This window comes from Chelon labrosus, assembly GCF_963514085.1.
Source record: "Chelon labrosus genome assembly, chromosome: 7".
In the NCBI taxonomy this organism is placed as follows: Eukaryota; Metazoa; Chordata; class Actinopteri; order Mugiliformes; family Mugilidae; genus Chelon; species Chelon labrosus.
In genome coordinates this window covers 14,882,800-15,026,978 of record NC_140343.1, presented here as the reverse complement: position 1 = coordinate 15,026,978, position 144,179 = coordinate 14,882,800, and the positions used below count along the sequence as shown (strand labels likewise).

The 144,179-nt window shown below is 41.5% G+C and overlaps 8 protein-coding genes across 10 annotated transcripts; 3 read left to right on the top strand and 5 right to left on the bottom strand.

The window, feature by feature from the left end:
* The first annotated feature begins 20,982 nt into the window (after positions 1 to 20,982).
* Positions 20,983 to 22,900, top strand: LOC311490150 (diencephalon/mesencephalon homeobox protein 1-B-like). The gene is made up of 4 exons (XM_084547508.1): positions 20,983 to 21,210; positions 21,409 to 21,587; positions 21,760 to 22,204; positions 22,313 to 22,900. Exons 1-4 carry the CDS (start codon positions 21,057 to 21,059, stop codon positions 22,729 to 22,731), a joined length of 1,197 nt encoding a protein of 398 aa, XP_084403634.1. The 5' UTR covers positions 20,983 to 21,056; the 3' UTR covers positions 22,732 to 22,900.
* An 8,237-nt stretch (positions 22,901 to 31,137) lies between these two features.
* faah (fatty acid amide hydrolase) lies at positions 31,138 to 39,022 on the bottom strand. Its single transcript, XM_084548778.1, has 15 exons — positions 38,580 to 39,022; positions 37,083 to 37,196; positions 36,681 to 36,821; positions 36,435 to 36,568; positions 36,141 to 36,347; positions 36,024 to 36,064; positions 35,790 to 35,914; positions 34,478 to 34,603; positions 34,293 to 34,390; positions 34,098 to 34,197; positions 33,910 to 33,953; positions 33,786 to 33,825; positions 33,596 to 33,704; positions 33,053 to 33,198; positions 31,138 to 32,161 (listed from the first exon to the last, which is right to left on the bottom strand). Exons 1-15 carry the CDS (start codon positions 38,793 to 38,795, stop codon positions 32,039 to 32,041), a joined length of 1,764 nt encoding a protein of 587 aa, XP_084404904.1. The 5' UTR covers positions 38,796 to 39,022; the 3' UTR covers positions 31,138 to 32,038.
* A 1,612-nt stretch (positions 39,023 to 40,634) lies between these two features.
* On the bottom strand, positions 40,635 to 43,281 carry uqcrh (ubiquinol-cytochrome c reductase hinge protein). The gene is made up of 4 exons (XM_084547713.1): positions 43,136 to 43,281; positions 42,800 to 42,832; positions 42,158 to 42,319; positions 40,635 to 40,863 (listed from the first exon to the last, which is right to left on the bottom strand). Exons 1-4 carry the CDS (start codon positions 43,178 to 43,180, stop codon positions 40,831 to 40,833), a joined length of 273 nt encoding a protein of 90 aa, XP_084403839.1. The 5' UTR covers positions 43,181 to 43,281; the 3' UTR covers positions 40,635 to 40,830.
* Positions 43,282 to 44,754: 1,473 nt separating this feature from the next.
* On the top strand, positions 44,755 to 55,826 carry LOC311491146 (uncharacterized protein; the record flags this gene model as incomplete). Its single annotated transcript, XM_084549006.1, has 18 exons — positions 44,755 to 44,958; positions 45,060 to 45,222; positions 45,512 to 45,661; positions 46,279 to 46,439; positions 47,817 to 47,993; positions 48,150 to 48,291; positions 49,672 to 49,859; positions 49,940 to 50,081; positions 50,270 to 50,440; positions 51,536 to 51,783; positions 52,744 to 52,906; positions 53,036 to 53,185; positions 53,287 to 53,447; positions 53,560 to 53,742; positions 54,153 to 54,300; positions 54,394 to 54,581; positions 54,669 to 54,810; positions 55,346 to 55,826. The coding sequence occupies 18 exons, from the start codon at positions 44,755 to 44,757 to the stop codon at positions 55,525 to 55,527; spliced, it is 3,063 nt and encodes a 1,020-aa protein (XP_084405132.1). The 3' UTR covers positions 55,528 to 55,826.
* Positions 55,827 to 57,003: 1,177 nt separating this feature from the next.
* On the bottom strand, positions 57,004 to 69,699 carry LOC311490391 (uncharacterized protein). 2 transcript variants are annotated; one of them, XM_084547841.1, is made up of 23 exons: positions 69,120 to 69,699; positions 68,610 to 68,738; positions 68,444 to 68,510; positions 68,176 to 68,352; positions 67,319 to 67,444; positions 67,067 to 67,207; positions 66,766 to 66,891; positions 66,504 to 66,536; positions 65,936 to 66,058; positions 65,633 to 65,755; positions 65,380 to 65,502; positions 64,820 to 64,942; positions 64,346 to 64,468; positions 62,147 to 62,272; positions 61,522 to 61,650; positions 61,293 to 61,385; positions 60,923 to 61,018; positions 60,724 to 60,819; positions 60,399 to 60,494; positions 59,087 to 59,188; positions 58,894 to 58,999; positions 57,629 to 57,745; positions 57,004 to 57,433 (listed from the first exon to the last, which is right to left on the bottom strand). In XM_084547841.1, exons 1-23 carry the CDS (start codon positions 69,315 to 69,317, stop codon positions 57,355 to 57,357), a joined length of 2,652 nt encoding a protein of 883 aa, XP_084403967.1. In that variant the 5' UTR covers positions 69,318 to 69,699; the 3' UTR covers positions 57,004 to 57,354. The 2 variants fall into 2 exon arrangements, with proteins under 2 accessions (XP_084403967.1, XP_084403968.1); XM_084547842.1 differs by lacking the exon at positions 66,504 to 66,536.
* Positions 69,700 to 70,216: 517 nt separating this feature from the next.
* On the bottom strand, positions 70,217 to 88,398 carry ghrhrl (growth hormone releasing hormone receptor, like). Its single transcript, XM_084549118.1, has 13 exons — positions 88,210 to 88,398; positions 81,268 to 81,373; positions 80,639 to 80,746; positions 79,854 to 79,945; positions 79,181 to 79,284; positions 78,425 to 78,557; positions 78,108 to 78,255; positions 76,820 to 76,880; positions 76,192 to 76,261; positions 75,790 to 75,881; positions 74,815 to 74,944; positions 73,567 to 73,608; positions 70,217 to 72,590 (listed from the first exon to the last, which is right to left on the bottom strand). Exons 1-13 carry the CDS (start codon positions 88,261 to 88,263, stop codon positions 72,489 to 72,491), a joined length of 1,242 nt encoding a protein of 413 aa, XP_084405244.1. The 5' UTR covers positions 88,264 to 88,398; the 3' UTR covers positions 70,217 to 72,488.
* Positions 88,399 to 89,165: 767 nt separating this feature from the next.
* On the bottom strand, positions 89,166 to 104,036 carry fyco1a (FYVE and coiled-coil domain autophagy adaptor 1a). Of its 2 annotated transcripts, none has more exons than XM_084548257.1 (18): positions 103,983 to 104,036; positions 102,681 to 102,795; positions 101,884 to 101,990; positions 101,579 to 101,704; positions 100,885 to 100,991; positions 100,298 to 100,441; positions 100,090 to 100,183; positions 97,459 to 99,963; positions 96,932 to 97,024; positions 95,897 to 96,015; positions 95,648 to 95,815; positions 94,753 to 94,905; positions 94,423 to 94,652; positions 93,912 to 94,065; positions 93,014 to 93,100; positions 92,721 to 92,931; positions 91,187 to 91,296; positions 89,166 to 90,752 (listed from the first exon to the last, which is right to left on the bottom strand). In XM_084548257.1, exons 2-18 carry the CDS (start codon positions 102,739 to 102,741, stop codon positions 90,677 to 90,679), a joined length of 4,545 nt encoding a protein of 1,514 aa, XP_084404383.1. In that variant the 5' UTR covers positions 102,742 to 102,795; positions 103,983 to 104,036; the 3' UTR covers positions 89,166 to 90,676. The 2 variants fall into 2 exon arrangements, with proteins under 2 accessions (XP_084404383.1, XP_084404384.1); XM_084548258.1 differs by having other exon boundaries at positions 102,681 to 102,792; positions 103,983 to 104,035.
* A 1,497-nt stretch (positions 104,037 to 105,533) lies between these two features.
* Positions 105,534 to 108,455, top strand: xcr1a.1 (chemokine (C motif) receptor 1a, duplicate 1). Its single transcript, XM_084548054.1, has 2 exons — positions 105,534 to 106,482; positions 106,567 to 108,455. The coding sequence occupies exon 2, from the start codon at positions 106,583 to 106,585 to the stop codon at positions 107,603 to 107,605; it is 1,023 nt and encodes a 340-aa protein (XP_084404180.1). The 5' UTR covers positions 105,534 to 106,482; positions 106,567 to 106,582; the 3' UTR covers positions 107,606 to 108,455.
* The last annotated feature ends 35,724 nt before the right edge of the window (positions 108,456 to 144,179 follow it).

The window sequence follows — 144,179 nt, the reverse complement described above, 5'->3', positions numbered from 1 at the left end:
ACTCTACATACAGGAAAAGCAGCAGTTTAAACTTGACAGTGAGTAGAAATCCATTTCAATGGACAAGAATTATTAATGGAAAAGAGTAAAATGGGGTTTTAGATATGTACAGTAGGAGGACTGGTTGTATTTAAGCTCCCTGCAAAGTCTCCCACTGGCAGCATTATCCGGCCTATGCACCTGTCAGACAACAGAACATGACGAGAAACGTACCTTGGTGAAAAGGAGCCGAGCAAATATTAGACGATCTTCAAAACATTAGAGACGGGACAGCTCTATCCCTTCAGCATTTTTTTCAAGGAATCAAGAAAAATTACTCGTTCATTTTGGCTCAGTTACAGATTTTTTTTAAAAAAAAAAAACATACTAAAGACTTTTTAAATGTGAACTCAAAAAGCCAAGCGTGACAGGTTCCTCTGCAGGCTTTCTCACGAGGCCCTTGGGGCTTTGCGCGGGGTAACCAGGTGTCCAGTGAGGCGCCCACTCACTAGAACAGCCTTCATCAAGGCAACGCCCTCAGCAGATCAATCTTCCTGTGACACTTCATTTAGACTGCATTAATGTGGAATTAGGGCCCATTACGGCTATTGGCAGGACCTGACAGTCCCACAGCACAGTGATCCTCGCTTCCCAGGAGAGACCACTGCTGAATAGAGCAGATAAGGCTTTTTCAGCTCGACTACAAAGCTGAAAAAGTCATTAGATTTTTTTTCCCCCTCTCCCATTCAACCCTGTCATCAGTATTGCTAATCAACTGAAGGAATGTGTAAGGGCTTTTTATTTCGGCCTTTTTAGATTCAAAGGAATGAATCAAAGCTTTTTGAAGGATAGATTTCAGCTTCCTTCACGTCCAAATTTTAAATACTTATAAATGTGACTTTTTGAATGGCTATTTAAGGATATGAGAAATGTAGTAGAGGTTTGTGTGTCCCAGATTTATGATTGACACATTTCAGGCGACTTTTACAGTTTGAGTCCACCACTAAAAACAGTCTGATCCACACTACATGTGCGATCCACATGTGAAGACGATTTTTGAGGCCTAAAAATGAGTGTATATGGATATACTGTGTCTCACACACATGCTCTAAAGCACATGTGATGCTCAAATACCCCTGAGATATTATATGGTAGTATAACTCAGACAAACAACAGCAAAATCCTTCAAGCTCATTTATCGGGGGATCCTTTCTACCAGAACCCAAAGCCGTGAGTCTGATTTGATATCAGCATTTGAGCCGGTATTCAGGGTCAGGGTGGAGTCAATCGTGGGGTGGGAGTCAGGTCAGCCTCCCACAGTTCCTTGCCTCCACCTCTTGTGTGTCACCCCACACCCCCCGCCCTCCACTGTCTCAGCGGAGTTCATGGCGAGGCCCCCCTCACGCCTCCTTCACTGACCAGGCGGCTGAGAGGCACACAGATACCCCCTTAAGGAGCTTTGCTCTCTGGAGGAAACTTAATCTCCTTTTTTAACGCCATCCCAAGGCTCCTCGCGGGCCCTGAATAGAGCGGGGGAGGAGCCGGCTGCGGAGTATCTCCAAGCCCACATGGCAGCCCAGCCCAAATCTGAATATCTGAGCCACGGCGGAGCTGAGGAGCTCCAACGCCAGCACAGGAATTAGCCCTCCGACAGGCCACGCTAAATCCCCCTGCCTCCCCCCCCCTCCGCCCCACTTGCTCCTTCTTCCTGTACTCTCCTGCAACGCCTCCCCCAATTCATCCGCCACCACACGTGTTTGACAGGCTGTGACAGACAGATACAGAAAAAAAAAAAACACACTGAAACTCAGAGAAAGGAGTTTTATGCTCATCTTTATGAAGAAACAATGCCTCCAACCACTGGAAATGAACAGTTTGACAATGTGTTTGTAAAGGGAATACTTTTGGGAAACATTTTGGGCAACGCATTTAATTATTTTGTTCAGAGAATGATGGAAGAACAATACCACTCCAATAGTTATCTATTATTTATGAAGCTGGAGAAAGGAGACGTTCACTTAGTTCAGCCTGGTCTGGTCTAGGTGGGTGGTACATGTCTAAGTAACATCCACACTGATGCCAGGTCCAAAAGTTTCCCAGCAGAACATTCAGAAGATGGTCAATGTTATTTACGTCTCCTGTCAGTGGTTCTAATGTTGTGCCTGATTGGTGTAACACTTTGCTCTTTCCAAAAATAACAGCATCTGCCTTCAAGAAACTCTAAACTCAAAAATGGAGGTATTATGTGAAAAGAACAATTTGATTTGCAATATTGACCCCTGTAAAACAGAATTGTTGTTTTCACATGTTTTATTTTGTTCTAATTAAACAAATGAGATGTTACACGAGAGTTGATGCATTTTAAATATGAAAAAAGCCAAAGATAAAACACAAGTGGAGCCCTGAAAACTTGCAAGCAGCCGATGGCTGATGATCAGCTGCTACACTGCTACTAAATCAGTATGTCCTAAATGATTTGTGTCATCTTACAACGAAGAACTGCACTCAACAAAAAATGTTAAATCTGCTCAAAGGTGGATTTTATCACCTTTAAATAAAACCAGGTTAGTTCTCTTTTCTTTCAGGCTTTATTTAACAACCTAGAAATGTAATGTACTTCATGTAATAAACGGATTCCTGTTTTCCTTTCAAGAATGGAAATTAAGAGTATTAAAAGTATTTCTCAAGATTTTAAGGACAACTTCTCTAAATGTTTCTGTAAATGAAATCGACATCAAAAAACTCATATTTTTTGAGTGGTCATGTAAACTGAGGAATCATGGCTGATAAAATGTGTCGTTGTCACGTGTGTTAAGACGAGCAGATGACTCTCTGCTTTAAAACCCCGAACCTCTCTGTCACTTTCTCTTTCCCTCTGCCTCTCTCTCCCGCTTGACCAAAGGGCAGGGGTAAATATTAACCCTGACAGACTTGTGTGAAAATCTCTGAGCCATTTTATTTGGAAGGAGGTGTGACAGATTACCGAAGAAGGGCGGATTCCTCAGTGGCAAGAGGTAGCGGCTCTCTTTACCCAAATACTTTGGGACCCGTGCTCTGACATGCTCCTTTAGCACCCTGTCAGGAGACTATTCCCAAAGCAAACACGGCTAGACCTTTCACTCCACAAGGCGGGCCCTCATAAACTCCCTGAAAAGGACTTAGAGTGCCGAGGAGCCACAAGAAAACAAGATGTGGGGAAACCAAACAGACCTTACAAAGCCCTGGACATGGTGTCTTTAGTCAACTTAACAGGAGTATGGTGTTCACTTAGGGGAGTAAATAGAAAGGCACATTTTATCTCAGCAGGTCCGAACACACACCAGTACTGCATTTCATGCTGAAAAGTGTCCAGATGATACCAACGGGGGACGGAGGAAAAATCTGAAGCCTCTTAAATCAGTTTTCTGTCTGATTTTCTGTTCAATATTAATTTGAACATGTTTATTCTCTCTGCACGAGATTTGAGGGTTTTAAAAGAATTTACGGCGATCAAGAAACAAGCAAATACATCAATTAATTAGCTTCTTGGTGACATGATGGGAATGGGCAGTCCAGCTAAACACGGACTAGAGAACAACGGCGTGATCCCAGGCTTGGACCCGGCAGTGTCATTTATGGTGACGGTGTGAGATTCTGTCACGGCCGCGATAATACAGTCCACACACTGGCTTAGCAGAGACAAGAGGTGTATGAGGAATTTAAAAGCTGGACATCTGTTGGACCAGAACGAAGACGGCGCTGGTTTCTTCTAACACGCGACACAGTTTTCCGCAGATATTAGTTTGTGTAGTTAGTTTATCTATCTATCTATCTATCTATCTATCTATCTATCTATCTATCTATCTATCTATCTATCTATCTATCTATCTATCTATCTATCTATCTATCTATCTATCTATCTCTAGCATAAGCCTCCGTCTGTGAATACACCGAGGGACAAAACTCCATTACCCCTGGAGCCAAAACTGGGTCAAGTGCCTGAACCAAGAATTAATTTACAGTTGGTGCTGTAGAGTATTACAAAGGTTCACCAGGTTGGGTGGCGACGAAGGGGCATGGGGGGCGAATGGAGGTAAATGGAAACTGAGTTCTTAATTCAGAATTGGACCCTAATGAGTGGATTCCTCTGGGGGTAAGTAGGATCAGTATTTCACACTTTCCTCAATTGAAAAAGTGAGCCAACTGGATCATCCATTTATTCATCATCTGCGCAATCGTCTTAATTGGAATTCAATTTAGCTGTCGGTGTGTGTGTGTGTGTGTGTGTGTGTGTGTGTGTGTGTGTGTGTGTGTGTGTGTGTGTGTGTGTAGGCGCGCGAGAGCACAATCACGGGGCACGTCGGACCCTCGTTTAAATTTGTTGTGCTTGACGGGCTCTGAAATACATTTTTCTTGAGCCCCGAGCAGACTTAGATACACTTGTCAAATGATCAAATGTGAAATACAGAATACTGTCTGGTAAAAGGGCCAGGACTTTATTCCAGGGGAAATAATTTACTTTTTTTCCCCCTCGCCCCTCTCCAGCCGGTTGCTTTCATGTCATTTAGATGAGTGGTTAATAAGGCAGAGCGTTAAGAGGATTATGATCTGGTCGGGCCACGGTGGTGGTGGTGGAGGTGGTGGTGGTGGTGGTGAAAGTAGGGGAAGGGGAGTCAGAGCATCTAAGGCAGCTTGATGTGGGGTGGGGGGGCACATGGAGCCTGGTACAATACTGGGCAGGAGGAGAGCATCCTCCTCACTGTCAAGATTCATTTAGTCAGAACTAAGCACTCCAACAGAGCGGAGCCCCTCCAATAGGCCATATCTTCTCCCTGTTCTTTCGGGCTGGGGGGGATTTCCTTTAAAGACTCTCTATCTCTCTCTCAGTGTTAATGAAGACCCTCAGAGTGGTCCAATGGGAGGAGCTGCAGGTATCTGGTAAGCCAATGAGGAGGTGAGAGCCTCGATCAGTTTGGAAATAAGGCAGATGGGGGGAAAATGGGGGCTTCAAATTTCAGCCCTGGCCTGTGAAGATTTCAGGGTCACGTGTGCTGAGGAATCCGAAGATAGAGCTTTAAAAAAGAAATGGCTTCTGAAGAACGTCCAGAGGAAGATATTTGGGTAGAGCTGACTCCACCTGGGAATCATCCTCTCGCCAAAGCACCTTTTGCTGAAGAGCGCCACCAACACAGACTCACACCGACGCTTTTTCGGCCGCCACCGGCTACTGTCCTCTCAGGCCTTTCTCCGAGAGCGGCGCTTTGCTGGAGCGCATTTAAATCTCCACGGATCAGCCCCCGCCGAGAAGACACAAGCCTCCCCCTCGCCGCCTCCATCGTTCCCAAACCCCCCCCCCCCATCCGCCATCCTCTTTCCCAACACAACCTCCCACCCCACCCCGCGACTCACAACGCCCGGCACCAGGCGTCTTAAATGCATCTTTAATTCAGCAACTTTGAAGTGGCACTCCGGCAAATGCACTCAATCAATTATAAATGAAATAATCTCCTTATAATATTAGAGATTTTCAAAGTCTAAGAAATACCGGGAGATTAGGGAGCCCAAATCAGTTTTAGCGGTATCTAAAGTGACAGCAGGAGAATCATTGGAAGGAGCGGGTAGAAACTTAAAATGATTATGTAGATCTGTGTCACTGCCGAATGTTTCTGCAAATCCCTGCTGGATCTACCGCGACGAAGGAAACAGATTATTCCTGGCCTTATTTAAAGGGTTGGAGTTCTTAAGTGGCTTTTTAAAAGGAAACATTTATATATATTTACACATATATTTACCGCTACTCTCTCTCCCTCGCCGCAGCTGCTCCTGAAGCTCCTTCACTGCCGTCTTTTACCCTCTGGGTCAGCCAGCAGCTTCCTCGTTGTACAATGGATAAAGGTGTTTTTGAAGTTTGAGCTAATGGCAACACTCGTAGCTAATTCATCAAAGCTTTTGAGGATGTAGAGATTATCTACATTTTTACCTAATGGTGTTATACTGGCTTGGGATACTTTTTTATTTTTGCACCAATCGCGTTAAAAACAAAAAAATGTGCATTTAAAGCCTTCCACACAAGCACACGTAGCTGTGCCGTACTAACCTTGTGTTTATTTCTACCTATTTTCCACAGCGCCTGTTGTGTTTATCCCGTCCCACCATTACTCACAGTGGTAGAAATTATGACCCAGCGCACATTTCTATCACGCCGGGGTTCATTCATCTTTGATTACACCTTTCAGATGATATAAATTAGGCCTATCCTACACTGTTAGCTTGATGGATTACAGGGGCCGATATGAAACACACTGATCAATACCATGGATTAGTTTCTGTGTTTCAAGGCTATTTGACTCCGCGAGAGCACGTTTCTCGAGCGTGAGCCTGCTCAGTGAAACAAAAGCTCTCCGCCTCTTTTTAACTTTGAAGCTGCACTTAGTCGTAACGCCGCAGTTCTCTTCCGCGTGTTTCAAATATACAGAAAACTGAACTTTTGGGATTTCTGTATGTTCATTGTGGATCTTCAGATATTCTCTTTCCTTACATGGATCTTTCCTCTTCCCTGTGGGTCACTTATACAATTGAACCAGGAACATTTTCTTTACTGTGGCTAGCACTTAACAGGGTGCTGAAGGCAGGAGAAAGCAGGAATCAATGGAGGGCTAACTGCTCCAGAGGTCAGAGGTCACAGAGGTCCTGGATTCGGGGCCAGCGGGCCTTACATCTAACTAGCTCTTACAGAGGCTAACATGGTGCTGGTAATCTCCTTTTAGTGAAGTGTGGTGAGAGAATAGAGTACAGACCATTATAGTTTGCTTTTTCTTACCTGCTATTAATTTAAATTCATATCATATACAATTTTGAAAGTAAAGCTCTTTTCAGACATTTTATATGAAACATGTTTATCAATACTCAAACTTGGGGCTTGGAAGTCCGTACTTTGCTTTACTTTCCGTAACTTTGACTCTGATGGGAGGATGCAGTACAGTCATGCTGTTATACAAAATGCATTCTGGGATACCTGGCTGTCCCAGGTCCACACAAGTAAAATGAAGTAAATGCGAGGTAGAGGTGACCCTGAACCATGCCTCAGTTATGCTGCACGAGGTCCTGGCTGCTGAGAGACCTCCCATGATGCACTGAAGCATTAGCTTCTGCAATAATGTTCTCTACCTTCTTCTCTCTTGCACTGAGCACCTGTCCTCTCATTTCTTCTCTTTTGCTTCCATGCATTTATGTTCTACAACTATGGCATGTTATTAGCTGTGCGCCCCATTCTCCATCCCCTCTCATCTCCACTTCCTTTTGCTTCAGAAAAAAAATAAAAAAATAAAAAAAATAACAAAATTTAAAAGCTAAAAGTTAAATATCTTAAATATTAAATTACTGTTTGCTCACATGCTGCCTGTAAAGCACTGAGCCCGCAGTCACCGTGCTTCAGATGTGGACACATTAGTAAACATTCAAGTGTAGGCAGATCTGACGGTGTAAGGTGTTTGACATTTTAACCAGACGTTTGACAGGAGGTGTTTTCCTGATGCTTTTAGCAGAAATGGATGACTGCACATAAAACTGAACTAATCTGGGAGAATTCGATTCAAAGGAGAAAAGAGACATTTCGAGAGCTGAAAGAGCTACAGGAAACATATTGAGGTATTTATCAAGCTTAATGAAAATGCTCCATATGGACAAGGGGCAGGTTCAAATGAATAAGCTTTTAAAAATCAATCTCACCAATTACTGTCTGTCTCAGTTGTGAGTGAGTCACGCCTGACTCGGCACACAATCAAAAGGGGCAGATGCAGCGAGAGGCTGGAGAGGGAGAAGGATGACAACTTCATGTTTAGGTAATTATCACCACTTCTGGCACGGACTGAGGGGCCTCTCAACTGCCTCTTTGTTGTTGTTAAACAGTTTGCTCCGTTGATTGATGATGAAAAGGGAACATGCATCCACACCTCTCCCGGGACTGTGACATAATGTGTGTGCATCCCCTGTGACCCTGCCAGCTGGGCAGGCTAAACACAACACACACAGGAGAGATTGTATGGACTACCACGGGGGGGCCGGCTATCAATACATTATTCATATCCATCTGATGGGACACACTCAGACTCGAAGGCACACGCGCACACCCACCCACCCATCCACCCACACACACATTTATTCAAATTCAGCCACTTTATCATATCGGTGGCAGGGCTGAGAAGTCATACATCCCTGTAGATGCTCGGGCCTTTTCCTGCACTGTCATCAGATTCTCCCGGCTCTCCCTTGTGTGTTACCTCCTCATTCATATTCATGCAGGGGCAGATCGCCGCCAAAGGGCTCCTCTGCAGGATGTGTGTGATTTTTTTTATGCAAGTGTTTTCCTTGCCTTGGGGTCAGGCCGCGCACACACACACATGCATAAAAAACTCTCAGTCAATATCGACATAAAGTATTAGCTACTGATTTTGAGTATAAGCACCATCAAGACTTCTTCTTTTTTTTTTTTTAATGCAGTTGGATGAACACACAATTTGTATGAGGAGAAATAACAATAGTATACAAGAATCATGTCTCTATTTTGCTTTCTCATGCTCACGTTCCAGTGAGGTCAGCAGCTTATCGGCCCTCATTAGAAACAGATAAACGCATACAGATATCCATCATCGCTGGCTCTTTTGAACAGGCTCTCATTGCCCCCCTACCCCCCACCCCCACTGCCAACGTGTGCTGGAGGGATTATCTAACAAGGAGACCGCAGCTCTCACTCCCGGGGTCTTCGCCATCTGACAGGCTCGTAGGCTGACTCTTTACATGGCCACTTGAGCCCAGCAAGACTCCTTTTTTATTCTCAAGGCCCCTCTCTCCACGTTTCCACCTACTGTCCCATTTGATCAGCGCTTGATGATTTAATAGTCCACGCTTGATGAGTGTTTCATTAGGCGTTCTTTACTGGTCCCCTGATTGGTTGGGATGGGTCCGTTCAGGTATCCCGGTTAAGTGGCCCGCCGCAGCTTCCCTGCAGAGCCTGATGCCTTCAGGACATTCTCTTATAGTCATTTCTTAAGCACTTATTTCCACACTGGCTAGTCATCTCTGCAGAGGCCTCCACCAGACTGTAATTAGAGCCAAATAGCTGGGAGCAGACCCGCTGATCTGCGGGTAACCCAATAAAATATGATGTCAACTCTACTGCCCATTGTTATCGCACAATAATTAAGGGTGGTGCAATTTAAGACAAATTGTCTGAGTTGCGCAGAATGTTACACATAATCTGCTCATCTTTAAAGGGGATGTTGCATGTCACTGCTTCCTCGTTCCTGCTACGGATACTGAAAAACTGAAATGGAAAAATATGTAAAGGACCTGGCAAAGACTTAATTTCTTCTTAGTAACAATGACTAAAATATAGGGGCATTTTTCATTTAAAGTTGACTTAATAAAGCAGATAAGGTTCAAACTCAGCTGATTTTTATCACATTAAAGTGTCAATCACTGGCTCTTGTTCCCTAAATAGTTTCTAGCTCCTGTTTAAGTGGTCATGTTGGGTTGGTGTCCCTGTGGTCAGTCAGTAGGTTAATGCTGGATGTGACTGCCAGCCAAAGCCTTTCTAAGAAGGCTCTTTGCAGGACAAGGCATAAAACCAGATTATGAAACAACAATAAAAACAATCCCTTATGCTCATTTCATAAAACACTGTATAATAAAGCTTAAAGAGGGACTTAACAAGTCCACTGTGCTCTTCCTGAGTTGGAGGCTTATGAGAGAAGAGGTTATATTGGGTAGACTGAATTTTAGCTCTCAGAAAGCCAAAATAATACTGATGCGAACACAGTTATGGTCGACCTTATTACTACCCTTTTACTGGACGCTCCACAGAGGTGTCTGAAACAGAGCCATTATTCTGATGAGAGGCTCAGTGAAGCTCTCACCACCAAAGAGGGAGATGGAAGCAACTCGAGAATGACTTAAGCTCAACAGATGAGCCTCAATTCGCTAAATGTTTGAATCCAGATGACCCACGGATGCTCTAAAGCAGATTTAACAACAATAGACAGATGTTAGATGTTGAGAGGTAGCTAGTGAACGAGACATGGTTATCACACCGGCTGAGGGTTTTTTTTTTCCCCCTCCTGCCATTCTTTTAATCGAGAAAATACTTAGAGCTGTTTCTAAGTGCTTCCAAATCAGATAAAACAGACGGAGAAAATCAACTTCTCCATGTAAGAGTGCGCTGCTTTGTGAGGCTGATATGGACCAGAGAGGATTACGCTAGGATGGTAGGCAGGCTTTGGAAGGACTATGGAGATGGAAATATAGACTTTCCTACTTTATAGGATCATGGCAGTCAAATAGTGGATGGAAGTCATTTGTGCGCGAGGGGTACAGCACTGTATTGCATAGCTTAGTTGGAATTTAAAAAATTCACATTAGAATTGTATAAGTTTGTGATGTAACCCCAAGTTCATTTTCACTGGAGCTGAAACATTCAGTCCTAGACTATTCTGACGTACTATTTGATACGGCACATCCATAAAGTCGTATCTTATCTTAAAGGGGAACTATTGTTTTTTACAACCTGGACCTTATTTCTGGCATAAAATATGGTCGTTTACTCACCCATATAACTTTTGTGTAAGTTGTATTCCTTCGGGAGATAATTAGATCAGCGTATATCCATATAGTGGGAGTGACTGGGGCACCGAAACGCAGCCTCTAAATCACGCATTATCTGCCGCAAAACTTGTTCATTTCACCAATATTTTATTATCGTATGCTAGTGCTATTCCCCGTTGAGTCCGGAGTTAGCTGTTATCATCATCCGGGGTCTGTAGATTGACCTGGCCTGGATGATGTCGTCTCTGAGCGCCACGCACCTCCGCGATAGTCGGCTTGTTTACCTGTAAATTGGTACTGCTATGGTTCGTCCACAACCTCAGAAATGGAAAAATATTCAGTCATGCTGCAAAAAAACTAGCAGTAGGAAATTATTGGAAATGAACCAGTTTTGCAGTGGATAATGCGTTATTTAGAGGCTGTGTTTCGGTGCCCCAGTCACTCCCATTATATGGATATACGCATACCTAAAGGACTACAAATTACACAGAGGTTATATGGGTGAGTAAACAATCGTATTTTATGCCAGAAATAAGGTCCAGGTTGTAAAAAACAGTAGTTCCCCTTTAAGTTTATTCTGTTATCAGTGAATGTTGAGTCTAACATGAACATTTTACAAATACAATCTGAAGAAGTGTTGCAACTGGAGGACATCAACACAACGGTAATATAACCTTTAATCAAATACTGGGACGCATCAACTACCACGTGTTTATCAAGAGAACAGTTTTAGTGTTGACCCCACTTTCATGTTTTCATTCATTCATCTTCTGTAACCGCTTGTTCCTGTTAAGGGTCGCGGGGTCTGCTGGAGCGTAGCTCAGCTGTCATCAGGCGAGAGGCGAATGTCCAACGCGCTCTAATGACTAAAAAAAATTATGATTTTAGGTTCTAATGTCTAGAGCTTCAGCCACATTTCACCGACATGGTCAAATAAAGAAACACAGAGTGAGGACAGACATTCTTCGCTGACAGAAACCTCAACAGGCCAGAACTGCCATCTGATAAAAGACATCTGTGAAAGATGTTTCTACATTTTTGTTGTATTTGCGTGAACTTTTCTCAAGTAGAAAACACTTAACCAGTAAATTCAGTGCAGATGATTACAGAACATCTCCTATACAAGGGCCACGGTTGAGACTTAAAAGAGAGGGAAATGAATATGACATACGAGGCATTCATTTCTGAGTTGCTGGCTTCAGGGTGAATTTTCATAAAGAAAACCAGTCAGCACAACTGTGGGACTCTGCCGGAGGTTACTCATATCCCCAGTCCCAGCCCTTTCCCTGGGTGATAGTTAATTACCCTGGATCAATCCATTGGCAATTTGTCAGGCTGTTCCCGTACTCCCACCCACCAACAACCATTTTCCTCTCTCTTTTTCCTTATTCTAAGCTGATGTAATGAATCACTAATCACTCAGTCCCTGATGAACATCCCCAGCCCATTATCTCTTAATTACCCCATTCAGGAGGCATCCACACGGGCCAGCAGGGGGCGTGCAGTCAGAAGAGTAAAAGGAATATGATGCGAGTGAGTCAAATTAGTTTGTGCTCCATGATTCAATTTCAAAAGCCTGAACATTGTCGCGTGTGTGGATGAGGGCAGTGTATTTACTGCCGGGTGGTGAATTATGTATGTCACCATGTTTCTGTTCGAATACCTGAGAGAGCGAGCGAGACGCTGAAAGCCCCCTGGCTGTGGTGGTTTATGTACATAGAGCCAGAACTGGCTTGCTCTCAATCTCTGCTCGGCTCTCTGACCGCCGGGCTCCAAATGGTCCTCTTGTGGAGCATCTGGGCTGTGGCGGAAAATGGAGCCTCTAACTCACAGAGTCATTTGCAGATGCGACACCCGGGATTCGAAGCGAGTTGCCACAGAGCAAAGATAGAAATTGGAACTGGCAGCAGACATGAAATGGGGTCAGGGGATTTGCCCCTGACAACACACACACACACACAGGTATATGAATGCACACACTGAACATGAGAGTTTGAGGGTCTCCTGATTTTCAAGGGTGGTCTGTTCAAACAAAGGTGTTGTAGATGAGCTGTCTGAGAAACAGACTTAGAATAAAAAGCCTAATTTGTTGATCTCGCGTAGAGCCGTTTGAAGAATCCCCACAAAAGAGTAGATTCTCGCTGACTTGGGTATACTTGATAGAAAACGCTTCACGGTTCGGACACAGGTCGGGGTCGCCCTGTCGGCGTGATGGAGCAGATTTTCTAAGCAGTCTGTGAGGCGGGAAAGAGAAATTCCCATACTCCCTTTTACCCAGCCTCAGAAAAGAGCAAAGAATAGGTTCAAGATCACACAGTTGTCGCTTGTTTACATCAACCGACTAAACCAAGAACAATCTTTTTTACAGCGTCCCAAACTGACAGGTGCCCCCTGCCAAGCACTCTTAATAGTTAAGGTTTTTGAATTTAATCTCGCTAATTTCGACATATCCCTGTAAGGATCTTAAAGCTTAACTTTAGAAAAGAAAAAAAAAAGACCCTGTACAGCCCTTTTTTGGGATCCTGGTGTCCGTTTTTTGTCAGCCCTTTAGTGAAAGCCTGTCAAAAATGGTTAGCTTCTCCAGTGAAACTACTTCTTTGCATCTTAGCTCCCGGTCTTGCCCTGTGTCTGCACAATTTCTTTCTATCCTCTTGTTTCTCTCCTTTTGTTTAGATAAAGCGAGGGATTAGGAAAGATTTGCCCCCATAAAGCAGTGGTTTGATGGGCTTTTATCCCACCATGTTGCTAAAGCTGTGTAGCCCCTGGATTAGGCCCTGACAATAGGAACCCTTGTGCTGGGCTGTAGCCTGAGGGGCACAACCAAAGACCAGCTCTGAGAAAGAGGGAGGAAACAAACCTGCCAACCTCGATATGTCAAGTCTGCCAGAGAAACCGTTCGGAGGAGCGGCCCTGGCTGCTGCATGGTGTTCTGCATCTACAGGATCATACAAGGATAAACAATAGAGAGAACAACTTGTGGTCAGCCTCACATGTGGAGAAAAAAAAGGGTGTCTCTATTCCAGTGATTGCATTCGTTACACTCTAGTTTCTACCCATGTGAAACGTTTTTGTTTTTACATTTAAATGGGAACTCTGCTGATTTTTACACATCAAAGTCACACCTGAATGTCTGACTGAGCTGTCAGCATTTGAGGAACACGTTTGACCGGAGAAATATGCAGCAAGATATGAAAGATATTTAAGTTACATATAAAATATAATATGAATATAATATATATATATACAGTAATAGCAGAAATGACCACGGTCCAGTTGTTTCCTCACAGGGAGGTCACTGCCTGACTATGGTGTCGTGTAGAGGGTGGTGGACACTGTTTATGATGGACCAGAATTTTGGCCATTGTTTTGCGTAAATTTGACAAACCCAATGCACGCTACCTGCTCAGCAACAAACAGCAGGCAGACAATGTCAGCGACTATGTGGTAAACACAGGTTAGCAGCGAAATAGCATTCACTATACATCAATCCGCCACAACATTATGACTGACAGGAGACTGACAGGAGACGTAAATAACATTGACCATCTTGTTACATGTTCAATGTTCTGCTGGGAAACTTTTGGACCTGGCATTTGTGTGGATGTTACTTAGACATGTACCACCCACCTAGACCAGACCAGGCACCCCTACCCCATAGCAATGACACTCCTTGATGGCAGCAGCCATCCCCAGCAGGATGCAACCTGACACAGACACACACACAAAAGGAACAACTTAAAAAAAAAAAAAAAAAACATGAAAAACAGCACAAGGTGTAGACCTGGCCTCCAAATTCACTAGATCCCAAATTGATCAAGTATCTGTAGGATGATCCACAGAGGCCCCTCCCCTCAACCCATAGTTACCCAAAGGCCCCCACTAACAACATTCTGTTGCCAGACATCACAGGACACCCTCAAAAGGCCCATGTCCATTCTCTGATGAGTCACAACTGTTTTGGAGGAACAACTACACAATATTAGGAAGGTGGTCATAATGTTATGCCTGCTCGGTGTATATTTAAAGATGGACAAACTGTCTGTAAGGTCACAGCCATCTTGCAATCGCCTGACTCCGCCTAACTTCCAACTAATTCAAAAATGGGGCGGAGTCTGAGTGACCACACCCATACTTCTGGATAACTTCCCACAGTGGCCTAAACAAACAAAAAACTAATATGGCTTTAACATTATTATTATTTTAAATGTGATGTTTGTTTCCTGTATTCTATCTGAATATTTCCTGTCTTTAGAATTAAAATGGGACCACAACTGCGCACTGGTTTCTCGAGTTAGAGGAATATATGTGAGAGGAGTTAGCATACAGCACGACAGACAGATGTCCTGCCATCTTACTCAAAGTTAAGAGATGGAACAGGAAGGCTGTGGAGCTGGTCCCTTTAAATCAGGTATTCAACACATATAAGGACAGTCTTAAAGGTGAATGCCCTGCTAATACACAGCCGGAGGATTGCTAATGGCAAGTTGCTTTGTTACTCCAGTCACACAAGTCCCATGGAAGCAGTCAATTCTAAACCATACATCAAAATGATTAATTTCACCCAAATGAGCACAAGCTAACCTTGACTAAGAGCATGTGCCGTCCGGAGCAGCTGGTTTGAAGCCTAATATATTCATGAAGTTAAAGAAAACCTAATGATAAAAGTTAATGGGCTCTGAAGGCTGAAGGCATCAACTTTCTCCTGGAGCTGATGCAGAATGCCACTCGGAAATACAAGCAGCCATTTGAGGGGTAAAATTACAAACATTCATGCGTTATAAACCTGATTAAAAAGCGAAGATGATTTATAAATCGCTGCAGCTTCCTCGGCTGAGCGTTGATTCAGGCTGCCAAAGTCCTGATGCAGGGATAAAGTTTTGAGGCGGGAGGATGACTGAGAGCAAAGACGATAACTCAGATCTGAGGAGAGGCTTTAACATGATAAAGCCTGAATGCAGCCAGAGTGCAGAGAACAATGGGCGCGCCAATGAAATCCACAGAAATCTGAGATGAATTTGGGGTTTAGAAAGTTAGCCTGGAGCGAGCGCTGCTGAGAACCGAAAGGTGTTCGGGATGAGAGGCGGTGGGTGGAAACAATAAATAAAGATGGGTAAAATAAGGCCTGCATTCAGGATGGTCATTATGGATTAGGCTTCAGAAACACCAATACAGTTGTGCAGAATAAATCATTGGGAAATTTGTTTTTGTTTGTTTTTTTTAAGTTCAAATGATGTCAATGATTAGTTAATTGTATTCATCTTCTATCTTCTATAACCACTTGTCCTGTAAAGGGTCACAGGGGGAGCTGGAGCGTATCCCGGCTGTCATCAGGCGAGAGGCGGGGTACACCCTGGACAGGTCACTAGTATATCACAGGGCTAACACAGAGAGACAGACAACCATTCACACTCACATGCACACCTACGGCCAATTTAGAATCACCAATTAACCTAACAAGCATGTCTTTGGACGGCGGGAGGAAGCCGGAGTACCCGGAGAGAACCCATAGAGACACAGGGAGAACATGCAAACTCCACACAGAAAGGCCCAGTCGGCCCTTGGATTCTAGTTAATTGTATGATTAACAAAAATAACTGAGTTGGGTTGAGTCTCAGTTTTGTATCTGGGACAATGTTCACTAATTTAAGACATTTTACAGACTACAGATTAATCACATTGCCCGAAAATGACAAATAATAATTAGTGGCTGCTCAGTGAGTAGTCACATTCAAAATTGGGATTAAAGTCTTGCAACATAATTAGATTTCAGCTAAACAGTATTTCAACACAAAGGTTAAACATTACATTACCTCCTCACGTTTCCACATTACAACTTTGAAAGGAAGAACACAAAAAAAACTTCTTGTATAAAATATCTCATAAAATAAAAGCACTGAATGTACTGAAAACCCAAGTTGTGCCATTTCTTCATGGTTTATACACAAACCATTCTGATATTGAAATGTAGGCTCTATCCACAGTATTGTGCAAAAAGCTTTATGTCATTTTCAGTTTTGGCCTCATTCTGCAGTGAGATAAAGAGTCCAAACGTGTAGCCTCAGTCATTAAGAACTATGTCCAGAAGGGGAACAAGTCCTGCAGCAGGTGGTCAGACCTGATCTGAACATCACAGATCACATGCAGAGACGCTGAGACCAAATCCACAGAGAAAGAACTCTGGGGAGTTATCAGGGACGTAACATGCCGGCAAGGTGGACAAGTGCAACTATTAGGACTGTTGCACAATATCTATTTAGTTAGAATTTTTATTTACTGCATATTTTAATGAAATTGATCATTAAAAACTAAAACAAAATTATTTTTGAAACCTTAAAGTTTCAATGGATTTGTTCATAATTCTCTCTAACTTCTAATCTACAGATTAAAAAAAAAAAAAAAAAAAGGTGAGGGCGGTCAGTGTGCGTTTACTGTCCACTCCATCTCCATCCCTGCATGGCCAGGATGCTCTGCTGCTGCTGCTGCTGCTGCTGCACTGGCCTAATATCACTCTAATAGCAGGCCCTCCTGACACTTGCATTAAAGCCCTCGGCCATGCTGGACATCAGCCCGCATTACGTTCCGTAAAAAAGCTGATTTGAAGAAGAGCAGCTGAGAGGAATTCCTTCTCGCTTTAATTGCTTTAGAAGCGGTTCCCACAAAGAGACACTGGCCAGATTTACCTCCAGTTTAAGTTCTTATTTCCATCGGTTCACAAGTTAATCCGATTTTTTTTCTCTCTCTCTCTCTCTCTCTTCTAGGCCCAAATGCTCTGCAGCTATACAGACAAAAAGAGAAGACAACACAAGGTCGCAAAAAATAAAACCACGGTTATTATTATTAATATATATTAATTATTTCAATTTAAACATAATTTAAGCATTGGCAACCACTTGTTGCTAAAAATAAATAAAAATAAAATAACAATCGACGTTTAATTTTCCTGCATTCACATTTAGGAACGACTTCTCCAACTATTTAGGCTAAGAAACGCACCTCTGTCCATCAACATGGACAACATAAAATGAACTTAAACGCGTTGCATTACGCACTCATTTTATTTCCACACAAGCTGTCTCCAGGAGTCTAAAGTTCTGGGCATGAATGTGACCAAAGATCAAATTTAGGATTTTAACCCCCACCTCTCCCCTTCTCTCACCCTCTTTCTCTCTAAGAGAAAATTCAACAAAATATGCAAGCTTTACATTAAAAGGCTACTTTCGCTGCCCTTAATTCCAGCCTAAACGGTTTTTCCTCGGAAGAAGAAATCTTTTCTAAAAACCTCCGAGAAGAAGAGAGGGGCATTATTGTTTTAATCCTCTTACCAGCAGTCATTTTAAGACATTTTTTGGAGGGTGAAATGGCGTCTTGTCTACCCAATCCTAACCTAAATCCCTCGGGGCCGGGGAGCTGCTGGAGGCAGAGCAGCCCAGCCCGCAGCTCTCCATCTCAGCTGCATTCCCACCAAACCTGCAGTCACACGGAGACACGGAGAAAATAAAATTAATTAACCCGAAAGTCGCCGAGCTACAGTCACTGCAAGAAAGTAGTAAAGGCCAACAGCCTGCCTGCATTTGCATATCATTTAATTACGACCTGTGTGATGGCTGAATACAAGTACTTAATGAGCCCCATTTACATAGGCTGAATGAAAACACGAAAACCTCAGAGTCACATCTTTTTTTTTTTTTTTTTGGTGAAATTTGCAAATGTTGTTATACCTCAAATCAGTCTCAAATATAGTGTAATATACAGCCCACAAATGTTATGTGATAATATTACAAACTGCGTAAAGCAACTTTAAACGACTGAGAGTAAAATGAAACTGGTATTTTGAGTTTTCCGTTTGAGCTTGGCTTCATCTCTTCACACACTGAATATTAAAAATATCAATAAAATATTTGAAATTAAAGGACAAGATATGACTTTCAATAGCTTATTTTCTTTTGACATGTGCGTGAAAATGGTTTAAATTGTTGAGAGAAGTTGTAATTTAGATGGGCCCTCTCTAAAACTCCCTAAATAAAAGCAATAAACACTATCTTTCAGCCTAATAACATAGTTAGAATACAAGTTTGAAAAACGCACAAATGAAAAAAAAAATGAATATATACATAAAATGTGTCTTTTTGTCCCTTAAAAACAAGTGCAGCTGCACCTCGGACGCAGCACTCACCCACAGAGTGAGGAGAGGGGAGGCGGGTGCTGTGGCGGCGAAGGAGGAACGCGACGTGATTGGCACAGAGACGCAGCGTCTGCGCGTCCGGGTGACCCCACCCGGTGCGCTTTAAAGGCCGATAGATGGTAGCTCGACATCCTCCCACATCCACGCAGAGAAAGAGTGTGTGTGAGTGAGAGAGAAGGAGAGAGAGAGAGAGTGTGTGAGAGGGAGAGAGAACCGGAGCACGGAGCGGACAGACCGGAATATTCTCAGGATACGAGACTGACTGACTGAAAAACACAGATGAAGTGAAAAAGAGGAAAAACAAAACGGCCGCTCTCGGATTTTAGTGAAGAAGATTTGAAAGGCGAATATTACAGGCTGCTGGAGGAGATATTTCTACACAGAGGAGAGAGGTAAGAAGTTTGCTGAAGTTGGACCGCTGCAATGGTTTCAGATTTTATGACTTAGACAAATTAACACTAACACTTTTTATGTTTTACGAGTTTGTTTTCATTTTCTTTGTCATTTTACCAACTTTGTGATAAGCAGGAAAAAGATTCCCAAAGTGAGCATCCGAGGTCTCCATCAAACACCTTAACAGTTGTTTGGTTTAGTTTCTTTCTCAGGTTAACTAATTAAAAATGAAAGAGTTCCGTATAACACCATTCACAGCCATGGGAGCCTCTAAATCACAGGATTTAGGATGGTTTTATATGAGTATTGTTAAGATTTCATCTTGTTAGTCGACCCGAGCTTATTTTTCTGAGTCATTTTCTAAGTGATGCTGAGTTGACGCCGTGCACACAGAGCTCCGGCCCCAAGGCTGTCTTTAGTAAACGCTGTTTAACTCATAAATCCACGGCAATTAGCATAATTAGGCTTAAATCAGAGCCCGAGGCATTGTGACATTGTCCCGAAAGAAGTGCATTATGTTGAAATTTTAAGCTGCAGATTATAAAAAAATATATATATCTAACAGATTACACGATTCAAGCCAGAGGCTGATTTAAAATAAAGCAGTGAAACCAAATATAAATCAGGCTCTGTTACCGCATTAGTGACACGTTTTACTCGCGCACGCTGGCCCACCTTTCACCTGTCAGGCCTGGTGATAAATTAATAGTTGAAACCCATTTTGCGCCCACATTAAACAGGGGCCCAACTGGGGACCGTGCATATTCCACCGAGGACCCCCTCGTCACACGTCTCCGTCCGCCTCCAGGCGCCTCAGACTGACCTGGGACCCGCCACAGATTGAAATAAACGGCAGCCCGGTCAAACTCTCAGGGAGCGAAGGAAATATTTCCTCGCACCTCCTGTCAGAGCAGCCCGCGGAGGTTTGACTGCATTTAACCTCGACTGCGGCCAAGCTAAATATTTTAAATTAAATATTTCAGATAGCAAATTTTAAATTGATGGTAAAAAGAAAAGAATGGAAATTTATTTCATTGGCATATTTTGTTCTACGCCAAAAAAAATAAAAATATATGTATATATATATTTTTTCAGCTACCTGATAAAATTATTATTATTATTATTATTATTATTATTATTATTATTATTATTAGAGGCTAAGGCCACAATTATGCACAAAATTACAGTCAGGGACTTAAAATAAAGAGAACAAGAAAGAGCTATAAAAAATAAAATAAAATAAAAAAAAGTTGAAAGCATATGAAATTCCTTTTTAATTATTTTTTATTCTAATCCTAAATCTAAGATTTACCTTAGCTTTAACAATCTAACTTAAAGAAATAAATGTTAGATTGTAGAAACACGTGTTTTTTTTTTTTTGTTTTTTTTTTACTTTTGACTTTTGATCAGAACTAAAACAGGAAAAAAGAAAAACTGCAGAACTGTAACTGTAAAATTAACAAAGAACGTGACATATGTATATACTATTTATTATTAAAGTTAGATTAAGATATATTTTGGACGATTTAAATGTCGATAATGAGGGCAAACCTTCCTGGGGAATAAAAACACTTTCCAGAAATTCACCGTTTCCTTTTGCAACTCAGAGTTTTCATCTGAATCATTGATCTCTTTGAAATAATCGGAAGTCACTCGTGGTTATCTTCTCAGTCATTCTGTCATAACATGAGGACCTTCTTTTTCTTCTGGAGCACAGTCATTGCAGTTTCTATCTCACCTGTTGCCATTTCATTGTGTCCGGTTACAACAAACCCTGACGTGAAAAGAAAAAGAACAGAAGCTTTTTTTTTTTATTAAATAAATAAATAAAAATAGCTGTACAGGTAGAAAACAGACGGTGGTGTTTAGTTAAAAGGCCTGACACTGACAACAGCTCGTCCTCTGTGCAGACAGCTCCAAGACCATGCAACACTACGGGGTGAACGGCTACTCTCTCCACGCCATGAACTCACTGAGCGCCATGTACAACCTCCACCAGCAGGCGGCGCAGCAGGCTCAGCACGCACCTGACTACAGGCCCTCGGTGCACGCGCTCACCCTTGCAGAAAGGCTGGCTGGTAGGAAACAGTTGCTTATTTCCCTTTGCAGTCCCTCACGTCCTTCTAACGTCAACTAACCTGCCTCTGTTAGGAGCAGCTTCTTTAAACTGTGTTGACCTGCTATGCACAAACTATCGTGTTCCCGCTTGCCCTGTGACCTGTCCCTTAAATTAAACTGGTCATGTTTCTTGTTTCTCAACGGCTGCACATTTCAAGACATTATCCTTGAGGCCCGCTATGGCTCCCAGCACCGAAAGCAGCGGCGCAGTCGGACAGCCTTCACGGCCCAGCAGCTGGAGGCTCTGGAGAAAACCTTCCAGAAGACCCACTACCCAGATGTGGTGATGCGCGAACGCCTGGCCATGTGCACCAACCTGCCCGAGGCCCGTGTGCAGGTAAAAAACCCTGCAGCCTGCATTAATCTCATGTGGCCTACTGCCATCCTGTTGCTCGTCTTGAAAGTAAAATATTGTTTAATTAAAAGTGATTAATATACATGTGGTGGAGGCGTGAAATGTTGCGGTTAAGTTGCTTTTATCTAAGCCCTGATGTTTGTCCACCTGCCAGGTGTGGTTCAAGAACCGTCGGGCCAAGTTTCGTAAGAAGCAGCGCAGCCTGCAGAAGGAGCAGCTCCAGAAACAGAAAGAAGCATCCGGAGCTGCAGAGGGTTCTACCGAGGACTCCAAGACTGACCTCACCACCACCACCGCCACCACCACCCTGGTTCCCGAGGCCCGCACTCCTCCACCTCCCTCCTCCTCTTCGTCCTGTCACTCCGAGACTGAGAGGCTGGCAGCAGCGCGGCCCCAGCCTGGCGAGATGAGCGTGGAAGTAAACGTCACCTCCCCTGAGCCGTCGGACAGCGAGTCAGCAGCGGAAGATAATGCTGACAGAGAGGAGGACGAAATGAGAGCCGAGACGAGGGGGAAATTCAGGGAGGAGACGCAGGGGGAGGGGGGAGCCCAGGCAGGGAGCAGCTCCCCATCCTGCAAACGGCTGAGCCCTACATCAGGTAAAAATACCACAGTTTGATAAATGCATCCTTTTATAGTGTCTAATGTAAGACAGGTCAGTGTGTGTCAAAACATACTAACGTCTCTCGTCTCTTGCCGTCTGTCAGACTCTCCCTTGAGCTCCCCCGCACTGCCGTCCTCCAGCAGCGTAACCAGTGGTTTGGCACAGAGCAACTCCTACGCCTCATCACCCCTCAGCCTCTTCCGGCTGCAGGAGCAGTTTCGGCAGCACATGGCTGCCACCAACAACCTGGTGCACTACCCGTCCTTTGAAATGAGCACGCCGTCCTCTCTGCCCTACCTGGGCATGAATGTCAACATGCCTTCCCCACTGGGCTCGCTGCCCTGCCAGTCCTACTACCAGACGCTGTCGCAGGCCCAGCAGGTGTGGAACAGCCCGCTGCTGCAGGCGGCACCTGGCAGCCTCCCAGGAAGCCTCAACAGCAAAACCACGAGCATCGAAAACCTCCGCATGAGGGCCAAGCAGCACGCAGCCTCGCTGGGGTTGGACACGCTCCCCAACTGAAGCTCAGGCTGCTCGGGCTATGCGTTTCCCTCTAAGCCAGGGCCCAAAAGCTAAAAGTTATGGACTCTGCGTACGGGAGGTGACTCTGGCTCCCTCACCGCTTCCCCTTTGACCTCGCACAACCTCCACAACAGCTGTATGAATCCATCCAGAACTCAGACACACATCTAGAAACTGATGAGAAATATCTCTAATTCAAGATCAAGATTTTTGCCTGTTCTCAAAAAAAAATGTAATATATCCTCTGTTCAAAATCTGTCCACATTTCAAATATAATTTAATTGCACTGCTGAGAATGATGTCTTATAGATTACAAATAAACCCTATCTCAAAGCCAGAGCACTACGTCAAAGAGTAGAGAGCAAAAACTTGAGAAGCACATGAGGACCACTGAGCGTGCTTTAGATCAGTCACTTTAGGGGCCCTCTCACAGCTTGGGGCTTTTGGTTGTCAACTCGCATATTCCCCTTCACCTCATCACCATCATATGGGCATGCAGCTCACTGCTGGGAGCGCAACAAAACACGAAGAACACCTCTGCTGGATAGACTAAATGGAAAATAAGATTATGACAAGAACTCAGTGGGGTAAAAAAAAAAAATCCCACCTGGGCTGTGACTGAACAGTGCCGTTCGCCTGTGGGTCTTAGTTTCTGACTCCTCCTGATCAACTGCGTCATCACGTTTTTCCAAATGCTCACTGCGATTTGAGCCTCCTCTGTAGAGTCAATTGCTCAAACACCAGAGCTCTCAGTCTCTTTCCAGGGCAGATGTGACATAATGAATCATCCTATAACCTCTGAACATGAACTATGCATGCATGAACTTATCTGAAGCATGGCTTACAGCCCCACGACACAATCATCAAGGCATCAGCAGGTAAATAAAAATCTGACATCAGAGATAAAGCTCAGATCTGTCAATGTAAACCTCACAATCGACATTTTTTTGTAGATGGCAGTTGACTCTCCTGGTTTAAGGTCACAGCCCTGAACTGCAAGAATCCATCGAGCTTTGTAAATATTCCCTCAGTGTTCGCCTGCATCTTCCCGGTCAAACTCCACACGTCTCCTCCTGTGGGAAAGATTCGAGCGGAAACATTCAATTCATTTTTCAATCGCAGCTTTAAGCAAAGGACCTGACATCTGGAATGAAACGAGGGGGGAGAATCTGCAGATGAGGCGCGGCGATGAATAAATACGAGCCCAGGCAACATATATTTTCGTTAACTCGGGCACGGGTTGGATTGAACTTTTCCTGAGCCTGTGGCTTCTGGCGAAGAAAAAAAAAACACACAGGTCACTTCTCTATGTATTATATCACTGTAGATTCAAAACATGTATTTCTGAATTGTTTTAAATGTGAGTAATTTATCTGTTCAATGCAAGGGAATAAATCACATAAGAAGGACTCGCGTTCGCAGTGTCGTTGGTTGGAACAAAGCATGTGCACTGGCCCACGGTCCTACATTAAGATATATGGGGATGAATTGGTGTAAGTTTTTGTGGATTTCTGTGTCTTTTTGTTTGCTAAAGGGCGAGTGAGAAAGTCTGGACAGGCTATTCACATTGTAAACCATTCAAACATCAGACAGACATGCACAGATCTTATAGAGCATCCAATTTTTCTCCAGAAAGTAGAAGCTTGCGACATTAGATTGTTTACCTTCAACCTTTTTTTATGGTGAAAATTAAATTTTGCTTTAAATGTTTCACAGAAGACAACTTGATGATCCGTAAATAATTGTAGACACAGGGGGTCTACCATCCTAAATGGCGAGGTTTACACATCGCATAGGGGAGAACCTGCCACTTGTTCACCCTGTGCAGAAGAACTAATCCTAAATGAAATGAGTGAAGCACGGTGTCAGGCTCTAAAGAGTCTCCAATCCACCATCCACCCACCCTCCCTCTCTCTCTCTCTCTCTCTCTCTCTTGCTGCTCCCCTTTCCCCCCCCGCCCTGTCAGCCGAGGTTTGGCTGCACCGAAACAGAATGCTTCGCCATAAGAAGATTACCTTTGGTTGGGATATCGATGGATTAAGTAAGAATAGAACGAGATAAAATGGGACTGAAAGGGTTTCTGGAGTCAGCAAAGTTCAGACACCTGTTTTTTCCTGCTCTGCTCCCACTTCCTCTCTCCATGACCGTAAAGATTATATCGCTTTCTAACAGGAGAAAGGGGTGGGTGGCTTAAAAATGGGGGAGGTTACAGGACATAAAAAATAATATTGGGGGGTGCAAAGATCATTCTTACAAACATCATCGGGATATTTTCAGGCACGGTCTCGAAATATGTGGTCAATTTGTCCTGAACATCTGGGTTTTGTGTGTTGGTAAAGACGGTGTGGGCGTAAATTAAGGGGAATGTGTGTGTGTGTGTGTGTGTGTGTGTGTGTGTGTGTGTGTGTGCGTGTCTATGGCAGCTAAGCCGCTGAAGGTTTCCAGGAGCTCTTTGATGTGTATCTGGGCAATGCGCTATTAGAGGGATTTTCCTAGTTGACAGCTCAGAGAATGTGTGGAGGAATTGCGATGCCAGCAGGCTAAAAGAATGCTGGAAACAGGATTAGGATCATATTCTGGCAGCTCCTGTCACTTCATCAATGGGCTAAGGTTTCCTCAGTGACAGCCCTCCTTCTCTGCCCGGCTAAAACCTTTAGTGGGACCATAAAAGGGGTGAGAGAGGGTAAAAAACAATGATTGAATGGTGTGCTATGATTTCTGTGCAGGGTTTGCTCTGAGGGCTTTGTGTTGGGAGGTCTGAGGGGAACTGCGTCGATTTGGAGGGAGGGGTAGGTCGCGGGGATGAGAAAAAAAAAGGGGGCTTTTGGGAGGTGACGAAGAAGGGGAGGGGGTGAATGTGGTCTTTTTTTTTTTCTTTTTTTTGGGGGGGTGGGGGGGTTTTACATCCAAATCCAAAAAGAAGAGAATGTGGAAGGGTTTTTTACGCTGATGCTAGCAGACAGGAACAGCGGTTTGGTGTCCCCCCCACCCCAGGGGACGATGACAGCAGCAGGTGGGTAGGAAGACAGCTGTTTCTTCAGGATCCACTTTGTATGAGCCCTGCCTGTCTTCTTTCTTCTTTCACCTTGCGAGGGAGCAGCTACTTAGATATGTGGGAGTGTCTCGTGTACACTTGTAGGCTGTTCCGGCAGTGTGGCAACCACGTTATCTTTATTATTAACATAACATTAACATGTCCATACACCTCCTTCATTTTCTAAAAATATAAAAGAATGACTGAGCCTCCTTTAAAATTATGAATACAAACTATAAAATATGATCTGATTCTTCCTTTGGAAAAGTGGTTAAGACTATTGGTTATTGCCAGTCTTTTTAAATCGTCATTTAAATTTATTATTCACGGACTATGTATAAGAAAACTCAAGCAATTAAATGGGAAGTTGTATACCACATTTAAAGACAATCTTTCCAGCCCAAAGTCCAGTACAGGTAAACGCAAACACCGCCTCACAGAGAAAGCACACAATCTCGACCAATTTGTTATTAAAAAACTGACAAAAGTGAGTAGAAGGAGCTGTGGAGTAGGTTACAGAAGCAGCTTGGGACCAAAGGGTCACAGATTCGCATCCCTCAAGTGTCAATGGCTAAGTCGCCTTGAGCAAGCACCTAACCCTCAAACTGGTCCCCGATGGCAGCCCACTGCACCCATGAAGGATGAATAAAAGAAATCACTCTAATGAATTCATATAATGTGCACAGTTTGTGTGAATTATATCAGATCCTAAATGCAATTAGTTGCAATAAAGACCTTTAACCAGCTCACAGCTTAAGCTTGCAACTGCTCTTATTTGAGTGATGCCAACCAGAAACAAGTTCAGGTACGTACTAACTACAGATGTTCCTAATAAAAACTCCTCATGAGTCATTTAGAACTGAGGAAGGTACTTGGATGTATGGTGAAAAGTCTTTAAGAAAAACTTAAGCATTTGTTTCAGCTTTGTTTTTTAGATTTCACCGAAGTATAGCGCGTGGTGTGTGGTCCACAGCACGCACTACTTCAAAGTCTGAGGGCGATAACAACTCATGCAGCATTGCTCGTGCACATGAGCTAAACATGCAGTATTTTGAATTCCTTTCGGATTGATCTCTGGAAAGACTTTTTTTTATCTTTCAGTGGCTTTCGATCTTCTGAACAGTCCTTTCAAAATATTACTCCCCATGTTCAAGTGAGTCATTTATTCCCTAAGCTGAATCTTTTGAGAGGATTTTGAAGCGCATGTTCTCTATTTGGGCCTGACGCTGTGTTGAAGAGTAGGTGCTCTCGACCGGGCTTATGGGGTGGTCTCTGCCATGGATCTTGGGCAGACTGCCTCCGTGCTGCCAGCAGACAACATTCCCGAAACACCTTCCCCCAAAGTGTAACTCCACACTTTGCTCACACATGTGAAACAATACTTTGACAATACCACGGGAGTTTGATTGTTGGCGACAAGTTATATAATGCCAGGAATTACAGACTAGCATGCAAATGCTAAATCCTCCTCTCTTTCTCCTGAGAAGTGGATGAGACGGACTGTATCTGCAGGCTTCACTCTGGCTCCCCAGCTTTGTGCTACAGAGACGCTCTCCTTTCTCCCCCTGACTTGGGTGATAATCCTGACACGCACTGTCTGCATTTTTTACTGTACGTGTTTAAGCGCATTTGCCGAGCATTTATCTCTCCAATGTAAACCAATTTGGCTATAAGGGCCTTGGGCCAAGCAAGGCGCTGGAGGGAAGAAAGGAAAACTCGAGCCTAGCAGATGTGCAGAGAAGGGAGGATGGGAGAGTTGGCGAGGACGCGGGGTTTGATGAACAACTGAATGCAGCAAAAAGGGGAAAGCGGAACCATGTGGGAGAAAAAGAGCGTCCCTTGTCCGAAGGGTAAGCTTTTGAAACTTGGGATAGGGGTCTTTAAAGCCGATAGAACGTGGATCACTGAATTGTTGAGTCACAGAATCTGAGAAAATCATATGGAGCTCCTAGTTAATCCCGTCATAGTGAAATTGGCGGGCATACTTTGTGGATTGCCATCTGAAGAAATTTGGAGCCTGCTGTATTGACAGAGCTGCTGTTTGATACCGCCTATACACCTGTATCAGCTGTCTGTTAATCTGCCTTCCCCTCCTCCCACTAGTCCTCCACAGCATGTCGCCTCTGCTGGTAGTAATGGCTGATGAAATGGACCAAAGACCTAAAAGCTGCCAATCTTGCTACTTCCTGATGTCGTCTGTAAGTGGCTCTGGTTGCAGGGCGAACTTGTCACTTTGATCATCTGAAAGGCAGGAGCCCTGCTGTGTCAGACATTACTACCTGCAATTCCGCGGAGCTATAAAGACTATGGGCTCCTTGGTCCCTGAAATGGGACATTAAGACAGAATCATCCGAGTTTAGTTGTGGCGATATCAAGGTGTTTTATTTGCCGGCACACAGGCAGAGTCTGAATGTGTTTGGATGGCTTTTAAAGTACCTGATCTTATAGCCTTATAAGGTTCCTGTAAATGAGGTGTTTGCTGCTCTTATCAATGAGACGTTACATGAGAAGAACACCTCGGTCTTCTAGGGTTGCTGGATGCTTCCACTTTATAATTACAACAGGCTCAGCTCCGGCCAACTTCTCAAACTCTTTCACTCTCTTTTGCACGTTTTAGTGTTAAATCCTGGTTCTGTATTGGAGAGAGAAAAAAACATAGTAGCCCTAACAATGTCTTTCTATTGTTATATCACATAATATAAGGCAATGGCGGAATATAAGCAGGATGATGGTCTTCATCAAGGGTGTTGATTGCAAGTGGGATCAACAGTATTAGTGACACTTTCTCAGTAACCAACCGAGTTAAACCTGATATTATAAAATGAAATTCTAGACTTTTGTTAATGTTATTACTCCCATAAAGATTTCTGTTTTCATGTCTTTTAACTACTATATAACAAATAAGGATGATTTTGGTCTGTAGTTTAAATGTTTTTAACAACCAACTGCGTTTACGTTTTTTTTTTTTTTTAACAGTTTCATAAGCACACATGCACCCTTTACATTCCCAGATTTGGTTTACACCGGGGGTGTCAAACTCATTGTAGTTCGGAGGCCACATACAGCCCAATTTGATATCAAGTGGGCCGGACTGGTAAGATAACAGCATAATCACCTATAAGTAATGACAACAGCTTTTTTTCCAATTGTTATAGCGCAGAAAAGAACAAGTAAATTAGGAGAATGTTTACGTTTAACAAACTATCCTTGAAAAAAAATGAAATTCCTCAACAAAAGTAAGTGAAATGTGGGTACATTGCTGGCTGCTGTTTAGTCCTGGGTCTCGGTGTTAGTGTTCTGTCCACATCTCTTACTAAAACAGTGGACAAATTAGGGATATCAGATATTTTCATTGAAAAATTACAGTCTTTTTTTTGCACATGCTGCGGGCCAGATTAGACCCTCTGGTGGGCCGGTTTTGGCCCGCGGGCCGTATGTTTGACACCTGTGGTTTACACTTTCTTTTTATCTTTTGGTACCCAATGAATATATATACCAACATGCCTTCTTGTGTTTATTTAATTGGACTTTTTCACGGTAGGAAAAGTAATCATAGAAGAAAAAGTACTAACAACAGCTCGATTAGGTTTAATCGTCCACCTGTGTCAACAATGGATGTTTACATGGTATCCCACTAATAATCATCATGGGTGCAGAACCCGGGGGAGGGACATGGGACATTTCTGAAAAACACAAATTGTCCCCTTCAATAAAAATAACCTAAATTATTCGAAATTGCACAAATGCATTTTCAGACTTCACATTCTTCACATTTTAGATTCACATCTAAAAAGAAATGATTGAAATGGTGGAACAAATAATGTTTGACAAATGTATTTCTGACTCCACATTCCATCTCTGGTCTCCTCCGCTACAATGTACACTAACAGTTAAGTAAGCAGTGGTATGCGCTGTTGGCTGTTTAGGACAAATAAACAAGAAAGGTAAGCACAATAACTGATTCCCTGTGCATTACTTTTTGAATGATATGGCGAGCCTCTACGTAGTTGTGATTTATGGTGGCATGGTATGAGTTGCATACAGGCAAAAAAAAAAATAAATCACTTTTGTGCCCCCCCAAATCCTGACATCAGATCAGCAATAGGAATGTCCAATAGGAAAATATTAGTGGAGTTGAAAAGGTGCATCCATCCCGGTCATGTTCTTCTATGAATTCAATGTTGTCGATAAAGTTGAGGAAATGACTTCTTCTGTTAAATTTAAGCAAGATTTAAAAGGCTGGGTCAAAAGGTTATATCATAGTAAGTTATAGTATATATTACCAAATCATTTTAACTAGCATCTACAGTGAAGATGCAAACTCAGAAATATTGTCCATGTTAACATAGTGAGGGAGAGAGCACGAAATAATGCCCTCGATAATTTCATTATTGTAATGTGCCTTCCGTAAAACATTGGCCGAAATATGTATATGCCATTAATAATTTTATTTTCCATTTATCAAGGAAAGTTTATGTTCATTTAACAGTTTTTAAAATGTAAATTAGTGTTGACCGTGCCATTTTCTCAGAAAGGTGCCACAAACAGAGTGACAACATTACATTTCACCAATGTGATTTGTTTTACAAAAGAGTTAATGGACAAATTAGTGGCGTTTGGACAGAGGCCATTTTTAGAGTTGCTATGTATGGCAAAATTATAAAGATTTGGACTATATTTAATTTATAGTGCTTTGCTCAAGTGTTGGCTTTAATGCTGCACTATAATAATGTTTAATTCAAATTAAATAAGTATAATATAAGACACATAGCCGTCACACTGTAAGTGTATTTAATGGGCCAATTTGAAGTCTGAGTTGGTGCATGTGTGGCTGTGTGTTGCCATTACTTCTGTCTCCGATCCTGAGGGATTTATGAACAATGTCAAGTTCCCTCTGAAGACCTGAGTCTCTTCACTGCCTCTTAAAGCTTAATGCTCCCTGACTGAGTGGCACAGCGAGAGCCACACACTCTCTCTCTATGTGCCGCAGATAATGCTAAGCACAACCTCTCAATTCCAGCTCTCCTCCTCGCCTAATGTGCCCTCCTTCCTCTGCTGCATGCACACGGCCATTTCCACTGAGTGAGACAGTGGCAGGGACGTGGGTGACTGTAATGGAAAACACCAGCATTGTCCCTAATGGCTTCCCATCCCAGGAGAGTTTCAAAGCATATGTAAATTTATGTACACCCAAAAGAAACACATATTTACAATAGCACGGGGTAATCACAATATGACGGCATGGTGCGCTGGCCTTGTAGATGGAGGCGCCATGTGTCATTAGTCTTCTTTATCTCTTTTCTGTTTCCTGTTATGGCATCGGTGCAACAATCGTTCACAGAAAGAATGAAAATGATCTGCGTTCATCTGTGGTGCAGTGATGGAGAGGCAGAGGTGGAGGGTAAAGAAGAACGTAAAGACAGAGGCTTTGTGTCCTCACGGCAGCGATGACAATGCACGCCATATGACGTTAGTTCATTAAACATTTGAAGCGTTTATTGAAAAGCTTTAAACATTACAACAAACATGAAACGTTAAAGGAATTGAGTGTCATGTAAAACCAGCAAGATACTGGTGATGTGCAACATGTTTAAGAAACTAATGGCAGTATTTCAAGTAAGGTAGTAAAATTATTCTCTGAGATAAATCAGTTGATTAGTTTTACTCTCATTTATCACATCATACCAAAGTGAGTTCCTGTAAAAGACAAACATGACCTGGAAGGCAATGCATTGTTTTCTCATTATAAAGCTTCATTTCCAACATTATTCACATGTGGCTGTCGTACCTCTTTGCCTAATGGTGACATGAACTCAATTTGCTCCATAGCATCCTGTTCATGCTATACTGCATGCGATATTAAACATGGCCGATGATGGGGCAAGAAAACAAAGACTTGTCTTATTTCATACATACATACATAGATATGTAGAAAATTGCAGCAGTCGCAATGATTAATATTGCCTGTTAAATTTATTTAGCTTTACTTCTGCCATAATAAAAAAAAGAACTAAAACATCTCTTGCCTTCAAGAGCAGAATAGTAAAAGAAGTAGTAAAAGTGTTTTTTTTAATCTTTATCATATTCAAGATAAGATATTTATTTCACAGCTTTTGTGCTTTGTGCAGTTATTAGTTTATTATATGTGTGTAACCTTCTTCATGGAATGTTGATTTTTTTTTTTTACCTGCAGCACTGAAGCTAATTTAACCTCTAAGGCCCCTGACGTTTGCGGCCATCACAACCTGTGGGATCCAGAAAGTAAACGGTTCTTCACTGTCTGCTCTGCTTGACCAGCTGTTCCACCTCCTTCATGAAGCGCAAGCAGAGCTCATCCTGCCACGGCAGGGCGACACACTGCACCGCCACGGGCAGGCCCTCGCCTCCAGACACAGCCTGGACACAGAAGCAGACTCCTGTCACTCAACTGTCGGCAGCCAGACCCAACACGGTCTTCTGCCTCCACCTACTGACCAACTATAGAACTTCTGTTTTAAGCGACAGATTGAAAATGGCTTCACGTGATAGTTTGGGGATATGTGTGCATATCTTTTATGCCAGGAGGCTGGGTGCAAGGAGGTGTATGGGTATTAAAAAAAAAAAAATAGATATTAAAATGACATGATTATTAAATAACTAAAATAACAAAACCAACACAAAGAAATGATGTAGGCACGTGAGTCACTTCAAGTTTGGGGATCTTGCTCACATGGGGGTGAGGTGTTATTACCTACATGTGTGTTTTCAGAGATGTTTCATGATCATCATGTCCACCACTGTTCTAGGTGTATTGAGTTACAGCTGTATCCACTGAATAAAACTTTCAACATCTCGTTTGTTAAACGTTGCAGTTTTTACTTCAGCAAAAAACTAATATTCCACATATTTGATGTGACTGGGAGAAAATCCATCCAAGCAGCTTCACCTAAATGACTGCAAGTAAAGAAAAACGTTGGATTTTTTTTTTTTGTTGTTGTTTTATTCATATTATTATTATTTAAGAAGAAAACAACTGGTAGTCTGTCTCTGAAACATTAGGGCCATCTGGTAGCCCCAGTAGACTGAATTGTGTTGAGTTTGCTTGAGGTTTGTTGCCCCCTTGTGGTGGTTTTATGTAACTCTGATACGATGGTAAAAAAACAAAAGTAAGCCTAAACAAAAGTAAACTTCCAGAAAACAATAAATATCTTTGTAATGCTACTGCTTACTAGGACTGCAGAGCAGAGCTGACGTATTATATGTATTCTGTATTCAACTACTACTCCCTCACGAGCACACGACACATACCTGTTTGAAGAGCTTGTCCCAAGTGTCCTGATAGGTGCCCTTATAGTGTTTGAGTTCCTCTTCATCCTCCGCCGTCACCGTGGAAACGGGAACAACGCCGGCCGGGAAGTTGAGCATATTGTACATAATCATGTAACTGAGAATGGCTGAAAATATAAACAGATTATCTGTCACAAATACTGCTGTTCATATCAATAGCTTCATAGATTTGGTTGGTTTTTCAGTGTGATTTATGTTTAACCTTCATTTGTGACGAGCCAATTGCTTCTTTTACTTCACTATTAGAGTTCAGTGACTGTCTTTAGTGTAGAGTGAGTCCAGAGGGATCTCAGAAGACAAGAGCCTACATATTTTAGTTGTTTTCAGTGTATCACGATACACTCTTTGGACTGATTCAAACATGAACTACCCTTTTGTTTATCTTCATTTCACTGACACATGTAAAGAACATTTTTAAAGATTAAACAAACACATACGACACAGTTGTAAACTGAAAAAATGAACGGTGATTGTGTCAGATGTAACACAGACAATATACCGTACTAGTAATTTTGCCACAGTATGAGAAGTTGCAGGCTGGTCCGATCACAGGGCACAGCAGCACATCTATGTTGCATCTTCTCCAATCTGCAATGGTCTCATGAATGTAGTCCTAATGAAAACACAAGAGAACTCAATTTCCCCTTTATGCATTCATACATGTGCAATAATCATTAGCTGGCAGCTAACGTACCTCAACAGCAGCATGTTGCTTCCAGAGATTTTGAACAGACCTACAATTAATGCAGAGAAAGAATATCATCACATGTCATGAATGACAATGTAGTAAATCAACCTTGTCAAGAGTACTTTCTTACCCAACTCCACAGAGGGAACTGAAGACGGCAGAAGCACGAGGAGACTGCAAAAGAAAAGTATTAACATTAAACACAATATTAATCAGGAGATCACACAGTAACCGTTTTATAAAAAAAAACTACCAAGGTCATTTTCAGACAAAAGTCATCCATTTTTGCATTTTCTTCACTTCTGGAGAGAATCTCACCAGGGGCTTGAGCAGGAATGAGAGGGTTCTCTTCAGCCATTTTGGGAAAGAGTAAGGAAGAACTTGCGGCTTGAGACATGGATCCAAAGGCTCCCCCTTCCTAAAAACGTAAACCAGTGAGATCATTAGTACACTATAGGGTGACAACAATTAATGCATTAATTCATGACTGCAGTATAAAAAGGGACAACTCACAATTTTTGCAGCAAGGTGGTTGCTCCGTCTGCCAATATACCCTTGACCATGAGTTCAGTGACAGCGTGTTTTATCTTCAGGGGACAGTAAGGCACCAACTAATGGCACAAATGGCGACATCAAAAACATGTCCCATATTTTATGTGGCTGTCATCAAATAGTGTATGTGTCTGGTGTGCTCTTACAGTGTGTCCTGCTTGCTCTAGGAGAGCTTTGACCTCTCTGACGCCCCGGGCCATGCTTGGAGAGGGCTGCGTGTAGCCGTCATATTCTATGTAACCAATCCTCAGAGGTTTGGAGCTCTGGTATATCTGAAGACAAGACATTTTCACTCACTTTGACTGGAAGCACACATAAACAGAATTTATTTGTTTGTAACTAACAGATATTTGGGAATAGACAGTTGAGGTGGTTTTGTTAAGCTCTTTAGTAAAGTTAAATAAATGTTTACAGAGAGGAAGCAGTTGGCTTGCTTTGTGAGTTTAAACATTTATTAACTTAATCACAGTCCAACAAAACCCTCCTAGATAGGATCACTGAGTTCACTAATGTAGTTTACTGACACAGGGCCAAGTTTTTTTAAATCACCCTCATAAATCAGTACAAACATGATGACAATAATTATACATCTGCTGGACTTTATAGACAGTGGAGTCATTAACACCACGGCTGATTAACTTTCCCCCAGAGAAAACACCTTTGGTGAAAACAAGATGCAAACCTCAGGAGTGTTCACGGCAGTGAGAGGTTTGCACAAAGCTAACCGTTTTTTTAGCCCTGCAAGCTAATAGCATGGTTGAGTTCCCCCCTCTCTGAGACAATATTTTCAAAATCAAAAAAATATATATATTCCTGGTACGTGCGCATTACAAAGTTTGGGATGGACTGAAACATGGAGAGAGCAAAACGATGAGTTTAAAAAAAACAAAAAAAGTGACTGAAAAGAGAAATGATGCGGAATCAAAGAGGGCAATGTCGTTGATGTATTGGCCATCTTCTTCTATTGAATAAAATCATGTTGTCAGTAAAATTGGGGGAAAACCCTTCTTTGTCTATTAGGTTTCTGGAATCAGCCATATCAACATAGCCACAGAGCCACATCATCCAAAGTGTCTGCTGGGGTTGGAGTCAGGGCTCTGACTTTACTGACTGATGGATATGGGTTTTCCCAAATCTGATGCCATATAGTTGGGAGCACACTACTGCATAAAATGTAAATAAATACTATAACATTAATCTTAAAGTAATGATTTGAGTGGAAAGTTAGACGAGAAGCTTAGTCTGTTGGCTTTCCTATGGGCATGGGGGAAACTGCTAGCCTGGTTCAGTCCATAGGTACAAGCATATCTAAAGTGAAAAATGGAAACCACAATTTTACAGTGATTCCTGTACCTGACTAATTCCTGGCACATAAACTCCTGTACAACAGCAAACTGTTACATTTACATTTCTGTTGTCGTTGGGAAAAAAAGGAAGAAAGTGAATTACGAGACACACCTTCTCATTAAAAGGTATTGGTGGAACAGTGGGGTCCAAGGAAAACATGTGATCGCAGAGAAGAGCCTGCATGCACAGAGCCAGACTGTCCACATCTCTTGCCATTGGTCCAGCACTTGACAGCACTAATTTCAAACATAAAACAATTGTTACGGACGATTCAAGTAGTAGCGCAAGGCAACAATGGTGTACGTCTAGGCTTATTTTATGTGTCAGCGGGACACATTTTGTTACCTGACTTTTGCCCGCGATAAATGGGTTTTACACCTTGTGAACTGTAGAAACAAATAAAGATAAAAGTAAGCACATAAATGTGTAGTGACCCAGAAAACTGCACTGAAGCAGACACACCTTAGCCGCCCGGCAGTAGGTTTAAAGCCACAGATCCCACAAAACGAGGAGGGAATGCGTATACTTCCCCCGATATCAGAGCCTATACCGAGCAGGGAGCCTCCTCCCCCAATGAGAGCCCCCTCACCACCGGATGAACCTCCGGGGGTCTTCTTGGGGTTATGTGGGTTCACAGTCTGCCCATAGATGTAGTTACTGCAGTCAAAACTGGAGATGAGGCAATATGAGACAAACTCAGACAAGTAATTATCATCACAGCATGTCACAGTGATTTCAGATTGATAAATGACTTACTTTAACAGGGCTTGGGGTAGGTTGGTTTTCACAAAGGGAATGGCTCCTTGTTTCTTCAAGACTTCAACAAGCACACTGTCCTCCTGGGCCGGCTGGTCCAGATTACAGGCCACACCACAAGAACAGTCATGATTCTTGTCAAATGAAGACATACAACAAAGAGAGTATTTTCAGATATGGGCACTTCAGTGACATTAACCTGGGAGAATTTTACAAGACCATACACACTGAGGTGACACCAAATACCTTATAAGAAACATTGTCTTTGATGCTAACTGGAACTCCATACAAGAGACCTTCTCGATTTGAGCTAAGCGTTTTCAGGTGGTCAAAACTCTCCAGCAAAACTCCAGTGCAACAGTTCAGGTTTTTGTGTACGGCCAGAGTCTGTTGGAAAAGAAACAGAGCAGAAAGACTCATATTTACCTTTCTTCTTAAAAACTGGCTCTGTAAAAGTTGGAACGTTTGTCTAGAAAAAGATGAATATTTACTTTGTCCGTGAATCTACTTTGCCTAAAGGATGTAAATGTTTTTCTTGTGATGATACATATTTCTAGAAATGTGTCGGTACAAAGGCGCAATTTAAAAACAGCAAATGTTGAAGCCCAGACAGTCGTTATAAGGTCTACTTAAGTGTAAATAATGTACCTTTTCCATGTAAGAGTAAAACACATCCTCAGGGCTCAGCAAATCTTCCTTAAGTTGCTTTGTCAGCTCAGATAGAGACAGCGTCAATATGAGGTCAGAGTTCATCGTTGGATGCTAGAAGACAGGAGACACACATTATGCTGTTGTTATTTTAACTGTCACTTACTTGCCCACAAATAATCGCCCAACCCGTGTTGACACATGTTACTACACAAAATGTACATTACAGTAAAAGACAAGTGAGTAGGATTTAAGAGGATCTATTAGCAGAAAAAAGAAAATATAGGTAACTTTGAACTGAGCCCTTTAGATCTATTCAGGGAGCAGGTCTGTTCCCTAAGAGCTATGATTTTAAAGTAGTCCAGAACAAACCAAACACTGACAGCCACGGTAGTTTCTATTTCAGGGATTCTCAAAGTGTGGTGGTGCGCGAGCTGACCTCTGGGGTGTGCGCCAGATGAAAAACGTGATGAGCACCTAGTTAAATGGCCTCCACGGTCATTTAAAGTTGGTGCAATTTCTGTTTAACGCGGCTGAAAATACTATTATATTTCACCCAACTTATCTGCTTTCTGCCTCTGAGCCTGTCATCCGTCCTCTTTGCTCTTAAAAGTGGAAGCTTGTGCATAACTTTGTTGCATTACATTGAAAATGTTAGTGTTACATTCATTCATCTTCTGTAACTGCTTGTTCCTGTGAAGGGTGGCGGGGGGAGCTGGAGCCTGTCCCAGCAGTCATCAGGCAAGAGGCGGGGTACACGCTGGGAGCAGTGTTTCAGTTGAATTCAAATGCGAGAGCGCATTGTTGTGATCGTGTTTATTTTGTTATATGTGTGTTCTGGTCATTTGAGCATTTTTTTATTTATTTATTTTTTTTAAGTGTGGGGGATGGGGGTGCATCCAACTGGTTGGGACAAGGGGGCAACCAAACAAATGATTGCATTGATTTAGAAGATCTTTGCCAGACACAATCTCCCAACGAAGCATCAATGGCATTAAGACAATGTAACTAAGTCAGAATACTGTGATATAATTATAGAAAGTTAACAGCTCTGCAGTCTACCAGGCCTTTCTCTCCAAACATGTGCTGCAACATATTTTGTCTTAAAATGTAGTCTGTTTGATCAGGACATTTTAAAATAGATGAACAGTCATTGTGGGTCATGTAATTACTACCACTACTACCCAACATGTTCTCAGCACTGAGACATCAGCTGTGCATGGGTTTACAGGGTCCAGTTCTTAATTTCCCTTTCTGTCTAGACATTTAAACAGCTGTATCGTCCAAGCTAAATAATGTAATATAAACCAGAAGTATCGCTGTTAATGCTCCTCCTGCTATCTCGGGTCAAAGTGTAAGCAGCCACACACCCACACACACACACACACACACACACACAAATAATAATACAATCACGGGACGAAAGTGATGATTGCTTTTCGTTTCTAAACCCAGGTTTGTGTAAGCCATCTTCACAGTTCAAGGCTGAACTCTTACCGACTGCTTGTAGAGGAGCACCGCCTCCTCTGCCCGCTGGAGGCTCTCGGTCCTGCGGTTTCTGGCTCTCCGGATCTTTTCCATCGTCTCCCGGCGGTCATTGACTCTCCGCAGCAGCACCACCGCAGCTCCCACGCCGCAGGCAGCACCCGTGAACAGAGCCGCTGTCCGCTTGTCCAGCTCCACTCCCTGGAGAAACTGTTTTATATTTTGCATGGTTCCCTCGTTTGACCTCTCTGGCTCCTTGCAGGGTGGACGTCTGCTAACTCAAGCTAGATGTTGTTTGAACGTGTGTGGCCACTTCTTTGTCCGCTCCGTGCTTTAAAGTACACAAGGGGGCGCGGCTAGTGTGAAAGGATACACGGCGTTTGCATGTTAACATGGGTTTGCTCCGTAGTTTCTGTTTCTAACGCGTCAACTGAGTTATCGCGTGATCTCAAGTAATCTCGCGAGTATCCATCCTATAGCTGCAATCTGTCTGTGAAGGTTCTCAGTCGTCCAGGTCATGGTATATCCAAAAAAAAGTTTAAAAAGGCTACTGGACTTGTAGAGTTTTTGAGAAGACGTTTCACCACTCACCCGTAGCTTCTTCAGTTCTAGGGGACTGATGGGAACTTTGAGGTTTAAATAGGAAACTCCTACTGAAACTTGCTTGTTGTGTAAACAACCAGAAACCGGTGCAGCTAATTGCCAAGGTTGTATACTTACCTGTCCTGGGGGGGGGGGGCTGTTTTGTCCCTGACCTCACTTAGGGACAAAAGTTAAAACTGTCCCCAAGAAGTTTTAACCCCATTCACACCTTGACACTTCAGCCTCTGACGGATAAGGGTCATTAGAGCACCGTTCAAGAGGTCAGGCCACGCAGACACTACAAGTCCTTTTTGTAAACCTTTTCTGGATATCTGCAATATATATATCAAACATCATGTAGAAAACTGTGGTTTTACAGGAAGATATTGCTGCCTTCCCTTTTATTTGATTTCTTTCTTTTTCTTTAATGTCGTAAAATTTTTTATTTGTAAATAATGACTGTTTAATAAACCTGGGTAGCATTTTTTATAAAGCTGTAACTACTGCCTCAGCTCACGCATGGCATCAGAACGGCACATAAATGCTCATGGACGCACAGTGCATTCACAGAATAAATGTTATTCATGAGTATAAGTTAGTGTACAATAGCCAGCAACAAAATATAGACTAGAAAGAGGTTACATTTGCAGCCATGGTCCCTGCTTCACATGCACTGGTGCAGAACCTGCTTGAGAAAATTTAGGTTTTAAAATTTCTTCAGGATCAAAGTAATCCAGTGAGAGTTATTAATACATTTGAATTTGCATAGTTAAAAATTGACTATTAACAGGCAATTTGGCACACTTCAATTCCCCCCAAAAGATATATGCTAAAAAGCAGGTTCCCTGTTGAAGTCTACACTGCATCTCACTGTTCCTGTGGTAACGTGGCATTTCCAGACTACTGATGAAAAAAAAAAAAAACACATTGATTTTCAAGCTCATATTTGTTACATTAAATCAGCTAGCGTCTTAGGATAAACACCTTAACCTTTTTTAATAAGGTTAAAATCAAGATGTAGTGAAGCATGAGATGTTGACGTCTTGATTAAAGACAACAAATTAGAATTGTGATATGTCTACAGCGTTTTTTTTTTTGTTTGTGTTTAATTTGTGTGAATGCCACATGTTGAACATCCACTCCTTTTTATACAAGATGCCTGGATAAGCAGTTTTACATGCCACACTCGATAGTTATGCCACAGAGACTTCACTGAAGTTTCAAACGCTGTCGGACTTCAGGGTTTTATGCATAATTTCAATACTTAGATAAAGACAGCATTCTTTGTTGTAGTGTTTCTATTCATCTAGATTTTAAACAACATGTTACAACGGTAATACAAGCTAATCAGGTAGTGTCTAGAGAAAGTTTTCTGGTTTTATTCCTTGATCTAAATAACCCTTTGTTGATTTCAAATGTCAGCCATGGTCAGGTCCACAGACTTCCCCTTAATATAAAGCAATAAAACAAACTTGTGGCACATGGTGAGGTTTTCAAGCCATCCACTTTAATGAAATGTTGACTACATTGTTAAATCTTCTTCATATGAGAGGACAAAGTACACATTTTAAGTTACAACATACAGCAGATCCACATATGGATGTATTTAAAACCATGTTCTCCACATAATGTAATACTTGAAGAATGTCATCAGCCAGTGGGCCAACAATCAGGAGGGCCTTTATTTGACAGAATGGAACAGTTTGTGCGCCACCTATAGAGAGGACATGACAGGAGATTGGTCAGTGCAAAAATACTTCACATTGTACCAGACAAGGTAAAGAGCTTTAAACAGTGCTGCAAAGCTGAAAGATTTCCATAAAGCCACTGCTTATAACACGAGGGTCGTAAGTAGGACTCGAAAGACATACTGAGCTCTTCAAGTGATCGTGTAAATACGTCGATCTGTGAGTCCACAATTATGATGGCACACGATGCAAGCATCTCATAATGAAAATAAGAATTTACTCCAAAAAACCTGAATCCAAATGAAACCAAAGGAAATCTTTAAACAGAAACCTAATAAAATAGTTAGTTTGCACACTTTGTGAAACAACTGCAGTGATATTATGGGGTGTTCTGAACTCAAAGGCTACAAAAGAAAGCAGTGTGACTATTTGGACTGCTACACAGAGTTTTGTCTGATTGTTGGTTGGTAGCCAGTACCTGGGCGTTATTGTTGCATAGAGTATCTATTGTGTTTCACAGAAGAACTTAATGAAGACTTAATAGGGCAGACACTCTATGTCACCACTGACCTCTAGCAAATATGGAAAGTTATGAACAGTTTGCTTACGTGCAGGTATACCTATGAACCTAAATATAGCTGTCCATTTCCAGCATTACACACGTAAGTCTGCTGTAAGCTGTCAAATAATAAAAGTGGATTTCTGAATACAGTCATGTCGTGGTTAGAGAAGCGACTTAGGGACCACAAGGTCACAGGTTTGACCCCTTCTATTAATAAAAACGAAACAAACTTCCTTCTTATTATGTCTACCCTGAATAAATCTTAACTTTTGTGACTGATAGTATCGTTAGGTAATTTAATGTTTTTTTATGTTGGAATATTTTTATTCGTGAAATAATTATTTTTATGAGAAAAAGCTTGAAAATGTTTAAAGATTAATGGTAGAATCTGTGGTTATTATTTATCCCTTTGGTAACTGAGGGATTAATTGACTCATCATAAAAAAAAAAACTGGATTAGATAGAACTAATAGACTCTAGGTACTAATAATCAGCACTAGTTACAAGCAAATGGATAATTGTTTAACATTTTAAGCTGATTTTACTAGTCACCCGTGGATCATTTATAGGAGACATCTACCAGTTATGCTGTATACGAAAATGTCACTTTATTTCAACAGCATGGTTTGTTTCCAATGATCCGGGCTTAGCACCGGCATCCAACATTGTCAAAATGTTGAAACTCTAACGCACTAGCTACTGATGAGTCATGGCTGTCACCATTTGCTTTTTGCTTGGTTCCAAGTGGTCACACTTACACAGTGGTCCCGAGCATGCAGGAAGTCAAACAGCTCCTCTGTACAGTCCTCTGCCGTTGAAGACCGAGAGCCAACTCTGGTCTCGCACTGCTCCAGGCGCTCCCGAGTGTGAACGCAGTGCTCAGCCTCTTCACACTTCTGCCTCACGGCATCAAGAGGATCCTGAAAATGCACATCTAGCATTCAGAACATCTACAGTGTCCTTCAGTGAGAGGCACACATTACGTACAAGATAAGTTGGTCTCCAAATTGGTATTAACCAGGATAAACAGAACGATAAAAACATCTCAGTGCATCTGAACACTACCAGGCACAAAAATTATTAGAAATTTGTGCCAGATAAACTGAGCATATAGGCTGAATTAAAGGGGAGTACTATCTGTAACCTCAAAAAGAAAATGACACCTACAGAGAGGAAGAGACTTTTATATGGAAAATTATACTATTCCTCATATGTATTTATATGTGTAGTTCAAAGATAAAGGGATGTCAATACAGAGGACATTAGCAAATTGGTTATGTTGACGAAACAAGGACACCAAATGAAAGGGCAGTCAGACTTATATTTCAATGTGTAATCTGACAATAACACAGTAATATTTATCATATTTTGGTTCTGATGCCGGTCGTTTGATTACATACCACCATTTCTTCCTCCTCTTCTTCTTCCTCCTCCTGAAACAGACACGACCAAAATCAATGACATCATTCAACCTCTTCAATCAGTTGTTAGCTACAGTCATGTATTTATACACCTTTTAAAAATGTAGACCTCAAAACAACCAAGGATTCAATCTATATAGTAACCCGGCTTCAATATCTCTCTGACAGGCAGTAGTAATATTTAACGTTGGCTAATGCTAAAGATAGCTAGCTTATGATGTAGCTTGGTTAGCAGTGGAGTGTTAGCTTGCTCGCTAAAATTGCCCAAAATGAAATGCATATTAGAGTAGCCGTAAACTCATGACAACTACTAACATCCTCGGGTTCTCCGTTCATGATCATCTTCTCCTCGAAAACCATGATTTCGATGCTCTTGTCCTTAGCTGACCGGCTTTCAAATCCCGTCCGTTGGAGGACACCACAGGTCACACGGACACAGCAGTTAGCTAGCAAGTTAGCAACAACGAACGGTACAGCTTCCGGCGTGAGACTTTCACAACAAACCTCCAGTTCACTGGGTCACACTTGAATGTAAAGATATGACTATCGAAACTTTATATCTAAACTATCATACGATAGAAACAAATAACTTAACTTTTGTTTTCCAGTTACACATACATCTCACACTATGTTCACATTATTCAAGCGAGGCATTTGTTTTATTTTGAAGTCAACCATCCACTTCCCCTGGGCCAAAATAATGTCAGTCGTTATATCGCGCTATGCTACCGCCATGTGTTGAAGAGTGGTACTACACTAAAAGGAACGCTTTACTACACGGTGAATATGTCTAAACATACTGTATATTCGCTATTGTTCTTAATAGCCTGCGTTTGTGTCAGGTCTGTGTTAATTTCCATGATCTGGGCGAGTCCCCGAGTCTAAAACACGTTTGAGATGAAATTGAACAGGGAGTGTGTGACAGGCCTTTTTCGCCCAGCATCAGTATCCGGCCATATCAATGTTCTCTAATCCAGTGGTTTTCAAAGTGGGGGCAGCGGCCACCTGGGTGCCGCCAGGTGGCGCTAGGGGGGCCTCAGACAATTGGAGGGAAGAAAAGAAAAAAAATTGCATAAATAAAACAAATATAATCTAATTATTTTTAATCAATATTATAAAATATAATCTAAATATTTTTAAATCATTGTCATAAAATATAATTATTAATAATATATCATATCTAAATGTTATTTGCCATGCTCATCTTTCTGATTCCCTGCCAGTCAAAACATCGTTCATGACCTCGTAATCTGTGTCGACCTGGTGGTTTGCGCCATTTATCAAGCTGCTTTGCTCCTCAAGATAGCATGTAGCTGGCGCAAAATGGACAGGTTTTTGACAAGAAAGAGACCGACCGAAAAACAGGCACTTATGCTAAACAAATGTAATAGTTATTGAATAGTGAATACAAGTAAGAAAAAACATTGTAAAAGTTGATGTTTCTTTATATATTTTGTAGCATTGTCTGTGGGTTTGCAAAGGGGGTCCTCGGCCAGAAGCTAATGCTGTTTGGGGGGCCTTGGCATGGAAAAGTTTGTGAACCCCTGCTCTAATCCTTGCTGCACGATTCCAGACTCTTATACCACCCCAGAGGAGCTAAGTTTATTATTGCAGCATCTATCTGTCTGTCTGTCCAACCATACAAACCATTTAAGCCAGAATAACGGCTTTATGGTCATTGATTAACAGTGTTTTACATTCCTCTCCCTTTCAGAAAGAGGTCAGAGTCCGGTGCAAACAGCAGCTATGATGCCAAAAGATAATAATATTGGGTTGATCCCTCACTTGAGAGAGAGGGAGAGAGGGAGGGAGAGAGAGAGAGAGAGAGAGAGAGAGAGAGAGAGAGAGGAGTGGTATTATTGCTTCCAGGCAACACAGCATTAGCCCTCAGACTCACAGGAGAAGCTGCAAAAAGGCACAAGTAGATAGGCAGTATGGATTCAGTCTTGTCTGTTATTGGGTCCTATGTCTTCTGGGATTTTAAAGCTCTGCTGCTCTTCACAGCAGTTTTCATCATCACTGCAGACTACCTAAAGAACCGTCGGCCTGTTGGCTTTCCTCCAGGACCTACCGCTTTTCCCATTGTGGGTAACATGTTCTCTGTGGATAACTCCAGGGGCCATGAGAGTATGACACAGGTATACACCGATCTTAAAAATTGGTCACTTGGAAAAACTCATCTTGCTGTTATCTGTGGTCACGTATCATGTTCTCTCTTCTTAATTAAATGGTCACCCAGTTAGCAGGGAAGTTTGGAGATGTGTACAGCCTACGATTCTGCCAGAAGTGGGTCGTGGTGTTAAACGGGTTTGAGGTTCTGAAAGAAGGTCTGGTAACACAAGCAGACAGCATGGTAGACCGCCCAGAACTCCCTTTACAGGAAAGCATATCTCACGGACTAGGTAAGAGGACTAAAAAGACACACAGACAAAGTTGTCATCTCACTCACACATTCACTCCTGTGAATACTCATGTAGGAAAGAACGGCTGACTGATAAATGCTATAGAGAGTTTGTTTATGCAATTTTAAAGTTCTCTGTAATTTATTTGTTTGATTTAAAATTGGAAAATAGCTTTCAAGTCGAAGCTCCTTTCCATCAACTGCATTTAATTCTGAAGTCCTAAAAATAAAGAGATTTTTTTTATAAATATATATTTGAGAAGTTTTCTCCACCCTGTATGTCCTCTCAGGTGTGATTTTCAGTAGCGGGAACATCTGGAAGCAGCAGAGGCGTTTTGCACTTTCAACCCTCAGATATTTTGGATTTGGTAATAAGTCACTTGAGCCTGTCGTCCTGGATGAATTTAGACACTGTGCAAAAGAGTTCAGAGGTCATAAAGGTACAAAGTTAACACTCAGTAACACTCATTCATACTGTACATACACCAATCAGCCACATCTTTAAAACCACTGACAGGAGAAGTAAATAACATTAACAACATCTTGTTACATGTTCAGTGTTCTGCTGGGAAATGTTTGGACCTAGCATTCATGCTGATGTTACTTAGACATGTACCACCCACCTAGACCAGACCAGTCACCCCCACCCCATAGCAATGCACTTCTTGATGGCAGCAGCCATCCCCAGCAGGACGCAGCCTGAGACAGGCATAAATAACATGAAAAACAGCACAAGGTGTTGACCTGGCCTCCCAAATTCACTAGATCCCAAGCTGATCAAGTATCTGTGGGATGATCCACAGAGGCCCCTCCCCTCAACCCATAGGACCCAAAGGCCCCCACTAACAACATTCTGTTGATAGACACCACAGGACACCCTCAGAAGGCCCATGTCCATTCTCTGATGAGTCACAACTGTTTTGGAGGCACAAGGGAGACCTACACAATATTAGGAAGGTGGTCATAATGTTATGCCTGATTGGTGTATGCTCTGTATAGTATACTGTATAATGAAGACATGTACAATTTACACAGAATTGTCTGTTCAATTATTGAGGTAAACCTTTCAATCCACACCTCATCATGAATAACGCGGTCTCCAACATCATCTGCTCCCTGGTTTTCGGTCATCGCTTTGACTACGGTGACGAGAGGTTCCTGAAACTGATGCAGCAGTTTGACAAAGCGCTCCAGATTGAAGTCTCCATTTGGGCGCAGGTAGGTTTTTCAATATTGCTGTAAAATCTCATGTTGACTAACATAAGGTAATTCGTGCACGTCAGAGAGTGTTGAACAATGCTTAGAGAAAGGTTTAATAAGGTGGATGAAGCTGAACCTTGAGGTGTAGAGGAAGACTGGGGATTATCCTCAGCACCTCACTACAAAAGCTTCCCCACTAGACTGCTCTCTGTGCTTGGATTATTTGATGAGAAAAATATTGCATCTGTGGAATTATATAGTAAATAAATAAATAAACAACCGTCCTTGGACAGAAAGATTAAAAAGCCCCTGGCCTTCATGGTTGGATTGCTGGGGAACACTAATGAGCTAAACAGAAGAGGAGACCTGTTTGCTCCAGGAAACACAAGTAACCTACATTAGATCAGTGGAAATCTAAAAGTCTTTGTGAAACACAGAAAAGGTGAATAGATGGTTTTGTTAATCTGTGTTTCCCATTGTGAAGTATGGAGGTGTGAGGGTGTGGTAGGCTTTACTGGTTGATTTAGAAGCCAGCAGGACACTGTGGCGAGACACCATCTCCATGCTATCTGGTTTGTCCTGATTAGAACTATCATTTGTTTTTTACCAGGACAATGAGCCGAAACACATCTCCAAGCTCTGTAAAAGCTATTTGACATGTAGTCTAACAGCTCATTGCTGATGACCTGGTCTCCACAATCACCAAACCTAAACCGAAAGGTTTGGGATGAACTGGACTGCAAAGTCAAGAGAAAGCAGTCACCACTGTGTGTGCAACTTCCACACAGTTGGAAAAGCTCCAGGTGACAACCTCAAACAGCTGAGAATGAAGAATGTGCAACGCTGTTAAGGATATAAATATATATAAAATAAACAATCATTTATTCATTCATCTTCTGTAACCGCTTGTCCTGTGAAGGGTCGCCTGGGGGCTGGAGCCTATCCCAGCTGTCAACAGCCGAGAGGCGGGGTACACCCTGGACAGGACGCCAGTCTATCGCCACATCTACGGCCAATTTAGAATCACCAATGAACCTAATGAGCATGTCTTTGGACAGTGGGAGGAAGCCGGAGTACCCGGAGAGAACCCACGCAGACACAGGGAGAACATGCAAACTCCACACAGAAAGGCCCAGTTGGCCTGGATTCAAATCCGGGACCTTCTTGCTGTGAGGCATTAGTGCTAACCACCACCCCACTGTGCCGCCCTAAAATAAACATATTTTGTTTAGATCTTTTAACTCTGTACATAATTCCGCATGCTGTTTAATAGTTTTAACGTCTTCGGTTTGTTCTACACTGTAGACAAATATAGCAGTCAACTTAGAGTGAGGCATGGTCTTTGTTCTGTGGCCAGAGTACTGATTTACTGTTCCAATCTCCTCTTCTGTGCAGCTCTACAACTCATTCCCTCAACTGATGAGATGGTTGCCAGGTCCACATCATACCGTCAAGCAGATCTGGAACGATGTGAAGGACTTTGTGCGTGTAGAGATGAATGAGCACAAGAAGGACTGGGATCCCTCAGAGCCTAGAGACTACATCGACTGCTACCTGAAGGAGATTCAGATGGTGACTGGCACTAGATATATCATCACAATCTAGCTGCTATGTCGTTCAGATAATTTCATCGTGGCACCACTATCCATACACCACTTTTTGCAAGGTTATTGCTGATATAAACTTTTTCGTCCTTCTTTCGACATGTTTATTTGTTTGTATTTTCAGAGTAAGGAGCAGGACGATAGCACTTTTGATGAGGAAAACCTCATTATGTGTGTTCTGGATCTGTTCGTGGCCGGCTCAGAGACCACATCCACCACCCTGCGCTGGGCTTTCCTCTACATGGCAAAATATCCTGAGATCCAGGGTGAGAACATTGACTGGTCCAGAGAGGCTCCTGGTCCTCGCTGAATAATGTACGCACTGGATATGCAAGCATCAGGTTAACTGAAGAAGAGAACAAGTGAGATGGGTTGAAAAGCAGAGAAGTATTTACTGGAAGCTCAGTATCAAGGAGAAAAAACATATTGGCTGAACTGTGACTGCCACATAAAAGGGGAATTACCGTTTCTTACAACCTGGTCCTTATTTCTGGCATAAAATACGATCGTTTACTCACCCATATAACTCTGGTGTCATTTGGAGTCGTTCGGACGATATTTAGATCCAGTGGAGCGCCGTGTATATCAATATAGTGGGAGTGACTGGGGCACCAAAACGCAGGCTCTAAATAACGCACTATCTGACGCAAAACTCGACGCAAACTTGATGCATTTCACCAATATTTTGTTATGATATGCTAATGCTTTTCCCCGTTGAGTCCGGAGTTATCTGTTGTCTATTCGCGGACGTGCAGTGGTTTGTTGTTCTTTGGCCAGCTGTTCCTCTCTCTGCTTCCGCATCCTCCTTTCAACAAGCTCCTCATCCGTATACTCTGGCTCAAAACGGTAAGGACGTCCATCATAAACAGAATCGTTGTCCACAACCTCAGAATTGGTAAAATATTCAGCCATGTTGCAAAAAACTAGCAGAAGCAAATTACAGGTAAACAAGAGGACCGTCGCGGGTGCAAGCGGCACTCAGAGATGACATCATCCAGGTCAGAGGTTAGTAGGTCAATCTACAGACCCCAGATGATGATAACAGGTAACTCCAGACTCAACGGGGGGTAGCACTAGAGTATCATAACAACATATTGGTGAAATGTACGAGTTTCGCGGCAGATAATGCGTTATTTAGAGACTGCGCTTCGGTGCCCCAGTCACTCCCACTACATGGATATATGCAGATCTAAATATCTTGCGAATAACTCCAAATGACAACAAACTTATACAGGTGAGTAAACGATCGTATTTTATGCCAGAAATAAGGTCCAGGTTGTAAAAAACTGTAATTCCCCTTTAATTCTGAACTGCAGGGTAGGTATATAATCCCACATGGAATCTCACGTCCAGTCCAAATGGGATATTTTTAAGCTCTCTGTATTGTATGCAAAAATTAGATTCTCATCCTCTTACAGCTCTGCCCTTTGACACAAGTCTTATTTTATGAGGCCCTGTAAATCGTATCTTTTCCCTAGCCTATCTAGGTGATAGTGATGATGGATGATTATTTACTTTTAATCACTGAAATACTGAATAACACAAAGTTTATGTCAGATGCTGTGCAATGATTGCCGTACATCTGAGAAACTAAAAATTGTATAAACCCTTTTCAATCAACCCTTTTCAATCTGTGTTTTGCACAGAAAAAGTCCAAGCCGAGATAGACAGTGTGATCGGACAGTCCAGGCAGCCGTCCATGCAAGACCGCGCAAACCTCCCCTACACTGATGCCGTTATTCATGAGATCCAGAGGATGGGAAATATAGTGCCTCTAAGTCTTCCACATGCCACCAACAGAGAAGTCCAGCTGGGAGGCTACACAATTCCAAAGGTCATTTCTCAAACTAGCTCAACAAAAGCCAAATAAGGTTTATGTGAAATGGCATTAATAATTATGATTTCAATCACCAGGGAGTTATGATAATTCCCAATTTGACATCGGTGCTCTTCGACAAGAACGAGTGGGAGACGCCGTTCACTTTCAACCCAGGGCACTTTCTGAATGAGGAGGGCAAGTTTGTGAAACCAACTGCTTTCATTCCTTTCTCTGCTGGTAAGGAAAATCCAAATCAGATATTCTGTTTATCTTTACAAGGTTATACAGGAACAGAAGTGTTGCTCAAAGGATAACTACAGACAAATGGAACAGAGGACAAAGGCACTGGATCATTTGTCCTGTTGTTAGTTGCTACTGATCAAACACACCCAGTAGAAGTGAAACAGTTTCTTTTCCTGTTTCAGGTAAGCGGCTGTGTCTTGGGGAGAACCTGGCCAGGATGGAGCTGTTCGTCTTCTTCACCTCATTCATGCAGCACTTCACCTTCTCTATGCCTAGTGGGGTCAAGCCTGTAACGGACTACCGCTATGGCCTCACTCTGGCACCAAAGCCATATGAAATCTGTGTAACCTCTCGTCAGTAGAAACTCTTCACTTGTTTTTTTTGATAATCACATATAAGGATCTGTGTGGACTTGTGTGTATTATGTATTAAAGCTGACTCAATACTGCACTCAGATATGGAACTCGCTTACTGGAAGGAAAATTACTTATTTTTTACTTGTTGTAACAACTACACAGAAGTTACACAGAATAAATTAAATGAATGAATTCCATCCATGAACACATAGACTTTGAAGTGTTCCATCAACAAGCCTGTATATTGATAGTTTTCATGATGATTCACATCCACCTTTGCATTTAGCTGTAGGCCAGTGTTTAGGTTAAACGATAAGCTGATGGAGACCCCTAATGCTGTTAGAGGAGGCTTATTTCTGCGTTTACTTTCGGTAAGACTCAACAACAAAGATTCATATAAATACTGTATTATTACTCCTTCTTTCCCCGAATCCCTGCGATGGAAGTGCAAAGTACAAAGTTAGCATGACCCACAGAACCAAAATAGCTACACTGATGAGGCATATGTCAAGCTGAAATAAAGCACAAATATCCTTTAATCATGGGTTTTCGAAATACAGCCAACAGAACACTTTCTTCAAATATAAATGATGCTACCTGTTTCACTGCGGTTACTGAACTTGACATCAAGCTAGCAAGTAACTAAAAATAAATGTGCTTTCTAGATAGATTTAGTAGCTTTTGTTTACCTTCCTATTAACATAGAAAAAAATACATTTTGACATTTTGATTTGTCAGCCTGTACAGTACATGTAACTATGACTGCAGCTAAACTGAAGGAAGCAGCTAAACTCCTGGCAGGTAACTTAGTAGATCTCAGTATTTCGTTCTTAAACGGCTAACCACCAGTGCATCATAAGTCACGCTGTGTTTCATAATTTCATAAAGTCTGTTTCATAATTTCATAGGTTTTAGTTCTGGGATAGAGTGTTTCACAGACAGCTCATAAATAGGTTGTGAGCTAATAAAAACCCAGTGCAAACCAGTAAACAAGGTACACTGCTGTGAGTTTAGATAAGATAACAGATTTTGCGTAATTCTATTCACTCTGTCAAAATCCGAGAGGTAAATAAAAACCGGGTCATTATATCTGCAGAGGTAAGTGGACCCAGAGGCAGCAGACTGTGAACATGGACCAACTCTCTCCTGGGACTGTCTCCTCCGTGTGGCTCTGGCTTGACGGCAGCAGCCTGCTCGTTTTCATTCTGGTCTTCTTGGTGATAGCAGATTATTTAAGAAACCGTCGGCATAGCAGCCTTCCTCCAGGACCCCGGACTTTCCCTTTTGTTGGGAACCTTTTCTCCGTTGACTTCAATAATGCCCATGAGGATATGACTAAAGTAAGACTTATGCATACTGTACTGTAAAAGTATCCCAGTCTGTGGAAATGTGTAATAGTGTATGTAATTTGTGGAACTAGAGCTAGTTTGGTGCTAACAACTAAAAGACATCATGACATGGGCTGCACGCCAAAGGTGTTAGGAGGCAATCGGCTAACCTTTAAAAATGCATTTCATATTGCATGACGAAATTCATTCTACTTGAACGTCGAAAGTTCTTGTTACTTTGTAGCACTGTGACAAAAAAAAAAAAAAAAATGACTCTCACCTCCCACCCACTGCCCTGTGTATCTAGTACAGCAGGTTGTTTTGCAAGCTGCCTGATTTACCCGGCTGGCTTACTGATAAAGTTTGAACAGATGCATTTAAATGCACTGTATAATGTTCCAGCAACATGACCTCACTGATCTGAGGAAAATTGACTTCAGTATATTTTTAACCCAGCATTTCACCTTCTCCATGCTCCATGTTTAGATTATACAACACTGCTATTAAATATGGCTCCACTGTGACCAGCTACAGCACTAAAATTGTGCTTACAGTTTAATGCACTAGTAATAATAAGGAAATAATAGTGTACATTATGCATTATTATGTATTAGAAACTTGCAGGGATAATTTTCTGTGTTAAGAGAATTCACTTTTGTCTTGATGTATATTTTGCTTGTAATGCTCAAGGACCTTCACCTAAATAACATTTTCATATTTTCATTGTAGGACTTCAACATGAATATAATGGTAACTGTATTATGTAATACATTTGACGGTAAAATGCTGAGTAAAGGAGGTAATAATCCGTGTGCTGAGCAGCCTTCAGGCAGTTGTCAAATTCATTTTGCCTCATGGTTAACAGAAAAACAAATTCCTTAACAGCACCATGAATTATGCATTGATGTTGCTGAGAATCACTCAAGGCTGTGTATAGAAATGTTCATATAATTTGTATTGTTTCTGGGGTAGCTTGCAGAGAGATATGGGAATGTGTACAGCCTTAAAATGGGCCCCAAATGGATGGTGGTGTTGAATGGCCGTGATGCCCTCCAAGAAGGTCTACTCACTAAAGGGGACATCCTGGCTGACCGTCCTGAACTTCCAATCCATACTGATGTGCTTCCCAAATTGGGTGAAGGCTTTTTTTCTGACATTTTCATTGACAGATCTTATAAATGAAAAGCATTCATTGTGCATGTAAAACTACAATGAGCACTGACTTTACATTCATTCTTGATCTAACTTCAGTTCTTCTCATCAGGTATCATTTTCAGTAACGGGTACATGTGGAAACAGCAGAGGCGGTTTGCTCTCTTCACTCTCAAATACTTCGGACTTGGCAAGAAATCGCTGGAATCGTCCATATTAGAGGAATTTATTTTTTTGTCCAAAGAGATTGCCGATCACAAAGGTAAATAACCTAATCTGTAAAAGTCCGATCTGAACTCTAATACATGAAGTGCACCGATTAGACTACACTCCGATGTATCTGACATGTTATCAACTATTCAGGAAAACCTTTCAATCCACACTTAACCATCAACAACGCTGTCTCCAACATCATCTGCGCTCTGGTTTTTGGTCATCGCTTTGAGTACACCGATAAGAAGTTCAGGAAACTGATGCAGCTGTTGGACAAAGCAGTCCAGATCGAAAGCTCCATTTGGGCACAGGTGAAGTACAGTATTAATGAAAGCTGTTGAATTGTTGAGCTTTTGTCAGAAGTTGCAAATTTGAAATGCTACTTTAAGTGCTCTGGATGATTTAGCCTTCTCAATAATACAGTTGTACAACGCATTTCCTGTGCTGATGAGACGTTTGCCAGGGCCGCACCGGACCCTTCAAGAGATTTACTGTGAAGTGATTGAGTTGATGAAAACAGAAGTCAGTAAACACAAAGAAGACTGGGACCCCTCTGAGCCCAGAGACTTCATCGACTGTTACCTGAATGAAATTGAGAAGGTGGGTGTCCCCAGCTGAATGTGGGTGAAAGCAAAAACACACACACCGTACGCAACGGTGAACACCGACGTTAGCAGAGGTCCTTCCTTCATGACGCTGTGAGGCTGTACAACCAAGCCTGTGGGATACTTTAAAGGATTCTTATTAACATTATGTGATATTAAATTGTCTATATGTGGGTTTTTGATTATCAGTTTGATAAAATAAACATTTCAAAGACATTTTAAATGTTTTTTTAAACCATTTTCTGACACTAAAAGATGAGTTACTAACGGTGTTTACACTTGTAAGGTTTTACTCATGTTACAATAAGAAGGTGTGTGGAAAGGATACAAAAGTACATTAATATCATGAGTAACATTATATTAATATACAAGGAATGCGACTATGTGTATTCTGGTCATTTTTACCTTTAGACCAAGAACAGTGATGGAGCTGACGCTGGCTTTGATGTGGACAACTTGCTGATGTGTTCATTTGATCTGTTTGGAGCTGGAACTGAGACAACGTCCACCACCCTGCGCTGGGGTTTGCTGTACATGGCAAAGTACCCTGAGATTCAAGGTGGGAGCAGTTTCACTCAGTCATTTTTTTTTTTTTACTCTAAGGGGCATTCTTTTTTTATACAGTGCATTCAAGATATGTCCTCTTGCACAGAAAAGGTCCAAGCTGAGATTGACAAAGTGATCGGACAGTCCAGACAGCCGTCCACGGAGGACCGCGCAAACCTGCCTTACACTGATGCCGTCATCCATGAGATCCAGAGGATAGGAAACATAGTGCCTCTAAGTCTCCCACATGTCGCCAACAGAGACGTCCAGCTGACAGGCTACACAATCCCAAAGGTCATTTCTCATTCATTCATTCATTCACATATTCCATCACTTATAAACTTGTTACTAATATCCTGTAATTACAATCCAATTTTCCAGGGCACTATAATAGTTCCCAATTTGACCTCTGTGCTGTTTGACAAGAACGAGTGGGAGACACCATTCACTTTTAATCCAGGACACTTTCTGAATGAAGAGGGCAAGTTTGAGAAACGAGCTGCTTTCATCCCTTTCTCTGCTGGTAAGTATTTCACAGACGAGCTTGTAAAGACTGGAGGTCGAACACCACAAGTTATTTTGATAATTGCTTGACTCCAAAAATACATACTAACTTTCAAAGATATGTCCAGTTGAAAATATATATTTGAGAAAATTGTTTTATTCATTGTAAATAGTTCTTTTCAAGCCATTCGTGTTAATTTCACAAACTTCCCCTACCATAGCGTCTGCTCTAAAATGAGGACCTCTATCACAGTGTATTGTCTTTTTCGAAGATGAGACATTTAAAAATACACCTGACCGTGATGTGTAAGAAGAAAAAATCCACAGTTAATGGAGGAAAAAGTTGCTCAGGGATATAGTATGTAAAATTTAAGAAAGTCAAATAAAGCTGTCCTCTCGCCCGATGACAGCTGGGATAGGCTCCAGCAGACCCCCGCGACCCTTAACAGGAATAAGCGAGTACAGAAGATGAATGAATGAATGAAATAAAGCTGTTAATATTTAACACGTGCACTCACATTCACCTGGTAAAATGTTTTGTGGTTTCGCTGCAGGAAAGCGCGTGTGTCTTGGGGAGAATCTGGCCAGGATGGAGCTCTTCCTCTTCTTCACTTCCTTCATGCAGCGTTTCAGCTTCTCCATGCCTGCAGGCGTGGAGCCTGTGCTGAAGCCACGTTTTGGCATCACTCTTTCGCCCAGCGAGTACGACATCTGCGCTACCTTACGTGATGTGTGATCCACGTCCTCAGTCAAGTGTATTTCAGATTTTAGTCATTTTGACACGTGGCCATCAATTGTATTCATGATTTCCAGAACAACTTAAAGAAGCAATAATAAATCTTTTGGCCCTCTTGGGTGGTATTTAATCTTTATAAACAAAAATGTGGATATAATTATGCTGAATTTGTTGGCAAGAGACAAGATTTTGTTGGTGAAACCTTTGGTTTCTGTTCGTAGTGCGATTTGAGCAGTCTTTGGTTGCATGCGGGTGTGGAAAGCAATTAACTGACCAGTCATACCATCAATCACAGGTATATCCAAAAAGCATTTTAAGAAAGGCAGCTGGACTTTTTTTAAAAACACTTTTTGGATATACCATGACCTGGATGACTGAGAACGTTCACAGACACATCAATCACAGGATACCTGCAGAGCAGTTTTGAAGCTCATTGCTGGTGACACTAATCTTGAAAGTGCCTGGCTGGCAATTAAAAAAGGTAATACAAGGTCTGAGGTGACGGGTTATGCCTTAGCAGACGGCTAGCAACATGTAATGGCACCAACCAGTCACTTAAAGGGGAATTGGCGTGACCTTATATCTGGCATAAAATACGATCGTTTACTCACCCATATAACTTTGGTGTCATTTGGAGTGTTTGGACGATATTTTCATCCGCGTATATAGCTATCCATAAAGTGGGAGTGACTGGGGCACCGCAACGCAGCCGCTAAAAATAAAACATTATCAGCCGCGAAACTCGTTCATTTCACCAATATTTTGTTATGATAGCTAGTGCTATTCCCAGTTGTCCCGTTCCCTGTCTATTCGCAGACGTGCAGCGGTTTGTTGCTCTTTGGCCAGCTGTTCCGCTCTCTTCCTCCGCATTCTCCTTTCGAGCTCCTCATCGTATACTCTGGATCAAAACGGTAAGGACGTCCATTATAAACAAAGTTGTCGTCCACAACCACAGAATCGGAAAAAAATATTCAGCCATGCTGCAAAAAACTAGCAGTAGAAAATTACAGGTAAACACGCCAACCGCCGCAGGTGCGCGCCGCGCGGCGCTCCGAGATGACATCATCCAGGTCAACGGGGAATAGCACTAGCGTATCATAACAAAATATTGGTGAAATGAACGAGTTTTGCTGCAGATAATGCGTTATTTAGAGGTGTCGGCTTCATTTTTGAACCCCCAGAGATTGCTTCCTGTCAGCAAGAACGCTAACTTGTGAAACAATTTAAACCCTAATTCTTGAGTCTCAAGTTGCTAGTCGTAGGCTACTGTAAGCGATGACTAGTAGGCAGAATACTGTTCTGCCTACTGGTTAAGCTGGAAGCTCTGAAACATCGGCCTCACAAACATCCTTTTTTAACCCTAACATTGTTAAAAGAGAACAACTGGCCCTAGAACCTAAGTTATCAGACAATAGCTACTGAATTCTAGGATTCTGTGATTCTTAATTGTAGATTTGTGACAGTTGCAGTAAGTCATTGGGTTTGTAACAGTTTATCTTTATTAGGAATGTTTCTTGGTGTGAACTCTGAGTAACTTTGCACTTTTCATTATCATTCATTCACAGACTGTTGCAGTTTTTAAAAAAAAAAAAAAAAAAACAGTGCAGTTTTTAGAACTCTCAGCTGCCATGTACAAACATCAAAAATAATGAATTAGTCGTATTATACCAAAGAATGCTTCTCAGGCAGACACTGGGATGAAAACCACACTCAGAGTTACTTTTAACTATGTAGTTTACAGATTGTCTTGTCAGGTTTGAGAAAAGAATCTCTTTATCCAAAATATTGTCCTCGGGCGAAGAAGCTTTTCATTGTGTCCAGTGCTGCTTATCCCCCCTTCCTCTCCGGACACTGGATTTTGTAGCCAACCCTGTAGGCCTGCAGGTACACGCGTGCCTGGTTCATCCTTGAAACACAACAACAAGGCAGACACAAAATGAAGCTCTATGCGTGTGACATTTACCCCTGCCGTGGTTTTTAATTAATTTATCAATATTTCTATTCCTGACAAGATGGTCGATGGTCCTGCGGTAAAACCTCAGCCACATGACAACCACGTTAACTACTTAGTGCTGGAGAATGTAGCAGGGAAACAAATAACCTGTATTTAGTGCAAAGCTGAACTCCCAAGGGTCCACAGCGGTCAACATAACTCTCCCTGAAGGCCTTCCTCACCGCTCGAGCCATACTGACCACCGTAGTGACCACGGGACACGTCCTAGAACAGACATAAACAAAACAAAAACATTGCAGTAAGGTTCAGAAGCTTAATAGCACCTGCAGATTGAAGGGCTCCAAAACACATGATTAGATGTTCTTTGTGCAAACATGTACAAAAGATCTTTGGTGAATTGTTCGAAGAAGCTCGGGAGTTTGGTAGAATTTTGGGATGCATCATCAGTAGTGCCCCTCTGGTTCACGGGGTGTTTCGGCCTTCCACACACCCTCATCAGGCTACAGGTTGATCAGTCCTGAGCCTGCATTGCATGCCCAATTGTTCATAAGAGCTGCCTTGTCTATGCATGGCAGTTGCATCCTGTTCCCTGAGTCAAGCCTGACCGCATTGAAAAGGTTATTAAATGACTACACCGACTCTGTCTTAAAAGAATTATTTTTGTGCCACACAAAATTTCCTTTTAGAACAGAGATTATTTCCTCAACCCTCACGTTCACAGCTGATCTGAAAGGTTTTCAAAGACAGTCATTACAAGAGAACCGACAAAGCCTTCTCATCGAGATAGATTCTCCCCAATCTTGCCACTACTGTCGGTGTGATTAAGAGGTTGTACACCAACTATGTATTCCCTTGCATTTTTGCAAGTTCCATCACAGCTTGCGACTGATGCAAAACAGCACAGTTAATGCAAAGCAATCCACCTGAATTGATCACACTATTTGGACAGTTTGCTCACATGTTATGCTCACTACAGGAGGGGCTGCATTGTTGCAAAACAGCTAAGTGTGGTCCGCTATGTGGTTGGCTAGTTGCTGTTGCTCAAGCGCTTGTTGATGACATAATGGCATCAACAGCTCTTAATCATCTTTAAGCCAGCTTGATTTTCATTTATAGCATATCCCGTAGTGGAAAGTGTTAATTCATAGCGTCATAATGTAGCTTTATAAACAACTAGTTTTTGCCAGCAGTGTGAACGCAGCATAGTGCCATTCTTGTTGTTCCAATAGTCTGGTCACACATATGGCATGATAAAGGTTTTAAACTACATGATGATGGTTACTCTAATGATATAATTTCCTTGACAAAAACACAAATTAACCAAGAAAGAAGACCAGGCATGAACAAGAGACTGACCCCAGCTCACAGATGGCGACATTAGTGCCTGTGCTGTTGGTGCTGATCATACTCACAGTCTCTCACAGCGCAGGCCTGCAGTGCCTTCTGGACAAGTGCAGGTGTTGTGAGGGCTGCATGTGGCTCCGTGCTGGCAGGGAGGTACACAGGGGGTGATCACCGCTGCAGACACAAGACACACAGAGGGTCTTAATGCAAAGTGAAGACCTTCACAAACACGCACACGTCATTCCACGCTCATGGACCAACCCGTTTCACAGAGACTTCCAGTGAATCCTTTGGCACAGCGGCACCTGTTGAGACCCACACACACGCCACCGTTCTCACAAGGCTTTTGGCACTTAACAGGCTCTGATGGAGACCAAAGAGGAAACAGGGATTTAGTCAACAGCAATCCAACACAGCTCTTCTCTACTACTGTCTTCTCATTCAACTTAGAAAGTAGAAAAGCAAAGAGCATCTATTACTCACATATCGAAAGCGAAATTTGGTTATTGGATCTTGTTTGAATTGGGACATCAAGTATATCTAGCAGTTTGGTGAGCAGAAGAAATATTTTATATACAGCAGTGCATGAATCCACACACTGGACTGTGTTTGCTCTGTTGAGAACATGGCTTGGGCATAAAGCACTGTATTATGTTGTTTGTAACCAGAGCAACTAATTCTCTTTGGTTCTAGACAGCTCTGTTGCTTCCCACTCAAAAAACTAAGTTTATATTAATGAATTATTAATGAATTATTTTTGCATAAGTCTAGCTGGAAGGCTAAAACACAGCAGTCTTGGCTTTTGCAGAAACTAGTTAATGTAAAAAGTAGCCTTCTTATGAGGGGCAGTATGTAATGCATCATACTTCTCAGCATAATTATAGTTTTAAAAGCAGAGTAAGTAAATTGCACGCTGTGTATGGTTGTTGGGGCGGGGTAAACAGCTCTCCATGCAGCTGTGGAGAGGCAGACGCTGCAGGATGTTCTGATTGCGGGGTTTAGGACTACGGTGCTCACAGAAAAGAAACATATAGAGATTTTGAATAATGACTGGCTAAAGTGCCAGGTGATCAACGATGCCATTCAGGATGGCTGAGCTATTACATCTCTTATTTCATTTTCATCTCAGTTTTAAATGTTTGGAGCGCCACACCAACAAGCAATTGGTGTTAAACTTTTACCTCCGTCTCATTTGGCTCACAAACGGCCAACGATAAAAATAACGGGAGGATGGTAAAGCAATGAAAAAAATATATAAATGCAAATAATAACATATTTACTCAATGCCACTCAAGGGCACAATTAACATCACTGTGGTCACCTGTTACCAAACCTGTCGACACCAAGCAACAAAAAGAAGATGACACAAGATAAACCTTGCTGCATCCATAGCTGGTTCACAAATGCCTTATGGCTTCATATGGAGATGCTCGGTCTCCTTCAGAGTAGGGAACAACTAACTGTGACTTCTACTTCCACTATGAACTGTCAAGTAAAATGTGATTGTATTTCAGATAGATAGATAGATAAATACTTTATTCATCCCGAGGCAACAGAGAACATGTAAGCTCACCTATCTGGCATCGGGCTCCTTGCCATCCACTGACGCAAGCGCATTTGTTAACATCCACACATCTTCCCCCGTTTAAACAAGCAGGAGTGCACAAGGCTAAAAAAAAAACGCAACAACATCATACAAAGACAGAGCTAGGTCAGTGTAGAAAAATAATGCCTGATGGTAACAAAATGCGTCCAGGCCACATATTTTAGATCAATTAGACGCTCTCTCACACACCTGGGGGCAGGCAGGTATAAAACTCAGTCAAACAGCTACCCCCAAGAAGTGACTGCATGCCTGACGTGATTGATTCCGGATGTGTTGGTATTTTGTTACTCACGCAAGAGGCACTGGGGGCCTGTGTAGTCAGACGGACACTGGCAGGTATCAGGCCCCACACAGCGACCACCGTTGGCACAAGGCAGCTCACACACAGCTGAGAGAGAAAGTCAAAAGTAAACAGTCAGAGATAAAAAAGACATAGTCAGTGTCTAGTGTTAAGGGCATTTATAGTGGGGCAACCTCCAGAGGTGGTGTACCTGTGTGGCAGCCGGCTCCCGACCAACCAGGAGTACACAAACACTTGTTCCAGCGCATGCAGGTACCTCCATGGGCACAGGGCGGGGAGCACATGGCTGAAACACACACCCAACATGGACTTAATACACTTTTTCAACCGAATATTCAATGTGCACAATGTACATAAGTACAACATTTATAGACGAGTATTACATGCAAGATGTGCAAAGTTAAAATCTCAGATACAGGCTCATGATTGCCATAATGAGCTACATGTATTTTTATCTTCTTTTATTTATCTGTGGTTCAGGGTGATACCTGTGTTTTGAGAAAAGTGTAAATAATGATCATTGAAGTGTCTACTCCATGTACGACAGTGGAGGTTTGTACCTGAGCATCCCACACCAGGATAACCCGGAGGACAGTCACAGCTGTTTGGGGCCACACACACTCCGTAGTTCTGACAAGGAGCTTCACACACAGCTGGAAAGGCAGAGAAGCTTCTAAACATAGGTTTATATTTTCAAGCCTTTATGAAACCAGCCATAAAGCAGCTAGTTTTACTAAAAATATCGTGTGTCATATTTATTCTGTTCACTGTTCGAGGTGTTTCGCTCACGCTGGCATTTGGTGGGGTCATCTGTTCGGACCTCATACCCCTCCCTGCAGGTGCAGCTAAAGCCACCGGGGTGGTTCACGCAGAGCTGCTCACATCCTCCATTTGTGAAGTCTCCGCACTCATTCACATCTCATGACCAAAGACAGAGGGGCAGTTAAACCGGCGGACATTTCACAAAACAGCAAAACAATCCAAATTTCATTTGCGGGCTGAGTAGAAAGAAACTCTTGGCTGTGTTCAGTAAAATGTGGCCACAGCTGAACCGTTCTGAGTCATCAGTCACTAACAGGCAATCTAAATTTCACACTTTCTCTCTTCCTCAGCTGATTTGATTTCTTTTCATGTACACTTTCGGCATGATGAGGTTCTTATCTGAGTGACTACAGCAGCCAGCGTTGCTTGGGGATTTTTGTATAGTGGTTTCAACATATGGTGAAATCTGAAGAAATGTAATTATGACTTTGTTGCATAGATATGACCTCATTAAACAACATTAGCAGATCCATATCAACATGATATACACCGTGTAAAATTGGTACTGAAGTTTTACTGCTGCATAAGAGTAAATAAAGAGCATCTCATCAACAAAGTGCTGGCAGAGTGAGGAGTGGAAATTAAGCCTCACCCACACAACTCCTTGAGTCTTCGCCCAGCTCCCAGCCTGCTCGACAGCTACACTGGACGTGTCCCTCAGCCCTCGTAGTACATACATGTTCACATCCGCCATTTCTAAGCTCACAGGACGTAACATCTGTTTGGGTGAAAAAAGGATTTTTTGTTTGAAACCAGTGAAAATGCTGTTTTGTCAAATCATGGTAAAACAAATGAATCTATGAGAATCAATGAGAGCATGCTATGAACTTTTGACCCTGGATGACCCTGAAAGGCTGGAACACTAGAAAAGAAAATACAAGGAGAGGACAAAAAAAGCACCTGTGAAAAGGACAGCAGATACAGCAAGGAAAACCAAATAGTTTTTTCTTTAAATAGTCAGAAAAATGTTGCAGTCAGTTGTGACAATGCCTTATTAAACTTTGTGAAACATGAAAACATGTCTCTGAACATTATCTTCTTGCAGTCCTATAAAAAGTCTAAAAATATATATTTAAAAAAATAAAGAAACTGTTTATGCTACTTGAAAATAATAGCTTCCATTCATGTTTTTGCAAGAAAGAACATTAGCATTCAAAGTAATTATTATTATTTTTATAAATTTGGGAGGATTTTGTTGATGCATACTTAGAATATGTTTAAGATGTCCGTCATTTTCATGGATGAAAGAAAACTATTGGACAAGTTAATATCTCAGATGGAAGCCTGCGGTCTGACCTTGATTCCCAAGTGTCAATTTGCATCAGAAGATATTGCTTAGCAACAGAACAACTTGGGCTCTGCCCTCACGCTGTCAATCAAACGTTGCCAGCTACGAAGAAAAAAATGACACTAGCTACATCTAGCTAGCTCCTACATCCAACAGCGACAAAGGTGCATGAGTAAGGGTGTATTCACACCAGGAAGGTCCGTTAGTTCGCTTGCTTTGGTCCGGACCAATTTCTTTTCTTTTTTTTTTTTTTAGTGCGGTTCGCTTTCACACTGTGATTAATTGCAACCGGACCAGAATTTATAAACAAAAACACATGTGAGCTAAGGTCGTTCAGCCATTGGCTGGTAAACGTATAGGCGGGGTAAAGAAGGAAGCCAAATGTCCCACGTAAATAGGCTACAATGGAGACTTTGCGTACTGTAGGTCTACTTGTTATTATACTAGCAATATGGTTTATAAACTTACAGCTTGTGCTCGAGCGTCAAGACCGTTTGATGCAACATGAGTTTAACCATATCATGCTCGTTATTTTGCAACGGCTCATCTCTACCTAACCTACCTGCGTTTGTTTGCTTCACGTGTCTCTCTCTGTTGTGTGTCACTGGGCTATCCTACATTTCCCATAATGCGCGAAAACTACGGGAAACTACGGGAGCTCGTCAAATCCAAAAAGGTAGATTTTTGCAACTTGGGTCGGATCGAGGTCGGGCTGCTTTCACACCATAAAGGAACCGCACCAGGGTTCGGTAGGAACCGCTCCGAGACCACCTCCTCAGCTGGGTCTCGGTCCGCTTGTTTGGTCCGCACCAGAGTTCAAGTGATTGTATTCACACCAGTCAAAAAGGTCCGAACCAAGCAGGGAAACGAACTTGAGTTCGTTTTAATCGAACTAAACAAGGCAGGTGTGAATACACCCTTAAACTCTATCCAGAGCAGGAAACTCTGTTCAGCTTGTTCACCTCTGAAGCTGTAGCGTAGCTAAAATGAATTCCATCCAAAGGAGCCTGGTCGTCTGTTTATAAACTACCATATCTCAACTGCACTATTTGGTCCCAAGCAATATTTGTTCCCCACAAATACACAATGATACTATCCGATGTTTTTATCAAATTCACATATTCTTATTCTGTGGCACCTTATTGGCATTATGTGAGGTGTTTCTAAAGGTTCTATCTCCACAATTGAACTCTTACTTACGTTCTATAAGGTTCAAATTAGTGAGCCAATCAGCACTTTGAGTGTACACAAGAAGACCAATGAGGTTCTGCCTCTTGTCGCGGCACTGCTGTGTGCATGACCTCATCATGACATGACTGCTGTGAAAGGCAGTATTTCAAATGCCAGTTGAGTTGTTGATAGTTTTTGCTAAGGATGTTAAAAAACATGATTTGAAGTAAGAGCACATCTTCGTACAAATCTGATCTAAATATATATATTTTTTGTTTTGTTTTGTTTGTGTACACAGAGAAGTGTAATGCCAGTCTGTAATGATCAACGCACTGCTGCAGGTGAGGTTGTCTGTATCCAACAACAGAGGAGGTGGGCAGTGGCAAGTGTGTCCTCCTGGAGAGTTGGTGCAGGCGTGGGAGCAGCCGCCGTTCTGAAGTTTACATTCATCAATGTCTACACACACACACACACACACACACACACACACACACAGACACACAGAAAAACACAGAGGTGAGTCGTAAACATCTTTTTTTGGCTCTGTTGTCTCTCTTGTGCATGCGACAGATGCCTAACTGAGTCTGGCTTTCTCGTCTCACTAACCCTCCAAACTAAGCCCTAAGGACATCCTCTTATGTCTCACCAGAAAAGATGCACACGAACTAACACACACACAAAATAAAACGAGACAGAGAGACAACATATTCATGGCACGCCGGTAAATTGCTGAAAATTAGCCGGTTCAAATGACAGAAAATGAGTGGGTAAACAGCAGCGAGAAGTGAGTTTGTTTAAGTGACTGACCCACGCAGGTGAAGCCATCAATGTGCAGCTGGTACCCGGGTCTGCAGGAGCACTGGAAAGAGCCTTGAGTGTTGATGCAAATGTGCTGGCAGGACCCATTTAGCACCAAACACTCGTCCACATCTGTGGGGATCAGAGGCATTTAGATAACATAACTTCAGCCATGGCATAACACAGCGCAATTTGCAAGTCAATTTAGCACGGCGCCAGGCGACTGCAGCTTGTTTGAATCAAGGGAGCAAAACTGACTTTGGTTTTTTGAGAATGCTGCACAGCTCCAAGGAAGAATGATCTATTTGCTGCCCCCTAAGGGTCACACAATGAGCTGGAACTATTACTGCAAACTGGGGACCACAGGTCATTTTGTAAACAGAAACACAGTTTCTTCTTTCTGCCTCTGCTGGTGAATTACTATGTTCATTGGCACGTTGCTTCCACCAGCTTTCAGTCAACGCACAAACAAAATAAAAACTACACACCAAGAAAGTAAAACATGTTGGACACCTGTTTTTATAAGGAACACAAGATAAAGTTTGCCGGTGGTGCAAGCTGTGTTTTACCTGTGCATTTGTGTCCATCCTGGTGCAGCTGGTAGCCTGAAGTACACTGGCAGCTGTATCCTCCTTGCTCATTGGTGCAGTTGTGTTCGCAGTGGCCATTGTTCACAACGCACTCGTCAATGTCTGCAAACAAGGACAAGGACAAGCCTGAAGGATTGGTGTCTGTTGAGTGTACTCACAAGTACTGATGGTGTCCAGTGTCATGAATGTCTTCATGACTCAGGAGACAAACACGCACGCGCCCATTACTCACCAAAACAAGAGTGTCCATCTCCATTGAAGCCCTGGTAACACTGGCAAAAATACGACCCAATGATGTTACCACACCGAGCGTTGGTGTCGCACCCGTGACCGCCCGATGCGCACTCATTCTCATCTGGAAAGGGACCACGTTTAGACTCAAAGCTCAGTTCATTTCGATTCACCGGGCATTATTCTGCCATAAACGTAATGGAAGACATAACGGTGAGCATTAAAACACGAGCACACAAGCAAACTGACCCCTTCTACAGGAAACAGAGTTTTCCATGGAGGGACGTCAGCACTAATTACTTACCTTCGCAGTGTGTGCCGTTTCCCCGGTAACCCGGTCGACAAACACACTTGTAGCTCCCGAGCGTGTTCTCACACACGCCCTGACCATCGCACACTGCAGGACTCTCCATACATTCATCCACATCTGGGACAAAATTAAAATAAGATACGTGCATGTGACATCTTTCATTTGCAAAATTTTGTTGCCTCAAAAAGCAGAGCAAAGCACCCGTCTAATTTGAATGCAAGCAATAGAGATACAAAGGCATTTTCATATCACCAAACCCCAATCAAGTCTTTATTAAACACAAGTGGTTTGGAAAGCGGTGTTAATATGAGACAATATATTCTTTTCCCAGATTTTCAGCTCCTATTTCTCCAACTCATCACCCATTCCTTACTGCAAGCAGCTTAAGAAGAATTCATAATATTATGTAATATATATATATTTATATTATTTTACTCCTTTACTCCTGTAAATTAAGTGTTTTCAAACAATCACAGTTTTACTCATCATACAGCTGTTACACCGGCAAATTAAACCAATAAAAAGCAAGCAGCATGTGTTAAGCAAGGAAAGCACATCGTACCTTGACACACGTTGTAGTCTGGACAAACAGGACCTAAAGAAAACCAAAAGGCCAAAAGTGCACAAAAAAAAGTAGAGGTGTTTAACAGAAAGCAAATAGAAGATGTGAGCAAAGACTGAATAAGATGGGAGAGGAAATTAGTCGTTAAAAGGAAGGTGAAAGACTAACACAGCAGGCGAAGAGCAGATGCTGAGGAGCTAGATCCCTGAATCTGGACACCGGCGTCATCCAGTTGTGGTGATTTTTAATTTGACAGACTTACCGACGCAGGCAGGGGGCTCCGCTTTGAAGCCCGGCTGGCACTGGCACAAGAAGCTGCCGGGAGTGTTTACACACACGTTTCCCAGCTCGCGGCGACACTGCTCCTCAAAGCTGCACTCATCCACATCTAGAGGTGAGAGACCAAAACCTATAAATCTGAAGAGCATGCTTAAGAGGTTTAACTACTGCTAACTGGCCGAGTCATTTTACGTCTTTTTAGATTATTTGTTCATGTGTTGACCGTAGACACGTTTACTGTAGTGTGCTTCTAAACATACTGCAGAGTTCATCATCAGCCTCACCTACACAGCTTCGTCCATTTAGGGCCATTACATATCCCACAGCGCACGAACAGGTAAAGGAGCCAGGGGTGTTTCTGCATTCAGCGTCACCCTGACAGGCCTGCAGGCCCGTCACTGCAGCCAGAGCACACTCATCTACATCTATGAAAACCCATAAACAACACATACATTATAGCCATACTTGGTAAGATCCATATAATTATTCCTGGCTGGATTTTCCTCTCGCTAACACACACACAGACACACACTAACCCTGGCATCCTCCAGAACCCATCAGGTAACCACGGAGACAGCTACACGAGTAAGAGCCGGGATTATTAGTGCAGCTGGCATGGAGACCACATGCCCCGGGTCCCTCTCCCTCACACTCATCAACATCTGTCGAATGGGGAGAAGATAATATGGTATATAACACAGTTCCATGCAAATACACACACTGCATAAAACAGGTTCTACTTTCAAAGTACTAGTATGAGGATAGAATAAGTTTTTAATGCATATTAAATATTTAAACTTAATGCCAGCTTTCCGCAGTTCAAACACGCTGACACAAATTAAATAGAGTGCCAAAATTAAGGTGGAAAAAAAAGAAAAAATAATCCATTTTGCCTTTTTCCAACTCATCAGCCATCTGAAGTACTTCTGATTACTGTGTTTTATGTTGTCATGCAGAATTCCAGCCAAAACACTGTAAATAGTTCCTCAGTTTTTTTTATTTCAAAGCAATTTCTGTTCCTCTTTTTTACCCTGATAAAGGCCACGAGTCGAAACCTGTCGGTCCAATAAAGTTGTTCTATTTACTACAAGTGCTGCTGGAGAGTACTGACCTTTCTACATTTTGTTTCCTTCTCCATGCACGTTGGTAGCAGGTAAAGTCGTGCCAGAAATACATTTTTTTTTCTTTTCCACATTGTTTCAAAATAAACACAGTAATGATTGCCTTCTCCTTTCTCCCCCACTCTGAGTGTCCCTCCCTGGGTGTCAGACGACTCGACCCCTCATCCCTTTCGTCTACTTCCTCCAAGTCCTGTCTTTCCTTGCCTCAATTAATCTGTGTTTTTTAGTGAATAAGCATTTGGCCCCTTCTTCTATTTCAGTCGCCTTCACACCTTTACACTCTGCTGCTCCCTCCAGAGTGAAGCCCACAGGGCAGGTACAGTTGTCACCATCCATCACCATACCAGATGGACAGCCACAGTCAGTGCTGTTCTCCTGCATCACCTGGTTTCCTGGACACTGAGGAGTAAGGCTGGAACTTGGGGTGGCCGTGACAGCCAAAGGAGCTGCTATGTAAATAAAAGAGGGGTTCATTTTAGAAGAAACTTGGAGACAAGGCAAAGGAAAGCACAATTAAAAAAGAAACATATATAAACTCACATGTGGTAGGTGCGCGGCTTGGTGTGAGTTCACTGACATTTCTGATTGCATTCTCAATCACCTGATTCTAAAGGAGGAGGAGGCAACAAATTGAGCTTTTTTCATGCCATCACACCCAAGTTAAAAAAGAATCTCATGAAGTGAAACTTTAGTTTAAGTCACTGGCCTGGCTCTTTGTGAACTCTGTCTCGGATTGTTTCAGAACTTCGTTTTCATTTTCCTCAGGGCTACTCATGAGTTCAGCCGACAAAACCAGCAGCAGGGCTGACAGGAGGGTCCAGAGGTGAGTCATCACCTGTGGAGAGAAATGGCACAGAACATTTGACATTTGCTGTAATTGTGCTCACGTTATATTGAAGCTACACAGAGACATGCAGCCATGCAGGACACGTCCAGACAGGCAAAACAACACCGCGTTAAAAGCACCCTGTTATTAAGTTCACATCAGCCCCCCTGGGCTGTCAGCAGAGAACAAAAGGAACTTAAAATATGCTGCAAATGTGGCTACAGCGAGTTGAATTTCATCGAATATACTGTACGTGTAGCGATTTAATCCTGGGACACATTTGCAGGAACAGCTCATAAGAAACGATGAAGACAAATGTTGGACTAACAGTGTTTTTGGGAGTATCGATGAGACGCAAAAGTTGGGTAAAAGTCGCGCTATCTGACTTACCGGGTTAGATTCACTCGCGCGTAAAGAGGGTTTTTGGTCACACAGATTTTCCGATGTCAAAGTGCGATCCCGTCCTCTGTTCTCCAGATGTGGACTCGTGCAGCCGTACGCCAGCTCCCTGTGTGTATGCCAGCGAGGGGGGGCTGTACGATCCAAGCAGTGACTCCACATCCTGTCCCGGAACTCTGCACTTCCCATTCCACAAATCCCAAACTAGCGGAGCAGCAGACAGACAGGACCTGCGGGCTGCTTCTGGGTGCCCCTGCTCTGAACCCTTACACGGAGGTCATAAACCCAACCAGGAGACACGGTCATGCACGGAACATGGAGGCCTAACAAGACTTTATTAGAATTCATATGGTTGAGAATGAGTGCTTCCCAGATACAAATTCAGTGAAACTAATGCTATCCAAAGATGAAGTCAGCAATCATTGGAAGTTAAAGTCCACAAGCTAACAAAACTCTCCAGTAAAAAAATAACTATCAGGGATCTAAGTAAAACTTGCAGCCACTTGGTTTTGTGAAAATGGGAGACATGCAATGTAAACAGTGGTATTTTGGATCTAATCATTACACTTTGGAGTACTCAAGCCACAGAGCTCCTTTCCACTTTGACGGATTCCTACTGGGCCCTTCCATTTTTGTCTGAAGTGACTGCAAGAAGCCTGATTACAAGTGGCTGTTGGTGCAAAACATCTGACAGCGCGGTTAGCAAATCAACATGGAAGTAATCAGATGCATTTCCTAAGAGAAAGAACCAATAGATCAATGTTAAAGTATTAAAAGAACCAATTTTCTCCTCCTGACTACTTTTTTTAAGCATGTATTTATTAAGTTTTTACTTTTACACACAAGGCAGAACATAACAGTAACACAGTGCAACAGTCCCCCATAACAAAGCAGCAGAAAAGAAATAAAATAAAATTACATGTTAAAGAGAAAGGACTGAGAAGCATTGAGAAGAGATTTTTCATAATTTAAGGCTACAAGGCTAATTTGGAAAGACTTTCCAAAGCATTGCAAACCAGAAGTGAAATTTGCGTCTTTACGTAGAAGCTTTCTTTTACTAATCTGAGAGTAAAGTTGTTTTCCCAGTTGGGCTTAATTTAGGTTGAATTAAAACCATTCAAGGTCATTACGTTTGACGAAGCCATTCTGTGCTGCCGTCACAACTTTGAAAATTTATTTCCCAGGGCTCATCTTGTAATTATTATCAGATCACAAGTCACGCTACATATTATCTACGGCTGCCCTAATGTACAAGAGAGAGCAACATGGCAACATTTACGACAATTGTGGCTGAATTCCTGTCTGTGACGCTGCAGTCTAATTTATGACTGTGTGGGTTTTTTGATTTTATTTTTATCAATTAGTGGTTTTCATTTTGCTATGCCTTCAACTTTCATGTCGCTGTGTCAGCTAGGTCTCTACCTCAAAAGACATTTCCTCAGATCATTGGGATTGACTTAAATAAAGGTTAATATAATTGTTTCCAGCCAACCAGGTGAAGTCTGCTCGTCTCGTCGCTGGCAGCTCAGGAAGCAGCTCTTGATTCTCTTAGTGCCTTGCTCAAGGATGCCTCGATTGTTAGCAACTGCTGCATCAAGATCCCATCTCCTGTTCACATTATTTGTCTTCTGTACACATTTCTAATGGGTTACCATGGTTTTAATAGTTTCCCGCTGGAAACCATCATCTAATTGCTTTTCCTCTCCACCAGCATGTGTAGCACACACACACACAATATGCCACAGTAGCAGCTCGCCAGATGATAAAACAGTAGAACTGGAAACATAACGTACAGAGCATACAACTAGTAACGCCTTCACTCATCTGAACGGTGTATTTAAACAATCGCTGCAGCACTTTAAAGATAAACCTAAGCACAAAAATGACCAATTTTGTGCTTGCTTTCAGAAATCTGATTTATTAAGGTTGTCTCATGAAGCAAACAAGATATTTTATTGCACATGTTTTTTCTTTTACTTTTTTCAATGAAATACCTAATCAGCACTGAAGTAATGAATGAAGACTACTCTTGGGAATTGCATTCAGCCACAATGACTTTCATGCCTTCGGCTTTTATCACGGTTTTAATATTTTGTAGCTGCCAGCTGACGTAATCTTCATTTGCGCTGAGTGAAAGCGATGGTTTAAACTTGCAACCTGATACTTTACAAGGCATTGGACCATGACAGAAAGAGGCACGGATGAAACATCGACGCCTAGATGCAGCGATGGTAAAACAGCAGTGTAACAGCGACCAAGTTTATACATTCAGTTGAAGGCAAAGGATGACATAATTTAGACAGAATAAACTTCACTGTAACATGAAGACCACAGACAGGGCACACGTGAACAGAAATTCAGTATGTTGATGAACACTGTAATTTTTTCATATAACCATTCAGATGAAAGCATTGCACAGCGTGTATCAGCGTTAAAATACAGTAATTTAGAATTATCATCACGACAAAGACTTATGCTCCAGTCGTGTGCTGAATAGCAGTGGCAGTGGAGATGCAGAGATTTCTCACTCAGCAAGACACGACACGACACATTACATTGGCTTTAACCTTCAAACTACACAACATAGCATTTTTTTTTTCATAAGTGTGCAGATTTTCATTCTAAAAAAAAAGCCCCCACAGCAATTTTCATGTACAACACCTAACCCTGTAGCACTAACAATGAACACAGGGGTAAATTATGATGCTTAATGTTATATCGACCAAGAGTATGGAAGTCCTTAGCAACAGTGCACCTTAATTGACATTTGATTGAGCGGAGCGGTGAGTCATTTGTGCGTCATGTGGCTGCAGTGTCACATGTTCAACAGAATTTGATACAACACTTGTGACAAACGCAATCAATTTTTAAAAAAAATACTGTCTTACTGAAGCATCTACACTGTGAAATGCAAGTTGTGATGGTTGAAAACAAATCGTATGCAACGTTTCACTTGCTAATTGCTCATTATGTAATTGTTAGGCTAAGCTTCCAGCTCAGCAAAATTACCATTGTTTAATTTGACCTGTCATGCCTCAGAGGAAATCTCTGAGGTAATCCTTCTAAATTTGTTGCCACAGTGCCCTTTGGGAAATGCATATGAAGACTGGCAGGAGCTGTCTTGTTGGATGCGTCTGTAAAATGTCAAGGGATTTCAGCATTATTCCACTTTGAAGAGTTCACCCCGGTCCTCCGTTCTGGCTGAGGGAGTGCGGTCAATGAAGCAGTCTGTCACACGGTGTGGACTGATGCGTGGTCAACAACCAGTGGTATTGTGTGTACTGTACAGCTCGTTAGAGATGATGAAGAAGCAGTCCTCTGTGAGTGTTTGGTCCGTCTATGCAGGGAGATGTCGGGCCGTTAAAAAGGCGTGTCCATCTGGCTGCCCTTAGCGGCAGGCGACACCACCCCGTAACTCCTCTCCTGCCACCTCAGCCACTGCATGTGGACCTCTTTCTGGACCTTTCAGACAAACACATAGGCACATGGCTGTTTGCAAACACGTATGCCACTCCTACATGCCACATATATCTGATGCAAGTTTGAGAAAATATGATCTAATAAAAAACGATTGAACTGGATGACATTTTGGCAAATACACTTGAGACAATCCATATTGCTGCTAAGTATGTGGCCACGGCCAGCGGCAAGACATCAAGACATAGACGTGCCGTCCCCCCAAGTCCAAACTAGCTAAATCTGTCATAAGGAAGACAAAAGTGGAGTGCTGTCAATGCTCTATAGGTCCTTTGAAGGTTTAAAGGGGTTTGTGGTCGTCATCGCAAAATATGCCAAAAGGTAGCCATCTGGCATCCGTCCTTTGTCATCTTTGTCATGGCTCCCTAGATGGCTTGTTTTGCCTCTACTGACGGTGCACCCTGGGCTACTGCAAGAAATCAGTAAGCAACAGATACAGGGAAGACACTGGTAGACTCTCCAAGCAACATCTGACAGACGGACATGAGAGTGGTATTGATCTTCTTAAGCACCAAAGAGCAATAATCCCATAATCTTGGAAGACAACACCTAAATAAAACATCTAAAATCTGTTCTCCCTGCCGAGAATTATTGTATTGAATATCCTCACCCAACGTATTCACTCAGTGTATTACTGATGCATCAGTGAAATAGCTGAAGGAATAGGAAGGTACAAGAACGAACTGATCCATTTTTATAAAAGTAAGACCCACGTGGCCCCAAAGCGCATGAACATTATTTTGAGTTATTGCGTAGAGAGTGTTAAACTCAGACTGGTGCTGCCCTCAAACTGTCAGAGGCTGGCCTCACGTTAATCCCGGCGGTTACATAAGTGGTCTGGGTCCTTCCCTTATGCAATAATGACGGGGAGCAAAGTGGGAGATGATTCTGCATTTTGAGTCCCAATGACTCCGTGTGATTTGCTGAATATTTTACAGTGAACGCCGTGGCTTATACTGACCTCTTGGTTGAGGAAGCAATAGAGGATTGCTACGAGAAGCCCCTGTAAGACAGAAGGGTTGCAATCAGTTTAGGGCGCACCATTAAAAGGTTGCTCATGTGAAGATGGTTTAAATGTCAGACGCAAATGAGAACTGATAGGTTGAAGAATGAGAATATGTTTCAAACACACAAGCAGCAAACTAGAGTGGAACGGATGGTTTGTTGTTGTATCTTGACTATTCACTGATTTTAAGTCTTGATGTGTATAATCTACAGGAGTTACACTCTTTATTTTTATAAACAGATATGCTGAAGCTATGTTTGCTATGCTAGTTAAGTCACTACATAATCGCGAAATGAGAAACACAATGACGACTGAGCTTCCGACCCACTGATGAAAGTACAACAAATGAAATTCCTTGCATTTACGGTATTAAGAACTCTGTGGCAACATTCACATTCAAAATCACATGCAAAACTAATGACTCGCGTTCCATCTCCCAGCAGGGGCTTTGGCAGGTGCTGCCGAAGAGAATAAAACCGGGCTTTATACTTGCTAAACACGTCTGCGTATAATAATGTTTTCAGCCGGAAGGGGCAACCTCACTAGTAAACTAGTAGGCGCCGCATAGGGCATTAAGTGGAGGAAGTAATTTGAATTTTGTGCCTTTTGCATATCTGGAGGATAAAAAAAAAAAAAGACAGTTTGTGTCCAGCTGCTCTTGCTTTCCCACCAACACAGCAGTGCTAGGCATGTTCGCATGCAGACTGACCCTGCACCAAATGGGGAAAATCTATGTAAGCATTTCTCAGTATTGCTGTGAAGTGTGCCTGCACTTTCTTCACTCTCCCATAATTCCTCAGCCACCGTGCTTGCTATGAATGTAGGGGTGGTTTACGGCTAGCTGGAGTTTCACCTGACTGACCAAGTGGTGTGAATGCGTGGCACGCGTATCTAGAGCTCCATCTGATAGGGCAAATGGCTGCATGCTGACTGTGAATGCATGGCATTAATAAAATATTAAAGCAATTATTTTCTTATTCATCGCATTAAGGGCTGTCTTTCATACAAATTGCACACGTAAATGTCACGATAACAATGGTTCTTTGTTGCATGGAATATGAACAAAAGTTCAGAAAGCAAAGAAAATGTTATTAGCTGATTGACGTCTCTAGAAACTAGAAAATAAAATACAGAAAATAGGATTCCCAACCATATAGTGCAGACAGACAGTGAAGTTCGCATGAGCCAGTTTAACGTGCTCACCTGGAAGGAGCCCATGCAGAGCTCGATGCAGAGGCGCAGGTTCACATTGAAGTAGTCGGGCAGAAAATTGAAGAACATGTAGTGAGTACCAAACAAAGGGATGAGGAGGAGGGTGGACTTAGTCAGGCGTCTGTTGCACAGAAGCAAATAAATAAGATGCAAGAGGTGAAGCCACCTGAGGGAGTCAATAGGTGCACGTCTCATCTGAATGCCGCTCTTCCTAGCATCACGCATGCAGACACACTAATGATCAGATGCCAATCAAGAGGATACTTGTGTGTGTGCGCGTCAGTCTGAACGCAGCTTTGGTTTGGGGAAGGAAAGGCAGTAGCAGGCGTTTGATTCAAAATGAGAGGATTAAATTGTTGATTGCAGATGTAATGTGTTGGAACATATTGACCTAGCTGAGTGCAATTAAGTCAAGGATCACTTAACTTACTTTTGAAAGGTCTTTTATGAGATCAGAATATACAGTATGTGATGTGACTGAACACAACCAGGCAATTAGTGAGTCTGTTTTAATTAGATATTCTGATAAGCCTCTTGGTAAGTAGAAGCATAGACGTGGCCAGACTGACTAGTGTGTGACCGGATGAATTATGCATCGCCCACCGCGGCAGGCCACCGCTGGTATCAGCAGTTTTTGCACATGCACAACTTTGCATCTTTCCCGACTTCAAAGTGTCGGCTCATCGAAGTGAAAAAGAATCAAAGAGCGACAAAATATTGGTTAAAAATCTGATGTCCATCAGAGTGGAAAAGCTTAATGGTTGGAGATACACTAGACACACAGATATGACCATCATCTAACATCCAACACTGTCTTGAAAAGATGAAAGCTAAATTTAATAGAAGACAATGTCTGATCATAACAAAGCTTAAAGTCTAACTTTATATTCTTTACGGAAAAAAATGAATAAAGGACGAGACGGCCTTTCACTGCTCAGACAACAGTGTCTGTGGTTTAAGTATTACCTGTACTGAGAGGAGTTATTGAACTGGATCAGCCGAGGATTGAGCTTCTGTATCAGGATTCTGATGATATTCATGAAGAGCATAAAGTTGAACTGTTGATGAAAAAAGCAAGAATGCAGAATCAAGAAAAAATTTTCTGGTGCAATCGAAAAAGAAAAGTGATGCTTACAACGACATGATTATTGACTGTCCTGAGAACAATATGGACAGCTGAGTGTGTGACATGGACTGCTACGAGGCCATCTGCTCTGATGGCATAAAATCAGTTATTTCCAGTCCTTCCTCTGAGACCATCCTCTTAAAAGAAGGTAAACCAGCCATTTGCATAACAATCTGTAATATTCTAGGAGCATGATTATGATTTCATCATTTTGTTTGTTTCAGCACAATGGGAGAATTTACCGCTATAGAGACCACAATCGGGCCCTTGATGATCCACCAGTAGGGCGAGTCCTCGTTGATGTCCCAACATCTGCACAAGAGGACATTTTGAAATGAAGCTCTCCTTCAGCACCGCATACAATCACTGACTGTAGAATAAAAATGACCTCCTGACAAGTAAAATAGCAGTGATTACAAGTGAGGGCAAATTTTAAATGCAATTTCAAGAAGGTTACAAAATGTCCCCATTCACATTTCCCTCGAAGTACGGCGTGTATTTGCACCCGCTTGCAGTTCATTAGGAAAACTAGTGAAGATGAATGCTTTCTAATATAACAGTCCTGCAATACAGTCCTTCTTGACTGTTATAATGTTCAGTTTATGTTGAAACTGTTTAAGAACTGTCTGATCATTTTGGAGGACGTAGTTTGTGGAGCTATTACTGAAGGAGCTCTCAATTTTTTTTTAAACAAATGTTCAAAACCATAACCTTCATGAAACTTTGAGGAAAATGAGATTTGTTACCTTCTTACATTACTGAATTAGGGAGTGTATTTCCCCTATTTTAAAAACTTAAATTGCATGTCATCATTATAACATACTATAGCACTTCATAGCCACTATAGTGGTAATGGAGGTTTATACAAACTCTGTGTCTTCAAAATACACCCTGGATCCAATCCACAAGATGATGAAGAACACAGGCACACCTGTGGAAACAAAGGAAACCAAAATTAATATCAGTAAGATGTAATCAATCAGCAGTCTGAGCTTTGGTGGATTGCAGGAAAGTACATTTACTGAAGAGCTGTGCAAAGTACCAAGCTTGAGCATGAGTCCCCAGTATATCCAACTTCATATTTCTAATCCGCTGCATTTCAGAGACATGGATTTTACTTTTGACTCCATAATTTGTCTGAAAACTTGTCACAATGTTTCACATTCTTCCCGTCCTGTGAAAAGCATGAGTTATGAAATGTGTCTTACTCAAAACTTTTAAAATAGGGCTGTCGAGCTCATGCAACGTTGACTCTTTGGAAATGCGCAGTTCTCATGACAACAACATTACAAACATATGACGATCTTATAAAATATACTGATGCTCTGCTGTACACTAAACTACCACATAGAATAAAGTAATTAAGTTAGCTCAAAGTTTAACATCTGCAGGAGTAAAATGCACTAAAAAACACTAAAGCAAAATATAATATATAACAGTAAAACATTATAGTTTACTTTTACTTACATCTTTACGTATCAACATTATTAATCGTAGAATTTTTACTTGCAATGGAATATTTTACAGCGCAGCGCTGGGACTGAAGCTGAGGCAGCTGAATCATAATTAGACAGTTAGTGTGTGAACCTGTTGGCTGAATGTGAACTTTTCTAACATCTGTACTGATGTGTGCAGCAATATCTACAAGTAAATTTGTCATTCTAGAGACTGCACGGACAGTATCGGCAGCTTCTGATCAATTTCTTGCCTCGCACAAACTCATCAGTTGTACTTAGCGAGTTGTACTGGCAGCGGGTTTCTGCTCCCCCTTTCATTTATATACTTGAACGTGGCTTTACAAAATGTCAACCCGCAAACATAATGAAGTACGTAGCTGCCACCGGGAGCTAAACTGTAATTTAGTTTGTTTGCCATGGATGCCACTGAGCCATGAGAGATTTTAGCTGTTAAAAATAATAAGCTGGTCATGTTGGCGCCGATGGCTTATGTTAGAACTACTGGATAATAAGAAAAAGAAAAAATGGCCTGCTAAATATGTTTGACTTAAACTGTGATGGCTCATCTTCCATTTCCAGAAGCAAATGGAAAAATATAAGGTCGCTTATTATTATTATCTTGCCTGCAATGTTAATACAGAATTTAAAAAGTAGGGGATCTCGTTGTAGACCTAAGTTCTTCAAAAAGTCAATGTTCTCACCCCATCCCAGCAGGCTGAAGCCCCAGAGGCATCTTTGATAGAAAGAGGAGAGCAGCAGGGAATTGAGGTAGAGCGCCTCCATCAGGAGCCAGAAAAAATTGGCCATTACACAGTAGTGACAGAAAACCACAGAGGCCTTACAGGCAAACTGGACGGAAATAAACAACAGGGAGGAGAAGAAGGACAAAGTGTGAACTGTAAGGAGGGATTAGCATAAGAGAGGAGGTGTACAAGCAACACGTGCGCATGCATAAATCGGCCCTGAGGAATTTCTTAATACGATGGAGAACCTCTTGTCCTGAGCACCATCATCTTACCGTGGAAAGGGTGCAGTGGTTGGTGTCGTCACTGGAGAACAGCGTAGCATCCTTTATAAACACCGCCACAGCTTTCAGGATGAAAGTAACAAAGAGCTGGATGTGGATGAAGTTCCTGGCACAACGCAGCCTCCTGTTGGAAAAAAATAAAAAATACATAGAAACTACTGACCAACTGGAAGGAGAAAAAAGGAAACCTCAGCTAATAGGTTTTGTGTTTCTACATGTTCATGCTTGCTTTAATCCGGTGAACCAAAGAGCCAGCTGAGCGAGTGTGAGGAGACTCTTGAAATGTGTCAGTCCCTCGCTAAGGAGGAGACCACATGGGGGTCTTTTAACAGGAACTAATCAGTAAAATAGAGGGGTGTTTCTGCTGCTTCCAGTCTTGATGCTGAACTAATCTAACGACTGGAACCACGTTTCAAATGAGACGCTAACATGTCTTTTAAACATGTGCAGTGCACAGCACAGCCAATATTAAAATCTATTTTTATACCCACGGCTATGAATGCCTTGGAATCATCTTTTGTTTGCAGTACATCAATATTTCTGTATGACTCCGTGGACCCTTGGTGAGTTGAGTCCTTATTAAAGTCTGAAATTAAATTTCAGACTTTAATAAGTATGAGTATCGTTTGTCACTCCAGGGTCTTGGCTTCCTGTAGTAAGTGAGATAGGCTTAACAAAGTTTACCAAAAATGCACTGATTATGAAAAACTGTTTTGTCTCTGAACAGCGTATGTAATCTTTTCATACCTGAAGAGCAACAGGATCAACACAGCGACAGCCAGCACCACCAGAGAGATGCTGTAGCCGATGGTGTAGATCAGCTTCACTGTGGCGAAGTATGACTCCTCTGTCTGTAAGCAGGGCGAGAAACAAAATTGCAACTGCGTCGAAGCTCTTTCCATATTTTGAGTCACTGATGGCAGGAAGACGAGAAAATCAACTCAAAGAAGTACATAAAAAAGGCGAGATCAATACAAGAAACGATTTATAGAGCACCGACTGCAGTATCCTCCAGAATCTACAATTATGGACAATTTTCTCTTTGTGAAACAAGATAATCTCAGTTTTTACTCAACGGGTGCCATGCAAAAGTATTTTCTCATTTATTTTCACACACGTTTGAATAGATTTTCTTTTAGCTAACCAGTAGGCCTACATGCTTGAATCTGAAAAGAAACAAAAGCAGGAATACGTGCAGAATTTTCACTTCTGTACCTTTCCTTTTCTAATATAGTGTTAATTTCTGCTGTTGAACCAAAATGGCCATACTTCTGTTTTGGTCCTCTGCCTCTTTTCTGTTGGTCGTTCATTCTGCTTCCTCTCTCATTTTTAATCCTCTCCCTGACCCCTGCGCTCTCAGTTTGCAGTCTCTCAGTCCTCGGTCTGACCTCTCTACCTGCCTCGCCCCAGCGACTCTCACCTCAGGAATGTCATCGTCCACGTTGCAGGCAATATGGTACGGTGGGAAGGGCCTGGACCAACCTCTGCCGGTGCAGTTTCGGCTCACCGACCCTAAAATGAAAGGTCAAGAAATGGATGAACCAACACAGCTATTAGTTTAGAAGCAGTTTCAAGGGAAGAGAAGATTGGAGATTGACCTCACATAGGCTTCACCTGCAAAACCAAAGGCATTCTTAGATGGAGCTTGTCTTTTGCTCCAAATGAAAAAAACTGAAAAAAAATAAAAATAAAAATTGAGGATCATTATCATCAGACTAATCCACCATCCAACATGGAAGATATATTGACATCTTTAACTTAAATAAAAGTGATGCCACAATTTTCACATATCCATCTTTGTCAGCATAATACCCTCCCTCCTGAGTTGTCAGATGATGTCTGCAAGTCATCTCATCCTGACCAGCCATCCGGTATGACATGAACATGGCATTTAGCCCACAGCCTCACAGAGCTGCCAGCACATCCTCTTGTTCTAACACTGATATGTGTGTACATCATGTTTGCTCATTTTCTAAAACACTCTGGACTTCACTACCTATGCCACCCGCCACACAAACGCACAATTTGTTTTTTAGGAAAATCTTAATTGGGTTGCAGTCTCCTGTGACAATCTGACAAGCCTGCGCACTGAGAGTCGAGTCCAAGTCAGAATACATCCAAATTACCAGATTAATGACTGGAAAACACACACTTTATGAACTCATCCGGATTAAAAACACTGTCACAGTGCGAGCATTGATTCACCTGTGTTGTTTCTGAAGAGGGAGAAGACTGCGGGACACGCTCTTTGAACAGTTTCCCCTGTGACTGCATGAGGCCAACAGGCGACCGCATCCCAGAATGGACGACAACCTTTCCAGAAGTGGTTTAGAGGCAGAAAGGAGGTTAAAAATAAAGCAGTGAATCAGACAGAAAGAGAGAAATCATCAATCAAACACGACTATCAGAAAATACAGAGTTGGGTTATACTTATGGAGAAACGAGGTAGGTAAATGGTGTATAGCACAAGCAATGCATTTTTAAACCACACAATGTATTAGGACAGAAATGAGGAAGCACAGGCACTCCCCACCCAAGACCTTCATCTTGAGATAGATTACAAACATAAATCTCTGTGTAACAATCCTTAATGGTCTCGTCTACGGATGCATCACTGTGACAGATCGCCCAGTGTGTTTAGTTTGGTTGCCATCAAGAATCTTCCCTGACAGCCGATGATTCCCTGCGAGGCATTCATTCCAGCTTAGCCTCGTGTACTTAATGTGAGCGTTTGCACTATATTTCACACGGCAACTGCGGCCACCCTTGAATTCCTATGAGCTGCCGCGGCCGCACTGAGATCAGGAGGGTTGATTTAAAAAAGGGAAACGCACCTTCTGTGCTTTTGTTTGCCTGCTCCGCGACGTACTGGAGGCAGTGACGCTCCTCTTTCTCCAGCTGAAATATGTATTCACATTCGGGGTGCAGACTCGACAAGGCCTGGAGGTAGAAAACAAGGCAATGAGAAATAGCAGAGGGAAGAGGGAGGTGACGTTCCATTAGAAGGAGATATACAAGCGGTGGATGGTCACTCTGCCTTTAACTGAAAACCTGACCAGACTTGTTTTTAAAGGGCAGCGACTTACTTTACTTTCCCACTAAAACAGTAACCGTTTGGTAAAATGCACCTATTTCGGTCGTAAAAACTCTTTCACTATGGTGCGCAGAATGGGAATGATGGAAGAATTCATTAAACGAGTTAGTCCCTACGGAAAGCAATGATTATTTTGGCCTCCAACAATTTTGCGCTCCGTCCATTTAGAGTCGCTCGGAGATTCTTCTGTTTGTCTGCCCCTGATTGAGCCTCCATTCCCTGATGGCAGATGAAAACAGAATAAGTGGATTTGCATTTGACTTTGCGCTGACATTTATTTGCGGCTGAAACAAAGAAGGACATCTTGTTTGTGAGAAGGTAAAGGGCTGATGATGGATGGCCATGTGGGAAGAGGGCGGGTGGAGGAAACATCAGGAAAAGAGAGTTGGAGCATCATGAATCTGGAAACGCATGCCCACATTGTGACTGGTTTGCCTTAACTGTGCAGCACAGGACAAAGCATGTTTTTGAGTCTAATATAAGAGCCTGCTGTAGAGAAGAAAGAGGTTTGATCTCAGTCTGAAGGAAGCTGAACAATATGGATATGAATGTTGAATGCTTGTGTTAGGCAGAATGTGTCATGTCAGTTGGTGGTGAGGGGTTTCTAGAAGACGGAAATGCAAAGATGATGTGGAGTTCAAAACAACCACTGCTGTTTTGTAGTCTGGTGTCGGACTCTTACACCTTTCTTAAAGGGGAATTACCGTTTTTTAAAACCTGGACCATGACCTGGACTATTTCTGGCATAAAATACGATCGTTTACTCCCCCATATAACTTTGGTGTCATTTGGAGTCGTTTGGACGATATTTAGATCTGCGTATATCCATATAGTGGGAGTGACTGGGGCACCGCAACGCAGCCTCTAAATAACGCATTATCTGCAGCGAAACTCGTTCATTTCACCAATATTTTGTTATGATACGCTAGTGCTATTCCCTGTTGAGTCCAGGGTTACCTGTTATCTATTCGCGTCCATCATAAACAAAGTCGTCATCCACAACCTCAGAATCGGAAACATATTCAGCCATGCTGTAAAAAACTAGACGTATCAAATTACAGGTAAACAAGCCGCGCAGGGTGCGCAGGGCACTCAGAGATGACATCATCCAGGTCAAAGGTTAGTAGGTCAATCTACAGACCCCGGATGATGATAACAGGTAACTCCGGACTCAACAGGAAATAGCACTAGCGTATCATAACAAAATATTGGTGAAATGAACGAGTTTCGCGGCAGATAATTTGTTATTTAGAGGCTGCGTTTCGGTGCCCCAGTCACTCCCACTATATGGATATACACGGATCTAAATATCAGCTGAATGACTTCAAATGACACAAAAGTTATATGGGTGAGTAAGCGATCGTATTTTATGCCAGAAATAAGGTCCAGGTTGTAAAAAAAACGGTAATACCCCTTTAATGTATATACCACAGAATGAACTGAATTAAACGAATGCCTTAATATTCTCTAACATGTTCGATCTGTGTCCTCATCAAGGCGGTAGCTGGTGAGTGGCTTATGGCTGGATTGGCTATACCAAGGGTTTTCTTGTTTTATGCTGTGAGTGAACTTAAGTGGACTCAATCTAAAGGTCAGAGCAGCAGCAGGAGCTCGTGTTGTTAGCTAAGACAGGGTGTTTTCTGATGAAATGTCTTCCGCACGGTGTATTTCACCTGGTCCTTTTTTTTTTTTTAATTTGCCAATATAATTTGGTAACCCGTGACAGCCTATGTATACAGTTTCATTACTGATTCTGCTAATTTGGAAAGAGTTCTTCTAATATGGAAAGAAACCCAATAATTTGTTATTGTTCACCGAGCCATTCTGTGCAGCATGTGCCCAGTGTGTGTCTCTGAGGGGAGCTGGAAAGAACGTGACAAACTAGAAAAAGGGGAAGTAACAGATGCCCTTTCTTTCCTAAAATTACTGCATGTTGGTCTTTCCCATTCTGAATGTCTTCTATTCAAGTCGCTCCTCCAGTCTTTAAAAAGCTGCACATCCAATTAAACACATCAGGTCAACACCAGAGGTTGCAGACGCAGCCTTAATAAAGTCATCTCTGGTACTGCTAAGCATATTGCTCAGACTTCTGTCTACCTTTCAGCTCATTTCCATCTCATTTTAAAAGACCTGAGGGGTAAATACTGTATGTGGCTTTGTGACAAGCTGCTACCAAACTCTTTATGAAACCAGGCTTCAGGAGGACAATTCCTGTGTGATTTCACTTCTGAAGCTTGTGTCCTGTGGGACAAAATGCTTTCCCTGGAGGACCATGATTTTTTTTTCCAGTTATCAGCTCTTTGAGTGTCATCCAATGGGATGAACTGGCATGTTGTGTGCTATCAACATTTCCATTAAAAGAGTTTCTCTTAAGGGGAAACAGCATTACTTGCAAAAAGCCACCACAAGCAGAGGAAAGTATGCCACTGAGCACTGCCTTTAACAGATATATAATGATTTAATATCATAATGCTATGCACTAATTTGAATTGAATGATGAATTATATTATCAGAAAACACCAAAAAACAAACATATTCACCAAGTTTAGTCTTGATCTTCATGGCACAAGTCATGAAGATCAGTCTTGAAGTAAAAAAAAAGTTATTTTAATCATGAAGGTAAAAATGATATGGGAGAGATTTGCGAGTGTTATTACTATAAATAGAAAGAATGATAAAAACTGAATCAAGCGTACTCTCATTTCTTTGAACACACTAATAAAGACAGACAGAAAATGTCAAATGTCCCTGCAGATAAGATATCTAATCTGGCTGAGCTCATTTATTTTAAAAAGTTAAACACAGTTTCCTCTTACAGGAAACTGTCTGCCTTAGAGATTCTGATCAAAAGTAAAGTCAGAGCATTTGAAGGACACAGAATAATGTCTGGTCTGGTTTAGGTGAGGCTTGCATGTCTAAGTAACATCCTCACGAATGTCATGTCCAATAGTTTCCCAGCAGAACATTGAATTGTCACAAGATGGTTAATGTTATTTACTTCTCCGGTCATATGTTGTGGCTGAACGGTATATGATAAAATAGCCATAAACTGATTTGGACCAAAACTTTTCATTTCTGTTTCTCCAACTCCACAACCCACCTCACCTTTCTCCTCATTTTGTGCCTAACACACCGTCTCGTATGCCCAGATAATGGCATTCTAAGAAAAAGCCCGAGCTTGTGTGAGTGCACAGAACAACAAACCACTTTAGCAGCAACAGAACAAACACTAGCTAGAACCGAACACAATCCTCATGATAGATGTTGGACAGGAAAAAAAATAATTCCCCCATTTTCTCTAAGTAATTGGGAACAAATATGCAAACCCTCAGCATCATGTCTCCCTCCGTCAACGAGGAACCGTGAGGAAATGTTGGAACCAACCTGAGCAAATCCCTGCCAGTCCTCTTTGTTCCTAATGCAATGCTAATAACATAATGAGAGGCGTTATCGTGCAATTTACCCAGCAATTACTACTCCTCCTGTTCAAAGGCAGGCAAGGAACATAATGAAAAAATGGTTTACTTTGCTGCATGCAGAGACATTAAATTCAGGAAATAAGAGTTGTCATTTATTTTAAGGTGGAACAGTGGTATGGTGTTCTCTGAGAAACAATGGTTGTGTTGCTATAATTTATTGCTTAGATCTGTTATCTTATGGAAATCTCTATTAACTTATGTTACAGAAGATAACCTTGACTACACAGAAAAGGCAATTGGCTAAATGGCGCACTGTAAGATCGGTTCCTTTCACGCAGGGGGATATTGTCACAACCTTTTATATAAAAAAATTGTTGTGCAGATTAGAGTCAGCGAGACCCGCTTTGAATGGCAGGGGTGAGGAATAAAGTGAGAGTCAAGGCTGACACTGTGGGCGCATGACGTGCTCATGCATTTCAGCGACATGATGGAATAAAGGGAGAAAATATGTCGCATTTAAGACACAAAAAAAGAGATGGAGAGAAATTGGGGGGGGGGGGGGGCTACGCAAGGTAAGTCTGGATAAAATGAACCATGAAACTAAATGCTAAGCCAAAGGCCCCTTCACACTGCCAGGTTGGCGCGCAGTCTGCTGTGAAAATGTTCACAGAGAAGTGAAGCCCATTATCCACTAACTACCCCAAAAAAGGGGCCATAGGATTGGGCTCACTTTGCAGATGTTGCCTTCTATTTTCAGCTGCGAGAGAGATGCACTTTTACGCTGCCGCCGCAGCACTCTGGCACAGTGCAAAAATATAAAACATGTTCATTCAATCAGAAAGAAAGCATAAACAAGGCCAGCACAGATTACATATACAGAAGGAAATAGTTTGACATTTTTTTGGAAATGGGCTTATTTGATTTCTTACTGAAACGTAGATGTGAATGAAGCCGGCTGAGCCAGGAAACACTTCCCTCAGCATGAGGAGCTGGGCGTAGTTAGCCTGGCTACATCCAGAGTCATCCACCAGCTTTTTTTCTCAGCCAAACCACAAGCAGTTAAACAGTTTTTAATTCTGTATGTTTGGCTAAGCTAACTGACTACTGGATATAGAACGTTGAGGAATAGTAATGTGAAGTTTTGTCAAAGACGCCTATGTATTGTGTTGCAGGGAAGTTAGCATGCTAACCAGCTAGCATCATGTCATACCACTATGTACCTGAAGAGAGAACAGCAAGTCACTGCAGGGTCCAGTTTTTCCTCAAACTAGCAACATAAGAAATGTTTCAGTGAGGGAGGTGAATCTTGCAAAGCTTCTTCTGGACTGGCAAGTAAACAGTAAACAGTTAAAGCAGCAGCCTTGTAGCCTCAAAACAACTTAAATGGATGTGTTATATAAAAAAAAAACATGACCCCCTCAATAGTTGTCATGAATGGGGTCATTACCTATAGAGACCAACAACAGTTTTGTACCGGGCTGAAACGTATTAATGTCTTCTGTAAAGTAGAGCATAACAAAGCAAAGCAAGTTTTTAGGGCAGCCACTGACCATGCAAACTGAGCCATGTTACGACTGATTTCTTGCTACTACGTTCTTGCTGAGAATCGAGCTATAACGCAAACTATAGGTTGATAATGCCAGACATAAAGATTTCTTTTCAAAACATATTGCCCCTTCAAGTCACAGTATGAACATACAGTTGAGCAGCCCTGTTCTGTTTGTGAAGTCCTTTAAGTTTAGCTCATACAATGAATAAGATACAAGCCCATTTCTAATTGTTTATCATGCAGCTCACAATAGCTATTACTTCAGACCAGGACCTGCTATAGCGCCGGTCTTGTTTGCTGTTTTTGTGTTTCCGTTTAAGACACGGGTGTGTGTTTGGAGGGCGGTTCATTAGAATTCCCGGCAGTCCTGAGCGGTGACAGAATGAAGAGGTGCACGTTGATGAGTGTCTGCTCTGGTCCCAATCTCTCTCTGGCACTCTGATCACCACACCGCCCGTTTTGCCTTGCCTCTCATTTTTATAATCTGTTATGGAAATTAGTGAGGTGGCCGTGCAATAATAGCCCCATGAAGCTGTTGATTGAAAAAGAATTGCTGTGGTGAGTCTCAGCATATCGGTGTGCTCACACTCAAGTGTGCGGTTTGTTGCCTATCATGCTTGTTCACAGTTGATTGGACAAAACTAATTGTACGTTGTATAGATAGTAGATAGATAGTAGATAGTAAACAATATGGTAAAAAATAGACATTCTATTTTCATTTTACTGAGGACAATTAAACGTGTGTGTGTGGCAGACTAATGAAAAGGATTTGTTTGTGTTTTAAATGAAATAAATCTACTAGCACCACCAAACTCCACATACATGCAGGCACAGACAAACGTACATGTAAATAACTAAGTACAAAGTAAGAATGAAAAGAAAGGAGCAGTGCACTATGGCTAAGGTTTTTTTCTATCAAGTCATTTGCAGATTTTTTTTTTTCAGATTCACAATTCACCCAGGGATCAATCTTCAAAATGTCAGAAAATAATGAATAAGAGTACAAGGCACTGACTCTCTCAGATGACTTGTTTTTATCATAGCTGCATGCAGTACAGGCTATACTGAACACCCTGTTCACTCACAGCAACAGATCACATACATCCAGATGTCTTTTAAAAGCTCACACGCTGTCCCATTATTCACAGACATGTAAAACCATTGCTCACGCATGGCCACTCATAGTAATGGTGACAATGTATAGCATGGTGCATACGTTAGAGCGGGCTATCAACAGTACACATTCATCATAAGCTTATTGAGTGCATGGATTAATGTGAATAGGCAGCACTTTATGCTTAAATGGCAAGTAAATGACTTTGGACCTGAGCGGTGAACCAAACAGGTGCCTGCATACAGACAACAGGGAGTGCACACACACACACACACACAGGTCCGTTCTTGTTTTGATCAAAGCAGTGGCAAAAGTGCAACATTAAATAAATTGCACGTATAGATAGAGACTTCAAGGTAATTTGAGCAGGAATGCATCTGTTAGTGAATGTGAGGTGTTTTCTCACTGATATCTGTTGCTTCAGACAATTTTGTAAGATGTTGCATATTTGTATTAGTTTTATCTCTGAGAAATAATAATTAAAAGATCGTTTCTGGCGTGATATTTCAGGTTATAATTAATTATTGTATTTTTTTTTTTTTTTTCTGTAAAAAAATAAATAAATAAAAGAAAAAGCAGTAGTTAAAGTAAATCACTCACAGCTGGAGCCAAACACAAAGTAAGAAAAATCCCTCTGATGTTGAGACAGGACATGCTGCCGGTTCTGTATCCTCCGCTGAGTCCAAACGTGGCGCTTTCCTGAGACTCACTCCAGCAGGACGGGATGCTGCGCGCTTTCCAGATGTACACAGCGTCGAGCACGCACTATTACAAATGGCTTATTTCCGGTGTGTATTTCCACAATAAAACCCTCACGCTTTGAGCTTTCGTCAAAGTCTGCTTGTAGATGAATACCTTCTTACACAAGTTGATTAACCATAAAAATAAAACCCACTAAAACTGCAGTGAAGAGACTTAACAGTAATTAGCCATACGCTGCACCATTCTGAAAGTAGGCTCTTCTCTTTTATTTTGAAGACGAACGTCAGCTCATGGTTACGCATGTACACTTCACAGCTCAGCGGCTGATTGAACCCCGCACATCTGCTTTTATGAGCCGGACTGTGTCGCCAAACACAAACAAATAATTACATCTGGTCTTGTGTCATGAGCATATCATTTGGGCATTCAAATTAAAGGGCTACTTTAATAGATATCTTTCAACTTGTTTCAAAGGTTTTGTCTGTTATACTTACTATTATACTCATTTACAGTAGCTATTTATGATTATTTTTGTCAAAGTATTGGTTTTTAAATAAAAAGTTACAGAAAGGCAGATGGGGGAGAATTGTAAATATTAAAATTCATGTTTTTTCTTCATTTATTTTTAATTTTGCATAGACACATTGGGCCAAAATAGGTGTCAGCGCTTGGTGGTTTAACAATTCATGACAGACCGACCTTCCAAAGCTTTTAGTGTCTGTGAAGCGTTCCCGTCATCTCTTGAAATGTAAATTCAGCAGGAGGTATTGTGTCGACAGGAAACATGTCAACGTCAGATTCCTGGAAAATCGAGGCTGCACGCAGAAGTGACCCGTCTTATCTTATTGTTCAGACATTACAAGCTGTAACACACTCAAGCAGACAGAGATTAGTGGATGTCAAAGACATCATCACTCCCACATTTTATTCATTATTACTTAGCGTCTCCTACTAGTTAAGCTGAATGAATCATGCACACATTATCTCCACAAAAAGTAGAAAAATCTCTCCCTGTGTGAATTATTTGACAGTGACCATATAAATTTAACAGGTTCAATATTGTTTGTAGCCATTAAAAAAATACTTATCACAAAGTGCAGTTCGGTAGAGAAAATTATGAAGCTTTGTGCCTAACTTGCACCAATTTATCCACATCAAAAATATAAACGAGAGTAGACTGAAGTGCAAACACATCTCTCCAAAAGCAGCAGACTGCACTGCAAAATAGTGACGGTTTGTGTGTAAAAGAAATCATTCTTTCTTATTGCTTTGCTTAAAAATAATAAAATGCACACAATATCCCACCCTACTAAATAGCTGAGAGAACAAGAAAAACAAAGAGTGATTTCAAATATGATGTAACTTAAATATATAACATTGTGCATATCGTGATTTAAAAGCTTTTACAGAATGGCATTGATTCATACCAAGTGTCATGATCATTGCAGACTACTAATCCCTGGCAATTAAAAAAGGCACATTGAAAGTACAGTAGCTTGTTAGCTGACAGTCAGTTAACTGAAAGTCATTGTAATGACACATGAAATCAATCTAGATCATACAAACTAGATAGAGGAAGCTGGTGTGCGGGACTCCTTACACGGGAAATAAGAGGGCAGTCCCTGTTTTTCCAAAACATTAAACTAGAACATGCTACCGCTCCTGAGATTTTCGCAAAGTGCGTATTTGCTTTGTTATGAAGCAGAAATGTCGCTTGTCCATGTCAGTTATTGGTTCCTGCTTTGTTTCCTTCCTGCAAGTCCAAATATAATGTTCAGACAAGCTGATTTAAAAAGAAGCCTCAACCACTGCTTTCTGTTTGCACCTTCTTTGCCTTGTTACCTGTTTGATCAAGACGATTGCACAAGACATTTAAAACTGGCCACGAAGGTGGGTCTTAAAAAATGAATTTTCAAGATAAATATTTACTATCTTTTATCTGGTTTCATCCTGCTAGTGTTACTTTCCTGTATATCCAACATATGTGGGATAAGAAAGAGAAAATGGACTACTCTAAATGAACAACTTAACCTAGATGTGCTAAAGGTACTGTATGTACAGTATTACTTGGTTTTCATTTAAAAAAAAAAAAAAAAAAGACTTGTTAAAACCTACAATTGTTTTTTTTTTTCTGTTTCCTTCTTTCATTGTGTTGACAACAATTTACTTGGGCCACAATTAAAACATGAGCACAAGGCAAATGCAGTTAAATAATGCGAAACATTTCTGAAAACATAAAATACTTGGTTTGTGAGATAGAAGAGCATAAAAGTGACGGAAATGCCATCTTAGTCAGTTTCTTTCTACTGTAGCTGCCACAGTGACGTCGCGGTGACGCCTCTGTGGGAGCTTGTGGTGTAAAGCTTCAGGGACAGTCGCTTCCGTCGTAGATTATGGGCTTCTCCATGGTCAGATGGTAGAAGACTTTCTTGGAGACGAACCTGTGGAAAAAGGGTTTCTGATCAAAGGACTAAAATCTTTTTAGGATTAAGCCATCTTAAATACCAAATGTGCACACACACACAGGCACGCACACACAAACGCGGACTAAGGTCCAGTTCAGAGCTTGCATTAACAGCTGTCCTGGAGAATCAGATAACATTTGAGAGAGCCATCTCTGACCGAGGTTCTGGACAGAGGTAATGATCTAATACAGACAGCAGCTTTAAGAATATTCTACTGCACCTCAGATGATGTCTGGGTTTATTTGCATACAGAGCGCGCAACTGTGATCATACGTGAAGACGCATTTGGAGACACATGTCAATGCTAGGTGCGAACACACGTACCTAAAGCTGATCGTATTGAGCAGGGCGGATATTAATGCAAGGTTGGAACAGGGAACAGGGAAAAGAGCATATTTGGAGCCTCGTACCGTGAGAAGGAGTTGTCAAAGATGAGCGTGTAGAGGCCAGGGTGCCTAACTTTCATCTGCCCCTGAATTTTCTCTTTATGGGAATCGCAGCGAGTCAGAGGAATCAGGACCTGAGAGCAGAACAGAGAAACTGAAATCTCTCAAGTGGAATTTTTTCCACAGGCTGTCTGACAAATCACCCACATGGATAAATCTATAGTAGTTTCTGTTTTACTTTATATAATCTTATACATGCAACAGGATTAATCTGTAAGCTTTAAAAAAAAAAAAAAAAAAAAAAAAAAAAAGGAGTATAAAAATAAATCACACAGTAGAAAAGACTGGCAAGAGAGTGAGGGGAAGGGGAATATGCAATGAAAGGTCATAACTCATTTATAACCCCTGACATTTTAAGTGCAGAATGTGTGCCTCAACCTGCTGAGCAACACGGCCAACCTGCAGAGGCTTTCTTTTGACCGTACCATTTGAAACATGAAGCAAAATGGCCCTGCTCTCCGTACGAGGCACCCACGAACAGCACGCACAGCTTCAGCCTATTGTGCCTGTTAATAACTTCTGCATTTGAATCATGATGTGTGAGATTATTGGCATTTTATTTTTGCCACAATTGAAGAGAGTTATATTCATCCTTAGGATGTATTTCAATTTAAAATGATGTAAAATCATTGCCTTTGGTGATTGCTTGCATGGACTTTGCCAGACTTAACAAAGGCTGAATGGAATGAATCCTCTGGAATCAAGACATATTCACAATTCTTGGGCTTTAGCTTCATGTTCTTGAAGGGGAACTATTGTTTTTTACAACCTGGACCTTATTCCTGGCGATCGTTTACTCACCCATATAACTTTGGTGTTATTTGGAGTCATACGCACGATATTTAGCTCTGCGTATATCCATATAGCGAGAGTGACTGGGGCACCGAAACGCAGCCTCTAAATAACGCATTATCTGCCGCAAAACTTCATTTCACCAATATTTTGTTATGATAAGCTAGTGCTATTCCCCCGTTGAGTCCGGAGTTACCTGTTGTCATCATCCGGGGTCTGTAGATTGACCTACTAACTTCTGACCTGGATGATGTCATCTCTGAGCGCCGCACACACAACCCGTGCGGCTTGTTTATCTGTGATTTGCTACATCTAGTTTTTTGCAACATGGCTGAATATTTTTCCGATTCTGAGGTTGTGGACGACAACTTTGTCTATGATGGACGTCCTTACCGTTTTGAGCCAGAGTATACGGATGAGGAGCTTGTTGAAAGGAGGATGTGGAGACAGAGAGAGGAACAGCTGGCCAAAGAACAACAAACCGCTGCACGACAACAATAGACAATAGTCTGCGAATAGACAACAGTTAACTCCGGACTTAATGGGGAATAGCAGTAAATAATGGTATTTTATGGCAGAAATAAGGTCCAGGTTGTAAGAAACGGTAGTTCCCCTTTAAGACGAGTAAAAAAAAACAAACAAATAAAACTTGACAGTGGTTCCAAAGTTCTCAGTGCACCAATGTAAAATTACATAGCAGATGTACCTTGGACTCTTCCATCTGAGTGTCAGTGGATTCCCGGTAAACCACACTAAAGGATATGCTCTTGGGCTCAGAGGAAAACATCCAGCTGATAGTTGGGCCACAGTCAGCCACATAAACAGTTATGACACTGTAACAGCTGGACTTGACGAAGAGCTCCCTGGAACCGTCACCAAACTGACAAATATCATCAATGCTGAGGGGGACTGCCATCCTGTAATCACAATGTCATTTTCAGACGCTTCAGAGACTTAACTTTGAGACACAAGTGTATATGAAATATATGAAAGACTCACGAGACTTCTCCTGATTTGAGCAGGTTGATCTCTGAGTCCTGAACAGTGGGGACGTGCTCTTCATCAGGGGTCATGTCTCCTGTGCCTCTGCAACATGCAACACAAAGCAATGAAAACAGTATTCTTTAGTTATGAAAATGCTTGCAAAACATAAGCGATGTAACGGTGCAGTTACATCAGAGTAAAACTGATTTCTTTCGCTGTGAATCGCCACATTGTCCTCGTGTAGAAAAATAGGTTTCTCTTTAAATATATCTTAGGGATACACTCCGGCATTATGAATACGCATTTAAGATGGACTATAAATTTCACCCACATCCAGCGCCTATTCATCGTAATGGACCATAAGGGTGTTTTTGAAGGTGGTAACCTCCTTACTGTCAATGCTCACGTGAGGGGTAGAAAATGTGCTTATCACAAATCAAGTACTTCTGCTGTAGATGTTTCCAGACAGTATGAAACAGAGTCTTGTCCCTCCCCCATGAAACTTTTTTGGCACTTCCCTGTTTCTGTAATTCCATTTTTACCATATCAGTAAAAGTCAAAAGTACACTCTCTAATTCACCGGAAACTTCTGCATTGAAACAAACAGTAGTGGGCCAAGACTGTGTTTATTTTCTTTCTTCACAGCAGTTATATGCTTTTATTTAAATCAATGAATGATGTATGACTTGTTTGTTTAGATTTATCTTGAACCACTGATGCTACATGATTGATAACTCCATTCAAAAACGTGTTGCTGTTTCATGTGTTTTGAATGGTTGATGTCTCTGGCTGAGCTCCATCCAAGAAGCCCGATCAGTTAAAGACAGAGTCACATACTGACTCAGAAAATGATCAGCTGAACCGTGTGTCGTCCTCATTCCGCTGTGTTGTGCACAGAAAATCTAACACTCACATATCCATTGCTCCCGGGGGCCGCCGGTCTTGTTCGCCGTCAAGAGAGCCTCCTGTGGTCTGAGAGGTGGTGTCACTGTCATAGACGCCATTCACCTCTTCTTCTGTGATTATGTCAAAAGCTCCATCATCAGGTCTGTTACTGGGATCTGAAACTGCAAAGAAATCAATGACTTTAGTCGACTGAATAATTTATTTACAACAATGTGGGAATTGTCTAGACTCCCATTGTCTACAAAACACAATGAGAACAAAAATAGCATTATGTGGTTTTCTCCTTGTTTACAATAGAATGAAAGTAATTAGAAGAAATGTCAGCATCTTCCCTTTTTTGTCTACTGAACAGAAATTCTTTTGTTCCTCAATATAAGGTCAGTCTTTTCACTTCTGCCTAAATCCCTCTAGTTAACAAAAGACATATAAGAGCTAGGGAACTACGACAATTGGGCCAAGTGAGTGGTTGTGACATTAGCATGTTGTGGTGAGCAGGTGCTTGCCTCGTGAACACTCACCTGTTACCCTGGGAGTGGGTTTATATGGAGCCGGTTCAGGAGGTGGTTGAGGCCCAGCTCCAGGAGGAGGAGGCTGCACTTTGGAAGGACTCAGCTCTGCCTCCGTAAACCTCTCCACCACTGCACTGTGTTGGGTGTAGCAGTCCTTGCAGCAGCGTTCTTTCTTCTCACTGTGCTTGGTCATGACATAGTTGTTGCTGCAGTAGTAGCAAAAGATGCGTCCACAAAGCCTAAAACAGTATCAAAAAATATATAAACATTTTTTATCCAAGTTAAACCAATATTTGTTGCATGTTGGAAAAGGTGAGCCACAGACAACTGAAAGCCCACCTGCAGTGATGTCTGCGCAGCCACCAGGTGAACTGGCTCTTGCAGTCAAGACAGTGCGTGGCCTCCTTATCTACCAACCACCAGCGCTCTTCTGCTCGCAGTTTCTGCTCAAACTCCAGAGCGTCTGACTTCTGCCACAGAGCATCTTTGTCCCTGATGTAATGAAGGAAAAACAAACGCATCTTTAGAGTCACTCTGCTTTGCCTTAAAAAATCTTTACCATGGTTTGGGAAAATGATTGCAAAATAAGGTGAGTGAAAGCTGTAAATAAATTTCATTACTTTGTGACGTCCAGTCTTTCACAACTTGAACAAAAATAGCATGGCAAGTATTTGTATCAAAGAAAAATTTCATATGAAGATGTTTCTTCATTTGCCCACATGATGAAAAAACAACGAAGGCGTGAATAATACAAGAGTACTAAAGGTTGAAATCATGTGGGCACACACCAAGGGAGTTGAGAGCATCATTGTTTTTGTGTTTCATTCTATTCCATTGTGTTTTGAGCAAAGAATGATGCACGAAAAGCTGTTGTTCTTTTCAGTGGTGTCTCTCTATCACACTTCACCTCTCACGTCGACCTCTCTGTAACACTTTTCTTTCTTTCACGTTTGATCTCAGTAAATTATCTCAGCCTTTTAAGAAGCCTTTCCCCTCATCCTGCTACTAAGACCTAATTTTGCGGAGGGTGACTCTTACTGGAAGAACCAATTTAAACAACACACTTCCACAGGGGACTATCAAAGAGTAGACACCAAACCAAATGTAGTACAGTGGTAGAAATCAAAGAGAAAATGAATCCTAACACCCTTCATCGTAAAAAAAAAAAAATAATAATAATCTGCCTGTTGAAATTGACAGTCTTTCACCCATCTATAATAGAGAAAGATGATACCGTATGAGCTCGATGAGCCGCTCTTCAAGGATAGTCTTGGTTCTGTTAAGGTCATCGATCTCTGCAATCATCTTTAGGTATTGGTTTTGTTTGTCAGCTTCTGTTGTGTTTAGTTTCTCCTTCAGTTCCTCGCAGACCTTTTGTACAGTCAAGTGTGCTTCCTCAGCCCTGAAGAGAGAAACAGAATTGTCATTATTTCTTTTTCCATCTTAAGTTGTAGTTCACAAGTGTCACTGGTCATGAACACACCTGGTTACCGCTTCTCTGAGTTGATGAATCTCGCTTTCATTCTCACGAATGGTCGCTTCGGTCTTTGTGATGTAAGCGTCTTTCTCACCAGTTAGCTGCAAATACTGCTCATTCACAGCCTTTATTAAAGATAAGGGAAACACACATAATATATTGATAATATATTGCAGCAATGACCAAAGTCCAGTTGTTTCCTCACAGGAAGGCACTGTATAGTCTTATGCCCTGAGGAACAAATGACCTCCTCAACCTGTCCGTGGAGCAAGACAGAGACAGCAGCCTGCCACTGAACAAACTTCTCTGCCTGACTATGCTGTCATGTTGAGGGCGGTGGATTGTTCATAATACGCCGGAGTTTGTTCAAGGTCCTTGCCCCTGCCACCGATGTCAGGGTAGTGTGGACACGTGTAGAGGATACTAAACTCAATCAACAGGAATTAGATAGTTCAACAAAATTTTCTAATCTCATTACTATCTAACATGCAACAAAAATAATTCTATATGTGTACCTCACACCAGAGTGAGTGAATAAATATTAACGTCACCACCTGTGGAATGCCATGAACCCTCCAATAAGATGTGAGAAACTACACTCAAGATGAAATTCAAGATATAAACATATAAACATGTCTAACAACAGAGGGAAAAGATGATCTCTACGACTACTCTGTGAGCTATTCTTTTGATTAGGACTACGGGGATTTTACCTTGTGCAATCAAGGGAAAAAAAATGCTCTTATAATGAAGGCATCTCATTATCGGTGAAAAGAAATCCCCTCTGCAAATGATAAAGGCACTGATTGTCTTGTATGGGATGTCGTACAACTGAATGCAATTTACAATACGGTCTTTCTTTGATCATACAGTGTGTTTTACTTTAAACTTGAGCTGAGGTGAGCTCGTCATATATTTGTATTCTGACAGTGGTGTATTTTTATACACCGATGTGTTTCTAGCAAGATGTTTGTTAGAGAGCAAAGTCATGCAGAGATTATGCACATTCTGCCACCGCCATGATTTTTGAAAGACACAAACCTCTAATTCAGACACTTTGGCCTGCAAGCTGGACACTTTCTTCATCTCCTCCTGCAGCTGAGACGTCACCTCGTTCAACTGCTCATTCACACTCTGAAACGCAAGAGATTGCATTTAAAACAATGCTGCTGGCTTTAAACCAAAAGCTAATACACTGGCAGATTACAGTTATAACACTGACATTCTTATGCAAACATGATGTGTTTTATCATGTTGAACATCAGTGTTTCCTAAAAGTGATATAACAAGCAATCAGTGGTGAAAGCATGCAGTTGAGGACTACTGAAAATGTAATTCCAGGCCCAGATAGCTCTATGTGAACACGTCTTTTTTCACTTTATTATACATCATCCTGAAGACAACATGACAACGAGCAAATTTTTATGCCAACCCACCCATCCAGAACGTGGTGAGACATTTTGATGATGAGCGTGACCAAAGTCAGGGATCACTGAAGTCATTAAGTTAAATCTCCTAGGGAACAGTGTAAATACAGGTTCAAGATTAACAGGGTCTGTCTCACTCACCTTTATCTGAACCTGATTATTCATGCTCTCTGAGCTCATCTGGAACTTGACAGCCTCCATCTCCTCTCGGCTGGAGTCCTTGATGCTTTTTACTTGGTTCTTGGTCTTTTCCAGCTCTTCACGAAGCTCCGTGATAGTCTCTGGAAGTGTCTCCTTCTGTGTAAGCTCTTCTCTTAAACTGTTATTCTTCAGCCGAAGTTCTTCCATCGACTGCTCTAGTCGCTCCACCTCTTTCTCCAGTTCTTCAATCTTAGCAGAATTTCCCACCAAATGCGCACTGGCCTCCTCCTTTTCGGCGCTGAGCTTACAGATGGTCATGCCCAGCTCTGCCATCTCAGTGTTTGCCCTGTGCAGACCGTCACGTATCTCATTGTTCTCTAAGGATTGCCTGTCATTTTCTGCCTTGAGGGTGGAAAGCTCTTCTCGCATGGCTGCTGCAGAGATGGCAAACTCGGCACAAGCAGCTACTTCTCGATCACGCTGTTCAATGAGTGCCTCTTCTTTCTTTTTGCACTCCATGAGGTCGGTAATATGCTTCTGATTCAGTGCCTCTGTCTGGGATTTAAGCTGCTCGGTCAATGTCCTGAGCTCATCTCTTTGGGCTTGTGTCACTTCCAGCTGTGCTTGGGATTTAAGCTTTTCCTCCTCAGATCTCTTCACATGCACCCTGAGGTCCAGGACCTCTGCCTGGAGCCTGGATACTTCTTTCATGCTTACCTCCAACTGACCTTCAACCACAGTTAGTTTGCCAGTTACTTCCTCCTTCTCTTTGACTTGGGCAGCACTCCTTTCCAGCTGAGACATCTCAAACACCTGTTTCTCAGAGGTGACTCTTTCAATCATTTCTGTCTGTCTAGCACAGATTGCTTCTGCATCAGATTTGGCAGCTTCAAGCTCCTTCTCCTTGGCCTCCAAATGTTGTAATCTAGACTGCAACCTAACAAGGTCCTTCTCTTTGCTCTCTAACTGGGCTTCTTTGGCTTGGAGCTGTTCTTGAAGACCGGCTTCATTTTTGCGCGAGGTTCCCAAGTTTTTCTCCAACTCTCCAATCTGCCCATGAACACTCTTCAAGTCAGCCTGCATGCGACTAAGAGCTGATTTCACGGTGTCCTGCTCCTCTCGTAGACTCTTGTTCTCCTGCTCCAGTCGCTTTGACTCAGTCTCTGAGAGATTCACAGCCATTATTGCTCGTTGCAGACTCTCATCCAACTTGCAGTTCTCTTCACGCAGCCGCTTTTCTTTCTCATCCACTGTCATCTTGGTATCATCCAACTGACCTCTAAGTTGTTTCTCAGAAGCCCTTAAAGCTGCTAATTCATTCTCAAGAACTGATCTGTTTTCTGCCATTTCCTTCTTCAGCTCTTCATTTCTCTTCTCTGAGGTCAGCAGCTTCTCATTTAGTTCCATTAGGTTAGCGCACTGTGTCCTATAGTCTTCTGTCTTGGCAGTCTGTTCTTTGAGGTTACCCTCCAGCTCAGCAAGGCTGGTGGTCAGTTTCTCCCTCTCTGTGGTCAAACTTAGGTTCTTGGCTTCTAGCTGTTGTAGTGTCTCACAGCTGGAGGTTAGCTCTGCCTCTTTTGTCTTAAGCTGCTCTGTAAGAGCAATTACTTCAGCTTCCAGGGACTCTTTCAAGCCACCAACATTCTTCTGCATCTCTTCTTTATCTCCTTGTGCCCTTCTCTTCACCTCCTCCACCTCTTTTTCTTTCTCCTCTAGAGATCTTTGTAGGTCAAGCAGCTGCCTCTGTATGTTGCTCGCCTCCTTCTCTCTTAATGTCAAGGCCCCCTGCAGCTTGTCAAGGGCACTGCACTGTTCCTTGACTTTTGCCTCCAACTTGGCCTTCTCTTCAGACACTGATGTTACTAAAGCTCCAAGTTTAGATTCACTATTCTTTAACGCTGCCTCCTTGACTCTGAGCTCCTCCTCTAGCCTTTCTGCTTGTCTCTTCTTCTCCTCCACCTCAGCTACAGCTTCCATCTTCCCATTCTCCGCCTCTTTTAATCTGTCCAGTAACTCGTGTATTTTCTGCGCTGAATCGAAGTGACTAGCTGCCTGCTGGCCCTTCTCATTCAGAACTCCATCCAACTTGGCCATGAGCTCTACATTCTTCCCTTCAGCAGCTGCCAGTTTTTCCTGAAGCAGGAGCTGCTGAGCCTCCCTGTTTTTTTCCCTAGTCCTGAGTACTTCCACCTCTCTGGACAGAGCCTCCTCTCTTCCCTGCAGAGCGTTGAGCTCTCCCTGCAAGCCCTGTTGCTCTTCTTGTCTAGTAAGTGATACATCCAGCTGTCTCTGAAGCTCCACAACTACTCCCCTGAGCTGAGCACCTTCTTCACCTAGCTGCTGCACCTTATCGATGAGTTCTCGCTGCTTGAGTTCTGACTGATCAAGCTCTAAACGGAGGTCTTCAACTGTGCTGCCATCTTCCATGCATGCAGGCAAAGACTCATTCAGGTCATTCATCAGACCCTGACCATAGTCAGGGCTAGAAGGGAACTCAGGGGCTTGCTTGATGGTTGCAAGGAAAGAAGAAAACAAGGGAAGAAGTGATGAATATCTTGTAGTTATTTAAATTATTACAAGATGACAGGATTATAAAATGACAAGATGTTATTAGAGACACATATACATTACCTGGGAATAGGTGCTAGCCAGACTGTTAATACTAGAACTACGACTAGGTGGTTTCCACATATGGCCAGGTGAGCTTCCACTGCCCAGTGTCCTCCTGTTGATTAGAAGAAATACTACAAGCATTGGTAAAGGCCACACAGCTTAAACACCAAGCACGTATTTATGTGCTGTGTGTGTGTTATTTTTGTGACTTGTTGTGACTTGTTACCTTGCAAAAGTTGGCCAGGAGGCATCAAGGTCATGACCTCTGGACGCCACATCAAACTGCACCTCGTTGAGCTCGTACAGGTGATTGATGATGTCAACACTAAGGTGGGGCTTCAAGAAGGGACTTCTTGCATAGTACCAGTCACTGTAGGAGAGAGAGGGAGAGAGGGAGAGAGAGAGAGAAAGAGAGAACAACAATAATAGAGTGAGAAAAGAGAGGTTTTGTTTCACATTTGGAAATTCATCAGAAAACTACTGACATCACAACCAGAAAATACACAATTTCCTTAAGTCACAATACATAGTGTAATGGTAGATTGTATTTAACACCAAAACTGTGATATCTATCATTAAAAAAAAATATCTTGTATTTCTCTATTTGGTAGCATGCATATATAACACTGAACACGCAACTTCTGGCTTCTATAAATCACTGAAAACTAAAACAGAAGTTCTGCTTAACTGTACTTAATGGGTCCACTTCTTCTGAAGCAGTAGCCCAATTTATCAGAAAGTCAAGTCGAGTTAAACACTACGTCAAACAGATAAGCACGAATAAGGATATGAGATTAGATCTGACAGCTTTACCTGGTCACTCTGTGGTTCATCAGACACTGCTGCAGAGTGTCAGCTAACCGCTGGTGCACGAGGGAGTAACGAATAAACGCTCTTCCCTTGCCTAGAGATGTTTTCAGCTATCAAAGCAGAAGCAGACATTGTTTTACCAAAAGCAGAGCTTATTCACACTCCACGGATATTCCACAAAACTACAGAGTCAAGGAAAGCAATAATAAATTAATGTTACAAATATCCACATATAATCTGCTTTAAATGCAACACCTGCTATTTTGTGCTATATACCCGTAAAAATCAAGAGCAAAATAAAATCCACAATATGTTGTATATTACTGCTAATGGGATACAACACATATGTACAATGAAAAAAATATAGATTTTTAAGCAGCAATGTAAAAAGTCACTGAGCCAAAACAAGTGACAATAAAGGCATTCTATTCTATTCTATTCTACATACTTAATAATAATAATAATAATACATTTTATTTAAAAGCGCTTTTCAAGATACTCAAAGACACTTTACATAAAAAGGACATCAAATTAGCAAAACAATGTGAAATATAACATCAAAAACACAATAAACTGAGCTAAACATTAAGATTACTTGCTAATCATTCAAGAGCTTACTTGATAGCATTAATCCAAACGTAATCAGTGATACTGTCGTGTCATTAAAAAAATATGTATAGAAACAATAAAATCACACCTCAGCGATGGATTTGACAAAGCGGATACCATCATTGGCTCCTTTGATCTTAGCCAGACAGTCATTGAAGTAATCCCAGTAGTCCTTCTTTGTACCAAGAAATGTTGTTTTCTCCTTCTGGTCAAACTGAAAGAAAAACGTGATCGGAATGAAAACTGTTGAATGTATTATCTAAGCAATACAGTGAGACAAAATTCAGTGATTCATCTGTCATGTAAACTTTACATCTGTGAAAGTATGATCATTCTTTAAACGAATTAGGTTCCTGTGCATTGTTTTTACTCCGTAGGAACTCAAAATCCAACCTGTAGCAGATACTCCAGTTTGTAGGAGAATTTGTGCAGAGTGGTACTGTCATCTGTGATTGGCTCCCCACTCTCCTTGTACTCCTTCGCAAGCTCTGCAACGGCCTCTGAAATTCATAGAAACACAGTTCAGAAAAAGTGACAGTAACACATGTTTCTTACAAAACGGGTGGCATTTGTATTTTGTTGTTTTATACCTGACAATGAAAATAAAAAAAACTTCTTATCTCATTTATCAACCCAAAGGAACACAAACAGACGGCACAAGCAACCAGGTACTGTTTATACATCTCATACAAAGGGATTTTTAACCGTAACTAGTCAATATTCAGCTATTAAGACAGGAAAAGAAGCACAAAGCTTGCAACATACACTTAAATAAACCTAGTGTCTAAAAATCCAACCCTTTCCCATCTTCAACTACGAGTACAGGCTGTGTAATAAAAACTTGCCTCGTATCCATCGTAAATATTGGAAGGACACCTGTGATGGATGCAGCCTCAGCACACACTCTCTGTCTCGCTGCATGCTGACGGACGCTCCCACCACACCCTTACTACACAAACATGAGCTCAGATGCCGGTTTTCCCAAATGATTTGATGGCGAGGAGAGGTCAGATAGTTCCAGATTATTGCACTCGGACTTGACACTGAGACAAAGGTTCTGAAATCGCACCTTTCTAACTCTTTTTCCTCTTCTCTGCAGTCAAAGCATGTCAAACAACAGCTGCCTGGGGCCAGCGTATTCACACACACACACACACACACACACACACACACACATAAAGCTGACGTACCATGCAGATCTCGGATAATCCTCTGGAGCTGGCTCTCCCCGACCGTAGCCCCAGCAGCCATTGCCCCACCGCTCGCTCCCCAGCAACCAGGGGTAACAGGGTCACATCCAGTCTGCTGAATCAAGAGAATCAGAATAAGTCTGGAACAAAAGATTGTCATGAATGCTTTAGAACATCCTCTCTCACGATTCAGAAACATGTGTTAGATGTTAATTAGAGGTCTGGCAAGGTGTATAATACCCAGTCCTGACAAAGAAATTAGAGGCCAGAAAGTCGGTCACAAAGATACAATAATTTGCCAAATATGTCGTTTTGTTTGATATGTTAGGGCCAGTTTATTGTTGTACCAAAACACATTTCTAATATCTTGACAACCTCATTTTAGTCAGAAACACTTTTGTGTTTAATTCACTACAGTGTAACAGTTTCATAAACTACATCCCCCCAACATGATCATAGTTTAATTGACATCTATATTATTATTATTACATGTTTTGTCAAGTGAGTGTATGTGATTCTTGTATCAGATATATTAAACACTGTGTAAACAATAAAAGTCACAAACCCAACTTAAAATGTGGATCAAGAGAGAAACAGAGAGGGTATAATCCAAAAGGACTATAAGGAAGATCAGTATAGCATTTGTTTAAAGCGTTAAACAAGGTGCTGCTTCACCTCCAATGTCCATAAAACACTAGAAACACAAATGATGTCTGCAATAACCATGAAATTTAGTCAACATCTTTTTCACAAAGTTACTATTTATAGATGGTGGGTAGTGTAAATGTGCTAACGTTACTGTGCCCACCACTTGCTAGCTATGTGGAAGTAAACAAAGCATGAACTAAGTATGCTGTATGACAGAAACGTTTTGAATACACTGTAAATGTTGAACAAATCACATTAACGCCTGAACGTTTTAGCACACAGCATTTACACTGTGGTTTAGCTAACAGCTAACTAACTAGGTTAACGAGAGTCGGGTTTCAACTGTCAACAAAAAAAACATCAATAACAGTTTGACAACACTAAATGTCGACACTAAAAGCGATAATATTACTTTTCCAAATTCAAATGACAACAAATTATTATAAACTGGGTGCAGCTATAGCTATTAAAACTACTCTTTTAAAAACGCACTTTTATGCTTTTGTAGCTGTCCCAAGACGTTAAACCTAAACTTTGACAGACATACATAAAACAGCGGTGACATCGGCGGCGACAAGTTAACTTTGACAATCTAACATGTTTCTAAGTAGTTTCTGGTGAAAGACTAGCAAAAGAAAAGTAACTTTAACATACTTTTAGAGATATGAGTCAACATCACAACAACAACTCTGAGCGTTTGAGTGCGCATACTAACGTTTGGAAGTGTCGTGATTGACAGGTGGCCATCCAGTGACAAAGCGACGTGGAGCCAATGGACCAATGGCTGAGGTTAATGGGCGGGACGACAAAAATGAATAGTTTGGTTGCAGTAGCAGAAGTAAACAGTGGAGTGATCACTTAATAAGCGTCCCATTTTCCTGTTGGTTTGACAACTGGACGCCATGACAATTATAGCAGAAAATTTTGATAGACAGAAATGTTTAAGTTTGATATATTTCAATTGAACTAATACAAAAAATGTATTATCTAACATGAGCAGCTTTAAATGTATGTTGTGATTTTGCTTTACCACTATTCTTGCCTGTGAAAACTTTCAGCACAAGTACCTTTATCTGAAAAAAATTATAATAAACCGTTTAACCAGGAAATTAACCAGGAAAAAAATTGCTAATCCAACAAAAACTCTACAAGTCCAGTTGCCTTTTTAAACCTTTTTGGATATAATGAATGAAAGAAAAATCCAACTGTTTGCATTATGAAAAAATACTTTTAAATTAGAGAATAACTACAGAATCTAAACTGAACTAAAACAATCAGCCCAACAGGAAAATACACTAGGACACCAACATGATGAAGTCAGTTTAATGACTGCTCCAACTGAATGTTCCCGCATACAGCTCCTCCTGGTAATATGTGGAAAATGTCAGTAATGCAGTGCATGTGTGAACGAGTCTTAAAGGGGAACTACAGTTTTTTACAACCTGGGCCTTATTTCTAGCATAAAATACCAGACATGGGGACTTGTGACTTGGTGACTTGGACTCGAGTCGACTCAAGTCGCTATTTTTATGACTTGTGACTTGATTTGACAAAAACTAAAATACTTGAGACTTGACTCGGACTTGGAAGTTAAAGACTCGGGACTTGACTTGACTTGAGACACGATGACTTGAATGACTTGCGTTATATACAGTTTGAATATAAAATATATAAATTATTTTAAAAAATAAAGTTGATTACCCAGCTGGAGCGCAGGCTGAGAATAGCGTGTCATGACTGGATCACGACACTATCATCAGTCATGCCCGGTCATGCCCTCTCGTACCTTACGTACACCAAAGTTAAACGCAAACTGTGTCTGAGAGAAAGAGAGAGGGAGGTGTTCAGAGAAGAGTCTGTTGGATGATAAGTTATTTGTTTTATCGACTCAATGTTGAAAATTTAAAACATTTCAAACACTGTTGGCAGGTGATAAATAAATAATTTTATGAAGTTATTACGATTTTGTTTGATTCTATGATGTATTTTACTGAACATGAGTATTTACAATGCAAATCCAAATTATTGTCATTTACTGACAGTTACTTATATCACTTTAAGATCAGATTCTGCAGGTAAAATTACAATAATAAGGTGACTTGACTTGGACTTGACTTGACCTACTACAGGACTTGACTTGACTTGACATAGCCTGTGACTTGACTTGACTTGACTTGCCCAAGGAAAATAATTAGATCAACGTAAAACCATATAGCAGGAGTGACTGGGGCACCGAGACGCAGCCTCTAAATAACACATTATCTGCCACGAAACATTTCGCCAATATTTTGTTATCGTACGCTAGTGCTATTCCCCGTTGAGTCCAGAGTTACCTGTTATCATCATCCAGGGTCTGTAGATTGACCTACAGACCCTGGATGATATCTTCTGACCTGGAAGATGTCATCTCTGAGCGGTGCATGCACCCGCAATGGTCGGCTTGTTTACCTGTAATTTGCTACTGCTAGTTTTTTGAAACATGGCTGAATATTTTTCCAATGATGATTTTTCTGAGGCTGTGGACAAACCATAGCAGTAGCAAATTACAGGTAAACAAGCCGACCGTTGCGGGTGCGTGCGCCGCTCAGAGATAACAGGTAACTCCAGACTCAACAAGTTGGACAAGTTTCACGGCAGATAATGCGTTACTTAGAGGCTGCGTCTCGGTGCCGTGTCACTCCTATATGGATTTACATTGATCTAATTATTTCCTAAACTTGTGCAAATGACAAAAGTTATTTGGGTGAGTAAACGGCCGTATTTTGATGCTAGAAATAAGGCGCAGGTTGTAAAAAACAGTAGTTCCTCCTTAAGGTTAAGATTGACACTTTACACTGAGTAGGTTTTGTAATTAAGGTATTCTTAATTCATCTTTAGAACCTTGAGTGAGGTGAAATAAACTTAAATCTAAAACATTTACGTTGTTCTGTTTGGTATTATGATGAGAACGTTTTCATGTTGCCATGCAGGTATGTTTGCAATAGACAGCCACAATCACACGCCCAGCTGAGATCAGGGTGTCACAGGCAGCTACTACAAAAAACTAAAAGGGAACAGAAAACCCAACCTGTCACATTATTATAGGCACTTCTATTTTAGCTCTGTGTCAAGTGAACAGGAGCCGTCACAACACATCAGTCCCATCAGGCAGAAGGTAGGTTGTTTTGCAGTTCACAAACTATTATGTAGCCATGAGAAGTCAATACATTCCCACACTAATTAAATATCTCTTTACCAGGTTCTAAAAAAGAGCAATGGATTCAAATGGGACCATGGACAATAACACTGACTATGACAATGACTATGACGATGAAGTCTGTGAAAAAGGCGAAGTGGTCAAATTTGGATCCATTGCCATTCCAGCTTTCCTCTCCATCGTGATCACACTGAGCCTGACAGGAAACATCCTCGTCCTTGTAATCTTGGCTTTGTATGAAAACCTTAAATCTCTCACCAACATTTTCATCCTCAACCTGGCCATCTCTGACCTCGTCTTCACCAGCGGTCTCCCCTTCTGGGCCATTTACCACGTCGAAGGATGGTTGTTTTCTGAGATGCTGTGCAAAGTTGTGACTTTTGTCTTTTTCGCCGGGTTTTACAGCAGCATCATCTTCCTGACCATCATGACCGTCTACAGGTATCTTGCCGTGGTCCACCCTTTCTCTGACCTCAGCTCGCAAAGACTCAACATCGGAATTTTTGTGTCCGTTTTCACATGGATAATCAGCATTGGAGCTGCCATGCCCTCACTGCTCTACAGCACTGTCACCACAATCCACCACAAAGAAAAGTTCTCTGTAGGCTGTGAATACAGTCATACAGTGTGGAAAACAGTAGCCATATCGCAACAGAATGTTTTCTTCTTGGTTGCTTTTGTGGTCATGGCTTTCTGCTACATTCGAATACTGAAGAGAATCACCAAAACAAGATCCCACACAAAGAACAGAGCGGTCAAGTTAGTCTTCTGTATCGTGGCTGTGTTCTTCATTGGCTGGGTGCCATATAATGTGGCCATTTTTTTGAGCATTTTGGCTGACAATTTGTTTCCACCATTTGAGACATGTGAAGCAAGTACCAAACTTGACTATGTACTCTATGTGTGCCGTCTCATTGCTTTCTCCCACTGCTGCTTGAATCCTGTCTTTTATGCATTTGTTGGAGTGAAGTTTAGGAGCCATTTAAAGTCACTGCTGCATCGAGTGTTCAAACAGCAAAGTCGAATTGAGGAACAGCCGGTCAGAATGCAAAATCTGGTTTCACAAGGATCAATGTACTAGCTGCTCAGTCCAAAAACGTATCTGTCAACATGTTACTGTTTGTAGAAAGATGCACACAGTGTTCAAGTTGATATTCAATCCATTGCTCTTTAAACTGTGTGTGTGCAGCTGTGCCAAACCTTTGTCATTTGCTTGGGACATATGACTTGAATTGTTAAATTATCTTACAGTAGCATTTTCTATAAAAATATTTTTTGATTAGTACCAGTGGGTGAGTAGATACTTTAACGTATATCTTCACAGTACCGGATTGGATGTTTAATATCTTCTCTTTTTTTCTGTATATTTCATTCAGTGTGTCACTATGGAAATGTTAAATATAGTTTTAGATATGTCAGAATCATGCAGTGGGTTTGTCCACAACTCTTTTGTTGTAATCCCTGTCAGTATGCTCTGAAGTTTAAACGTGGTCTATTAGTGTAAAACTGAATTCCATGTCAAACATACTTAGCTTACATTTTTTATTTCCTTTATATGACGTGCCCTTTGTGCAGTAAATAAAAATACAAATGAAGTAACTCACGACATTTTTTTTATTATTATTTCATTATTTTTATTATTTTATTAACATCTGTTCAAACATTCAGGTTTTACCATAAACCTGGACACACCCTTTGCCCAGAAACTTCCCTCTACGATTATAGTGACTTTTATTTACCTCACAGCAGGAAGGTTCCGGGTTCGATTCCAGGCGGACTGTGAACTTTCTGTGTGGAGTTTGCATGTTCTGTGTAATCTGTGCAATATTTCTATAAAATATATAATCTGATTCTGTTTCACAATTTATCTTTTATAGCTAATCTTTTTGCTCTTTCTACTTTTTATTCTGCATTTTCTGTAATCTGTTGTGAACTGCAATTTCCCCATTGCGGGACTAATAAAGGTTTTTCTTATTCTTATTCTTATTCTTATTCTCCCTCTGTCTACGTGGGTTCTTTCCTGGTGTCCCCCGCGACCCTTGTCCTGACAAGCGCCTACAGAAGATGAATGAATGAATGAATGAATGTCTAGAACAGATCACACTGATAGAGTCAGCAATTATAGACTGGAACCATATTTAGATTTGACAACAAAACCAAGTGCAAAACATTAATATAAAGTTAATAGTTTAGATTAAATCCCAAGGGAAGAAGTAAAAGTCATTATTCTCTGTGTGATTATGCATTGCTGTTGTCATATTTGATTTGAGGTATGGAGCTGTTTTTGAACTGTGGACTTATAATAATAATAATAATAATAATAATAATACATTTTATTTATAAGCGCCTTTCAAGACTCACAAGGACACTGTACAGTGACTAGTGAGTTCCAGAGTTCCAGAGCAAACTGAAGGCTCTGCTCTGCTGAGGGCACAGAGAGGTGGATAGAGGAGGAGGATCTGAGGGAGCGGGAGGGGGTGACAATATGGAGGAGACCTGAGAGATAAGGAGGGGCGAGGTTATGAATGGCCTTGAAGGTGTGGAGATTTTGACTGGGAGCCAGTGGAGATGCTGAAGCACGGGGGTAATGTGGTGAAATGAAGGTTTTGGTTGATGATGCGAGCGACTGAATTCTGGACCATTTGAAGCTTATGGAGGGATTTGTGAGGGAGGCCGAAAAGGAGAGAGTTGCAGTAGTCAATGCGGGAGGTGACAAGGCTGTGAACAAGGATGGAAGTGGTATGGGGGCTGAGGGAGGGGCGGAGACAATTTATATTGCGTAAGTGGAAATATGCAGACCGGGTAACGTTATTGATGTGAGATTGAAATGATAATGAGCTGTCAAGGATGACACCCTATTAACCTGGGGGGAGGTGGAAACTAAGGAACTGTCGATTGTGAGGGAAAAACTGTCAGCTTTGGAAAGTGGGGATTTGGAGTTCTGTTTTGTCACTGTTTAGTTTTAGAAAGTGTGAGGGGAACCAGGATTTTATTTCGGATAAACAGATGATGAGGGAGGAGGGAGGTAGGGTGGAAGTTGGTTTGGTGGATAGGTAGAGCTGGGTGTCATCCGCGAAGCAGTGGAAGTGAATATTAAATGTGCAGAAGATATTACCAAGGGGGAGGAGGTAAGTGATGAAGAGGAGGGGCCCCAGGACAGAGCCCTGGGGCACACCTGAAGTAACGCGGGAGGGCTGGGATCTGAAGGACTTGAGTTGAATGAACTGGGTACGGCCTGAGAGATAGGAGTGAAACCAGTCTAGGGGGGTGTCTTCTGTACAAATAGATATTTATTTGTTTATTGGCGAGTAATTTGACTGAGTTACATTTTCCTGGCATGGTAACATTATGACCACTGACAGGAGAAGTAAAAGACATTGACCATCTTGAGACAATGCAATGTTCTGCTGGGAAACTTTTGGACCTGGCATTCATGTGGATGCTACTGAGACATGTACCACCCACCTAGACCAGACCAGGCACCCACACCCCATAGCAATGACACTCCTTGATGTGCAGCAGCCATCCCCAGCAGGATGCAGCCTGACACAGGCAAACACACAAAAACGCTTTAGGAACAACTCAAAAAATGTGAAGAACAGCACAAGGTGTTGACCTGGCCTCCAACTTCACTAGATCCCAAACTGATCAAGTGTCTGTGGGATGATCCACAGAGGACCCTCCCCTCAACCCATAGGACCCAAAGGCCCCCACTGTTACCAGACACCATGGGACACCCTCAGAAGGCCTATGTCCATTATCTGATGAGTCACAACTGTTTTGGAGGCACAACGACACGTTATTAGGAAGGTGGTCATAATGTTATGCCTGTTTGGTGTATATCACTTTGTGTCCTGATGATCTCTGAACTGACTGTAGTACAATGTCACATTATATAAAGTGCCAACTCCCAGGGTCTGTTGTAGTCCTTAAATGTGTCTTGGGCTGTTTGAACAACTTAAAACCATATAGCCCCTCGTGAATCAGTAATCAGGATCCGCTTCGTGAACCGGATTCAAATAAGGAATCAACACACTTTTGGTAACCCACACTGCAGCTGTGCATGTGGGTGGGGTCAGCCAGCCCTCTCCAGCAGTCCTTCCTCCTATTTTGTAGGACTGCTCTCTGGCACACACCTTTCTTCTAAGACGTTCATGAGGTCTCTTCTAGTTTCCTAAAGCAAGCAACTTTTTTTAATGGTATCAGCTGTGGCACTTTCACCATACAGTTTTTTTTAAGGTAAGGTATTCTGTCTTTTCATTTGTTACTCTTTGTCAGTCTAGGTTTACTTTGCCAAGGAGGTTTTAAATCAGTCTCTAAAGTTTGAATTTGAATAACAAATTGAAAATGTACATTTTATGTAACATTTATTTAACAACATCTTTATCTGGGGCCTAAATTATTCATTCATTCATCTTCTGTAACTGCTTGTCCTGTGAAGGGTTGCAGTGTTGCTGGAGCCTATCCCAGCTGTCATCGGGCGAGAGGTGGGGTACATAAATTTGTATTCATTCCTTTGTTCACATACAATGGTTCTGTATGTGTGTTTGTATCTATATATAGACAAGTGGTACTTGAAGGCATCATCTGGCTATCAGCATGACGCTTGTTTCACAGATGTGGATGTGCATCTTGGTTGGCCTGAACATCATCACAAACGTGTATGGGTATTCAGATGGCATATTCCCATCTGCGTGTGAATCCATGTTGCCACGTCATGAGAATAGTGCGGGGACTCTTTATACTCCTCAGACCACTGTATGCCCATTTATGGTTGATTACATACCAGTCAGTAATCCCAGGGATCCTGTTACAGGTACAGATTATTATTTTTTTTGTTCCACAAAAACAGTCATTGCAGTTGTCATCAGCAGTATATATTTTCATTGTTACCAATCTTCAAATAATTTTCCAGTTCACCTCAGGACAAAGGACGGCACACAATTTCGAGGATTTATGTTGGAGGCTCGACAGACAAGTGCGGGAGACAGTGGGCATCCAGTTGGAACATTTAACATACTTGAAGCTGATAAATCTCGACTCCTGACATGCGGTAATGTAAGTAATCATTAGATTACATGTAACTGGTCAAACTGTTTTTCCAACGTCAATTTCAAGTAACACATTTAAATGAACTGAAGTATAAATAAATATGTACTGTACGGGCTATTGCTTGGTTTTTGTCGGTCTTCTCAGAGTATGGCTGTAACTCATAAAAACAATGAACGAAAGGATCAAGTCAGTGTTAACTGGACTGCCCCAGGAGCAGAGTTTTCAACAGACCTCATCTTAAGGTTAGTTTTAAAATATCTTCACACTTCAGCTTATCTCCAAAAGACAAGAGCAAAAAGGGCCGGACTATAAAATATTACAATACTGAGGATTTTCATCAACATGGGTTCCTGTCTAATGTGTTTCAGAGCCACATTTGTTCAGAGTTATTCAGTGTTCTGGGAACATGTGGGAACTTTAAGTCTACCAACAACTACTACAATGCCGAGTACGACAACAAGTACTAAAGAGGCAAGTACGACAACAAGTACTGCAGAGGCAAGCAGTACAACAACTACTCCAAAGCCAAGTACGACAACAAGTACTACAGAGGCAAGCAGTACAACAACTACTACAAAGCCAAGTACGACAAGAAGTACTACAGAGGCAAGTAGTACAACAACTACTCCAAAGCCAAGTACGACAACAAGTACTACAGAGGCAAGCAGTACAACAACTACTACAAAACCAAGTACGACAAGAAGTACTACAGAGGCAAGCAGTACAACAACTACTACAAAGCCAAGTACGACAAGAAGTACTACAGAGGCAAGCAGTACAACAACTACTACAAAGCCAAGTACCACAACAAGTACTACAGAGGCAAGTACGACAACAACTACTACAAAGCCAAGTACAACAACAAGTACTACAGAGGCAAGCAGTACAACAACTACTACAAAGCCAAGTACAACAACAAGTACTACAGAGGCAAGTACGACAACAACTACTACAAAGCCAAGTACAACAACAAGTACTACAGAGGCAAGCAGTACAACAACTACTCCAAAGCCAAGTACGACAACAAGTACTACAGAGGCAAGCCGTACAACAACTATTACAATGCCAAGTATGACAACAACGACTATAGAGGCAAGCAGTTCAACAACTACTACAAAGCCAAGTACCACAACAAGTACTACAGAGGCAAGCAGTACAACAACTACTACAAAGCCAAGTACAATTACGACAACAACTACTACAATGCCAAGTACGACAACAACTCCTACAATGACCCGTTTGTCTGTTCCTACACTCACTACAAAAGCTCAGGTAAGGAGGGACACAAATGTGGATTTGATTTTCTGAAATTATGCAGAATATGATCCATAAATAAATTGACTTTGGCAGTTTTATTCACACACCTGCTCATTGTTCTTCTGCAGTGTCTTCAGCAAATAGGTACTGCGCTGATGTGTGTGGACTGTGTTTTGACTGTAGTGAAACTGGTCTGCAGCGCTGTGAGTATGACCTCATGTCGTCCAATAAATGCTGTGCAGTCCTACTCACAAAATGCTATGAGAATATTAACTACTCTCTAATTGTATCTCTCCTTAGAAAGTGATTAACTTATTCATAGTCTCCTCTGGCAGCGGCTGTAATTCTCATCATCTAACTGTGGTAAGAAATCAGTTGTTATCCATTTGTTGCCGTAGTAACAGTTTCTCGATCTCCTTGTCCTGCATGCCTGCATTGTTTCCTGTGAATTCCTTGTGTGCAGTACTTTGAACAATAAAAGACCACAGTGTAATAACAGAATTTAAATATACACATTGGGAAAAAAAATGGGTTTGACTTAATAAAATTCCAAAGCATCTTTAATAAGAGATTTTATGTAGCTGCGGTTAAGAGTAGTTATTGGCATTTTCTGATTATTTTTTCTTTTTTTTGGGGAAACATTTAATGTATGTAATTTTATTTAAATTTTATACAACCTCATCTAGGAGGTCTTAAATCAGCTTAGATTGTGTTGAAGGAAAAAACAATCCAAGTCTTAGTTCCAAGTTTGCTGAAGTGGTGGAGGTTTATTGGAGTTCCAGGTCATGGTGAGCCTACCGACACAGAGTGGATCTGAGACCAGAGACTGACCCTGAATGCAGGGCCAGAGCACAGATATACCCTGTCCCTGGGTGCGGTTGCAGACAGTTCCTGATTAGATTGTATAGTGGATGTATATTGGTCAGCCAAGGGCAACTTTACACAGGAGGGTGAACTCAGTAGGGGGCAGGGGTGGCTCCCAGACAAGGTCAAAACAAAAGGACAAAAGGACAAAGGAGTGACACTCAGGTAGTATGATCAAGGCTCTGATCAGCAGGGGAGAGGAGATGGGGAGGGTAGACAAAGGAGTATGATCAGGAAACCTGATCGGCAGGGGAGCAGAGACAGGAGAGATCAACATATGGTTGGAATTGCCTCAGACGTGTCAATTCCAATGTCCCTTCAAAGTTTACTTCTTCAATTGCTAAATGCCATGTTTAATGAGATGGGATTAAATGTGTTTTATTTCTTTTATAGGTGTCAAGGATACTGATTATTCTTAGTGTTGCAGCTGAAATATCGTCTGCGTTATTTTTTTGGTTGGGGAAAATCTACAAAGTAGTAAGTAATGATGTATACTTGACTCTACATTTCTAAATTGTTTAAAGGTTAATGTGTGTCTGTTTGTGTCTGTTTAGGTCCCTATTCTTGTGACGGTGGTGTTGGGGATTAATGTGATAGAGCTGATAATCCCGTTTTTGCCGTGCGGACCCAGCCATGAACTGTAAGTGCAAATCCACTTCCTGTACCTAAACACTTTGTTTGACCTTTATTTCAACACTGTCTGTTCATCTTTTGCTCTATTCAAGAAAGGTGATTAGTGTCCTCACTGTCCAAGTGTGTACTGCGATCCAAGCCATTCTCTCAGGTAAGGAAATGCATCTGATTCCATACCTTAGTGCATTAAAAATCAAAGGTCTAAAATGTCTATTGCTATTGCTAAACTATTGCTTGAAAACAACACAGAATATTGACAGCGTCCACTGCCACTTCAGATACTTCCCACTGTCTGTCTGTCTATCATTTCATGTCCACATGTGTTTTACACACAGTTGCCGTCGTCATTGTTGCTGTCGTGGAGCTTGGTGACGCCGGAGTGATCCAGGAAGATTCATGGCTGGTGAAAGTGATGTATGCTTTCGCAGCGTGGATTTCCCTGTTTGTTATTTTGGTTTTCGCATTCAGCACTTGCAAAAAAGCAATACGGTGCAAAACAGGTGAAGGACATGAGCCATATTACTCTCTAAATATAATAAAAATGTTCATGAACTACAGCGAGGATTCTCATACCTAATAAAGTGATTTCTGTTGCAGAGAGGTCACAAGAGATGGAGCAGAACTGCAAAAAGGTGAGAGCCTGTCCACATAATGACACAACATAATTTGTGAACGTTTTGTATGGCCTTGACAACTCTGTGGGCCACAACAAACCTTGCAGTGATAATGAAAGCTGATGTCTGTTTTTCACCTCGAGAAGAACGTCCATGAAGCCAGTGTGACTGCCGTTTCTGTCTCAGTCATCATCGCTGGAACCATTTGTTTAGCTGCAGCTGTCATGGCTGGCTTGTTTGTGTGTCAGAAAAATTAGGTTCGTGCATGAAGGCCCATGAAGATATGCTATGCTCTACATCTTACTTACCCCAGGTGTGTAGCTACTCTGCTTTCTGTCATACAAACAGAGGTCCTCTTGGACACAATCCATGAGCGAGACCTCACACCATCTTTCAAGAAGGGCATGGCTGACTGGAAAGCTTTTGTTGGCAAATGAAGCCGTTTCCATTCGTATTCGTAATTTAGCAAATGTAGCCCAATGTTAAGGTAGCAATAATACGAATTTTGTTAATGTGTTTCGAAGCATTTGATACAATTAAATGTGGCGACATCTGCTGGATAATATTATACATAGCATTCGCATGAAACGAAGGGTCGTGACAGAGAAAGTTGTGTTTGCTTAACAATAAAGGATCTACAGTATGTGCATCTCGAAATGCTTGATTCTTTTTTCTTTTATATTAAGTAATATACTTGTATGAGTTTGACATCATATAATACTGTATGTTTTAAATATATGCTTTTATAAAATTGATAGAAATACAAAAATATATTTACCAAATAAGTGAAATGCTTGTGCATCTTGGGATGTTGATGACAGTAGTTGTACAAAATGCTCGTGAAACTGGTTAGGGGATTTGGGTGGTTCAGAGATTTTTATTTTAAAACAAGATAATTTCAGCTTCATTTGGGGAGTCACGTGATCTTTCAACTGATGAAGCAATCGAAATGGAAACATCGAAACATCTTGTCGTGAGACATCTGCTTTGAATGCTCGACACTGTTTCGAGCGTAGACCTGCTTCGAGCATAACATCTCTCCATTGGTCAGAGAGTCATGTTAATGTTAACCCAAGTCTCTTAATTTGGATGTTGCATTAAGCACTTTTTAAGTGTATTGAGGGGACTGATGTCAGATGATCATGTCTGACTGTAATCCACGTGTTACATATATATGGTATGGTATGCTATGTTTTTTTTAAAAAAAAAATTATTATTATTCTATTACAGTCCCATACATACTGTGAGCCAGGGGTGGAGCTGCAATTTTAAAAGTGTGTGTGTGTGTGTGTGTGTGGGTGGGGGGGGGGGGGGGGGTGGGGGGGGGGGGGGGGTGGGGGGGGGGGGGTCTAGGGGTAGCACATGAGCACTGCAACCACCTTTGGCCCCTGTTTCAGTCTCCAAAACTAATGCAATGCAATAGATTTTCATCATGAGGATATGCAAATACAGTTTTTTACAATCACTTTGCTACTATTTTCAGAACCTTGATGTCATTTTTCACAACTCTAGACACAAAACTCAAGGTTTCATTATGGTACTACATGTACAGTACAGTAAATACATCTCTGTAAAAGTACTGCAGTAGTAGAGAGAATACTACAGACACAGTGGAATCATTGAACAAAGTTTGTAATACAGTATATTGATGCAAAACACTAGATAGAGATAGATAGATAGATAGATAGATAGATAGATAGATACTTGTAGTAGTATATATAGTATATATATTTATACCATGGTCTGGGTGAATACTCGATTCTGATTGGCTGGAGGGTGTGGGTTAAGTAAGGGATAATGCCCGACGAGGTGTCCATTAACAGAAATTAATCCCACACCCTCCAGCCAATCAGAATCGAGTATTCACCCAGACCATGGTATAAAAAGTGATAATGTACACCTAGGAAAGACGTTCCGTCAAATTGCCTGATGACAGTTACTAAATTATTGCGCTGGCTCAAACGCTAGATGGTAACCATGGCAACGGAGACTCAACGTTATTTCACAGTTTATTCATCGCAAAACAGACAAAACATGAGTGATTTTATCATTTCTTTTAACTTATTTGGTGAGTTTGACAACTTTGAAGACTGGAATGCAGCAGAAGGAAAAGACAGAAGAGAATATGAAAAGAAAAAGGGGAAGCGACACAAGGAGGTGACACCGGAGGAATTGAACGAATTAGAGGATGACAAGGACGAGATAAACACAAAGAAAACGATTTAGGAAACTATCTGTGAACTTTGATTCTTTGAAACAAAATTTCGCATCATTCTCTGGACACACACAAGTAGCACTGGCCTTCTGAAATGATACTTCGTATCACATAACGTAAGGTTAAGCCATCATCTCACTTCCCATCACTGATCAACTGCTGCGGTCGGGTCGCTATGGCCAACGCCTGCATACGGGAGATATTAAATAGTGCGCTCGACTTGTAAAAATAAAAAAACGCTCACGATTTTAACTCTAAAACACGTTAAAGTATTATTAATTGATTAAATATTTCTTTCTTTCGTAAGTGACCATGGTATAAGCGGGATAATGCCCTTCGAGGTGTCCATTAACAGAAATTAATGGACTTCGCGGACGGTTCACGCCTCCGCGTCGTCCATTAATTTCTGTTAATGGACACCTCGTCGGGCATTATCCCTTACTTAATGGACACCTCGTCGGGCATTATCCCTTACATATTGTAGTCTAATTGGTTCATGCTCCTCGCTAACTGGTGACAATGAATCTCGTTACGTAAAGTATCTTGAAGCTTTCATGATTGGACATGGAAGATTGTTTGTCTGTTTCCATACAACTATGCATTTAGAGTAATGCAACAGTTACTTATCATTTTGTATCAATTGATAGTTAGATCATTGTAAGGAAATGAATAGACACTCATTTGAAATGTAATGTGTGAATTGGCTTTTGAAATAGTAGTACTTTGATGTTACAGTAAGAGTAATGCAACAGTTACTTATCATTTTGAGCAGTTGTATCAATTGATAGTTAGATCATTGTAAGGAAATGAATAGACACTCATTTGAAATGTAATGTGTGAATTGCCTTTTGAAATAGTAGTATTTTGATGTTAAGTTGTATCATATTGAACAGGTGATTTTTTTTGAATGAACAAATGATCTAAGTTTTATGTGTATTGTATCCAAGCAATTGAGAAAATGGTTTGAAAAATGTGCATTTTGATCATTGGTTGTGAGTTTTGTGTCTAGAGTTGTGAAAAATGACATCAAGGTTCTGAAAATAGTAGCAAAGTGATTGTAAAAAACTGTAATACCTTAGGAAAATGTGTGTGGGGGGGGGATGAAATAACCTTGTTGAAAAAGTGGGGGTGTTGCAACACCCCCATCCCCCACCCCGCAGGTGTGACGCCCATGTAAGAACTGTTTACTCCTGCATATCATAGCTAAAAAGGCATGTTCTTTCCTATGCAGAGAAAATAAAACATTTGTTTGTTTAATGCAAGACTGGTTTTCATTGAAGTAGGTGGTTGTCTTAAAAACGCCCGCTCAAGCTGAAGCCTGTTTCCCTTAGTTTAGACCCGCCCACAAGCTCCTCGATTGGCTCTGCCGTTTTTTGTGTGATTGGCCGTCCCCGCTGTCACTCCACCTTGCTTGCGCACCGGTCTGCTCCTGTAAATTGGGCGTTTGTCCTGCCTGGGTCACGTCAGCTAGAAGGATTGTAATATCAGAGGTTTCATTTACATTAACATTTGAAACGGTGTCCACGTGCGTATGTGCGTGCCGACATTTTATTCAATTTCTCCCCACCTGTGATGCCAGTTTGACCAGCCCACCACTGGGTGGTGCTATGTAAATGAGCTCTGTTTGCCATAAATCCCGTAAATAAGTGTAAAATTGGTTGTACTGAGTTGGAGTGAGGTTGACTAACAAGGTGAAACACAGAATTGGGTGATAATGTTTTGTTACATGCTTTACAACCAGTCAAACCAAAATAGGGAACATTAAACTTAAATTTTTGTAAATATTGTGTATAGATTTTTGTTCTTTTTTCAGTTCTCTATTTTTTTATTGTTGATTTTTAGCTTTTTGTTATATTTATGTATGGTGTTGAATGCCTGTACATTGCTGCTGCAACAGAGAAATTTCCCAGTTTGGGATTAATTAAAAAACTATCTATCTAACTAAAAGTAGCAATAGAAAACTAGAAGAACTACTAGAAAACACAGTGAACTGAAAGATTAGAGTTTTATTAAAAATACTTGTGTGTGTGTGTCGTCGTTGTGTGTGTGTGTGTGTGGGGGGGGGGGTATGTGTGTTTATCACCATTGTTGTCACCATTGGTGTGACATATTTTGATAATCAGCATTGCAGCTGCCATGCCCTCACTGCTCTTCAGCACTGTCACCACAATCCACCACAAAGAAAAGTTCTCTGTAGGCTGTGAATACAGTCATACAGTGTGGAAAACAGTGGCCATGTCGCAACAGAATATTTTCTTCTTGGTTGCTTTTGTGGTCATGGCTTTCTGCTACATCCGTATACTGATGAGAATCACCAAAACAAGATCCCACAAAAAGAACAGAGCGGTCAAGTTAGTCTTCAGCATCATGGCTGTGTTCTTCATTGGCTGGGTGCCATACAATGTGGCCATTTTTTTGAGTATTTTGGCTGACAATTTGGTTCCACCATTTGAGACATGTGAAGCAAGTACCAAGCTTGACTATGTACTCTATGTGTGCCGTCTCGTTGCTTTCTCCCACTGCTGCTTGAACCCTGTCTTTTATGCATTTGTTGGAGTGTAGTTTAGGAGCCAATTAAAGTCACTGCTGCATCAAGTATTCAAACGGCAAAGTCGAATTGAGGAACAGCCGGTCAGAATGCAAAATCTGGTTTCACAAGGATCAATGTATAGCTGCTCAGTCCAAAAACTTGTCTGTTAGAAAGATGCACACAGTGTTCAAGTTGATATTCAATCCATTGCTCTTGAAACTGTATGTGTGCAGCTGTGCCAAACCTTTGTCATTTGCTTGGGACATATGACTTGAATTGTTAAATTATCTTACAGTAGCATTTTCTATAAAAATATTTTTTTATTAGTACCAGTGGGTGAGTAGATACATTAACATATATCTTCACAGTACTGGATTGGATGTTTAATATCTTCTGTTTTTTCTGTATATTTCATTCAGTGTGTCACTATGGAAATGTTAAATATAGTTTTAGATATGTCAGAATCATGCAGTGGGTTTGTCCACAACTATTTTGTTGTAATCCCTGTCAGTATGCTCTGAAGTTTAAACGTGGTCTATTAGTGTAAAACTGAATTCCATGTCAAACATACTTAGGTTACATTTTTTATTTCCTTTATATGACTTGCCCTTTGTGCAGTAAATAAAAATACAAATGAAGTAACTCACGACATTGTTTTTATTATTATTTCATTATGAGCCTATTCCTGAGATCCTACTTTTATTAACATCTGTTCAAACATTCAGGTTTTACCATAAACCTGGACACACCCTTTGCCCAGAAACTTCCCTCTACGATTATAGTGACTTTTATTTACCTCACAGCAGGACGGTTCCGGGTTCGATTCCAGGCGGACTGTGAACTTTCTGTGTGGAGTTTGCATGTTCTGTGTAATCTGTGCAATATTTCTATATAATATATAATCTGATTCTGTTTCACTATTTATCTTTTATAGCTACTCTTTTTGCTCTTGCTATTTTTTTATTCTGCATTTTCTGTAAGCTGTTGTGAACTGCAATTTCCCCATTGCGGGACTAATAAAGGTTTTTCTTATTCTTAATCTTATTCTCCCTGTGTCTACGTGGGTTCTTTCCTGGTATCCCCCGTGACCCTTGTCAGCGCCTACAGAAAATGAATGAATGAATGTCTAGAACAGATCACACTGATAGAGTCAGCAATTATAGAATGGAACAATATTTAGATTTGACAACAAAACCAAGTGCAAAACATGCTACAATCTTAAATATAAAGTTAATAGTTTAGATTAAAATCCCAAGGGAAGAAGTAAAAGTCATTATTCTCTGTGTGATTATGGATTGCTGTTGTCATATTTGATTCGAGGTATGGAGCTGTTTTTGAACTGTGGACTTATAATAATAATAATAATAATAATAATAACAATAAATTTTATTTATAAGCGCCTTTCAAGACTCACAAAGACACTGTACAGTGACTAGTGAGTTCCAGAGTTCCAGAGTGGGGAGCAGAGCAACTGAAGGCTCTGTTCTGCTGAGGGCACAGAGAGGTGGATAGAGGAGGAGGATCTGAGGGAGCGGGAGGGGGTGACAATATGGAGGAGACCTGAGAGATAAGGAGGGGCGAGGTTATGAATGGCCTTGAAGGTGTGGAGATTATGACTCGGAGCCAGTGGAGATGCTGAAGCACGGGGGTAATGTGGTGAAATGAAGGGGTTTGGTGATGATGCGAGCGACTGAATTCTGGACCATTGGAAGCTTATGGAGGGATTTGTGAGGGAGGCCGAAAAGGAGAGAGTTGCAGTAGTCAATGCGGGAGGTGACAAGGCTGTGAACAAGGATGGAAGTGGTATGGGGGCTGAGGGAGGGGCGGAGACAATTTATATTGCGTAAGTGGAAATATGCAGACCGGGTAACGTTATTGATGTGAGATTGAAATGATAATGAGCTGTCAAGGATGACACCCTATTAACCTGGGGGGAGATGGAAACTAAGGAACTGTCGATTGTGAGGGAAAAACTGTCAGCTTTGGAAAGTGGGGATTTGGAGTTCTGTTTTGTCACTGTTTAGTTTTAGAAAGTTTGAGGGGAACCAGGATTTTATTTCAGATAAACAGATGATGAGGGAGGAGGTAGGTAGGGTGGAAGTTGGTTTGGTGGATAGGTAGAGCTGGGTGTCATCCGCGAAGCAGTGGAAGTGAATATTAATTGTGCAGAAGATATTACCAAGGGGGAGGAGGTAAGTGATGAAGAGGAGGGGCCCCAGGACAGAGCCCTGGGGCACACCTGAAGTAACGCGGGAGGGCTGGGATCTGAAGGACTTGAGTTGAATGAACTGGGTACGGCCTGAGAGATAGGAGTGAAACCAGTCTAGGGGGGTGTCTTCTGTACAAATAGATATTTATTTGTTTATTGGCGAGTAATTTGACTGAGTTACATTTTCCTGGCATGGTAACATTATGACCACTGACAGGAGAAGTAAAAGACATTGACCATCTTGAGACAATGCAATGTTCTGCTGGGAAACTTTTGGACCTGGCATTCATGTGGATGCTACTGAGACATGTACCACCCACCTAGACCAGACCAGGCACCCACACCCCATAGCAATGACACTCCTTGATGTGCAGCAGCCATCCCCAGCAGGATGCAGCCTGACACAGACAAACACACAAAAATGCTTTAGGAACAACTCAAAAAATGTGAAGAACAGCACAAGGTGTTGATCTGGCCTCCAAATTCACAAGATCCCAAACTGATCAAGTGTATGTGGCATGATCCACATAGGACCCTCCCCTCAATCCATAGGACCCAAAGGCCCCCACTGTTACCAGACACCACGGGACACCCTCAGAAGGCCCATGTCCATTCTCTGATGAGTCACAACTGTTTTGGAGGCACAACTACATGTTATTAGGAAGGTGGTCATAATGTTATGCCTGCTTGGTGTATATCACTTTGTGTCCTGATGATCTCTGAACTGACTGAAGTACAATGTCACATTATATAAAGTGCCAACTCCCAGGGTCTGCAGTAGTCCTTAAATGTGTTTTGGGCTGTTTGAACAACTTAAAACCATATAGCCCCTCGTGAATCAGTAATCAGGATCCGCTTCGTGAACCGGATTCAAATAAGGAATCAACACGCTTTTGGTAACCCACACCCAGTGAAAATAATAAAAGGTCCGTCTCATTGAAGGTAAAGGGAAACTGTATTTTGTTGATCACTGCAACTGTGCATGTGGGTGGGGTCAGCCAGCCCTCTCCAGCAGTCCTTCCTCCTATTTGTAGGACTGCTCTCTGGCACACACCTTTCTTCTGAGACGTTCATGAGGTCTCTTCTAGTTTCCTAAAGCAAGCAACTTTTTTTAATGGTATCAGCTGTGGCACTTTCACCACACAGTTGTTTTTAAGGTAAGAGAAATAAATTCTCTCTTTTCATTTGTTACTCTTTGTCAGTCTAGGTTTACGTTGCCAAGGAGGTTTTAAATCAGTCTCTAAAGTTTGAATTTGAATAACAAATTGAAAATGTACATTTTATGTAACATTTATTTAACAACGTCTTTATTTGGGGCCTAAATTATTCTTTCATTCATCTTCTGTAACTGTTTGTCCTGTGAAGGGTTGCAGTGTTGCTGGAGCCTATCCCAGCTGTCAACGGGCAAGAGACAGGGTACATAAATTTGTATTCATTCCTTTGTTCACAGACATTGGTTCTGTATGTGTGTTTGTATCTCTAAATAAACGAGTGGTACTTCAAGGCATCATCTGGCTATCAGCATGACGCTTGTTTCACAGATGTGGATGTGCATCTTGGTTGGCCTGAACATCATCACAAACGTGTGTGGGTATTCAGATGGCATATTCCCATCTGCGTGTGGATCCATGTTGCCACATCATGGGTCTAGAACGGGGCTTTATACTCCTCAGCCCACTGAATGCCCATTTATAGTTGATTACATACCAGTCAGTAATCCCAGGGATCCTGTTACAGGTACAGATTTTTTTTTGTTCCACAAAAACAGTCATTGCAGTTGTCATCAACAGTATATATTTTCATTGTTACCAATCTTCAAATAATTTTCCAGTTCTCCTCAAGACAAAGAATGACACACAATTTCGAGGATTTATGTTGGAAGCTCGACAGACAAGTGCGGGGGACAATGGGCATCCAGTTGGAAAATTTACCATACTTGAGGCTGATAAATCTCAACTCCTGACATGCGGTAATGTAAGTAATTAGATTACATGTAACTGGTCAAACTGTTTTTCCAACGTCAATTTCAAGTAACACATTTAAATGAACTGAAGTGTAAATGAAAATGTACTGTACTGGCTATTGCTTGATTTTTGTCGGTCTTCTCAGAGTACGGCTGTAACTCAAATAAACTGTAAACGAAAGTATCGAGTCAGGGTTAACTGGACTGCCCTCCCGGGAGAGTCATCAACAAACATCATCTTCAGGTTAGCTTTAAAATATATTCACACTTCAGCTTATCTCCAAAAGACAAGAGAAAAAAGGGCCGGACTATAAAATATTACAATACTGAGGATTTTCATCGACATGGGTTCCTGTCTAATGTGTTTCAGAGCCACATTTGTTCAGAGTTATGAAATATTCTGGGATCATGTCAATATTACTTTAAGTCTACCAACAACTACTACAATGCCGAGTACGACAAAAAGTAGTCCAGAGGCAAGTACGACAACAAGTACTACAGAGGCAAGCAGTACAACAACTATTACAAAGCCAAGTACAACAAGTACTACAGAGGCAAGCAGTACAAAAACTATGACAATACCAGATATGACAACAACTACTACAAAGCCAAGTACAAGTATGACAATGACGACTACAATGGCAAGTACGACAACAACTATTACAATGGCAAGTACAACAAAAAGTACTACAGAGGCTAGTACGACAACAAGTACTACAAAGGCAAGCAGTACAACAACTACTACAAAGCCAAGTACAACAACAAGTACTACAAAGGCAAGCAGTAAAACAACTATTACAACACCAGATATGACAACACCTACTACAAAGCCGAGTACAAGTACGACAACAACTACTACCATGCCAAATACGACAACAACTACGACAGAGGCAAGTACGACAACAAGTACGACAGAGGCAAGCAGTACAACAAATACTACAAAGCCGAGTACGACAACAAGTACTACTGAGGCAAGCAGTACAACAACTACTACAAAGCCAAGTATGACAACAACTACTACAAAGCCAAGTACAAGTACGACAACAACTACTACAATGCCAAGTACGTCAACAACTACTACAGAGGCAAGAACGACAACAAGTACTACAGAGGCAAACAGTACACCAAGTACTACAGAGCCAAATACGATAACAAGTACTACAGAGGCAAGCAGTACAACAACTACTATAAAGCCAAGTACGACAACAAGTACTACAGAGGCAAGCAGTACAACAACTACTACAATGCCAAGTACCACAACAAGTACTACAGAGGCAAGCAGTACAAGAACGACAACAAGACCAAGTATGACAACAACTACTACAAAGCCAAGCACACGTACGACAACAACTACTACAATGCCAAGTGCGACAACAACAACTACAATGCCAAGTGCGACAACAACAACTACAATGCCAAGTACAACAACAAGTACTACAGAGGCAAGCAGTACAAAAACTATGACAATACCAGATCTGACAACAACTACTACAAAGCCAAGTACAAGTATGACAACAACTACTACAATGGCAAGTACGACAACGACGACAATGGCAAGTACGACAACAACTATTACAATGGCAAGTACAACAAAAAGTACTACAGAGGCTAGTACGACAACAAGTACTACAGAGGCAAGCAGTACAACAACTACTAGAAATGCAAGTACAACAACAAGTACTACAGAGGCAAGCAGTACAACAACTACTACAAAGCCAAAAACAACAACAAGTACTACAAAGGCAAGCAGTAAAACAACTATTACAATACCAGATATGACAACAACTACTACAAAGCCGAGTACAAGTACGACAACAACTACTACTATGCCAAATACGACAACAACTACTACAGAGGCAAGTACGACAACAAGTACTACAGAGGCAAGCAGTACAACAACTACTACAAATCCAAATTCAACAACAAGTACTACAGAGGCAGGCAGTACAAAGACTACTACAAAGCCAAGTACAACAACAAGTACTACAAAGGCAAGCAGTACAACAACTACTACAAAGCCAAGTACAACAACAAGTACTACAAAGGCAAGCAGTAAAACAACTATTACAACACCAGATATGACAACACCTACTACAAAGCCGAGTACAAGTACGACAACAACTACTACCATCCCAAATACGACAACAACTACTACAGAGGCAAGTACGACAACAAGTACCACAGAGGCAAGCAGTACAACAAATACTACAAAGCCAAGTACGACAACAAGTACTATAAAGGCAAGCAGTACAACAACTACTACAGAGGCAAGAACGACAACAAGTACTACAGAGGCAAGCAGTACAACAAGTACTACAGAGCCAAATACGATAACAAGTACTACAGAGGCAGGCAGTACAACAACTACTACAATGCCAAGTACCACAACAAGTACTACAGAGGCAAGCAGTACAAGAACGACGACAAGACCAAGTATGACAACAACTACTACAAAGCCAAGTACCACAACAAGTACTACAAAGTCAAGCAGTAAAACAACTATTACAATACCAGATATGACAACACCTACTACAAAGCCGAGTACAAGTACGACAACAACTACTACCATCCCAAATACGACAACAACTACTACAGAGGCAAGTACGACAACAAGTACTACAGAGGCAAGCAGTACAACAACTACTACAAATCCAAGTACAACAACAAGTACTACAGAGGCAAGCAGTACAACAACAACTACAAAGCCAAGTGCAACAACAAGTACCACAAAGGCAAGCAGTAAAACAACTATTACAATACCAGATATGACAACAACTACTACAAAGCCAAGTACAAGTACGACAACAACTACTACAATGCCAAGTACGTCAACAACTACTACAGAGGCAAGAACGACAACAAGTACTACAGAGGCAAACAGTACACCAAGTACTACAGAGCCAAATACGATAACAAGTACTACAGAGGCAAGCAGTACAACAACTACTATAAAGCCAAGTACGACAACAAGTACTACAGAGGCAAGCAGTACAACAACTACTACAATGCCAAGTACCACAACAAGTACTACAGAGGCAAGCAGTACAAGAACGACAACAAGACCAAGTATGACAACAACTACTACAAAGCCAAGCACACGTACGACAACAACTACTACAATGCCAAGTGCGACAACAACAACTACAATGCCAAGTGCGACAACAACAACTACAATGCCAAGTACAACAACAAGTACTACAGAGGCAAGCAGTACAAAAACTATGACAATACCAGATCTGACAACAACTACTACAAAGCCAAGTACAAGTATGACAACAACTACTACAATGGCAAGTACGACAACGACGACAATGGCAAGTACGACAACAACTATTACAATGGCAAGTACAACAAAAAGTACTACAGAGGCTAGTACGACAACAAGTACTACAGAGGCAAGCAGTACAACAACTACTAGAAATGCAAGTACAACAACAAGTACTACAGAGGCAAGCAGTACAACAACTACTACAAAGCCAAGAACAACAACAAGTACTACAAAGGCAAGCAGTAAAACAACTATTACAATACCAGATATGACAACAACTACTACAAAGCCGAGTACAAGTACGACAACAACTACTACTATGCCAAATACGACAACAACTACTACAGAGGCAAGTACGACAACAAGTACTACAGAGGCAAGCAGTACAACAACTACTACAAATCCAAATTCAACAACAAGTACTACAGAGGCAGGCAGTACAAAGACTACTACAAAGCCAAGTACAACAACAAGTACTACAAAGGCAAGCAGTACAACAACTACTACAAAGCCAAGTACAACAACAAGTACTACAAAGGCAAGCAGTAAAACAACTATTACAACACCAGATATGACAACACCTACTACAAAGCCGAGTACAAGTACGACAACAACTACTACCATCCCAAATACGACAACAACTACTACAGAGGCAAGTACGACAACAAGTACCACAGAGGCAAGCAGTACAACAAATACTACAAAGCCAAGTACGACAACAAGTACTATAAAGGCAAGCAGTACAACAATTACTACAAAGCCGAGTACGACAACAAGTACTACTGAGGCAAGCAGTACAACAACTACTACAAAGCCAAGTACCACAACAAGTACTACAGAGGCAAGCAGTACAACAACTACTACAATACCAAGTATGACAACAACTACTACAATGCCAAGTACAAGTACGACAACAACTACGACAATGCCAAGTACGTCAACAACTACTACAGAGGCAAGAACGACAACAAGTACTACAGAGGCAAGCAGTACAACAAGTACTACAGAGCCAAATACGATAACAAGTACTACAGAGGCAAGCAGTACAACAACTACTACAATGCCAAGTACCACAACAAGTACTACAGAGGCAAGCAGTACAAGAACGACGACAAGACCAAGTATGACAACAACTACTACAAAGCCAAGTACCACAACAAGTACTACAAAGGCAAGCAGTAAAACAACTATTACAATACCAGATATGACAACACCTACTACAAAGCCGAGTACAAGTACGACAACAACTACTACCATCCCAAATACGACAACAACTACTACAGAGGCAAGTACGACAACAAGTACTACAGAGGCAAGCAGTACAACAACTACTACAAATCCAAGTACAACAACAAGTACTACAGAGGCAAGCAGTACAACAACAACTACAAAGCCAAGTGCAACAACAAGTACCACAAAGGCAAGCAGTAAAACAACTATTACAATACCAGATATGACAACAACTACTACAAAGCCGAGTACAGGTACGACAACAACTACTACAATGCCAAGTACGTCAACAACTACTACAGAGGCAAGAACGACAACAAGTACTACAGAGGCAAACAGTACAAGAAGTACTACAGAGCCAAATACGATAACAAGTACTACAGAGGCAAGCAGTACAACAACTACTATAAAGCCAAGTACGACAACAAGTACTACAGAGGCAAGCAGTACAACAACTACTACAATGCCAAGTACCACAACAATTACTACAGAGGCAAGCAGTACAAGAACGACTACAAGACCAAGTATGACAACAACTACTACAAAGCCAAGCACACGTACGACAACAACTACTACAATGCCAAGTACGACAACAACTGCTACAATGCCAAGTACAACAACAAGTACTACAGAGGCAAGCAGTACAAAAACTATGACAATACCAGATCTGACAACAACTACTACAAAGCCAAGTACAAGTATGACAACAACTACTACAATGGCAAGTACGACAACGACGACTACAATGGCAAGTACGACAACAACTATTACAATGGCAAGTACAACAAAAAGTACTACAGAGGCTAGTACGACAACAAGTACTACAGAGGTAAGCAGTACAACAACTACTAGAAATGCAAGTACAACAACAGGTACTACAGAGGCAAGCAGTACAACAACTACTACAAAGCCAAGTACAACAACAAGTACTACAAAGGCAAACAGTAAAACAACTATTACAACACCAGATATGACAACAACTACCACAAAGCCGAGTACAAGTACGACAATAACTACTACTATGCCAAATACGACAACAACTACTACAGAGGCAAGTTCGACAAGAAGTACTACAGAGGCAAGCAGTACAACAACTACTACAAAGCCAAGTACGACAACAAGTACTATAGAGGCAAGCAGTACAACAACTACTACAAAGCCAAGTACGACAACAAGTACTACAGAGGCAAGCAGTACAACAAGTACTACAGAGCCAAATACGATAACAAGTACTACAGAGGCAAGCAGTACAACAACTACTATAAAGCCAAGTACGACAACAAGTACTACAGAGGCAAGCAGTACAACAACTACTACAATGCCAAGTACCACAACAATTACTACAGAGGCAAGCAGTACAAGAACGACTACAAGACCAAGTATGACAACAACTACTACAAAGCCAAGCACACGTACGACAACAACTACTACAATGCCAAGTACGACAACAACTGCTACAATGCCAAGTACAACAACAAGTACTACAGAGGCAAGCAGTACAAAAACTATGACAATACCAGATCTGACAACAACTACTACAAAGCCAAGTACAAGTATGACAACAACTACTACAATGGCAAGTACGACAACGACGACTACAATGGCAAGTACGACAACAACTATTACAATGGCAAGTACAACAAAAAGTACTACAGAGGCTAGTACGACAACAAGTACTACAGAGGTAAGCAGTACAACAACTACTAGAAATGCAAGTACAACAACAGGTACTACAGAGGCAAGCAGTACAACAACTACTACAAAGCCAAGTACAACAACAAGTACTACAAAGGCAAACAGTAAAACAACTATTACAATACCAGATATGACAACAACTACTACAAAGCCGAGTACAAGTACGACAACAACTACTACTATGCCAAATACGACAACAACTACTACAGAGGCAAGTTCGACAACAAGTACTACAGAGGCAAGCAGTACAACAACTACTACAAAGCCAAGTACAACAACAAGTACTACAAAGGCAAGCAGTAAAACAACTATTACAATACCAGATATGACAACAACTAGTACAAAGCCGAGTACAAGTACGACAACAACTACTACCATGCCAAATACGACAACAACTACTACAGAGGCAAGTACGACAACAAGTACTACAGAGGCAAGCAGTACAACAACTACTACAAAGCCAAGTACGACAACAAGTACTATAGAGGCAAGCAGTACAACAACTACTACAAAGCCAAGTACGACAACAAGTACTACAGAGGCAAGCAGTACAACAAGTACTACAGAGCCAAATACGATAACAAGTACGAAAGAGGCAAGCAGAACAACAACTACTATAAAGCCAAGTACGACAACAAGTACTACAAAGGCAAGCAGTACAACAACTACTACAAAGCCAAGTACCACAACAAGTACTACAGAGGCAAGCAGTACAAGAACGACAACAAGACCAAGTGTGACAACAACTACTACAAAGCCAAGTACACGTACGACAACAACTACTACGATGCCAAGTACGACAACAACAACTACAATGCCAAGTACAACAACAAGTACTACAGAGGCAAGCAGTACAAAAACTATGACAATACCAGATCTGACAACAACTACTACAAAGCCAAGTACAAGTATGACAACAACTACTACAATGGCAAGTACGACAACAACGACGACAATGGCAAGTACGACAACAACTATTTCAATGGCAAGTACAACAAAAAGTACTACAGAGGCTAGTACGACAACAAGTACTAGAGAGGCAAGCAGTACAACAACTACTACAAAGCCAAGTACGACAACAAGTACTACAGAGGCAAACAGTACAACAAGTACTACAGAGCCAAATACGATAACAAGTACTACAGAGGCAAGCAGTACAACAACTACTACAATACCAAGTATGACAACAACTACTACAATGCCAAGTACAAGTACAATAACAACTACTACAATGCCAAGTACGTCAACAACTACTACAGAGGCAAGAACGACAACAAGTACTACAGAGCCAAATACGATAACAAGTACTACAGAGGCAAGCAGTACAACAACTACTATAAAGCCAAGTACGACAACAAGTACTACAGAGGCAAGCAGTACAACAACTACTACAATGCCAAGTACCACAACAAGTACTACAGAGGCAAGCAGTACAAGAACGACTACAAGACCAAGTATGACAACAACTTCTACAAAGCCGAGTACATGTACGACAACAACTACTACAATGCCAAGTACGACAACAACAACTACAATGCCAAGTACAACAACAAGTACTACAGAGGCAAGCAGTACAACAACTACTACAAAGCCAAGTACAACAACAAGTACTACAAAGGCAAGCAGTAAAACAACTATTACAATACCAGATATGACAACAACTACTACAAAGCCGAGTACAAACACGACAACAACTACTACCATGCCAAATACGACAACAACTACTACAGAGGCAAGTACGACAACAAGTACTACAGAGGCAAGCAGTACAACAACTACTACAAAGCCAAGTACAACAACAAGTACTACAAAGGCAAACAGTAAAACAACTATTACAACACCAGATATGACAACAACTTCTACAAAGCCGAGTACAAGTACAACAACAACTACTACAATGCCAAGTACGTCAACAACTACTACAGAGGCAAGAACGACAACAAGTACTACAGAGCCAAATACGATAACAAGTACTACAGAGGCAAGCAGTACAACAACTACTATAAAGCCAAGTACGACAACAAGTACTACAGAGGCAAGCAGTACAACAACTACTACAATGCCAAGTACCACAACAAGTACTACAGAGGCAAGCAGTACAAGAACGACTACAAGACCAAGTATGACAACAACTTCTACAAAGCCGAGTACATGTACGACAACAACTACTACAATGCCAAGTACGACAACAACAACTACAATGCCAAGTACAACAACAAGTACTACAGAGGCAAGCAGTACAACAACTACTGGAAATGCAAATACAACAACATGTACTACAGAGGCAAGCAGTACAACAACTACTACAAAGCCAAGTACAACAACAAGTACTATAAAGGCAAGCAGTAAAACAACTATTACAATACCAGATATGACAACAACTACTACAAAGCCGAGTACAAACACGACAACAACTACTACCATGCCAAATACGACAACAACTACTGCAGAGGCAAGTACGACATCAAGTACTACAGAGGCAAGCAGTACAACAACTACTACAAAGCCAAGTACAACAACAAGTACTACAAAGGCAAACAGTAAAACAACTATTACAACACCAGATATGACAACAACTTCTACAAAGCCGAGTACATGTACGACAACAACTACTACTATGCCAAATATGACAACAACTACTACTGAGGCAAATACGACAACAAGTACTACAGAGGCAAGCAGTACAACAACTACTACAAATCCAAGTACAACAACAAGTACTACAGAGGCAAGCAGTACAACAACTACTACAAACCCAAGTACGACAACCAGTATTACAGAGGCAAACAGTACAACAAGTACTACAGAGCCAAATACGATAACAAGTACTACAGAGGCAAGCAGTACAACAACTACTACAATACCAAGTATGACAAAAACTACTACAATGCCAAGTACAAGTACGACAACAACTACTACAATGCCAAGTACGTCAACAACTACTACAGAGGCAAGAACGACAACAAGTACAACAGAGGCAAACAGTACAACAACTACTACAAAGCCAAGTACGACAACAAGTACTATAGAGGCAAGCAGTACAACAACTACTAAAAAGCCAAGTACAACAACAAGTACTACTGAGGCAAGCAGCACAACAACTACTACAAAGCCAAGTACGACTACAAGTACGACAGAGGCAAACAGTACAACAAGTACTACTGAGCCAAATACGATAACAAGTACGACAGAGGTAAGCAGTACAACAACTACTACAAAGTCAAGTACCACAACAAGTACTACAGAGGCAAGCAGTACAACAACTACTACAATACCAAGTATGACAACAACTTCTACAAAGCCAAGTACAAGTATGACAATGACGACTACAATGGCAAGTACGACAACGACGACGACAATGGCAAGTACGACAACAAGTAGTACAGAGGCAAGCAGTACAACAACTACTACAAAGCCAAGTACGACAACAAGTACTACTGAGGCAAGCAGTACAACAACTACTTCAAAGCCAAGTACGACAACAAGTACTACAGAGGCAAACAGTACAACAAGTACTACAGAGCCAAATACGATAACAAGTACGACAGAGGCAAGCAGTACAACAACTACTACAAAGCCAAGTACCACAACAAGTACTACAGAGGAAAGCAGTACAACAACTGCTACAATACCAAGTATGACAACAACTACTACAAAGCCAAGTACAAGTACGACAACAACTACTACAATGGCAAGTACGACAACGACGACAATGGCAAGAACGACAACAAGTACAACAGAGGCAAGCAGTACAACAACTACTACAAAGCCAAGTACGACAACAAGTACTACTGAGGCAAGCAGTAAAACAACTATTGCAATACCAGATATGACAACAACTACTACAAAGCCGAGTACAAGTACGACAACAACTACTACCATGCCAAATACGACAACAACTACTACAGAGGCAAGTACGACAACAAGTACTACAGAGGCAAGCAGTACAACAACTACTACAAAGCCAAGTACGACAACAAGTACTATAGAGGCAAGCAGTACAACAACTACTACAAAGCCAAGTACGACAACAAGTACTACTGAGGCAAGCAGTACAACAACTACTACAAAGCCAAGTACCACAACAAGTACTACAGAGGCAAGCAGTGCAACAACTACTACAATACCAAGTATGACAACAACTACTACAAAGCCAAGTACAAGTACGACAACAACTACTACAATGGCAAGTACGACAACGACGACGACAATGGCAAGTACGACAACAAGTACTACAGAGGTAAGCAGTACAACAACTACTACAAAGCCAAGTACGACAACAAGTACTACTGAGGCAAGCAGTACAAGAACTACTACAAAGCCAAGTACGACAACAAGTACTACAGAGGCAAACAGTACAACAAGTACTACAGAGCCAAATACGATAACAAGTACTACAGAGGCAAGCAGTACAACAACTACTACAATGCCAAGTACAAGTACGACAACAACTACTACAATGCCAAGTACGTCAACAACTACTACAGAGGCAAGAACGACAACAAGTACTACAGAGGCAAACAGTACAACAAGTACTACAAAGCCAAATACGATAACAAGTACTACAGAGGCAAACAGTACAACAACTACTATAAAGCCAAGTACGACAACAAGTACTACAGAGGCAAGCAGTACAACAACTACTACCATGCCAAGTACCACAACAAGTACTACAGAGGCAAGCAGTACAAGAACGACTACAAGACCAAGTATGACAACAACTACTACAAAGCCAAGCACACGTACAACAACAACTACTACAATGCCAAGTACGACAACAACAACTACAATGCCAAGTACAAAAACAACTACTACAGAGGCAAGCAGTACAAAAACTATGACAATACCAGATCTGACAAAAACTACTACAAAGCCAAGTACAAGTATGACAACAACTACTACAATGGCAAGTACGACAACGACGACGACAATGGAAAGTACGACAACAACTATTTCAATGGCAAGTACAACAAAAAGTACTACAGAGGCTAGTACGACAACAAGTACTACAGAGGCAAGCAGTACAACAACTACTAGAAATGCAAGTACAACAACAAGAACTACAGAGGCAAGCAGTACAACAACTACTACAAAGCCAAGTACAACAACAACTACTACAAAGGCAAGCAGTAAAACAACTATTACAATACCAGATATGACAACAACTACTACAAAGCCGAGTACAAGTACGACAACAACTACTACTATGGCAAATACGACAACAACTACTACAGAGGCAAGTACGACAACAAGTACTACAGAGGCAAGCAGTACAACAACTACTACAAAGCCAAGTACAAGAACAAGTACTATAGAGGCAAGCAGTACAACAACTACTACAAAGCCAAGTACGACAACAAGTACTACTGAGGCAAGCAGTACAACAACTACTACAAAGCCAAGTACGACAACAAGTACTACAGAGGCAAACAGTACAACAAGTACTACAGAGCCAAATACGATAACAAGTACAACAGAGGCAAGCAGTACAACAACTACTACAAAGCCAAGTACCACAACAAGTACTACAGAGGCAAGCAGTACAACAACTACTACAATACCAAGTATGACAACAACTACTACAAAGCCAAGTACAAGTACGACAGCAGCTACTACAATGGCAAGTACGACAACGACGACGACAATGGCAAGTACGACAACAAGTACTACAGAGGCAAGCAGTACAACAACTACTGCAAAGCCAAGTACGACAACAAGTACTACTGAGGCAAGCAGTACAACAACTACTACAAAGCCAAGTACGACAACAAGTACTACAGAGGCAAACAGTACAACAAGTACGACAGAGCCAAATACGATAACAAGTACTACAGAGGCAAGCAGTACAACAACTACTACAATACCAAGTATGACAACAACTACTACAATGCCAAGTACAAGTACGACAACAACTACTACAATGCCAAGTACGTCAACAACTACTACAGAGGCAAGAACGACAACAAGTACTACAGAGGCAAACAGTACAACAACTACTACAATGCCAAGTACCAAAACAAGTACTACAGAGGCAAATACGATAACAAGTACGACAGAGGCAAGCAGTACAACAACTATTACAAAGCCAAGTACGACAACAAGTACTACAGAGGCAAGCAGTACAACAACTACTACAATACCAAGTATGACAACAACTACTACAAAGCCAAGTACAAGTACGACAGCAACTACTACAATGGCAAGTACGACAACGACGACGACAATGGCAAGTACGACAACAAGTACTACAGAGGCAAGCAGTACAACAACTACTACAAAGCCAAGTACGACAACAAGTACTACTGAGGCAAGCAGTACAACAACTACGACAAAGCCAAGCACACGTACGACAACAACTACTACAATGCCAAGTACGACAACAACAACTACAATGCCAAGTACAACAACAAATACTACAGACGTAAGCAGTACAACAACTACTACAAAGCCAAGTACGACAAAACGTACTACAGAAGCAAGCTGTACAACAACTACAACAATACCAAGTATGACAACAACTACGACAAAGCCAAGTACAAGTTCGACAACAACTACTACAATACCAAGTATGACAACAACTGCTACAATGCCAAGTACAACAGCAAGTACTACAGAGCCAAGTATGACAATAAGTACTACAGAGGCAAGCAGTACAACAACTACTACAAAGCCAAGTTCCACAACAAGTACTACAGAGGCAAGAACGACAACAAGTACTACAGAGGCAAACAGTATAACAAGTACTACAGATCCAAATACGATAACAAGTACTACAGAGGCAAGCAGTACAACAAGTACTATAAAGCCAAGTACGACAACAAGTACTACAGAGGCAAGCAGTACAACAACTACTACAAAGCCACGTACTACAACAAGTACTACAGAGGCAAGCAGTACAAGAACGACTACAAGACCAAGTATGACAACAACTACTACAAAGCCAAGTACACGTACGACAACAACTACTACAATGCCAAGTACGACAACAACAACTACAATGCCAAGTATAACAGCAACTACTACAGAGCCAAATACGACAATAAGTACTACAGAGGCAAGCAGTACAACAACTACTACAAAGCCAAGTTCCACAACAAGTACTACAGAGGCAAGCAGTACAACAACTACAACAATACCAAGTATGACAACAACAACGACAAAGCCAAGTACAAGTTCGACAATAACTACAATAATGGCAAGTACGACAACAACTACGACAATGCCAAGTACAACAAAAACTACTACAATGCCAAATACAACAACAAGTACTACAGAGTCAAGTCCAACAACAAGTACTACAGAAGCAAGCAGTACAACAACTAAAACAATACCAAGTTCCACAACAAGTACTACAGAGGCAAGCAGTACAACAACTACAACAATACCAAGTATGACAACAACGACTACAAAGCCAAGTACAAGTTCGACAATAACTACAATAATGGCAAGTATGAAAACAACTATGACAATGCCAAGTACAACAAAAACTACTACAATGCCAAATACAATAACAAGTACTACGGAGTCAAGTACAACAACAAGTACTACAGAGGCAAGCAGTACAACAACTACTACAAAGCCAAGTACGACAACAACTTCTACAGAGGCAAGTACTACAATAACTACTACAGAGGCAAGCAGTACAACAACTACGACAATGCCAATTATGACAACAACTTCTACAAAGCCAAATACGTCAACAAGTACTACAGAGGCAAGCAGTACAAAAACTACTACAATACCAAGTATGACAACAACTACTACAAAGCCAAGTACAAGTACAAAAACAACTACTACAATGCCAAGTATGACAACAAGTACTACAGAGGCAAACAGTACAACAACTACTACAATACCAAGTATGACAACAAGTACTACAAAGCCAAGTACAAGTACGACAACAACTACTACAATGCCAAGTACGTCAACAACTACTACAGAGGCAAGTACGACAACAAGTACTACAGAGTCAAACAGTACAACAAGTACTACAAAGCCAAGTACGATAACAAGTACTACAAAGGCAAGCATTAAAACAACTACTACAAAGCCAAGTACGACAACAAGTACTACAGAGACAAGCAGTACAAAAACTACTACAATACCAAATATGACAACAACTACTACAAAGCCAAGTACAAAAACAACTACTACAATGCCAAGTACGACAACAACTACTACAGAGGCAAGCAGTACAACAACTCCTACTACAATGGCAAGCAGTACAACAACTACTACAAAGCCAAGTACGACAACAAGTACTACAGAGGCAATCAGTACAACAGCTACTACAAAACCAAGTACGACAACAAGTACCACAGAGGCAAGCAGTGCAACAACTACTACAAAGCCAAGTACCACAACAAGTACAACAGAGGCAAGCAGTACAACAACTACAACAATACCAAGTATGACAATAACTACTACAAAGCCAATTACAGGTACGACAACAAGTACTACAATGCGAAGTACGACAACAACGACTACAATACCAAGTATAACAACAAGTACTACAGAGGCAAGCAGTGCAACTCCTATTCCAAAGCCAAGTACGACAACAAGTACTACTGAGGCAAGTACGACAACATGTACTACAGAGGCAAATAGTACAACAACTACTACTACAATACCAAGTATGACAACAAATACTACAAAGCCAAGTACAAGTACAACAACTATTACTACAATGCCAAGTACAACAACAACTACTACAGGCGCAAGTACGACAACAAGTACTACAGATACAAGCAGTACAACAACTACTACAACGCCAAGTACGACAACAAGTACTACAAAGGCGAGCAGCACAACAACTACGACAAAGACAAGAACGACAACAAGTACGACAGAGGCAAGCAGTACAACAACTACTACAACACCAATTATGACAACAACTACTACAAAGAAAAGTACAACTACGACAAGAACTACTACAATGGCAAATACGACAACAACTGCCACAATGCCAAGTACGACAAGAAGTACTACAGAGGCAAGTAAGACAACAAGCACTACAGAGGCAAGCAGTGCAACTACTACGACAAAGCCAAGTACGACAACAAGTACTGCAGAGGCAAATATTACAACTACTACAATACCAAGTCTGACAACAAGTACTACTAAGCCAAGTACAAGTACGACAACAACTACTACAATGCCAAGTACGAAAATAACTATCACTATGCCAAGAACAACAACACCTACTACAATGCCAAATACAACAGCATCTACTACAATGCCAAGTACAACAACCGCTACTACAGATGCAAGTACCAGAACAACTGCCATAATGCCATGTACGACAACAACTTCTACATTGCCAAGTACAACAACAACTACTACAATGGCAAGTACGACAACGACAACTACAATGGCAAGTATGACAACAACTATTACAATGGCAAGTTCAACAAAAAGTACTACAGAGGCTAGTACGACAACAAGTACTACAGAGGCAAGCAGTACAACAACTACTAGAAATGCAAGTACAACAACAAGTACTACAGAGGCAAGCAGTACAGCAACTACTACAAAGCCAAGTACAACAACAAGCACTACAAAGGCAAGCAGTAAAACAACTATTAAAATACCAGATATGACAACACCTACTACAAAACCGAGTACAAGTACGACAACAACTACTACTATGCCAAATACGACAACAACTACTACAGAGGCAAGTACGACAACTACTACAAAGCCAAGTACAACAACAAGTACTACAAAGGCAAGCAGTAAAACAACTATTACAACACCAGATATGACAACATCTACTACAAAGCCGAGTACAAGTACGACAACAACTACTACCATGCCAAATACGACAACAACTACTACAGAGGCAAGTACGACAACAAGTACTACAGAGGCAAGCAGTACAACAACTACTACAAAGCCAAGTACGACAACAAGTACTATAAAGGCAAGCAGTACAACTACTACAAAGCCAAGTATGACAACAAGTACGACTGAGGCAAGCAGTACAACAACTACTACAATGCCAAGTACCACAACAAGTACTACAGAGGCAAGCAGTACAAGAACGACAACAAGACCAAGTATGACAGCAACTACTACAAAGCCAAGTACACGTACGACAACAACAACTACAATGCCAAGTACAACAACAAGTACCACAGAGGCAAGCAGTACAAAAACTATGACAATACCAGATCTGACAACAACTACTACAAAGCCAAGTACAAGTATGACAACAACTACTACAATGGCAAGTACGACAACGACGACGACAATGGCAAGTACGACAACAAGTACTACAGAGGCAAGCAGTACAACAACTACTACAAAGCCAAGTACGACAACAAGTACTATAGAGGCAAGCAGTACAACAACTACTACAAAGCCAAGAACGACAACAAGTACTACTGAGGCAAGCAGTACAACAACTACGACAAAGCCAAGTACGACAACAAGTACTACAGAGGCAAACAGTACAACAAGTACTAAAGAGCCAAATACGATAACAAGCACGACAGAGGAAAGCAGTACAACAACTACTACAAAGCCAAGTACCACAACAAGTACTACAGAGGCAAGCAGTACAAGAACGACAACAAGACCATGTATGACAACAACTACTACAAAGCCAAGTACACGTACGACAACAACTACTACAATGCCAAGTACGGCAACAACAACTACAATGCCAAGTACAACAACAAGTACTACAGAGGCAAGCAGTACAAAAACTATGACAATACCAGATCTGACAACAACTACTACAAAGCCAAGTACAAGTATGACAACAACTACTACAATGGCAAGTACGACAACGACGACGACAATGGCAAGTACGACAACAAGTACTACAGAGGCAAGCAGTACAACAACTACTACAAAGCCAAGTACGACAACAAATACTATAGAGGCAAGCAGTACAACAACTACTACAAAGCCCAATTCAACAACAAGTACTACAGAGGCAAGCAGTACAACAACTACTACAAAGCCAAGTACAACAAGAAGTACTACAAAGGCAAGCAGTAAAACAACTATTACAACACCAGATATGACAACACCTACTACAAAGCCGAGTACAAGTACGACAACAACTACTACCATGCCAAATACGACAACAACTACTACAGAGGCAAGTACGACAACAAGTACTATAGAGGCAAGCAGTACAACAACTACTACAAAGCCGAGTACGACAACAAGTACTACTGAGGCAAGCAGTACAACAACTACTACAAAGCCAAGTACCACAACAAGTACTACAGAGGCAAGCAGTACAACAACTACTACAATACCAAGTATGACAACAACTACTACAAAGCCAAGTACAAGTACGACAACAACTACTACAATGCCAAGTACGTCAACAACTACTACAGAGGCAAGAACGACAACAAGTACTACAGAGGCAAACAGTACAACAAGTACTACAGAGCCAAATACGATAACAAGTACTACAGAAGCAAGCAGTACAACAACTACTATAAAGCCAAGTACGACAACAAGTACTACAGAGGCAAGCAGTACAAGAACTACTACAATGGCAAGTACCACAACAAGTACTACAGAGGCAAGCAGTACAAGAACGACTACAAGACCAAGTATGACAACAACTACTACAGAGGCAAGCAGTACAACAACTACTACAAATCCAAGTACAACAACAAGTACTACAGAGGCAAGCAGTACAACAACTACTACAATGCCAAGTACAACAACAAGTACTACAAAGGCAAGCAGTAAAACAACTATTACAATACCAGATATGACAACAACTACTACAAAGCCGAGTACAAGTACGACAACAACTACTACCATGCCAAATACGACAACAACTACTACAGAGGCAAGTACGACAACAAGTACGACAGAGGCAAGCAGTACAACAACTACTACAAAGCCAAGTATGACAACAACAACTACAAAGCCAAGTACAAGTTCGACAATAACTGCAATAATGGCAAATACGACAACAACTACGACAATGCCAAGTACAACAACAACTACTACAATGCCAAATACAACAACAAGTACTACAGAGTCAAGAACAACAACAAGTACTACAGAGGCAAGCAATACAACAACTACTACAAAGCCAAGTACGACAACAAGTACTACTGAGGCAAGCAGTACAACAACTACTACAAAGCCAAGTACGACAACAAGTACTACAGAGGCAAGCAGTACAAGAACGACTACAAGACCAAGTATGACAACAACTACTACAAAGCCAAGTACACGTACGACAACAACTACTACAATGCCAAGTACGACAACAACAACTACAATGCCAAGTACAACAACAAATACTACAGAGGTAAGCAGTACAACAACTACTACAAAGCCAAGTACGACAAAACGTACTACAGAAGCAAGCAGTACAACAACTACAACAATACCAAGTATGACGACAACTACTACAAAGCTAAATACAAGTACGACAACAACTACTACAATGCCAAGTACGACAACAACAGCTACAATGCCAAGTACAACAACAAGTACTAAAGAGCCAAATACGACAATAAGTACTACAGAGGCAAGCATTACAACAACTACAACAATACCAAGTATGAGAACAACAACTACAAAGCCAAGTACAAGTTCGACAATAACTACAATAATGGCAAATACGACAACAACTACGACAATGCCAAGTACAACAACAACTACTACAATGCCAAATACAACAACAAGTACTACAGAGTCAAGAACAACAACAAGTACTACAGAGGCAAGCAATACAACAACTACTACAAAGCCAAGTACGACAACAACTACTACAGAGGCAAGTACTACAACAACTACTACAGAGGCAAGCAGTACAACTACTACAATGCCAATTATGACAACAACTACTACAAAGCCAAGTACAAGTACGACAACGACTACTACAATGGCAAGTACGAAGTCAACCATTACAATGGCAAGTACAACAAAAAGTACTATAAAGCCAAGTACGACAACAAGTACTACAGAGGCAAGCAGTACAACAACTACTACAAAGCCAAGTATGACAACAACAACTACAAAGCCAAGTACAAGTTCGACAATAACTGCAATAATGGCAAATACGACAACAACTATGACAATGCCAAGTACAACAACAACTACTACAATGCCAAATACAACAACAAGTACTACAGAGTCAAGAACAACAACAAGTACTACAGAGGCAAGCAATACAACAACTACTACAAAGCCAAGTACCACAACAAGTACTACTGAGGCAAGCAGTACAACAACTACTACAAAGCCAAGTACGACAACAAGTACTACAGAGGCAAGCAGTACAAGAACGACTACAAGACCAAGTATGACAACAACTACTACAAAGCCAAGTACACGTACGACAACAACTACTACAATGCCAAGCACGACAACAACAACTACAATGCCAAGTACAACAACAAATACTACAGAGGTAAGCAGTACAACAACTACTACAAAGCCAAGTACGACAAAACGTACTACAGAAGCAAGCAGTACAACAACTACAACAATACCAAGTATGACGACAACTACTACAAAGCTAAATACAAGTACGACAACAACTACTACAATGCCAAGTACGACAACAACAGCTACAATGCCAAGTACAACAACAAGTACTAAAGAGCCAAATACGACAATAAGTACTACAGAGGCAAGCAATACAACAACTATGACAATACCAGATCTGACAACAACTACTACAAAGCCAAGTACAAGTATGACAACAACTACTACAATGGCAAGTACGACAACGACGACGACAATGGCAAGTACGACAACAAGTACTACAGAGGCAAGCAGTACAACAACTACTACAAAGCCAAGTACGACAACAAGTACTATAGAGGCAAGCAGTACAACAACTACTACAAAGCCCAATTCAACAACAAGTACTACAGAGGCAAGCAGTACAACAACTACTACAAAGCCAAGTACAACAAGAAGTACTACAAAGGCAAGCAGTAAAACAACTATTACAACACCAGATATGACAACACCTACTACAGAGGCAAGTACGACAACAAGTACTATAGAGGCAAGCAGTACAACAACTTCTACAAAGCCGAGTACGACAACAAGTACTACTGAGGCAAGCAGTACAACAACTACTACAAAGCCAAGTACCACAACAAGTACTACAGAGGCAAACAGT

What these genes read in the sequence shown, in the direction of transcription:
- LOC311490150 (XM_084547508.1), top strand. Translation starts at nt 21,057, where the DNA reads ATGCAACACTACGGGGTGAACGGCTACTCTCTCCACGCCATGAACTCA. An exon ending in CCTTGCAGAAAGGCTGGCTG is followed by an intron (nt 21,211 to 21,408) that starts GTAGGAAACAGT and finishes GCACATTTCAAG; the next exon opens with ACATTATCCTTGAGGCCCGC. An exon ending in TGCCCGAGGCCCGTGTGCAG is followed by an intron (nt 21,588 to 21,759) that starts GTAAAAAACCCT and finishes TCCACCTGCCAG; the next exon opens with GTGTGGTTCAAGAACCGTCG.
- faah (XM_084548778.1), bottom strand. Translation starts at nt 38,795, where the DNA reads ATGCAAAATATAAAACAGTTTCTCCAGGGAGTGGAGCTGGACAAGCGG. An exon ending in CTACCCCAAGCCCTGTTAAA is followed by an intron (nt 36,348 to 36,434) that starts GTAAGTCATTTA and finishes CCTCATCTCCAG; the next exon opens with TTTTGACTGCAGTAACTACA. An exon ending in ACCACCTTGCTGCAAAAATT is followed by an intron (nt 34,198 to 34,292) that starts GTGAGTTGTCCC and finishes TTACGTTTTTAG; the next exon opens with GAAGGGGGAGCCTTTGGATC.
- uqcrh (XM_084547713.1), bottom strand. Translation starts at nt 43,180, where the DNA reads ATGGTTTTCGAGGAGAAGATGATCATGAACGGAGAACCCGAGGAT. An exon ending in TGAACGGAGAACCCGAGGAT is followed by an intron (nt 42,833 to 43,135) that starts GTTAGTAGTTGT and finishes TGTCTGTTTCAG; the next exon opens with GAGGAGGAAGAAGAAGAGGA. An exon ending in TGCATGCTCGGGACCACTGT is followed by an intron (nt 40,864 to 42,157) that starts GTAAGTGTGACC and finishes TCCTCTCTATAG; the next exon opens with GTGGCGCACAAACTGTTCCA.
- LOC311490391 (XM_084547841.1), bottom strand. Translation starts at nt 69,317, where the DNA reads ATGGGAAGTGCAGAGTTCCGGGACAGGATGTGGAGTCACTGCTTGGAT. An exon ending in TGATGGCTTCACCTGCGTGG is followed by an intron (nt 64,469 to 64,819) that starts GTCAGTCACTTA and finishes GTGTGTGTGTAG; the next exon opens with ACATTGATGAATGTAAACTT. An exon ending in AGACAACCTCACCTGCAGCA is followed by an intron (nt 62,273 to 64,345) that starts GTGCGTTGATCA and finishes TCACCCAAACAG; the next exon opens with ATGTTACGTCCTGTGAGCTT.
- ghrhrl (XM_084549118.1), bottom strand. Translation starts at nt 88,263, where the DNA reads ATGTCCTGTCTCAACATCAGAGGGATTTTTCTTACTTTGTGTTTGGCT. An exon ending in TTGATCCTGTTGCTCTTCAG is followed by an intron (nt 78,558 to 79,180) that starts GTATGAAAAGAT and finishes TTTTTCCAACAG; the next exon opens with GAGGCTGCGTTGTGCCAGGA. An exon ending in GTGTATTTTGAAGACACAGA is followed by an intron (nt 76,262 to 76,819) that starts GTTTGTATAAAC and finishes CCTCTTGTGCAG; the next exon opens with ATGTTGGGACATCAACGAGG.
- fyco1a (XM_084548257.1), bottom strand. Translation starts at nt 102,741, where the DNA reads ATGGCTGCTGGGGCTACGGTCGGGGAGAGCCAGCTCCAGAGGATTATC. An exon ending in ACCCACTCCCAGGGTAACAG is followed by an intron (nt 94,066 to 94,422) that starts GTGAGTGTTCAC and finishes ATTTCTTTGCAG; the next exon opens with TTTCAGATCCCAGTAACAGA. An exon ending in CCCCCGGGAGCAATGGATAT is followed by an intron (nt 93,101 to 93,911) that starts GTGAGTGTTAGA and finishes TGCATGTTGCAG; the next exon opens with AGGCACAGGAGACATGACCC.
- xcr1a.1 (XM_084548054.1), top strand. Translation starts at nt 106,583, where the DNA reads ATGGATTCAAATGGGACCATGGACAATAACACTGACTATGACAATGAC.